The sequence below is a fragment of the Chiloscyllium plagiosum genome, unplaced genomic scaffold (genome assembly GCF_037043375.1).
Source record: "Chiloscyllium plagiosum isolate Xiang-an unplaced genomic scaffold, Cpla_swu_hap1 HiC_scaffold_13, whole genome shotgun sequence".
Classification (NCBI taxonomy): Eukaryota; Metazoa; Chordata; class Chondrichthyes; order Orectolobiformes; family Hemiscylliidae; genus Chiloscyllium; species Chiloscyllium plagiosum.
In genome coordinates, this window is record NW_028270151.1 from 85857814 (window position 1) to 85973075 (window position 115262).

The window sequence follows — 115262 nt, forward strand, 5'->3', positions numbered from 1 at the left end:
GAGGTGGGGTCATGACCATTATGCCGGGGGGGCAGAAAGAAGAGAGAGAGAGAGAGAGAACAGTTATGTGGGTATGGTTGGGAAAGCATTCTCAGGTCCCAGAACAAGACAACTCCAATTAGTTATAAAGACACAATTTGCTGGAAAAGCTTAGCAGCATCTGTGCAGAGAAATCAGATGTAACATTTCTAGACAGAAGTGAGGAAAGGGTAACACACCCTTCTTTCCACTGATGCTGCCAGACCTGCTGAGCTTTTTTCCTGCTGTGAAGAGGAAGGTGGGGAATACAAAAGACATGGGAAACTTTATTTCTGATTTCCAGCATCTGCTGTTCTTTTGATTTTTCAAAAGAGTTACAGCCTGGCTTTACTACTTCAGCTGGTTTTTACTCTTTTTATTAAAAAGCAACAATTTACATTTTGCTGTCAGGTGTGAGTTTAGAAAAAAAAATTCTCTTTCTATTCCTTATACGTTGCCTTCCCACGTATTGTCAATAAATTTTGATTTATTGCACCAAAATAAACCACACAACTGCAGATGCTAGAGATCCAAAAAAAAACCACAAAAACAGAAATTGCTGGAGAAAAACTGAGGTCTGGTAGCATCTGTAGAGAGAAAACAGTTAACATCAAGTTCTATGACCATCCTGAACTTGATTTAGGATTCCACTTTAATTCTGTAGGACTCAATCAAGTTAAGAAAGGTCATACAACTTGATGTTAACTGTTTTCTCTCTAGAGATGCTACCAGACCTGCTGAATTTCTCCAATGTCTTTTTGTTTGTTTTGGATAATGTCGTGCTTCCTCCCTTCATCACAACTATCAATTCAAATTGCAAGTAGCTAAACTCAAAAGATTGTGCCTTATGGTAAGCACCTAGCTATATCCTGCCAACTCAATTGTTATGCCCAATGTTTTCTGTTTGCTCGCAAATCCTTCATCTATGCCAATATGTTAGCCCTCCCACATTTGTAGTATGAAGTTTTGGGTTGCTAACTACTGGCAGCTTAATTAGCTGATTTACAATGCAGTGACACCAACAGCACAGTTTCAATTTCCACAACTGGCTGAGGTCACCATAAAGGTCCTGTCTTTTCATTCCTTACCCGACCTGTTGACTGAGGTTACAGGTGCCACCAGTTGCCTATTTCCAATGATTGTGCATCCTATTAGTCCTGTAGTGACTTCATCAGTTGATGAAGATAATGTTTATGACGTAGTATACTTCAATTGCCAGAAGACATTTGATACAGTGCCTCCCACCAGACTTGAAAAATATTGTAGGCCATGAACTAGAGGGACAATGGCAACATGAAAACAAAATTGGCTAAGTGGTAAGAAACAAAATGTAACAGTTTTCTGGAGGAGATCCCCAGAGATCTGAATTGGGAGACTTGCCTTTCATATTATATATATATCTTTGTTATCATGGGTTAAGGATTAGGGTAAACATTTAGGAACCAAGATTGGGAGAAATTTCTTCAGAATATCAGTATCCTGTGAATTTTAATACCACAGCAAGCACGAGGCAAAAATTACACAATATTTTGAAGGAATTAGATACAGTACTTCAGGCTAAAAATATTAAAAAGGACATGGCAGGGGCCAGTGAAGTAGGAATATGCTATTAAAAGGAAAATGATCAGCCATGATCTCATCTTCAAAGTCGGCCTGAAACTGTGAAGTCAGCCTGAAGTTTTACAATTCTTCCAACATGTTCTAAACTGGAACCATTGGTAGGACTGGAGATTGAATATTGTTGACCTGGTTATGGTTCTTTAGCTGGATCTATACAAACACAGCACTCAAATTTCTCTTTGATGTCTTTACTACTAAGAGTACAAAGAGTTTTTGGATTTGTTCATGCAAGGATCTGGGCATAGCTTTCCAGGCCTGCATTTATTGCCCAATGGGCAGAAGAGTCAAATACAGTGCCATGGGTCTGGAGTCACATGTAGGCCAGACCACACAAGGACATTAGGAAACACCACAAGATGCGCCCTAGTTTCTTGGTGAATGATTCTTTATTGAAATCATTTTTCAAATTCTGCAAATTCCAATATCTACTGTAACAATTTGAAACTGGCTCCCCAGAACTTGGTGTGGGTCTCCAGATTAATCATCCAGGTGATAATCTAAATCATCACCTGATTAAACAAGCAGCATCATAAAAGGCAGCTCATTGTGTGACTAAATGTCCAAAAGCAAAGTGAATTGCATTTTAAAGAATAAAGAAAACAGCTTTACTGCCGCACTTCATAAGGGAGACTGGACTTCGGCAAACTAAAAGAAAATCAAACACTGAACCTCTTAAAATCAATGTTAGAGACAATTTTTTTGAAAATATCCTTATCCTACTACCCAATTTTATCCTCTAGTCTCTTCAAAAAAAAAATGACCACATCTTTTGATTAGGTACAATTACGAGAGTGTCACTTCCAAGCTGTCAAACATTTGTGGTCTCTATTGTGCATTTCCATCTCCCACACACAGTTTAGTTTTGTATCAAGAGGCACATAATTGTCAGGCATTAGTGTTACTCATTGCATTGAGGCACCATTTGTGGGTGGCACGGTGGCACAGTGGTTAGCACTGCAGCCTCACAGCGTCAGGGACCCGGGTTCAATTCCCGCCTCAGGCGACTGACTGTGTGGAGTTTGCACGTTCTCCCCGTGTCTGCGTGGGTTTCCTCCCATAGTCCAAAGATGTGCAAGTCAGGTGAATTGGCCATGCTAAATTGCCCGTAGTGTTAGGTAAGGGGTAAATGTAGGGGTATGGGTGGGTTGCGCTTCGACGGGGCGGTGTGGACTTGTTGGGCCGAAGGGCCTGTTTCCACACTGTAAGTAATCTAATCTAAACCACCCTTCAAAACCACAATTTTCCCAGTACTTGCTTTGCTGCAATTTTTTTTAAAAAAATTAATTGTTCATTACCTTTTGATGGGGACCCCTTATTCTTCTGAATTTCTGTCACAGGGGAACTCTTCCATGCTGAAATAATCAATTGCCAAATATCATCTAGAGGACCTTTCACTTCATGAATCCCTTTGAAGAAGGACAGCTGCAGTGTTTAAGTCAATTTTTTTTAAAAGTTTATCTTGGATATCTGAGCCAGGCCATTTCTTGACAATATCCTGAAACAAATGTGTTGATGGGTGTTCAGCATGGGCTCCCACCTTCAAACAGTAAGCAATGTTTAAAATTCTTAATCTGAAGTGTGTTCAGTCTTCACTTCCACTTACAGATTAGAATCTATGTCCTCTGTGGTTGCCTTACTAGCAAACTCAAGATGTTAGCCTCAGTCATGCTACTTAAGCACAGCTGCTGATTTAGCTCGGTTGCTAAATTCATTATTTCTTGAATTTATTTCTTTATTTGAATCTATTGTCACAAATTTGTTCACCAAGTGATGTTGGTGGCAAACAATTGGATTGCTCAAGGAGGTCAAAACACGTCATCCGAATTTTTGTTTGCATCTGGAACTTTGTTAGCTTCTGACATCTGACTATTTCCAAAGATAAATATTTCTTCCAAACCTTTGGTCAGATTTCCATCCAGTTGACGGAGAATCAATTTTCTTTCACCAAAATAAAAGTAATCTTAAATTGGATTCCACCACAAGTCTAGCAAGCCTGATGCAACCTTTTGTCCCTTATTCAAAACAAGAAAGGACTCTGAATAGTTGCTGATTGACTTGCTGAATTAGCATTATTTAGACTCTGAAGAAGGGCTTATGCCGGAAACATCAATTCTCCTGCTTCTTGGATGCTGCCTGGCCTGCTGTGTTTTTCCAGCATCACATTTTTCAACCATAATTTAGACTCTACCTGATTTGCAAATAATTGCTTTATTTTTACATTTGAACAACTTGGAGGGGCTTCTTGGTAATAAAACCAATTCTTTTGCACACAATTTTTGTCTTGAAAGCAGCTCTCAGAACCATATAGTTTTATCTCTGGAGGCTATAACTTCTGTTTTTCAGCCATGATAATTAATCTGTTAAGACCTGTCCTTTTATCCAGTTTAAGGAAAGCGATACATCCATTGATTTCACATTAATTTTCCAACTGAAGCAAAAAAATTCAGTGGCTGCTGGAAATCTGAAACAGTACTGAAGAAGATTCTATTGAACTCAACCTGAACTTTCTCTCCACAGATGCTGCCAAATCTGTGGAATTTCTCTAGCAATTTTTATTATTTTCTATGGGGCATGGAGAATGAGGCATACTTTGCTCACTTAGTTTTTTGCTTTTTTGGGGAAAATTCCAAAAGCCAACAATCTCTGGTTCACCACTAATACTTGCTACATGCTATTTTTTCTTTCAGTTTGATACTATTCTCAAATTGCTTGGCAATCAGTTTATCTTCTTAGAAATCTTCTTCACTAGGAAGGGTCTTTGCTGTGACCCATGAACTATTTCCTCAAACATCTTTCATTATTCCCAAACAGCCTTTTAACTAAAATCCTTTCAGAAGTAGAGACCAACCAACTCCACTCATTCTTTTGTAATTACCCCACTGAGTTTAAACACAGCTGTTCATGATCCAAGTTCCTCTCTCAAACCGAATGCAAAATTCTACTATGTTATGGTCACTTTTCTCGTGCATCTTTTATTCTAAGGTCGTTGATAAACCTGCCTCATTTGCACATTACTAGGTCCAAAATAGCCTTAGCCCCTGGTTAGATCCACCACATAGTGGAAGAAACTGTCCCAAATATACCCAATTCAGTGTTATTGCTATCTTTACCAATTACATTTTACAGTCTAAAAGAAATTTTAGAAGATTAACTTTGACTTTCTACAGGCCTTCAGTCATTCCTGATTTGTTCTATGTCCTATCGAATAGTTGTTGGAAAGGAGTCTGTAGCATCAGGCGTATGGATGCTACATCATCTGATCAAAGTTAACTTCTAGCTATTGTGTTGAAAACTCTGCCTTGTCCTTGAGAAAAGGAGTCACGTAGGCCTGAACTTTAATATTCTCATAATGATGTTTCCATAATGTCATGCTTGTTGAACAATTTTCTTATTTCTGAATACTGCATGCATTTAAGTAACATTTGTGCCATACAAATGCCAGGTATGGACAGTCTAACCAATGCCTCTTGATTTTCAAATGGTATTATCATCCCTTAATCTCCCACAACCAATGCTTTGGGATTACTGATGACCAGAAACTGACTTGGACCTATCAATGCAAGAGCTGCAAGAACAGATCAGAGGCTCAATACTGCAAAGATAACTCACCAGACTGCCCAAAGCCTGACCACCATCCATCTAGTCAGTAATGTGATGGCTTAGGCATCACCATCAAAATCATAATCACTTCCATCTAGAAAGGACAAGGGCACTGGATAAGTGTGGAACACAACCACCTGCAAGTTCCCTCTGAAGGCAATCACCATCCAGACTTGGAAGTATATTGCCAGTCCTTCACTTTTGCTGATCGAAACCCTTGAATTGCCTCCTCAATAATGGTGTGTCAACCCACAGCATATGGACTGGAGCCGTTCAAGAAGGCAGCTCACCACCACCTTCAAGGGTAGCTAGGGACAAGCAATAAATGCTGGCCAGACAGAGACACCCACATCTCAGAACAGTTTTTACTAAAAGTATAATTTTGCCTATTCCACCATTTGCTTCTTAAGAAATGCCTCTATACTGGCCATTCCTGTCCAATTTTCAAGCCAATGTATTGCCTGCACCCCACCCAAATCCTGCCCCAGCCATATAATTAATTTAAAGTCTCATCTTCAATCAGTTATTTGGATTTGCTAAGACACTGATTCCAACAAAGTTCAAATGAAGCCTATCCCTCTGTAACAGCTTCCTTCTACCCCTGTATTGGTACCAGTGCCTTGTCAACTGAAACCTGTTCCATCCACAGCAGTCTTAAACCACACATTCAACTCCTTGACTTCATTTAGTCACAGTTTACCCATGGCTTAGGTCAGAGGCAGATGTACAACACAGCAACAGACACTTCGGTCAAACTCATCCATGCCAACCAGATATCCTAACCTTACCTTTATTTTTATTTAAAATTTGAACCTACGAAGCATAACTTCTTTCAAACAGAACCTGCTTTCTAGTCATGAGTACCAATGTCGAGGACAATGGGATCCTACTCACTATCCTGAGAAGATATCCTTAGCACTGGCACCAGCCAGGTAGCAGCCTTGAACACTCGTGACTGTATGGAACAGTATCTGTCTGCCCAAATTATGTTGCCTCCTACCATTACTATATTCCTATTTCTTTCTCCAACTAGAATGGCTGTGTATCAAGATAGCCTAGTCAGTTCACATCCTTCCTCTAGTTCCCAGTCAACCGCTCAACTTGTAAAGAGCCTTGTAGCTGTTAGACAATTGTAGCGGCAGGGGCTGTCCTTTGGGTCCCATACCTGCCTTTACAGACAGGCAGTCACTCTTGTGTTTGATCACAGGCAATGTTTGAATTCTCTGAAGCAGGTTGTCACCAACCTCACAAGCAGAGTCCATGTAACTTCCCCCACCTCTGATACAGTGCAGGGTCTGCAGATTAGGTTCCTGTTCCTCAACTCATATCCAGAACTGTTCAGACTGCAAACGAGTTGCCAGTGCATTACCTTGGTCCCCAACAACTGCCAGGTGCTGCAGCACATTGTGTAATGTGTGATTGCTGTAACTGAATTACTATCTTTGTTTTTTTTTTAAAAACTTGGAGTCTCCACTCAAGCTTTTCTTGAAAAGTAGTCAAAATTTTATATTTAAGAGAATACTTTTAAGAGAAGATTGGAAATACCCAAATAGCTACTATGTTAACAAAAAAAAACTGTCAAACAGTTCAGTACAATAGGGGAATAGTCAACTCCAGCACTTCCCCCTTTCACTAATCTTTCCACAAATTTCTCTGCAGGTTTCACGGTTTAGCTGCTGCAGCTAATGATTAGCCATCTGAGTAATTCTTAAATTCAAAGATTTTAAAAGCATAATGCCCAGCACTGCACGTAGATCCACTGAAATTCTCATTATGGTTACATTATAATAGGTAGTCAATGTGATTGAATACGATATGATCTGTAAACAGTGTTGTGTTGTATTTTAGAATGCCAAACCACAGGCAGCTTGTGGTCAGGGTAGTTAGATGTTGCTGAGTCTTAAGAGACTTGTAACTTTTAGGATATTTAATGCAGGATCACGATGATGTACAACTAACAAGACAAAAAAGTCATCAAGATCTAATCTCCAATATTAACCCCTGCTGAACCATTATGTTCTACAACAAATCCCCGTGAACTTAATTGTTCCAGCTTCTTCGATAGCTTCTAATGCTTATTTGGAACATAATGGCCAAATGTAGTGTATTGGTTCAATCTAAATTATTTATTCTGAAGGGATAAGGGGAGGCAGCAACCTGGTGCTATTATCACTGGACAGTTTATCCAGAGACCCAGAGAATGTTTGGCTACTCCAGGTTCAGATCCCATGATCTGCTCTGGTGGGTCTTGGATTCACTAAAAATCCACAAGAGTGTAATGACCATGAAACCTTTGTCAATTGCCAAAAAACCCACTTTCACAATTGCTAGTTCACAGACATCCTTCAGGGAAAGAAATTGCCACCTTTACCTGGTTTGGCCTAAATTAACACCAGACCCATCCAACTGCCCTCTGGGCAATAAATGCTGGCCTAGTCCAGGACACACTCATCCCACGTGAGGAAAAAAAAACAGCTCAAGTCCAAGATTATTAACTACTATACATTCAACTTTTGAAGCCAAACAACAAATAATGCAATATTATATTCTTCTCATGAGCCAATTCTGTTCATCTCCAAAAAGGCATTGCTATGGAGTTTAACAGGAAACTTAAAAAGATGAGTATCTTCAGCGAACCATTCAAGCCCAGGACAATTGATCCAGCTATTAACTTATGCAAGTTTGATCTTAAAGATTAGATGCTAAAACTCGTTTAAACGTGATAACTTAAGATCAAACTGTAGTTCTTAACAGATGAATACAGTTTCCATTTGGCACAGAGCAATTGCAATTAACATGTTTGAACTTGGGAACAATTAAGTATAACTGTTAGGAAGCAATTTTGTTTGTACTGTTGTGATTGGACTTGCCTTTCCAGAGAAGAGAGTGGGCCATAAGTAGCTTAAAAGGTCAGTGTGGTCCAGAAATTTCAAGGAATTATTTTTTACTTGCTGTTTCTCCCTTTTAAACTTAAAAAGGGTTTAAGGTTCAGGATCAACAGTTTTATTTTTAATTAAAAAACCTCTTCTAACCAGATTAAAGCCCCTTACTACCTGTATTGTAACCTACGCAACATCAGAACTTTCATTTTTAAATGCAAATTGGAAGTATTCATTATCAATGGAGTTTAAAATCATTGAAGTCAAAGTGACTCATAACACTAAGGTCTGAATACATCAGGTTTAGGAAAGAAAAGTAATCAATTTGGAGGGAGAAAAAAAGAATCTACTGAAGAAGAATCAGGTATTTTACTAATTTTAAGTGTTATCACAGACTATAGCCTGAAATAATGGCAACCATTCTGGATACATAACCAAGCCTGTGCACATACTCTGCCCATACTGACAGCAGAAGCCTTCATGAATTTATCCACCACTTCACACAATCTGAACTTTCAATTGATTCTTGGAAGGATCATCATAGTAGAACCAAGTACTTAAGAATATGAAGATTTCTAAATTAAATATTTAATTCACTATAATGTCCTAGTTCTGAAGCATTCTAAACAGTAGAAATTAATCATAGATTAAATTATAGCATAGCTTAAAAATAAAGCTAGCTTTACAGAGTGAACTAGAGATTGCTGAAAGTAAATTAGTCTAAATATTGGAGACATTTACCATAAACAAGACAAACTGAACTCCTGGCTCAGATTAGCTTGTGGAAAAGGAATATGGGAAAAATGTAGATCTCACATTTCAATTAATGTTTGTTACAGATTGCAAGAGGCATAGAAGAAAAAATAATAGTGGCCTGGAATTACTGCATAAGATGATGGAAGCAAAGAGAAATTTCAAAAATAAATCGACTTGGCATAGAAGGGAAATAACCTTCCAGGACTAGGGCAATATAGTGAACAACATCAATGAGAATAAAATTCCTTATTACTGGAACCAGGTGCACAGAAAAGATTAGACAAGTCAGGACTGTTTTCTTTGGAGCAGAGAAGTGGTTTGATAAAAATATTAAAAGCACTATGACCTCATGGTATTATGGCTGGACCATTATTGTAGGTGGGGGCGAGGGTAATCTTCTGGGGACCTGAGCTTGAAACTTGCTATGGCAGATGTTGGAATTGAATTCAATTTGGAATTAAAAGTCTAATTAATGACCATGATTCACTTGTCAGAAGAACCCATCTGGTTCATTGATGCCCTTGAGGAAAATACCATTCTTACCACGTTTGCACTACCCATAACTTCAGAACCATAGCATTGTAATGCTATCGACTCTTGATTACCTTATGGGCAACGAAGTGCAAGTAAAAAATCCTGGCTTGGCTAGTGTCACCCATATCCCATGAATGAATGAATAAGAAAATCTGTTTAGTTTTGATGGAACTACACCTATTGGTAGGGACATGAACATAACAGGTTAAAGTAATTGGAAAGAAAAGTGGTGACAAAGAAAAATGTGTGACACGGTGATGGTTAGGATCTGGAAATGTACTCTTCAGAAGTGTTAATTGAGGCTTATAAAAAAGAAGTGGGATCATTATTTGTCAATTAGCAGCTCAAATAATGGTGGTAGGGGCTAGGGGCTAGGGGCACCAGCTGAATTGCTTCTTCAGTAAAACATTATAGAGTCATATAGGGAGAATAACATCCTGTGTCTTGAGAAGCAGAGTAGTGGAACAAATAGATTGCTCTACAGGCACAGTATCCAGAGGGTCTGTTTCTGTACATCAGTCTCTTCAGTCCAACTGGGTTAACCAACTATCCTAACCTAGTTTAGTCTATTTGCCAGCATTTGGGCTGTTTCTCTCCAAACCCTTCCTATTCACGTACCCATCCGGATGCCTTTTAAATGTTGCAACTGTACTAGCCTCCACCACTTCCTGTGGTGGCTCATTCCATACACATACCACCCTCCATGTCAAAGAGTTGCCAGAGGTCTTTTTAAAATCTTTCCCCAAACTTATTCCCTCTAGGTTTGGACTCCCCCACCCAGGTGAAAAACCCTATCCACACCCCTCGCTTTTATGCAAGGTCATCCCTCAACCTCCAAAACTTCACAAAAAAAAACAATAAAAGGCTATTCAGCTTCTGCCTATAGCTCAAACCCTTCAACTCCAGCAACATCTTTAAGTCTTTTTTGAACCCTTTTAAGTTTCAGAACACATATTATTAATAAGCTGTGGGCTGGAGGAGAAGAGAATCAGCAATAATTACCACAGTTGCCATTAAATACTTGCATTACAATTTGACAAAGTATTTTGTTTCCTGATCAGCGTACACATAGTAGCCACGTTCTTCTTTCTGTGCATCAGACCCATACTTTTGTAAAGTTACTACAGCCAACTTCACTCAAGATTGTTGAAGAGCCCACTTCTTTGCCACAGGAGTTTATCACTTCCTACATCCTTCAGCTGGTGTGTGCATTTTGGGATATCACCACTTATTCCTACTCAATATTTGTCCAGTTGTAGAATTTTCTTGAACAGCTCTATATACTACATCTCCAAGCAAACAACTCTGAAGATCATCCCAAGATGGGAGACGGTGAATAATATAGTATATTGTCTAACTACAAAAAGGTAATAGATACAGAGCTGAGCATCATGAGTAAGAAATATTACAGGAAAAAGCCTTTTAAAAAAAAAAGCCCACTAAGATTCATGCAAAGCAACTTTTGCAATAAATTCTGAAGCAGAGATACACCATCATTATATCTTATCACATAAAATCAATTCAACACATTTAAAACAAATCAATTTTGATATTACAAAAACAGGAGAAATAAAAAAAAATAAACCACAGCACACAAAATATCAGCTGAGGGGGAAAAAAAACTACCAAAAATTATTAGCAATAAGGAGGATAAAAGATCAAATCCATATGAAAGAAAACTGAGAAGGGTCACTTTATTTAGCAAGGAAATACAAACAGGTGTGTGGCATTGAGCAAAAGCAATTTAAAGGGGAATCATGTTGGATTACTCTCTTTTAATTGCTTTGGGTTCTCTTAATGATTGACAGAGAATTCTAGTTAATAAAATCTTGCTCCTGGCCTCAACTAATTTATCATGTTAATTTTTTTCTCTTTCTCAATCCTAGCCTTGGGCACTGTATCCACCCAATTTCCTCACTCAGTTTAGAGTATGTCACCAGTCAAATTCATTGAGTGATCAAAGTTTTTACCTCAGCTTAAAAACAGACAAATTAAAAAGTCCAAATGACATCCAGAGAAATTTAATTATAGCAGATATTATCCATTCACTGGTCTTTTGTCCCACTGTAACCAGCAGTAACAGATTGGTCATCACAGACTTAATTGTTATCAATTTCCAAAGGAGAGAAATGACCTGTATTTTCCAAGACACAAACCATTTGCACCAAACAGACCAACATAGCATTAAAACCAATCTTCTGAACCATATGAGAGTTGGAAAAAAGGGATCTGCTGGGGTTTGGTGATCCAGACTTTGATCCGGCTCAGTCCATTAAAGTTGATTTTGCTGGAGTTCAACTGAATATTTGTGGAGTTAGTTTCAGGAAGGACATTGGTATTTGTTCAACGGTCCTCCCATTACATCTGAAGGGTGGGATGGAGATGCTGCTGATGTTATTTGTGAGATTGATAACTTTTTATTCTTCTATATTTTGATTGTGGACTAAAATGGGAAAAGGGGGAGAAAGTGAGGGCTGCAGATGCTGGAGATCAGAGCCGAGAGTGTGGTGCTGGAAAAGGCAGGCAGCATCCGAGGAGCAGCATAATGGACATTTCAAGCATAAGCTCTTCATCAGGAATGCTCCTGATGAAGAGCTCATGCTTAAAACATCGATTCTCCTGCTCCTCGGATGCTGCCTGACCAGTTGTGCTTTTCCAGCACAACATTCTCTACTTAAATGGGAAAATGACTGTTTTAAAAGCAAAGATTATGAAATAGTTTGCTGTATCTTTTAAAAATATGTTATCCAGTGTAAGTCATACTTACACTGCTACTTTGTTCAGTCAGAGGGGTGAGGTTTGTTGCAGACCAACTGGCATCAGGGCATGTGTGCAAAGTGAGATTTGGTTGGCAGCGATTATCTGATTGGTTTGTGGAGGTGTGACCAGGTATGAATGACAAGTATGCTGCCTGCCAAAAACTATGTGATTGGTTCTTGGGCAGTTGAACAGCTCATGAGTGTTAATGCTGTTGTTAGATGTCTCTAGACTTCTGGAAGAGGAGGTGGTTTGTCTCTAGTAAAAAGAATCTGAAGCTTGAAGAAAGTTGGTTTCCTTCTCCCACAGATTGCTGTATGCTGATAAGTCAGATACTCTATAAATAGTGAACCAGTTATTTTTTGTCACTTACAAAGTGAAAAGTACTTGGCAAAGTGAGCATGAAGCACAGCCAGTCCTAGCAAAGGATCATCTCAGTGAACCCTATGGACAGGAGCCACTGAATGTCCTTCCCATGTTTTCTCTCCACCAATAAAACCAACTTTATGGTTGTATAAGTGTAATTTTAAAAGAGCTTAGAATTTTGATTGGTACAGTCTTATGTCACCAATTAATGATTATTTACATGTAGCTATGATCTATTTATATATAATAATTAGTAGCCTTGTTAAGTATGTCAAGGGCTCTCATTCTTGCCTCATTACATTTGGACTAAAGCTGTAATGAGGTCAGAGGGTGAGTGCTCCAGGGAGAATGCAAGCTGTGCATCAGTGAGCAGGTTATTACTGAGTAAATTAATAATGCTGTAAATGACAATCACTTTGCTAATGGTTGAGAGTAGGCTGATAGGGTGGTAATTGACTGGGCTGGATTTGGTCTGATATTTTGTGGACAGGACATAGCTGGGCAATTTTCCAAATTATTGAGTCAGACTGAAACAGGTTGGGATGGGGTGCAGGTAACTCCAGACAATAAAGTCATCAGTATTATTTCTGTAATGTTGTCACAGTAGTTAGTCTTTGCAGCATTCAATGCTTTCAGCCATTTCTCGATGTCAAACAGAGGGAATCAAATTGGCTGAAGACCGGCCTCTGTGATGCTGGGGATCTTTAGCCAAGATGCATAATCTGTTTGCTATGTTTAACCAAAAGGAAGGCAAATGTTTTTGCTTTCTCTTCTGCACTGATGTGCTGGTCTCCCCCGTCATTGAGGAAGGGATGTTTGTGCTGCCTCTTCCTGCTTTTAATTGTTATATTTTCCATTACCCATTTACAGGTTGATTGTAGAGTTCTGCAGAATGTAGAATTGATCTGGTGGTTATGGGATCTCATTGCCCTGTCTATTACTTGCTGCTGTTTAACATGTAAGTAGGCCTGGATTGTGATTTCACCAGGTTGACGCCTTAGTTTTAGATATTTCTGGTGCTGTCCCTGACATGCCGTCCTGCACTCCTTGGTGAACCAGGATTGATGCCTTAGTTTGATTGTAAAGAGAGAGTGGGGGTTACACTGGACCAGAAGCTTATTGATTGTGCTTGAGCATAGTTCTGCTGCTGCTGATATCTCATGGTATCTCATGGATGCCCACACTTGAGTTGCTATCCAATTTAGTAGACTGTCCCTGGAGTGTTGTTGAACAGAGATTCAGGTACATCGTTCCTTGAAAGTGGCATCACAGGTAGATAGGGTGATAAAAAAGGCAATTTGGCATTCTTTCCTTCATTTTCCAGAATACTGAGTACAGGAGTTGGGATGTCATGTTACGGCTGTATAAGATATTGCTGAGACCACCTTTGAAGTACTATGTACAGTTCTAGCTGCAGTGCAGTTATTATGGATGTTATTAAACTGGAAAAGATGCTGAAAAGATTTACAAGGATGTTATAGGGTCTGGAGGATTTGAGTTATATGGTGAGGCTAGATAGGCTGGAACTTTTTTGCCCTGGAGCAAAGGAAGTTGGGGGTTGATCTTAGAGGTTTATAAAATCATGACAGGCATAGGTAAGATGAATAATAAAAGTATTTTCCCTTGGGTAGGGGAGTTCAAGAGTAAAGGGCATAGGTTTAAGGTGAGAAGGGAAAGATTTAAAAAAAACCTAAGGAGCAATATTTTCACATAGGATTGTTCATGTGTGGAATGAACTGCCAGAGGAGGTGGTTGAGACAGGCACAGTTACAACATTTAAAAGACATTTGGATAAGTACATGAATAGGATAGTGTGGTGTAAAATTCCAAGCAGTGGAATGTGGTGAAACGGTTAAAAATTATGTCCCAATACATGTGTGAATCTAACCGGAATGGAGGTGTTGCTTAGTCCCGTGTGAATCTTATTACACACCTCCCCGTGTGAATCTTCTTATCTGTATGTAACCAGAATGGAATGTGTTTTTTAGCCTTGCTCTGCTGTTCACATGAATGTTTATATCTGGAAAAGAGTATATCAGCTGGAAAAGTCTCCAGTTCGGTGAGTCTGCTCCGGGGTTACGTTTAACCGCCGAGCGTGGGTTGTTGGCAACCGTTCTACGAGAACTGACGGCTCCCAGTTCCGGTAACATGTAGAGTGAGTATAAGCCAGACCCGTTGTGGCGACGCTGCGGGGAATAAAATGCCCATATTCTAGCAGACTCGCCTCTTGGTCGTTTGTTCTGTGTCAGACTACTCTCCTACGAACCTGACCTTGAGAACTTTTTAAAACAGATAGGTTTAGAGAGATATTGGCCAAATGCAGACAAATAGTCCACTTTAGAAAACCTGGTTGGTATAGACGAGTTGGACTGAAGGATTGTTTGCATGCTGTATGACTTTATAGTCCACGTTTTACGTACATCTGGGTCCAAGGAGACTGGAAAATTGGAAATGTGTGTGCGTACTTTGAACTTTAGTGATGGGAATGGTAGGTCTTGATTTCCTGGTGCATGAATTACAAAAGTTGTGCATGAATTACAAAAGTTGAGAATGCAGGCACAGGAAGTAATCTGGAAAAAAGAATTGAATGTTACCATTTGCTGCAAAGGCAATAGTAGGGTGAGGGTTAGTTGTCACCGGGTTAGGCGAAGTAGGGAGGATATGCTTCGGTCATAAAGGTGCGACCAGATCTGGAGTACTGTGTATAATATTGGTCACCTTTTTAATAAATATGAAGATGCATTGGAATCAGTACAGGGAATGTTTACCAGATCTGGAATGGGCCAGTTTACTGATGAGGAAACATTGGATAGGCTAAGCTTGTATCTGCTGGGTTTATAAGAGAAAAAAGTGACTTGATTGAAACATGTCATATCCTGAGGGGTCTTGACACAATGTGAAGTGAATGTTTCATCCTATGGGGAATCTGGAACCAATGTTTAAAAATCTGAGATCACTCATTGAAGTAGAAATTAGGCAAATGTTTTTTGGAGGGTCTGGTATCTTTGGAACTCTGTACTAGAAATGGGGTGGAAGCAGAGGACTTGAAAATTTTTAAGGAAGAGATGGATAGATTCTTAGTAAGCAAGGGTATGAAAAGTTATTGAGGTTGATGGCATCACCAGTTCACATCTAAGTACTTCTTCAATGTTATGAAGATTTCTTCCTTTACCACCCTTACAGACAGTGAATTCTAAACCCCCACCAGACTCTGGGTGGCAAAAGTCTTTCTTCATATCTTTTCTAAACCTCCTACTTCTTACCCTAAATTTATGACCCTGGTCATTGATCCCCACATGAAGGAGGAACCTTCCTTCCTGACTAGCCTATGTCCCTCATAATTTTATATATCTCAATCATATACTCCCTCAATCTCCTCCGCTGAAAGGAAAACAAATCCAGTCTGTCCAATCTGTGTTCATAACGGAAACTATCCAGCCCAGGCAACATCCTGGTAAATCCTCCTCAGCACCCTCTCCAGTGCTGTCACATCCCTCCTATGATGTTGGGTTCCAGAATTGCCCACAATACTATAGCTGTGGACTAACCAACATTTTACACAGTTTCAGCATAACCTCCTGCTCTTAAACTCTGTGTGTCAACTAATAATATGTTTCCTTAACAACTTTATCCACCTGTTCTGATAACTTAAGGGGCTGGCATATATGATACTCTGATCCTTGGTGCTTCCTTGAGTTCCACCAATCACCGTGCATTCTCTTGCACTTGGGCAGGACAAACAATTCATCATCTCACATTTATCCAGATTGAATTCCATTTGCCACTCTTTAGCCCATCTGACCAGCCCATCTAGATCCTCCTGTGATCTAGGGCTATCCTATTTGGTATTTACCATCTCACCAATTTGTGTATCATCTGTAAACTTACTGATCAACCCTCCCATTTTCAAGTCTAAATCATTTATATAAACAAAGAGCAAGGTCCTCAACAGACCACCAGTCAGAAAAACACCCCTCAACAATAAGCGTGCAATTCTAATCTCCTTCCTATTGGAACGATATTGTGGAACTTGAAAGGGTTCAGAAAAGATTTACAAGGATATTGCTAGACTTGGAGGATTTGAGCTATAGGGAGAAGCTGAATAGGCTGGGGCTGCTTTCCCTGGAGTGTCTGAGGGGTGACCTTAGAAGTCCATAAAATCATAAGGTGCAAAGATAGGATAAATAGACAAAGTCTTTTCCCTGGGATGGGGGAGTCCAGAACTAGAGGGCACTGGTTTAGGGTGAGGGGGGGAAGATATAAGAGGAACCCAAGGGGCGACCTTTTCACGCAGAGGGTGGTACGTGTATGGAATTAGCTGCCAGAGGAAATAGTGGAGGCTGGTACAATTACAGTATTTGAAAGGCATCTGGATGGGTATACGAATAGGAAAGGTTTTGAGTGATATTGGCCAAGTGCTTGAAAATGGGACTAGATTGGGTTAGATATCTGGTCGGCATGAATGAGTTGGACCGAAGGATCTGTTTCCGTGCTGCACATCTCTACGACTCTATTACTCTATCTGCTTTCTGCCAATTTACCAAATTTCCTTGTATCCCATGGGCTCTTACCTTTGCTGTCAGTCTCCCATATCAGATCTTATCAAAGGTCTTGCTGAAGTCCAAGTAGACTACATCAAAAGCATTGCCCTCATCTACACACATGGTCATCTCTTTGAAAAATTCAATCAAGTTGGTCAGACATAAATTCCCTTAAACAAAATTGTGGTGATTTGTTTTTGATTTGTTCCTGCAGATCAAATCTGTCCCTTGGAATTCCAGCAGTTTTCCCACCACCAAGGTTCGACTGTTGGCCTGTAGTTTCCTTGTTTATCCCGGTCATTATCATCAGGAAACTATTTCAGGTTTGAGAAATTTCTTGGACATCCAAACCTTTGGAAGTCAGTCCACAGAGTCATGCAATTTACTCAGTCAATTGGTTTTAGGGAGACCTTGCCAACTGGATATGTAAATGGATTAATGGCAGGAGGCACAGAGTGAAGGTGGAGAGTTGTTTTTTGACTGGGGGCCTGTGACCAGTGGTGTTCCACAGGGATCAGTTTTGGGTCCTCTTTTGTTTGTCATTTATATAAATGATTTGGATGAGAACATAGAAGGCATGGTTAGTACATTTGTGGATGACACCAAAGTTGGTGGCATAGTAGACAATGAAGAAATTTTTCTAAGATTACAAGAGGATCTTGATCCAATGGATCAATGGATTGAAAAATGGCAGATGGAGTTCAATCTGGATAAATGCGAGGTATTGCATTTAGGTACAATAATCAAGGGTGGGGTTATAGAATTACTGGTAGGGCCTTAGGTCATGTTGTAGAACAGAAGGACTGCTGGGGTACAGGTACCTAATTCTTTAAAGCTTGCATCATATATAGTCAGGATGGTTAACAAAGTATTTGGCACACTTGCCTTCATTCCTCAGTCCTTTGAGTACAGGAGTTGGGACATTCTGTTGAGCTTGTACAGTACATTGGTGAGGCCTCTTCTGGAATACGGTGTGCAGTTCTGGTTGCCCAGGAAGGATATTATTGAGCTGGAGAGGTTCAGAAGAGATTTGCAAGGATGTTGATGGGTATGGAAGGTTGGAGTTATAAAGAAAGGCTGCATAAGCTGGGACTTTTTTGACTGGAGCGTAGGAGGTTGAGAGGTCACCTGAAAGAAGTTTATAAAATAATGAGAGGTATAGATAGAGCTGATGGTAGTTGCCTTTTTGGGAATTTCAAGGCTCGGGGGCAAACGTTTTAAGGTGAGAGGAAAGAGATTTTTAAAAAAAGACCTGAGGCAAATGTTTTACATAGACAGTGGTTCACGTGTGGAATGAACTTCCTGAGGAATAGGTGGATGCAGGTACAATTAGAACATTAACAGACCTTTCAATAGGTATATAAATAGGGAAGGTTTTGAAGGATATGGACCGGGGCAGGCAGGTGGGACTAGTTTAGTTTGGGATTATATTTGATATGGACTGGTTTGACCAATGGATCTTTTCTCATGCTGTATGAATCTATGATGGTATGGTGAAAATGTCAGTGGACTGATAATCCAGAGGTCACATCTAATGTCCAGAGGACACCAATTGAAATCTGACTATAGCAGCTAGTCAAATTTAAATTCAATAAAGCTCTCAAAAAAATTTGCAAGTGAAAGCTAATCTCAGAAACCATCATTTATTGCTGTACCAACCCATCTCATTCAGTAATGTTAATTAGGAAAGAAAATGTGCCAATTTGACCTATATGTGACTCCAGACCCAGAGCGATGTGCTTGACTCTTAACTGCCAGCTGACGTAGCCTACTCGGAGAAAGGGCAATTAGGAATGAACAACAAACATTGACTTTGCTAGCAATGCCCAAATTCCATGAAAGAAAATAAAATAAACATTTTTTTGGTCAATCCAATGAATTCAATGAAGAATTCCTGTCATAATAAAATAACGTGGATGCTGGAGGTCTGAAACAAAAAAAAATCCAAGTATGTTGGAGAAACTGATAAGGCCAGGTAGCAACTGTAGAGAGAAAAACAGAGCTAAAATTTCCAGTCCAGTGATGCTTCTTCAGCTCTGTTCTGCTCTGAAGTGGAATCATACCTGACTGAAAACATTAACTCCATTTCTCTCCACAGATGCTGCAAGACTGGCTGATTTTCTTAAACGCACTCTCTTTTTCGATTGTTTGAAATGCTCCTGATGTTGTTCTTGCATTTGTCTAGCAACAGAGACTACATCCGAGGCTCTTCTGGATTCTGTAGGCCACATTGTCTTCCTGGGAGGATTTCATTTGCCTGAGCAGTAGAGCAGTAGCTTTACACTTAAATATTTCATCATGGCTTCCCTTATCTGTGGCTTTTTTTTAAGAATCTGGAGGGTTAATATATTGGCATTTGCTCTTTCGCCAATCTTCACCACTTTTCTATGACATATTTTGAACTATTACAAACACTTCAGACAGTTGAATGACATTGATGTTTTTAATTATATTGTCAGAGTAACCTGTACGTTCACTGCTGTTTGTCTTGTCATGTATGTCGTCACAGTTTGACTTGTTAATCACTTCATTTACGTGCCTCTGGCAGGATACCAGATGATATTTTACTGTGGTTGGCTGGACCACTTGTTTTCAATGTGGAGTGATGCCAAATAGTACATACGACATCACCCATTTCACAATAAGTGAAAACCTCACCCATTTTATGTTCCATTTCTGTGTTGAAGGACATGATTTGGAGGTGCTGGTGTTGGACTGAAGTGTACAAAGTTAAAAATCACACAACACCAGGTTATAGTCCAACAGGTTTAATTGGAAGCACTAGCTTTCGGAGCACTGCTCCTTCATCAGGTGGTTGTGGAGTATAAAATCATAAGACACAGAATTTATAGCCGAAGTTTGCAGTGATGCAACTGAACTGATATATTGAAAAAGACCTGGATTGTTTGTTAAGTCTCTCATCTTTTAGAATGACCATGTTGGTTTCAGTTCTTTCATATGTACATATGTAAACTTTTTAAAGTTACATTCTCAAGTGAACTTTAACAATAGGTGCCATGTTAGCTCAGATAATGCATTGAAGGTGTGAGGTGTCCTGTGTGAGGCTGTCTGTGTCCCAATGTTCAGATTGATTCTAATCAAAAACAGGGATTTACAGAATCTTACATGGATTCATGCAGTTTTTGAGCAAAACAAAATATAATTCTGCAAGTACAAATTCACCCCTCAAACCTAGGGGTGTGTGTGTGTGTGTCTGTGGGGGGTGTGGGGGGGGGGGGGGGGTCATGTGAGTTTCTGTGAGAGAGTGTGTGTATGTGTATGAGTGTAAATGAGTATATGTCTGCGAGAGGGTGCATGTGAGAGTGTGGGGGGGAGCATGTGTGAGCGTGTGAGAGAGAGCTTGTGTATGAAAGAGGGTCTGCGTGCGTGTTTGGGTAAATAGGAGTGTCTGTGAGAGAGTGTGTATGTATGTGAGTATCAAGGAGTATTAAGTCTGTGAGAGGGTACATGTGTGGTAATGAGTGTGGGGGGTGCATATGTGTGAGCGTATGAGAGAGAGGGTTTACATGAGTGTGTGGATTCTGTAAATCCCTTTTTTAGATACATATTCAGATTTCTGTCCAGTTAAACACACCATGGGACTGTGCATGCCCACTTAAACACCCTTCAGGAAGGATGTGCCTTCCCTTTAAATGTGCCCTACAAGAATTGCCTGCCCCTTTAAATACACTGTGACTGTTGTGCCTGCACCTATGAACAGGCTACAAGAGGGATCTGCCTTCCCCTTTAAACACATACATTATACACAAACACATAGAGAGATGTACAGATTCCTTTGTACATGTCAAAGGTCCCTGACTCTTTTAAACATAGAACATCATTTGTTCTGTAGAAGAACCATACTAGGCTCAAAACATAAACTCTACTTTTCCCCACAGACCTGCTGAACCTCTGCTGCATTTTCTGTTTATTCTGTATCTTATTATGTATGTGTACCTCTAAACACATCCCATGGTGGATGTGCCGACTTTGTGAAACATGCTGCAAGGTGGATGTGCCTGCCTGACTGATGAGGGATAGTCAACTTGGCTTTGAGTATGGGAAAACATGTTTCACAAACTTGATTGAGTTTTTTGAGGAAGTAACAAAGAGGATTGATGAGGGCAGAGCGGTAGACGTAATCTATATGGACTTCAATAAAGTGTTCGACAAGGTTCCCCATGGGAGACTGGTTAACAAGGTTGATCTCATGGAATAAAGGGAGGACCAACCTTTTGGATACAGAACTGGCTCAAAGGTAGAAGACAGAGGGTGGTGGTAGAGGTTGTTTTTCAGACTGGAGGCCTGTGACCAGTGGAGTGCCACAAGGGTCGGTGCTGGGTCCACTACTTTTCATCATTCATATAAATGATTTGGGTGTGAGCATAGGTGGTATAGTTAGTAAATTTGCAGATGACGCCAAAATTGGAGGTGTGGTGTTTAGTGAAGAAGGTTACCTCCGATTACAACGGGATCTTGATAAGATGGACCACTGAGCCGAGGAGTGGCAGACAGAGTTTAATTTCAATAAACGCGAGGTGTTCCATTTTGGGAAAGCTAATCTTTGCAGGACTTATACACTTAATGGGAAAGTCCGAGGGAGTGGTGCTGAACAAAGAGACCTTGGAGTGCAGGTTCATAGCTCCTTGAAAGTCAACTCACAGGCAGATAGGGTAGTGAAGAAGATGTTTGGTATGCTTTCCTTTTTTGGTCAGAGTATTGAGTACAGGAGTTAGAAGGTCATATTGTGGTGGTACAGGACATTGGTTAGGCCACTGTTGGAATATTGCGTGCAATTCTGGTCTCCCTCCTATCGGAAAGATGTTGTGAAACTTGAAAGGGTTCAGAAAAGACTTACAAAGATGTTGCCAGGATTGGAGGATTTGAGCAATAGGGAGAGACTGAACAGGCTGGGGTTGTTTTCCCTGGAGAGTCGGAGGCTGAAGGGTGACCTTGTAGAGGTTTATAAAATCTTGAAGCACATGGATAGGGTTAATTGCCAAAGTCTTTTCCCTGGGTTGGGGGGAATCCAAAACTAGAGGGCATAGGTTTAGGGTGAGAGGGGAGAGATATAAAAGATTCCTAAGGTTAACATTTTCACGCAGAGGGTGGTGCGTGTATGAAATGAGCTGCCAGAGGAAGTGGCGGAGACTGGTATAATTACTGCAAATAGGAATGGCTCGGAGGGGTATGAGACAGATGCTGGCAAGTAGGACTAGATAAGGTTAGGATATCTGGTCGACATGAATGAGTTGGACCGAAAGGTCAGTTTCCGTGCTGTACATCTTTGTGACTCCATGACTTTATGACCTTCTATATTGCATCAGCCTGCTCTCAACCCCTAGAAGATTAAAGTGGATTTGCTTTCCCCTTCAAACATGCCCCATGATGCATTGATTAGTCTTTTAAACATGCCACATGCTGAATATGCCTGCACCTTGGAATGGACGTGCTTGCTCCCTTTATACATGCCCTACGGTGTGTGTGCCTGCTCCTTGGTAGTTCGTGGTAGAAATGTCTGTCACTTTAAATACACTCCATGGTAGATGTGCATAGGATTTTAAACATGTCCCATAGTAGATGTGCCTGTCCCTTTAAACACGCTCCATGTGAATACTGCTGCCACCTTACACCCACCTTTTGTGAATGTATCTGCCCATTTAATGCGCCACTTGCTGAAGGTGCTTAATCCTCCTTTTCCGTACCCTATGTTGTGCATGCCTGCTCCTTAAGATGCTTCATGGTGGTAATACCTGCCCTTTTAAATGCACTTTATGGTGAATGTCACTGCCTTTTGAACACAGCCCATGGTGCACATATTTGTTCCTTCAAATACACCCGATGGCAGACATGCTGGATCATTCAGAATGTCCCATGGAAGATGTGCCTACCCCTTTAAGCACACCTCATAGTATATCTGCCTGCCACTTTAAACAGTCCATGTGGTAAATGTACTTGCCCTAAAAACAGACTCCGGAGTGAAAGTGCTTGCTTCTTATATGTGCCCAGTGGTGTGTGAGTGCCTGCCCCTTTAAAAATTCAATATTGTGAATGTGCCTGCCCCTTTAAAAATATACCAGTGTGAGTGAACATGCCTGCTCCTTTACACACACCCTATGTTGTATGTGCTTGCTCCTTTAAATGGCCTCATAGTAGATGTGCCTGCTCCTTTAAGCACGAATCATACACACTGGTGGATATGGTTACTCCTTTAAACACTCCCACAGCAGTGATGGTCTTGCCCCTTTAACCATGCACCTATTAATGTTCCTGCCCCTTTATATGTGCATTGTATAAATATGCTTACCCTTTCAGACACACCCTGTGGTGAATGTGTCTGTCCCTTTAAACATACCCCATGGTGTACATGCCTGCCCTTTAAACATACCCTGTGGTGGATGTAGGTGCTCCTTTAAACATTCTCTCACTGATGATTGTGCCTGCCTCTTTAAACATGTCTCACAGTGAATGTGCCTTCCCCTTTAAAGACTCTCTGGTGGACGTGACTGTGTCTTTAAACCCTCTCCCTGGTGAATATGCCTGCCCTTTTAAACACATGTCTGCACTTTTTAAAGTGCCCATGATGGATGTGCCAGCTGATTTAAATCCACTACATCATGGATATGCCTGCTCCTTTAAATCTATCCCCTGTTGCATGTGCCTGTGCCTTAATATGCCTCTTGGTGTAAGTGACTGCCCCTTTAAATGCACCTTATGGTAGATGGTGCTGCCCCTTTGAACACATCCCATGATGCACATGCTTGTTCCTTTAAATATGCCCTTTGACAGGCAGGCCTGATCATTTAAAACACCAATGGAGAGTGTTTTACCTCTTCAGTCACTCCCTATCATAGACGTGCCTGCCCCTTTAAAAACAGCCAGTGGTTGATGTGTCAACCTGTTTAAACAACTTAACTGGTGCGTAAGCTTGCCACTTAACAGACACCAGAATGGATTGCCTGCCCCTTTACACACAAACAAACACACACACTATGGAGAATGTGCCTGGCACTTTAAACAACCTCGTAGTATGTGTCTGCTGATATAAACATGGCCCTGATTAATGTGTCTGTCCCTTTAACAATGCCATTGGAAGTGCCTGCCCTTGCAAACAAGCCCCTGGTGGATGCACCTGACCCTTTAAAAAAATCCCCTTGGTGTATAGTTTAAAAAAAAATCACTTGACCCAAACTGTTAACTGATTTCTCTCCACAGATGCTGCCAGACCTGCTGAGCTTTTCCAGCTGCTTCTGTTTTTGTTATGCCGATGGATTTGTCTGCTTCTTTCAACATGCCTCCTTGGTGTGAGAACATGGCCCTGGTGGGAGACCCTGCCACTTTAACCAAATCCCTTGGTGGGAGGGCCTGGACCTTTAAGAACACTCCCTGGTGGGACAGCCTGGCACTTTAAGTATGCCTTCTGGTGGGATAACCTCCCCCTTTAAGCATGCTGCCTCTTGGGGTGTACCTGCCTCTTTGAGCATGCCCCTGATAGCACACGCCCTGGTGGGAGAGCCTGGCCTTTTAAGCATGCCCCCTAGTGGGAGAGCCTGGCCCTTTTAGCATGCCCCCGGTGGGAGAGCCTGGCCCTTTAAGCACACACCCTGGTGGGATAGCCTGCCCCTTTAAGCACACGCCCTGGTGGGAGAGCCTGGCCCTTTAAGCACACGCCCTGGTGGGAGAGCCTGGCCCTTTAAGCACACACCCTGGTGGGATAGCCTGCCCCTTTAAGCACACGCCCTGGTGGGAGAGCCTGGCCCTTTAAGCACACGCCCTGGTGGGAGAGCCTGGCCCTTTAAGTTTATGCTCTGGTGGGAGAGCCTGGCCCTTTAAGCATGTTCCCCTGGGGGGAGAGCCTGGCCCTTTAAGCATGTTCCCCTGGGGGGAGAGCCTGGCCCTTTAAGCATGCTCCCCTGGGGGGAGAGCCTGGCCCTTTAAGCATGCTCCCCTGGGGGGAGAGCCTGGCCCTTTAAGCATGCTCCCCTGGTGGGAGAGCCTGGCCCTTTAAGCATGCTCCCCTGGTGGGAGAGCCTGGCCCTTTAAGCATGCTCCCCTGGTGGGAGAGCCTAGCCCTTGAAGCACGCCGCCTCTTGGGGTATGCCTGCTCCTTTAAGCACATCCCTCTGGTGTGGGGGGAAGAAAATAGCCTTTTAGGCACGCCCCCTGGCGGGATGGGCCTTGCTGTGTAAGCGCGCCCGCCCTTGGCGGGGTGGACCTGGCCCTTTAAGCGCGCCCCCTCTGGTGGGTGTGTCTGTGTCTTCGGAGACGCCCCTCCCGCGGGGTGGGGCGCGGCGCGGCGCGGCGCGCGATTTGGTTTGTTCTCACGAGATCATCGGCGTCGTCCGAGGCGGGAGCGGTCAGTTAGAGAGACTGAGACTGAGACTGAGACGGAGCGGGCCTCGAGCCTCGAGCCTGACGGACAGAGACACCGCCTCCGAGAGCCGCACAGAGTGAGTTACCGAGATCCCCCCCGGCCCTGAGAGCTGCCGGAGCGGGCAGTTTTGTTTTTAAACCGCCTGACAAGGCTCGGGTTGGTGTGTGTGGGGGTGGTTGAGATGGAGCGATCGGGGCTGTGGGGAAGGTGACTGAAAGGGTGAGGCCTATCCCCCTCCTTCCCTGACCCCCCCCCCCGGTGATCACCCTCAGTGCTGGGACTGCAGATTGCCGGGTTTGCTGATCAGTCTGGTTCGCGGCATTTCCCGTTTTGACTGCTGACTTTTCGCTCCTGTGAGGCACTCCGTGCTGTCTGCACTGTTCCATCCTCGGCCAGTCTGGTTTTAAATCTAATGCATTCTCTATATTTGCTGAAACCGTATCGTGTGATGCAGCTGAGGGGAAATGTCTGGTCAAGGTTAAAAATCGCACAACACCAGGTTATAGTCCAGCAGGTTTATTTGGGAGCACTAGCTTTCGAAGCGTTGCCCCTTCATCAGGTGATTGTGGAAAATAAGATTGTAAGACACAGAATTTTTGCTATAAATTCTGTAGCTTACAACCTTGGGCGCTGTTCCTCTATCAGGTGGCTATGGAGTGTAAGACTTGAGGATACAGAATTTATCACAAAAATTCTGTGTCTTACAATCTTATACTTCGCTACCACCTCATGAAGGAGCGGCGCTCTGAAAGCTAGTGCTTCCAAACAAACCTTCTAGACTTTAACTTAGTCCTCCCCCAGTCCAACACCGGCATCTCCAAATTATGACTCCTTCGCCAGGTGGTTGTATCTGTCCAAAGAGAGTCTTATTTTTCTTTGGCTTTTGCAGTCCGTGGTGCTGCGCACTGAACAAAGTATTCAGATTGACACAGGTTTGCTGATGTTGGCTGGCTGGCTGAAACAAAATAAAACAGCAACTGTTGGAGAAGGTCAGCAGGTCTGTCAGCATCTGTAGGAAGCAAACAGTTCGAGTGACAGTGATATATGTCAGAACTAATGAAGTGTCACTGGACTTAATGTTAACTTCAGTCTGCAGATGTGCTGAATTTTTCTGGTAATTTTGTTTTTGTTCCAAGCATCCTAATTATTTGTATTGATACACTATCTCTCTGTTTTATCCCTTGATTTTAAAAGTTTGCCTTGAAATTTTTTTTCTTTTGGAAATAACTGTGACGTGTGTAGCTTGTTGGTTTTGAATAGGGAAAAAAAAATCATGTTTCTCCATTGGTATTGTGGCTCATGTGCATCAGTGCCTGAGTGGTATTTGGTTTACTGAAGCCTGGGGAACAGTTTGCATCTCATCGTTTACTTTCACTGTTTCTCTGCTTGGAGTGGAGGCAACTGTGTATGTATTCCACTGATCACCTTTTCACTTAATGGAGGCAGCCGATGTAAACCTGTTGCCATATACTGCATGTGGTGGGGTGAGTTGAGTGTAGAATTCAGTTGCTGTAATGACGTCACCAGTGTCAGAATATGTACATTGGAAACGCAGACAGAAGTACTGAATGTATGAACTTAAAATGGGATTTATGTTACATTTTTCACCAGCACCATATGTTGAGAGGACGATGAGCTTGCAGGATTGGAGTTTGGAAAGGCAAATTAAGACTAGAATATTGTAAATATAATATGCAGTGAATATAGTTACACAATCTCTAGTTGATCTAACGATCATTTCCCTGTTAGACACTTGTCTGAACAGTGCACAGACGCATTGCAATTAGTGCTACATTGGTACATAGTTATTTTCTAACTACTGTGATTATTCTGTGAGATTTTGTTGAATGTTTTTGGAAGGATGTGTGTTATGGAGTGAGAAGCTCAACATGAAGTGTTTAAAACAACCCAAGATCTGAGATTTTTTTTTGTTCAAGGCTTGTTTCACTGTCGCTGTTTTTACAGTGAGAGCAATAGAACAAGTTGGAATGTAGTGTTCCTCTGTTTAGTCCATGGGTGGTGTTCCTCACTGTCATCAAGCATGCTGCAAGTTGGCCAAATCTTTGTCCTGCTTGCCCTTTTATATGTTGCAAAATCTTGGCAGTTATAAACAGACTTTTTTTTTTAAAAAGCCTTATTTCTCTAGTCAAACCAAAGGATATTGTTGGTATATGCAACACTAGTCCATATTAGGTACCCATTATCCCCAATGTGTTAGGACAATAAGATATCAAATTGGGGATGTGGATGGGGTGAATAATCAGCTCTTTTTCCAGGGTAGGGGAGTCCCAGAGTAGAGGGCAGATATCTAAGGGGAAAGATTTAAAAAGGACTTAAGGGGTAACTTTTTCACGCAGGGGGTGTAATGCATGTATGGAAGAGGAAGTGGTGGTGGCTGGTACAATGACAACGTCTAAAAGGCATCTAGATGGGTCTGAGAATAGGAAGGGTTGAGGGGGATTTGGGCCAAATGCTGGCAAACGGGACTAGGTCAGATTGGGACTTGTAGTCGGTGTGGATGAGTTGGTTGAAAGGCCTGCAGTATGAATCTCTACAGGAATGTAATTGGACCATTTGGCAGGTCATCTCTATTCTGCTATTTAGTCATGGCTGACATGTTTGTCAATTTCATTCCCCTGCGTTGTGTACGTGGTTTTTGATCTCCATACCTGCTAAGAGCCTAGCTATCTCTGTGTTAAATACACTGACTTGGCCTGTAACTGTCATCTGCAGCAATTAATTCCACAGATTCACCATCCTGTGAAAAAATTCTCCTCCTCTTAATTCTAAAGGGCCATGCCTTTGCTCTGAGGCAGTGCACACACGCCTCTATTCTCTTAATGGAAATATCTTTGTCATATTCTTTTAGTATTCTGTGAGTTTCAATAAGATCCCCCTCCTCCTTCTGAACTCAGTTGCATACAGACCCAGAGTCCTCAACTGCTGCATGTATGACAAGCTCTTCATGCCAAGAATAATGTTTGTAAATATCCTCTGAACCCCACCCCACCCATGCCCACACATCCATCCTTGGACATGGAGCCCAAAACTGCTCACAGTATTCCAAATGTAGTTGACCAGAACCTTATAAGCCTCAGTACATCTCTCTTCTTGTATTCTAGCCCTCTTGAAGTGAATGCTAACATGGCAATTTGCCTTCCTAACTGCCAACTGAACCTGCATGTTAACCTTAAGAGAATCCTAAACTAGGACTCCCAAGTCCCTTTGTGCTTCAGATTTCTAAAGCCTTTCCCATTTAGAAAATGTTTGTTCTTCCTTGCACACCCAGCTAGCTTGATCAAGTCCTTCTGTAGCTCCCATGCTTCCTCAACACCACAATTCCACCAACTATCTTTGTGTCTTTAATGCCATGTACAGAACTTCCTTAAATGGACTCTATCTCAGCAATAATTCTACTCTCAGCAAAGCTTTTGTTGAATACCTGATTTTAGAGAGAGGTTGGTGGATAGTTCCCATGTTGCTGCTTTGGTAGAATTTAGCAAGGGCTTCTCATTTTATTTGTATTTAAATGTTGCACCCAGGTGAAGTGCAGCAAAGATGTGATATTAGTTTTTACATGTATGTTGATTACCCCCAGCTCTACCTCAACAGCCACTCCTGTCAACTCCTGCATTGTTGCCAAGTTATCACACTGTGCATTCAGCATTGAATATCAAATAAGCAAAAATTTCGAGTTAAGTATTGTGAATGAAGCCATGGATTGGGGTATCTACTCAAATCTGTTCCTTGACTACTCCATCTCTTTCTGGCAACTGTCTTGGATTGAGCTGCACAGTTTATGGTATCACGTTTGATCCTGAGTTGACTTAATCTCATTTGTATGAGTTCGAAGACTGGTTATTTCCACCTCCATAATATTGCTGGATCTTACTCCTGTCTCCAGACGTGAATCCATGCCTTTGTTACCTTTAGACTCGACTATTCCAATGCCCTTCTAGTTGGCTTCGAAATTCTGTTCTTGTTATCTTGAGTTTGCAGAAACCCCTATTGCTCATATATCAATTCACAGTTGACCTACATTGATGCCTAATTGAGCAACATCTTAATTTAAAAAAAACCTCATATTTGCTTTCTAATCACTGTAAACTAACCTGTCCTGATCTCTCATATTCACAACCCTGCATAATGTGATCCTCTGACTCTGGTCTCTTGTGCATTACCAATCACATAGATGTACCATTGGTTGTATCGGCTCATGTACTGCAATTACTTCCTCAACCTCTACCCTGTTTTCCGCCTGTAAGACACGTGTTAAAATTTGTTTCCTTCAACCAAATTCTGGTCATCAGACCTAATATTTCATTATGTGGCTCAGTTTCATTCTGTTTTATGATAATTTGTGACTTTATGAACAAGCACCTTGTGATGTTTTCTTAACTCCATAACACCTTTAATGTAAGTTATTGTTGGGCTGAATGCACAGCGATCCATGTAGTTTTAGATGCCTTCATTTTAAGGCATCGTGGTGAGTGTCTTGGAGTAGAGTTGTTGGGCTCCCATTCAACTATCTCTCTCAATCTGTTGTTGTGTTGCCATTCTAAATCACCCTTTTGGGAAGTTCTATAGATTTGCCTTGATATACCTAATTATGTCATTTAAAAGTATGAAGGTCAGTGACTGCTTGATAGTGAACTTAGAAGGAAAAATTCAGTCTTGTTAGCTGTTCACGCTCATCAACTTTGACTCTGCAACTCTTGTTCAATCATGTGTTTGAATTATTTATGTTTGCTGATCAGACTGTAAATGTTGCTTGGATTCCAGTAGACTATTGTCAAGGAATGTTTGAAATTTTTCAATTTCCACTTGGAGTGGTAACCAGTTAGCAGAACAGTCATCTAATTTTCTGCATTGTTATAGGTCTGTTGGTGAAGTTATAAAAACTGCACAGTTACCATTCTTATTGTACGACGTGGCCCTTTCCAAGCAAAATCCTTCTGGAAAAAGGCCTCGGTAGCCACATTTTGCCCAATTGCTTATCCTGTGTACATTGCTGTGCAGCACTTTTGTCATCCTCACCACTTGCCGTTCCATTTATTTTTGTCATCCACAAGCCTGATAATAGCATGTTTTTTTTTGTGCAAGTCACCAGTGTATATTTATAAATAATTGTGGTCTCAGCACTGATCCCTGTGACACTTCACTGGTTAGTTACAGGTTACCGTCATGAAAAAAACCCTCTTAATCAAATGTTTTCTATTAGTTTCATAGTAACAGAAGCAGGAGTAAGCCATTTGGCCTGTTGAGCCTCCTTTGCCATTCAATAAGATCATGGCTGATTTATCCATCGTCTCGGTCCCTCCTACCTGCATTATCCCCATAACTCTAAAATCCTCATCTATGCAATGAAAACCAATATTCTGTTTGCCTTCCTGATTACCTGTTGCACCTGTAAATCAACTTTGTGATTCATGTATGAGTTCTCCCAAGTCCTCTGCATAACAGCATGCTGCAATCTTTCAGCATTTAAATAATACACTGACCTCCTATTTTTACTTCCAAAGTGGATATGTCACATTTACCAACATTGTATTCTATCTGCCAGACCCTTGTCCACTCACTTAACCTATCTAAATCTCTCTGCAGACCCTCCACATCCTCTACGCAGTTTGCCTTTTCACTCAATTTAGTGTCATCAGCAAACTTGGAAATGTTACTCTTAGTCTCTTCTTCCAAATCATTTATACATGTCATGAACAGTTGTGGGCAAAACACCAACCCTTGTGGTATACTGCTCACCACTGATTTCCAACCAAAGAAACATCCATTTATCCCAACTCTCTGCTTTCTATTGGCTAAGCAGACCTCTTTTCATGCTAGTATGTTCCCTGCCAGCTCAATGCATTCTTATCCTATGGATGAGTCTTTTATGTGGCACCTTATTGAACACCTTCTGGAAATCAAAGTATACAACATCCACTTGTTCCCCTCCATCTACCAGCTTGTTACATCCTCAAAGAACTCCAGTAAGTTTGTCAAACGTGACCTTCGCTTCCTGAATCCATGCTGCGTTTGCCTGATGTCTCACTTTCTTCGTTAATGAAAGCCTCCAGCATTTTCCCGACTACAAATGTTAAGCTAATTGGCTTATAGTTACCTGCTTTTTGCCTGCACCCTTTTTAAAATAGTGGCGTGACATTCGCTGTGTTCCAGTCTGCCAGGATCTGCCCGAAGTCTGAATTTTGGTAAATTACCACTAATGGATCTACTATAACTTCCGCCATTTCTTTTGGCGCTCTGGGATGCATTTCATCAGGACCAGGGGACTTTAGACCCTCTAGTTTGTTCAACTCTTATCTGTTTAGTGGTAACAATTGAATTGAGGTCCTCTCCTCCCATTGTATCCTTAACATCATTTTTTTGGCATGTTCGACATATCTTCCACTGTGAAGACTGAAATAAAATAGTTAGAATAGAATAGAATCCCGACAGTGCGGAAACAGGCCATTTGGTCCAACAAGTCCACAATGACCCTCCAAAGAGTATCCCACCCAGACCCATTTCCCTACCCTATTACTTCACATTTCCCCTGATTAATGCCCCAACCTACACATCCCTGAAGACTCTGGGCAATTTAGCGTGGCCAATTCACCTGACCTACACATCTTCTGATTTGTGGAGGAAATCAGAGCACCTGGAGGAAACCCACACAGAGACATTGGGAGAATGTACAAACTCCACACAGACAGTCACCCAGAGGCTGGAATTGAACCGGAGTCCCTGGTGCTGTGAGGCAGTAGTGCTAACCAATAAGTCACGGTGCCACCCCACTCAAGGCCTCGGCTGTTTCAGCATTAACCAATATTAATTCACCTTTCTCATCCTGCAAGGGATCTGTATCCACTTTAGCCACTAATTTCCGTTTTTATACCTTTGTATTAGGTAGCCAATCCTCTGAACATAACAATATAGTGCTGTAAAAACCACAGGCTACTTAATAAGACAAGAGTCCAGCATGTGTACCTTAATAAAGTGCCTTCTGAAAATCAAAATATATTACATCTGTTACCTCTTTATCAGAATTCTGTTTGTTACTTCTTCAAAAAATGATTAAGTAGTTTATCAGAAATGATTTTCCCATCATGAAGCCATGCTGGCTTTGCTTGATTATATTATGATTTTCTATTCTCTGCTTTACATCCTTGATAATAGGCTAATATTTTATCAACAGATGTTACACTAAGTGGTCCACAATTTTCTGTTTTTTTTTTGTTGTTGTTGTTGCCTTTTATTTCTTTGAATTAAAAGTATGTCGTGAATTGCCAGAGGCTTGGAAAATTGCCAATTTTCTGCAATCTCAGGAAAATTCTTGGAAGATCACTACCAATGCATTCACTAACTCTGTCGCTGCTTTCTTTAACATCCCAGAATGCATCCCATAGATCCAGGGAACATCAGCTTGTAACTTTCTGAGTACTTTTTGTATCGTGATAGTTGTATTTGTTTCTTCTCTCTTATGCTCTTCCAGATGACTTGATTATTTTTGGAATGTCTTCTACTGTAAAGATTGCTGAATATTATTTGTTCAACTCCTGCCTTTTTCACTTTAGTCTCTCATTTTTTCATGCTTAAAGAAACTTATCCTGTCTATCTTGATGCTACTTGAAAGTTCTTAATCATAGTTTGTCGGATTTTAGAACTTTTTCAATTCTTAACTTTAGTAATTAGCCATGTTTGGTTGTCCTGCTCCTAGAATCCTTCCTCACTGAGATAGATTTGTTGTGAGCCATGAATGTATTTTCTTGAATGTCTGCCATTGTTCTTTAATGACTTTAGTTGCTAAACCCCTTTCCCCAGTCTGTTCCAGCTCGGTCTGACCTCATTCCTTTGTAAGCTGAGCACAGTAGTTTCAAGACCCAAGTTTCTCCCCTCAAACGGAATACATGATTTGACTATGTTATGGTCACTGCTTCATAGAGGATCTTTTACTCCTCATTTATGAAACCTGCCTCATGACACATTTCCAGGTCCAGAACCGCCTGATTGGGGTGGGATTCACAACACATTGTTCTTGGAAATTGTTCTGAACGTATTTTGTGTATTCTTCCTTGTGTCTATCTCTGCCAATTTGGCCTTCCCAATCGACATGTAGATTAAAGTCATGCATGAGTTCATATTGTGCCTTTTTTAATACGTGCTCATTCTCTCCTGATTTATGTTGCCATATCAAAGAATAATACAGAACAGGAACAGGCCCTCTGACCATGTGCCCTTCTTCTCTTACAGAATCCCTCTCTTCCCTTCCTATTCTGGTATTCGTCCAGGTGCTTATTGAATGCTGCTATAGTGTCTGTTCCACCACCATCTCTGGCAGCACTTTGCAGGCACTCTCTACTTTTTTTTGTGTAAAAAAGAAACTTGCCTCACCCATTTCTTTCACCCCCCCAGCCCATCCCCACCTGCACTTTGAAACTGTAACCCTGAGCAATTGACTCCTCTGCCCCGGGAAAAAAAACACATAACTTCCACTCTAACCATGCCATTCGCAATCTTATAAACTTTATCAGGTCACCTACTCAACTTTACAGTGAAACAAACCCAGTCTATCCAATCTTCATAGCTAAAATCCCCCATACCAGGCAATGTCCTGGTAAATCCATCGTTTTGCCACCGTTAGGGTAGTGCCATCTGCTCTGTTATTTTTTGCCTTCATCCAAACAGAATCTACATTTCCTGATCCAAGATCATTTCTTGCTTTCATCTTATTCCATCTTGTATGAACAAACAAGAAATTAGCATAGAGTAGATTGTTAGTCGTCTGTCAGGCTTATAAGTAGATAAATCTCCAGGTCCTGATAAAATGTATCCCAGGGTTGTTGAGAGGCATGAGAAGAAATGGCAGGGATGTTGTCTTTTTCTCTCTGGCCACAAATGTCAGAGGATTGGAAGATATTAGAGAGTCACAAGGAATAAACCAGGAAACTGGGTTTTCAGAGCAGCGAGTTTGTGGTGCAGATCTTTCATTTAGCCACAGTTGTAGTTCTGGTATCTGCACAACAGGAACAATGTGATTGCGCTGAGGGGATGCAGAGGAGGTTCATCAGAATGTTTTCTGGGATACAGCATCCAAGTTACAAAAGCTGGATAAACTGGTTGTTTCCTTTTAGAGCAGAGAATGTTAAGGGAGATCTGATAAAGATATAGAAGGTTCAAGAGCATTGGTAGGTTGGTTAGAAAGTAGTTGTTTACATTGATTTGAAAGGTTGATTACAAGGATGCACACCTTTTAAGGTGAAAGGGGGGAGGTTTAGAGGAGATTTGAAGAAATGCCTTTTCACCCAGAGGGTGGTAGATATCTGGACTGCACTGCTGGGGAGGGTAGTTGAAGCAGGTAACCTCAAATCTTCTAAACCATTTGGGTAAGCATGTGAAACATCATAATATTCAAGGTAATGGGCCTCCAGGTGGAAAGTGGTTTAATGTACGTAATAGTACATTTTTGGTAGAACAGACTTGATGGGCTGCAGGGCCTCTTTTGCATTGTGATACTGGGTCAGTCAGTCTAACCTCAGTGGATGGGGAACTACTGGAAACAATTCTGAAATAGGGATTGAGCAAGAGCATTCAACATGGTTCTGAGGGGAGGTTATGTCTGACCAACTACTTTTGAATTTTTCACTGGTGGCCAGGTGTCTGTCCTTTTTCCCTGATGTGGGCAAAGTCACCAGCTGGAACTCCAGTTCTCGAACTCAGATCCAAAACTCCTTCAGCTTCAATGTGTTCAGTCTGGATCTCATTGTGTTCAGCAGCTTCCATTATTGTGCAGCAGCAATGTATTACCCGTTCAATCATCCCTGTCATAGTTGATTTAATTTATAATTATTCTAGATTCTGTTCTTTAATTAGTTTTCTTAAAAAAAACTTGTACTTAATCAGCTATTTCTTACAGAGGAAAAAGCGCTTGAAACTTAAATGCAAACTGAACACCTTACTTTTAGTTTGAGGACTAGAAATATTCACCAGTCAGCTGATTTTCATGCATGACATTATGATGTAGTTCATGATCTCACTCTGCCTTTGTTTCGTCTATTATACTTTCTATCCTATCTTACAGGAGTACTTACATCTTGGAGTTAACCTTAATTAAAGCACTTCTAGCCCCCCCTTGCACCAAATTGCCAGCGTAACTCATTGGCCTCTGTTTCACTCTGACAAAGTCTTCACTTTATTTCACACTTGGAGAAAATGAGGACTGCAGATGCTGGAGATCAGAGTCAAAAAGGGGGGCCCTGGAAAAACACACCTGGTCAGGCAGCATCCGAGAAGCAGGAGAGTCGATGTTTTGAGCATAAGCTCTTAATCAGGAATGTTAATGATGAAGACCTTATGCTCGAAACGTGGACTCTCATGCTCCTCGGATGCTGCCTGACCGGCTGTGCTTTACCAGCACTACACTTTTTAACTCTGCACTTCACACGCTTGTAATGCAGTGTTTAAAAAGGAAAAAATATGGCTTTATATGGATTTCCTCAGTCACTTCTGACTGTTGTCATCCAGCATTTCATGTTATGATCCACTGGTGTAATGACTGCCTCATCTGTGTCATACTGTATTGTTGACTGTTTACTTGTACTATGCATGACTTGAGCGTCAAGTCTGCTTAATTACTTGCATGTAAAGTTTGAATTGTGTTGGTGATGCTGCTTCTTGTCCAGTACCTTACAGTTGTGCACTTTCATTGATCTAGCACATTGTCAAACTAATTTTGTAATTTGACGTTTCCACAATAACTTGGCGTCAGCTGCAAATTTGATGGCTTAGCATTTAAAAAAAAATAGTAACCTGTTTTTTTAATCAATCTGTTCAGAGATGTTGACAGTTCTGGAGCAGCTGGGACTTGCACCTGAACCTCTTGGTTTAAGGGGGTATGGACACTACCTCTGCACCACAAATGGGCCCCCAAACAGGTATCTTTAAAAACAATTTAACGTATTTTCCCAATCAACCTGTTCAGAAATGATATGAAACACCTCTCGAGCAAGTGGAACTTGAACCCAAACCTCCAAGTCCAAGGGTAAGGTCTCTACCACTGTGTCATTGATTGACCCTGTCATTATAATTGGAAATACCTGTGGTCTGATGACTGAATCGCTGAGTCACCCTACTTAGCACTTCTCCCCTTCCCTGGACATTTGTTCTGTTTAGGTACCAGCTCTTTGTTAGCGTTTAGTGCTGACCAGCTATCAGCTTATCATAACTTTTTAGTTCTTGATATGCAAGAGCTTGGTGACTTTATTTGTCTTTTTTGAGATACCAGCAATTCAGCTGAAAACCATTGTAATGATCTGCTTGGGGACTCTGCAGTCTTTTGGACTCAATATTGAGTTCAATAACTTGATGGGTGGCACGATGGCTTCGTGGTTAGTACTGCTGCCTCAGCGCCAGGCACCCAGGTTCGTTCTAACCTCGGGCGACTGTCTGCGTGGAGTCTGTACATTCTCCCCATATCTGCATGGGTTTCCTCTGGGTGCTCTGTCTTCTTCCCACAATCCAAAGATGTACAGGTTAGATGAATTGGTCATGCTAAATTGCCCAGAGTGTTCAGGAATGTGTAGGGTTGGTAGATCAGGGGTAATTATAGGGGAGTGGGTCTGGGTGGGTTACTTTTTGGAGGGTCACTGTGGACTTGTTGGGCTGAATGGCCTGTTTCTACACTGTAGGGATTCTCTTTTTTTGTTAAGAGCATTGTAATGATCCAGGCAAAACATAACTAACCAGTAAGAGGAACAGAGGGGAATCAAATCTCCTTCTTCTGTTTATAGCTAAAAGGTCTGTGCAACTTAAATATTCCGAGAGTTTCTTATGGACTACCATTTCTTGTTAGACTTCTTTTCCTGCTGTTAACTTATTTTTATCTCATTGCACACTTGCTGCAACTGCATGTTTTGCTGGTTGAGAAAGGTAGGGTTCCAATGCTTAATTTAAATAATTTTCCACTTTATAATGTGATACATTGCCTTAATGGATAGGGATTCTATTTCTAATTTATTTATGGTCTGGTCATGTTCTGATGTGTGTTCCCATTGTAGTGACTACTACTGTTGATTGAGGTTGGACTGTTGAAACAGTCAGTTTATCTCAAAATCTGGACTGGTGTTCATCCTGTGTTGCCTAATCCAGCTGTCTTGCTAACTAGATAAGAGTGTATCTGGAGTATTTGACTGGATGGTGAAGTTATCGCAGTTTTTTCTTAAGAAATCCACTATAAATTGACTTTTTTTTGTGTGGAGCCCAACTGAATTTCTCTGATGTGGAGTGCGATAATTCAAACAGCCTGAGTTCCTATGCTGATTAAACCCCAATGATCATTTACCTACCATAAACCCTAATTTAAAAATAATTTTTTTTTTCATCAATTTTTTTAGAATTATATTAGCTTACGCTGTGTTGTACTTGGGACAGTGCCAGGTTGGTTTAGGGGAACAAAAAGTGAACAATTTTAAAATTGAAGTGCACAAAGCTGGGAAAGGAGTGCCTAACTGGCTCCTGCAAATTGAGGGCTCTTTTCAATCAACATTTGAAGAATATGGGCTACTTCAAGTTTTTTGTACACTATGAAGGTAGACACCCAAATTAACTCTGCCTGCGTATCACTATATTTGTGACACAGTAAAATTAAAATATTCAGTGATCCTGAATTGATTCCAATATTTCCCTACCAGACTATTTGAATAACCAGTCCCATACTTTGTCAATCAGTCTCTAGGTTTATAGCTTTAACAAAAGGTTTAGCAATGTACTAATAGTACAGTGGCTTTAGCAGAGCAAAGTTCAAGAACAATATAATTGAATGAGTGTTTGTGATTTCAACCCAACTCCATGGAATGTACCCACCCGCCGCTAAAAGGTACTTCTACAGTGCCCATACTTGGTTGCAAAGTATTGTGTAGGCTTGGATTTTGGTCATCAAGTCCTGAATGAGACTTAACCCTTGGGTTTCAGCAATTGTTTCTTCTCGAGCCATTGCTAACACTCTGGGCCATAGGGTATTATTGCTGAGATTCTATGCAAGCTAAAATTAGCATCGTCTGCAGAGTTTTTGTCTCACAACTTTGTTCATAATTCACTGCAGTTTGAAATGAATGCACGTGCATGCGAGGGAAGGGAAGGTTTCCATGAAGCCTTTGTTCTTCCCAGATGTAAATCATAATTACTTCAAAGTAACCAGTTGTATGGAAAGTACAGGACTATACTGTAGAATGTCACAATGAGACAGAAGTGCCCCCCCTGGCGTTTGTATTCGTTGCTTGGTATATGGTTTGAAGTTTTCTTTATTTACTGCCTTTGGGTGATCACTATTCATAGGTAAGTCTTAAGAATAGTAAGTGGAGTTGAGAACGATGTTCGAGCATGATTGGATGAAGGATTTCTTGTTCCCAAATCAGGGGCAAGGTGAAACCTGGATACTTCTAGCCTTACTGTTGCAGATTGTCACTGGACCCATCGGGAAGTGATTGGGTACCTTGCTGAGATACTTGTATCATCGATAATTGTGGTGAGGTGCCAAAAGACTGGAGGTTGGCTACCGTGCCACTATTTAAGAAAGGTGGTTTTAAAAACAAGCCAGGGAACTATAGACCGGTGAGCCTGACATTGATGTTGGGCAAGTTGTTGGAGGGAATCCTGAGTGACAGGTTGTACATGTATTTGGAAAGGCAAGGACTGATTACGGATAGTCAACATGGCTTTGTACGTGGAAAATCATATCTGACTTGGTTGAGTTCTTTGAAGAAGTAGCGAAGAGGATTGATGAGGGCAGAACAGACATGATCTATATAGACTTCAGTAAGGCGTTCAACAAGGTTCCTCCTGGTAGAATCGTTAGCAAGATTAGATCATGTGAAATACAGGGAGAAGTAGCCACTTGGATACAGAACTGGTTCGAAGACAAAAGACAGAGGGTGGTGGTGGAGGGTTGCTTTTCAGACTGGATGCCTGTGACCAGTGGTGTGTCACAAGGATCTGTGCTGGATTTTTGTTATTTATATAAATTATTTGGATGAGAACATAGGTCGTATAGATGGTAAGTTTGCAGATGACCCCAAAATTGGAGATGTAGTGGACAGTGAGGAAGGTTACCTCAGATTACAATGGGATCTTGATCAGATGGGCCAATGGAACAAGGAGTGGCAGATGGGGTTTAATTTAGATTAATATGAGGTGCTGCATTTTGGAAAGGCAAATCTTAGCAGGACCTATACACTTAATGGTAAGGTCCTGAGGAGTGTTGCTGAACAAAGAGACCTTGGAGTGCAGGTTCAAAGCTCCTTGAAAGTAGAGTCGCAGGTAGGTAGGATAGTGAAGAAGGCGTTTGGTATGCTTTCCTTTATTGGTCAGAAGTTGGGAGTACAGGAGTTGGGTGGTCATGTTGCGGCTGTACAGGACATTGGTTAGGCCATTGTTGGAATATTACATGCAGCTCTGGTCGTCTTCCTATAGGAAGGTTGTTGTGAAACTCGAAAGGGTTCAGAAAAGATTTAGAATGATGTTACCAGGATTGGAGGATTGAGCTATCTGGAGAAGCTGAGTAAAGTGGGACTGTTTTCCCTGGAGTGTCGGAGGCTGAGTGGTGACCTTGTAGAGGTTTACAAAATCATGAGGTCATGGATAGGGTAAATAGACAAAGTCTTTTCCCTGGGGTGGGGGAGTCCCGAACTAGAGGTTCAGGGTGAGAGGGGAAAGATATAAAAGGGACTTAACGGACAACTTTTTCACACAGAGAGTGGTGCATGTATACAATGAACTGCCAGACGAAGTGGTGGAGGCTGATCCAATTACAGCATTTGAAAGGCAGCTGGATATGAATAGGAAGGGTTTAGAGGGATATGGGCAAAATGCTGGCAAATGGGACTAGATTAGTTTAGGATATCTGGTGGGCATGGACTAGTTTGACCGAAGGGTCTGTATTCATGCTGTACATCTTGATGACTTTATCTCAATTAATTTCATTGATTTTCAAACTTGTATATACTTAGATCTGCTCTTCGCACAAGCCCCATGTTAGTCAGTCAACTTAATTCTTAAGGCTTCTTGTTCAACACTCAATCATCCTAAGACTGTAAGAGAGGAGCATAATTTGACCCATTGAGTCTGTTCCACCATTTGATCACGGTTGATATGTTTTTCAACACCATTTTGCCTTCCCTTCTTCCATAACCCTTTATCCCCTGTCTAACCAAATCAAAGCTAATTGTTTTACATAAACTCAATGACTTTTCCACAACCCCATGAAGCAGTGAGTTCTATCGATCCGCTATCTTCTAACTGAAGACATTCCTCCTCCTCCTCCTCTGTTCTGAAGGGTTGTCCCTTCACTCTCTGAGGCTATGTCCCTGGAACCTAGTCTCTTCTTGCGGAAACGTCATCTCCATGTCCTGGCCCCTCCGTGTTCCACAAGTTTGAATGAGATTCCCTCTTCATTCCATCCTGGCCTTGTCCCCACCCTTCAACCTTTTAAACTCCACTGACTACATACCGGCAGTCCTCAGCCATTCCTCATATGACACATCATTCTTGTAAATCCTTTTAGGACTTTATCCAAGGCCAGCGCATTCATCCTTGTGATGATGTGTGTAGGGTATGAGCAGGTAGGGAAATAATTAAGTTTTGAGAAACAAGAGGTTGAGCTAAGCATGGCTTTCCCCATTTAGAAAATAGTCTGTTTCTATTCTTCCGATCAAAAGTCATAAGCTCTTGCTTTCACACATTGTATTCTGTCAGCCACTTCTTTGCCCACTCTTCTAGCCTGTCCAATTTCCAGGAGTTTGAGCTAGATTTTCATGCCTCCACTGTTGCTGGGTCGAAATCCTGCTGGGAAAGATTACAGCAGATGGACTGCCGGTCCTGATACCATTAGGTACAGTTAGGAATAGGTAGTAATGTTGGCATAGCTAGTGACATTCACATCCGATTAATTTTAAAATAAACCTAGGATTATATGCAACTCTGCTCTTGTCAGTAACTATTAAGTCCAATTCATCCAATGCCTGCTGTAACGTTTAAAAACTGTTTTGAAAATGTAACTGCTTCTGGTCAGGCCAGTTTTCATGGACCTGGTGATGATGGTACTGGGTCAATCTGTAGTGGTGTTATGAAGGGAGTTGCAGGATTTTGCCTCAGTGAACACAGCACTAATCACCTTTTTTATATCTATATGCCTTTGTTTATTTTGCACAGTAAATGCTTTATACAGGCCAGACACAGCAGCATTTACAAATACAGAACTTGGTGCTGAGCAACTACGCTTTGCACGAATGTCTCGACCAGGAATCTATCAGTTCATTGTTCGTAATATTGGATTTATTCAGTCTGAAAAGTAGTCAGTAGAATGTGTGATTGAGTGTGTGGTTAGTGATAAGTTGAGTTTCTTTCATGAACCAAGGCTGAGAGTTGGGTTTTGTGTTGAAAGCAAACGAAAGGGTCACTTAAACTTGTGTTCAGCCAGCTTATTTGTTTTGCTTGCTGCTTCTTTGTATATCAGCTACTGGGGAAATCTCCAGTTCCTCATGGGCCTTACAACAAAATTTTGTGAAATATTCCTTCTGCAAGGCTTACTGACTTCATTTTTTTTGTGTATCCTATAATCTTGACTTGTTAAAATTGTAATAATTTCTCCTTCCTGACCCCCTACCTTCACTTTCCCCTTCTGAAAGTACAACCTATTGCAATATGTTCTTATCAGGTATATTCACATGGATGCTCTTGGGATTCACTTCATTTCCATGCTCCATACCTGTTTTCTGAGCTGTGGTACCAAGACCTCCTCTGTTGAATTGGATGTACTATTCTGGCTGAGATCTTGGTACATAATGAAATTTTAAAATTTTGCTACTTTCTAGACTTCCATTTACACAATTGTTGTGTAATTTGTCAACTTGGATTCAATTAATACAGTATTACCCTTGAACATCAGATCTTACATCCTGGCAGTCGGATATTTCCCTTATTTCCTACCAGCTCCTGTCAACAAATTACTAACCCATTTGACAAGGTTACTTGCAATTTTGTCCTATTGATTTTACTGATAGGCTGCTTGTAAGAGACCAGCCAACACACTTTTTGGAAGCAGACAAAATTCATAGTCACTTCCCTAACCACCTTGATAGTAGTGATTACCTCAGGAATTTATCTGGATTAGTCAAATGTTTCATAACTCTAAGCTGGTCTCTTTGATTTTGTCCAAATGCTCAGTCACATAGAGTCACAGAGATATACAGCACGGAAATAGACCCTTTGGTCCAACTCGTCCATGCCAACCAGATATGTCAATCTAGTCCCTCCTGCCAGCATCCGGCCCATATCCCTCCAAACCCTTCCTATTCATATATGCATCCAGATACAATTAAAGCATTAAAAGGCATCAGCTTCCACCACTTCCTCTAGCAGCTCATTCCATACACGCACTGCCCTCTGTGTGAAAAGATGCCCCTTAGGTCCCTTTTATATATTTCCCCTCTGACCCTAAATCACCCCGGGGAGAAGGTCTTGTCTATTTATCCTATCCATGCCCTCCTGATTTTATAAACGTCAATAAGGTCACCCCTCAGCCTCTCCCTATAGCTCAAATCCTCCAACCCTGGCAACATCCTTGTCAATCTTTTCTGAACCCTTTCAAGTTTCACAACGTCTTTCCGATAGGAAGGAGACCAGAATTGCATGCAATATTCCACAAGTGGCCTAACCAATGTCCTGTACAGCCGCGACATGACCTCCCAGCTCCTGTACTCAATACTCTGACCAATAATGTTTCCTAAGGATAAGTTCCACACATCTAACATGAAATTGACTGTCAGATCTGTAGTTTGCTGGTTTCTCCCTTCTTCCTTCCTGCATTAAATGATGGATTGGCATTTTAAGTCCAGAGGTGTAATTTTTGATTATAAGAAACCCTTGGAAATAATTTCTTTTGTTCTTGATTCCTGAGGGTGACAACTATTGGATATGGAGATTTCAGTCTGTATTGTATCCCATTATGTTCTCCATTAAATTCAGTAAATTTTTCAGATTCCCTTGCAAGTTCAAATGTCTTTTTCTCTATTGTGAAAATGGATGTAGTTTGAACTTAACAGGTCTGCAATTATTACCCCTTTATAGTTCTCGTGTATATTGTCTTTCATTGGTCCACCAACATACTCTTTGTGTAACTTAATGAATCTCGCAGAAGTTTTTCTATTTCAATGTTTTGTTCTGTCCTTGTATTGCTTCATGATTTCCTTTTGCTTTGTTGGATTTCCATATTTCCTTGCATTTGTGTAAGCCACACTTAAATGTCTGCTTTGATATTGTCTCTGGTCTGGTTTATTATTCACAGTTGCTTAAATGCTCACTTTTTTCCCCCGAGAAGAGATAAGTGCTAATGCCATACCAAATTTACCCCTCAGATGAATGCTTCATAAAGAAAATCAGATGACACTATGTTGAACAAAAGCAGGCGAGTTTTTCCTGGTGACTTGATGAATATTTATCCCTCGATCAGTATCAGAAACACATTTGTGCAATCATTATTGTCACCATCTCTGGATGTTGGTAGGGGTAATGTTTTTGTCCTGTCTGTTGGCTTATTTGTCAGTAAACAATACATCTCAAACTTAGGGACACATGTCACTGAGACTTGGTGCACAGGATATAGCCCAATGAAGGGCAGATCAGCTTTTGGTGATGGTGTGGATCTGGATGCCAGAAAATTTTTTGAATGATCTGTTAACATAGTCAGTTTTTCTACAATGCAATGGTTGTGTTCTTGTACAACTCTGCGTTAGAGAAAAATTGTGCTTTAGAAACCCCACTTGAAGTGTTGGTACTGTTGTTCAAGTACCTATTTGAGACAGCTCAGGGAATGTCTGATAGACTCTCCTCTTGGTTTGTCCCAGAGATCATACTCTGTGGTAGTCTAGAATATAAAACTCTTACAGACAGTTTAGTTTAAATGATTACCTTTATTTACCAATGGCATCCATGTTACACGATAACATAGAAGGGCTTTTGTCCGAAGCGTCGATTTTGTCTGTCCTCGGATGCTGCCTGAATTGCTGTGCTCTTCCAGCACCACTGATCAAGAATCTGGTTTCCAGCATCTCCTGTCATTGTTTTTACCTCATAGATACCTACAAGCCAGGTTTGAGCTAGGGTTCTACAACCTTCGGCAGAGTAGTGGCATCAGCTTTTATCCCTAAGAGCTCTCTCAGGCTACTCCCATTATTGCTGCACACAAGCTGTCTTTATATGGAATTTGGTATCAAAATTACAGAAATGGCACTTGTCCTTAACCAATATGCAGCAATAAAATAGCAAAAGTTTGCAGAGAAGTAAAACTGATTGCTAGATCGGAGTACGCTTGACTAATTAAGCTACATGGACATCAAAGCGGTAACCCTGGATCAAGCCAGGCCAGACGGTCAGTTGTTTTGGCTCGTACATCATAACAAAAGACAACTCTAAGTTATGCGGAAAAGGTCATGAGGTAATCTTGCTCACATAATCTGTCCAGTATCATTGTCCTACAAAATGGCTTTTTCTTTTAAAATCATAATTCCCAGAATGCAAATTAAATTCATAACATTCCTGGATCTCTGGATCCAGGGAGCAATGCACAAACATTCAATCCATGACAAGCCAGTTTTCACTCATATCAGACCACAAAGGATTAGTTTTTCCACCAGCTTTCGTCATATCTCTGTTTCTGTCTCTGTCCCTTCAGCCCTTTAGTCAATGAATGTAATTTACAGAAGAAAGTTTTCTTTCTCTAGCACCTTACTATGACACTTTCAGCCTTTGTGTTTTCCTAGCCTGTAAGGATAATGAGCTGGAAATGTGTTGCTGGAAAAGCGCAGCAGGTCAGGCAGCATCCAGGGAACAGGAGAATCGACGTTTCGGGCATAAGCCCTTCTTCAGGAATGGGGAAAGTTTGTCCAGCAGGCTAAGATAAAAGGTAGGGAGGAGGGACTTGGGGGAGGGGCGTCGGAAATGTGATAGGTGGAAAGAGGTCAAGGTGAGGGTGATAGGTCAGACTGGGGTGGGGGCGGAGAGGTCGGGAAGAAGATCTCAGGTTAGGAAGACGGTGCTGAATTTGATGGATAATGAGACTGTCCCATTTCTAGGACAGTCAAAATGAGAGAGCTGAGCTTCATAAATTCAAATCTGCTCAGTCTGGTAATACATGAAAATGTATCAGGGTTGTTCTATTCCACTCAGCTTATTAAATAAAAGTTCTTTTCCTATTGAGTATGAGTTTTGTTAAGAGTCTTTGATATAATCCAGCAGTTTAGTTATCCAACATCCTATTGTGAAATGTACGCCTCTGGCGTGAGCAAGAAGTACTGCCACACATTCCACAAGTGAATAAATGTTAACATCTTATTTACACCAATCCATTGATACTGAGAACAGATGTCCCCAATTCTGAACAAGCACTTTCCCGTGTTCTCTGCAGCAGATGTGTCACGTGTAAGGCTATGTGCATTCTCACTGTAATCGTGTTACGACCAGCGTATGTTTTAAAAGTTCGCGCTTTGCAATAGCGTTCCCAATTCTTCAGTTCTTTGCATTGAAATGTGCATTTCCTGAAAACAAACATAGCAGAACAACTTTTAATTGGTAGATGGGCTAAATCAACTTTTGTGCTGTTTCCTGGAGTGGTGTGCTGGAAATCAAGCCCTGCTAATTCCAAGTTCAAGGTTTTAAAAAGTAGGCAAGATTTCCCAGTTTCTCTACTAAAATAAAACGAAGAACTGCTGATGGTGGAGATCTGAAATAAACAAAAACAGAAATCGCTAAGATGATTCTTCTGGCTTGGCAGGATTTGCTGCTGCTTGATCCTGCTTGTCTTGAGTATTTTCACTTCCTTGCAGGGAATCCATTCCAGTTAGTTCAAAAATTTAAGTCTCTGATATATTGATTTTTAAAGGAACAGTTTACAGCAACTATTTGGAAAATAAACTGATTTTCTTCAGGCTTTAATTGTTTATTTTCCCAAAGAACAGAGGAAGACAAATCCTTCTTTTCCAGAGGTCTGAAGGCTTCTGCTTTATTGTTTGCACCCACAACTGTTTAGATAACTTGGAATCGATCATATCAGTGTTGGCAGACAGAGGGCCTTTGTCATCAACAATCACTAAGTAGTTTGGAGACTGTTAGCCAATTGTAGGTGGCTGAATCTCTGTTTGTTCACTAAATTACTGAATTATGTGTTTGAACATTTGGATATTATTTTGTATGACTCCTATTGGAATTGTATGGAGGACTTGTCTGTTGTTTGGAATCTGAATTCTTCCCTGAATTCGTTTTCCTTTCAGTTTCAGCCTTGCAAACCTTCAAGAATAGTGCATTTTTTCATTTTGACTGATGCATTTTTCTATTATCTTGGTCTTCCATTAGTAGCTGTCTTAATATGTAGATATCTCTATTCTAAAGTTCCAGAATTACCCACCTAAAGCCCTCCAACCACTTTTGTTTCTTTGTCTCTCCCTCAATTCATCTCCTTCTCCCCTTTCCCAAAAAAAAAGCAACAGAAATATTGAAAAACTTACCTATTTGATCAAACTTTGGTCTCTGATCCAAAGTCCCCTTATGGTGTTTGGATCTTCTTTCATCATTCATGGGATGAGGTTGTCGCTGCCTATGCACCATTTAATACCCTTTGCTGTAATTGCAGCGAAGAGGGCAGTTAAGAGTCAACCTATGGGTCTGGAATCACGTGCAGGCCAGACCAGATCAGGATGGCATTTCCTTCCCTGAAGGACATGAGTGAACCAATTGTTTTTTTTTAAACATCAATTCATGGTCATTGTTAGACTCTTAATTCCAGATATGTATTGAATTCAAATTCCAGCAACTACTTTGGTGGAATTCCAACCCCAGGTCCTCAGAATATTGACTGGGTTTCTGGGTTAACAGTCTAGTGATAATATCACTCTACCTAATGAAGGGCTTATACCCAAAACGTCGACTCTTCTCCTTGGATGCTGCCTGACGTGCTGTGCTTTTCCAGCGCCACTCTTTTTTGACTCTGATCTCCAGCATCTGCAGTCCTCACTTTCTTCCCTTCTTATTGGTTGGTTATACTCCTGAAAAAAACATCTGAGGTTATTGTATTATCTCGTTTAGCTTCAGAAAATGGTAAGAACTTCAGTATTTCATTACCTCTAATTTGTGCATGTGCTTTGAGTCAGTAATGCTTCTGCCTTTGCTTTGGCTTAGTTTCAAATGCTTTCTGGAAACTTTAAAGCTGAACCTTCTCTAGAACTGAAGCTGATCGTCAAAGCAGTGTGCTTTCTCTCAATTGTGCATACAAAATGCTGAAGGCCTGCCCAAACTTAGGTCTTTATTACGTGCAGTAGTTTGTTATTATACTTCATTTGGGTTTTCATTTCATAATAAACTGATTTTAAAAGTTTCCTGAAAAATTGACTTGGATCATTGATTTTAAAACTTTCTCCATTCTCTATGTTTGGAAAGGAATTTATTGATCATCTTGGTCCCACTAACTTTGTTCTTTGTTTTAAAAAAAAATTGCACTCAAATGAGGCAATAGTTTGTAAATCTTTAATGAGGGATTTATGTTGACCAATGACAGTTGTGTACATAGCAGTGTCTCAAAGTTGTGGTTAGTCTGCTATGTGATGTGAAACATATGGTATTTTCTCCGCCTTTTCTGGAAATATTCAGAAGAAGCAGGAAGTCATAGACGTGGGCCATGGTTAATGCTCTTCATTCCTGTTTTTTGAGTGCTTATTTTTAGTGACTTGCACTCCCAGTTTGAAATCAGAGCATTATAAATTACTTAACCCAGTTTCCATTAGTTAATTTTAAAATAGCTTGAATTGTGGCATATTTGTTCGGATAAGTATTCTTACATTTTGTATGTACAATCACTTGATATTAGTTTAGATGTTGAGTGATGTGCAAATTGAGCTTGTAACTGGCAGGATAGATAAAAGGGAGCAGTAAATATACACTCTAATTTCTAAGAGGCATCTGATAAAATTCCGTAGGAAAGGTTAGCGATGATAAAAGCTGTAGAATTGGGATCGTAGATTAGCATGGCTGGAGCATTTGGTTAATGGACAGAAAACAAAGTAGAAGTTTCTGTGATTAGGAATGCTGAAAAGACCAGCCTCCGCTATTTACAGTTGAGAAAGCAGGTAGCCTTACACATCTGCTAAGGAGATGTTGGAAAGCAGTTGACCACTTTGGGGGGGGGGGGGGGGGGTCCATTTGTTCAGATGATTTAAGGACATCTGTTCTTAGTGTCAATGGATTGGTGTAAATAAGGTGATAACATTTATTTACTTGTGGAATGTGTGGCAGTCCTTTCTCCTTACCTCCGGGGCTGGAGGCATGCATATGTCACAGTTGGATGTCGGATAACAGGGCCAGTCAAAGACGGAAGTGGGAAGTTGTGTGTGGACCCTGTGGAGATCAGAGAGGTGCTAAACGAATTTCTCATCGGTTTTCACTCCGGAAAAGGAGAATATGGTAGAGGAGGAGACTGAGATATGAGGTCCTTAGACTAGAAAGGATCGAGGTTAGTAAGGAGATGGTGTTATCAATTCTAGAAGGAGTGAAAGTAGACCAGTCCCCTGGGCTGGGATGGGATTTATCTGAGCATTCCCTAGGCAGCTAGGGAGGAGATGGCGGAGCCTTTGGCTTTGATCTTTGAGTCATCATTGTCTACAGGTTTAATACCAGAGGACTGGAGGATTGCAAATTTCAAGAAGGGCAGTAGAGCTGACCCAGGTAATTATAGACAAGTGAGCCTTACGTCTGTTGAAAGAAAAGTTTTGGAAAGGATTATAAGAGATAGGATTTATAATCATCTAGCAAGCAACAATGTAATTGGAAAGAGTCTTTTTCCTAGGATGGTGACGTCAGCTTGTGCGAGGGGGCATAGCTTTAAATTGAAGAGTGATAGATTTAAGACAGATGTCAGAGGCAGGTTCTTTACTCAGCGAGTGGTAAGGGTGTGGAATGCCCTGCCTGCCAATGTAGTTAACTCAGCCACATTAGGGAGATTTAAACAATCGTTGGATAAGCACATGGATGATGGGATAGTGTAGGGGGATGAGCTTAGATGAGTTGACAGGTTGGCACAACATCGAGGGCCAAAAGGCCTGTTCTGTGCTGTATTGTTCTATGTTCTTGTTATATAACTAAATTTCTGGTCTATATTGAAGACTCTTAACAAAAAACTCATCCCCTCAATAGGAAAAGAACATGTAATTTAATAAGCTGAGTGGAATATGCTCGTAAAAGAAAAGTCCTGAAACATTTTCGCGTATACCGCTCTGAGCAGATTTAAGTTTATGAAGCTCAGTTCCCTCATCTTGACTGTTCTGGAAGGTGAATGTCTCATTACCTGTACAAGCTAGGAAAACATGAAGGCTGAAACTGACATAATAAAAAAGTTGTTCATATGTGAGAGAGAGAAAACATTCTCCTGTAAATTACATTCACTTACTGAAGGGTTGGAGGGGCGCAGAGAAAGGGCGAGAGAGACAGAGCGGAAGCTGGTGGAAAGATTAACTCTTTTGTGGTCTGATTTGAACGAATACTGGCTTGTCATGGATTGAATGTTTGTGTGCCGTTCCCTGGAGCTTGAGATCCGGGAATGTTTGAATTTAATTTGCATTCTGGGAATCTAAGAACTTTTTAAAAGAAAAAGCCATTTTATAGGACAATGATGCTGGGCTTGTGAGCTGAGTGAGGTTACCTAATGACCTTTTCCACATTAGCCTAGACTAATTCCTCGTTATGATGTACTAGCCAAAACAACTGGCCATTTTGGCCTGGCTTGATCCAGGGTTCCCACTTAGATGTGCATGTAGCTTAATTAGTCAAGCATACTCAGACCTGTTAATGAGTTTCTCTTCCTCTGCAAACTTTTGCTATTTTATTGCTGCTTATTGATTAAGGGCATGTAGTGTTATTGTAATTTTAATACCAAATTCTGGATGAAGACAGCTTGCTTACAGAAATAAGGGGAGTAGCCAGAGATAGCTTTTACGGGTAAGAACTGGTGCCGCTACTCTGCTAATGGTTTTAGAACCTTAGCTCAAGCCTGGCTTGTAGGTATCTATGTTATAGTGTAACATTGATGCCATTAGTAAATGAAGGTAATAATTTAAACTAAACTGCCTGTAGGAATTTTATATTCCAGACTACCACAGTGTATGATATCTAGGACAAACCAAGCGAGGCTTACAGGTAGAGTCCATCAGGGATTCCCTGAGCTGTCTCGAATAGGTACTTTAACACAATGTACATTAACACCTTAGACTAGGCCTTCCTAAAGTGGTTGGGGTTACAAACTGAAATCATGCTCAAGCTCGAATGCATTAATGGCTGCCAAAGAGCCTAGACCAAATACATAATGCCTGTGCTCCCTGCTCGCTCAGCTCCCCTCTTCCAAAACTCCACTGTTGCACTTCTCACTGAGGGTTGTGCTAATTTTCAAGCTTCAGTTGAGAAAAGGTTGGGGTAGCAATGCCTTTATATATTAGTCTGTTTATTTGTCTTGTTGATGAGACAAAGCTCAATGGGAATGCTAAAATATGTTAAGTGAGTGGGTAGCAAGATAGCAGGTGGAGTATTTTCTCGGAAATGTGAGGTTATTGACATTGTAAAAAGTTTTAAAAGCAGAATAATAAAAATGTCTAACTTGTAACTGTTCAGAGACAAAGGTGTACTTGTAAGGAGCAGAGTATGCAGGTGCATTAAGCAGTGAAAGCAAATGGGAAATACTTGTAGTTGATCTTTTTCAAACATGTTATGATGTGTGTCTTGCGTTGAACCTGGAGTTGAACCTGGGTTTACTGTTTGAGGTAGGGACATTATCACTCACAACCTGAACTGTCAAAGTAATTTTTTTCATTCACTCACTGGTGGGCATGGCTGATTGGACCAGCATTTATTGCGCACCCCTAGTTGCCCTTGAGGAGTTGGTACTGAGCTGCTGCCTGAACAGCTGCTGTCCATGTGCTTTAGGTAGACTGATAATACTGTTAAGGAGGGTGTTCAGAATTTCGACCTAGTGACACCTAAGGAACAGCAACTATGTTTCCATGTCAGGGTGGAAAATGCAAGTGGTGGTGTTCCCATGATCTGTTGCCTTTGTCTTTCTAAATGGTTATGTTTGTGGGTTGAGAAAGTGCTGTCCAATGAGCTTTGGTGAATTTCTGTAGTGCATCTTGCAAATGGTACATGGTGCTCTGTAGCAACATCTGAGAACTTAGTGGATGTTTGTGGATTTGGTGCGAATCAAGCAGGCTACTTTGTCCTAGATGGTGTCAAGCTTCTTGAACGTTGTTTGAGCTTTAACATTTCTTGAGCATACATGTCCCAAGAAGAAGTGTTTTGCATCAGATTGCATTTCTGTTGACCATGTTGTTTTTACTCCCCAGGTCAAAAGTAAAATCAAAGAGTAGCATAATGTGTTGTTGCTTCATTCTTTTTTTTTCTCAGGAGAAAAGTATTTTAAATGTCTATATACTCAATGAATGGTCGCTTATTCATTAATTTAGTAATTTGACTACAAAATCCCATGAGAAATGAATGGAGGTTAAGAATGAATAAATCTTGCTTTGTGAACTCTGAAGTTGATGCTAATTTAGATAATATCTTGACTTGTTTAAAAATTGTTGATCAGTTGATTGTTGACCTTAATCATTAACTGGATTCAGCATTGAGCCCTATGGGATCCTCAAAGATTGGGTTTCATGTATATTATCAGAATGGTGTTGAAGGTTCGGGTGCATGAGTTAAAGAGTAAATGATAAACAGTAAGCAATACCTTGCTCATGTAGCTTTGTTCCCTTTTTAAATAAAAACAAATACAGGAAATTGCTTTCGCTGCATTTCACAGCAAAGTTTTTTTTTCTTTCTACTGGTTGCCAGAAGAGTCCTTTCTTCAACTGTTAGTATTCCATGAGGATAGGGATACTTGCAGTGTGCAATGTAAGTAATTAAGTTGAAGGCAGCCAAATGTATTTTTTGTATTTTGTTGTACAATTGAATTATTTGCACAATTTTGTATCCTGAACACTGGTAGCAGTGCCTTGTTTTTATTTCTTGCCAGTTTCTTCACTATATTTAAACAAAACTTTGTTTTACAGGTGAGAATTTCCCATCTCAACAATGTCGCAATCTTCAGACAAGTTTAAGGTATGGTTTTTTTAAACTTATGCTTAGAACTGTTAAGTTGGTGAACTAAGTACACTTGTTTTCCTCCTTTTCTAAGAGACACTTAAGAGTCATAGAGATGGAAACAGACCCTTCGATCCAATTCATACACGCTGACCAGATATCCTAAATAAATTGAATGGATTTGTTCTCGGCTGAGGCTTAAGAAATAAGTATTTGAATGCCTGTTGAGATGAGTGTAACACCTGATATATGAATGAAAGTATGCATGAAAGTAACTCCTCCAGGTCTTCCACCTTTTATTTCCTTGGATATAAACAAAATATGGAAATCAAGAGCAGTAGTAGAGCAAAAGGTCTTTGACCCTTCTTTGCCATTGTGTATTTGTGGCTTATCCTTTGTCAGTGCTGTATTCCTGTTTATCCATACCCTTTCCCTTCTAACAGCTAAATCTGTATCTATGTCTTGAATATTTTCAGTGAACTTTGCCTCCATAGACTTCTGTGGCAGAGGATTCCACAAATTTGCTACCCTTGTTGAAGAAGAAATTTTTAAAAAAATTGATCTAAAAGGCTTACCCTGTCTACTGAGACGGTAATCCCCTGATCCTCATATGACCCCAGACAGGTAAAGTATCCTCATCGTGTCCAAGGTACAAGAATTTTATAATTGCATTCACACTCAGCCTTCTAAACCAAAGTGAAAGCAGTCTCAGTGGAGCTAATCTGCCAGTCTCCAGAGGGTTTGCTGTTCCAGTTATCAGCTGAATGAATGTCTGTTGCACTCCCTCTCTGGCAAGTATAACATTGCTGAGGAAACCAAAACTACATGCTATGCTCCAGATGTGATTGTATCAAGGCCCTGTACATTTGCAGTAAGATATCCTTAATTCTGATCTCTATTCCTCTTGCACAGAGGTCAGTATACCAGTTGCCTTCTGAATTAGTTTATGAATTGTCTGTTAGCTTGCTGTCTCTCCATGGATGATGTTTGGACATGCTGTGATTTCCAGCAATTTTTATTTTCAAAGTAGATGCCAGCAACTGCAATAATCTGCTCCTGCCTGATTTCATTGTCTGGTGTGTAAGAATGCCCAAACGCTTTGTACATCCGTGTTTACTAATGTATCACCGTTTAAATAATACTGTTCTGGTTTTCACACCAAAGTGTACAACTTTTTACCATCAGCCATGTAATGCTGCATTTGTCTTTTGTTTGCCCACTTGCTCAACCTATCTAAATTACACTGAAGCTTCCATGCATCCTCTTCACTATTTGCATTCCTATCCAGTTTTGCTGTGAGCAAACTTGCAAATGTTGCATTTGGTTCTGTCCACATATATTACACCTATGTAGTGATTATTTGAGGCCCAAGTAGCCATCTTTGTGGTACTCCACTAGTCATTGTTTACCACCCTGGGGGAATTTTTTTTTTTTTTTTTAACACTTTTTCCTTTTAGGCAACCTATTTTCTCTCTATGCCAATGTATTTTCACTCTCCTATGTATTTTTGGTTTTATTCCACTAGCTTCTTGGATGGGACTTCATCAAAAGCCTTGTGAAAATCGAAATATACCTGATCACTGGTTCTCATCCTTTGTATTAATTAGATCTTCAGAAAATTCCAACAGATTTGTTAAGCATGATTTACCTTTCATAATCCATGCTGGTTTTGTCCAATCCTGCTAATGTTTTGCAAATATTGTTATCCCATTTTATTGTAGACTCCAGCATATTTCCCACCACTGATGTTCAGCTAACCAGTCTCTGTAATTCTGTTTAAATAGTGGGTTACCTTTGCAACCTTATAAATTCTAAGAACTGTTCCAGAGTTAGTAGAATTTTGGAAAGATGGCCACTAATACTTCATGTATTTCTGTGGCCACTTCATGTATTCAGGGATGCGTGTTATTGGACCCTGATGATTTGTCAGCGTTTAACCCCATTCATTTCTCCAGCATTATTTTCTCATGAATATTGATTTTTTTAATTCCACCTTTTTTTTTGCTGGACCGTTGAACTGAATGGCTCTTTCAGCCATTTTCTGAGTAAAGTTGAGTGTTAAATAGTATTAGTGTTAGTATCAGTATTAATCTGGATAGATTGGGGAATGTTACTTGAAGGGATGATGGTGGAAAGGCAATTTAAATACTCAAGTGCATGGATGAACTGCAACATTTGGTCATTCCTATCAGGTGCAGGAGAAAAATGGAAAAAGGTTGCTAAATGTTACGGAGTACAGTATGAGATTCAAGGAGGTGGCATATAAATTGACCAGAATAAAACAACAGACTTAAGAAGTGGGAGCAGTGTAAAATTCAACAAGGAGGGCCAAGAGTTTAAAGGAAAATTTAGGTATGAGAATAATCTTGCAAGGAATGTAAAAACTGATCATAAAAGTTTGTGTAGGTGTGTGCAGAGAAAAAGGTCAAAGACAAATGTTGGTCCGACAATCAGAAATGGGTATTTATAATGGGGAACAAAGAACTGACTGACCAGTTAAGTATGTACGTTGTGTTCACAGCGGAGAACACACACTACAACAGAAATGTAAGGGAATGCTGGGGAGTAAGGGAGAACATGAAGGAAATCTATATTGGTGTTGGGGAAATTGATGGGATCAAAAGTTGATAGTCATACAACACGGAAACAGACCCTTCTGTCCAACTCGTCCATGCCAACCAGATATGCCAACCGTATCTAGTCCCATTTGCCAGCATCCAGCCCAATTCCCTCCAAACCCTTCCTATTCCATACACATACCACCCTCTGCATGGAAACGTTGCCCCTTAGGTCTCTTTTATATCTTTTCCCTCTCACCCTAAACCTATGCTCTCTAGTTCTGGACTCCCCCACCCCAGGGAAAAGACTTTGTCTATTTACCCTATCCATGCCCCTCATAATTTTACAAACTTCTGCAAGGTCACCCCTCAACCTCCGATGCTCCAGGGAAAACAGCCCCAGCCTATTCAATCCCTCCCTATAGCTCAAATTCTCCAACCCTAGCAACATCATTGTAAATGTTTTCAGAAGGCTGCCTTCACTATCCTATCTACCTGTGACTCCACTTTCAAGGAACTATGAACCTACACTCCAAGGTCTATTTGTTTAGCAACACTCCCCAGGACCTTCCCCATAGAGGTATACAAGTCCTGCCCTGATTTGCTCTTCCAAAATGCAGCACTTCACATTTACCTAATTATACTCCATCTGCCACTCCTTGACCCATTGGCCTAACTGATCAAGGTCCCACTGTACTCCTGAGGTAATTCTCTTCGCTGTCTGCTACACCACGTATTTTGACGCCATCTCCAAACTTATTAATCATACCTCCTGTATTCACATCCAAATCATTTATTACGTGACAAAAAAAGTGGACCCAGCATTAATCCTTGCGGCTCACCACTGGTCTACCACCACTACCACCAAGGCAACTCAACCATCACCACCCTCTGTCCCCAACTTTTAAGCCTATTTTATACTTAAATGGCTAGCTCTCCCTGGATTCCATTTGACCTAACTTTGCTAACCAGTCTACAATGTGGAACTTGGTAAAATGCCTTGCTGAAGTCTGTACAGACAACATCCACTAATTTGCCTTCGTGAATTCTCTCTGACACTTCTTCCAAAAACTCATTCAAGTTAGTGAGACACGATTTCCCCACATTGACTATCCCAAATTAGTCCAAGTGCATACAAGTCCCTCAGAAACCCCTCCAACAACTTAGCCATACTGTTTTCTACCAGCCAATCTTCTATCCATGCTGATTTAACCCTGCGTTGAACTTGCCTTCCACAGTAATGTATAGTGTGGCACCTTACCAAATGCTTTCTGGAAATCCACCTAAATTACAAGTTCCCCTTTATCCACTGTGGACATTGTCTTCAAAAGAACTCCAAAAAATTGGTTAAACACTATTTCCTTTTGGAGCCATTCTGACTCTTCCCGATTATCTTGATGGTTTTTTTTCTAAATGCACAGTATAATTTCTAATAATCTATTCTAAGATCTACACAACAGATGTCAAACTAACTGATCTCTTGCTTTATTCTCTGCCTCCTTCCCTTCTTGAATAGAGTTTGCTGCTTGCTACTGCAAGGAAACCTTTCTTGAATCTAGGGAATTTTGGAAAACAAACATCAAGGTATTACTAGCTCATTGACCACCAGTTAAGGCATGGATGAAATCCATCTGGAACTGGATACTTGTTGGTCAGCGACACTTGTAGTTTGCTTGGTGCCTCTTCCCTACTGATTGCAATTACACCATGTTCCTCTCTCTCTTTCACCTAATTTATAGCTATTGCTAGAACCAAGTAGTTAAAATTGTGAACAGAGGTTCTGCATTTCAGTTGACCATCGAGCTCTCCTAAATTACTCTGCCGAATCTCCTTCAATTCTCTGCCTGTGCTGTTGGTACTTACGTGGACCCCAGCCATGACAAATTCCTCTCACTCTTGTGTTTTAAACTCAGCATCAGACAGGCAACACAGCAGTTTGGACTCGTGCAGAGAGTAGCTGTTACCACCCACCACAACAATCACCCACTGTTTCATTTCTTGTTCCTCCCCCACTTGGATGATTTTCTGTACCATGCCAATTTGCAAATTGTTTTATTCAATCATGGGGTGTGGTTATTGCTGACTTGGCCAGCCTAAGTTGCCTATCCCTACTTATTCAAGGGAGCAGTTAGGAGCCAACCACATTGCTGTGGGTGTGGAGTCACACAAAGGCCAGAATAGGTAAGGTTTGCAGACTTCCTTTCTTAAAAAAAGGATGACAACTGGCAATGGTTATATGGTCTCTATTCCAGATTTTAGCAGATTCCAGTTTCACTATCTGCCATGATAGAATTCAAATCAATATCACCAGAACAATTGCCTGGTGGTCTTCATCAGGCCAGTGATATTACCATTATGCCAAATACAGTGCAAAACTACAGTTGCATTTACAATATAGTCAGGGAAGATAAACGCAACTATCACATCTGTATGTATAGTATATGTGCACTCACTAAAGATATAGTATGGAATGCATTGCAGATTTATTGTAAACATATACATGCGCTAACTGTTGCAGAAAAGTTACAGAATCCATTGCTGAAAGTTTCATTTTCCCGGCAGCAATTTAAATACCTAGCTCCAGCATTTACTAGCAAGTCCTGCAAAACCTCATCAGCGAATAGGAAAAGCAAACACAACTTGAGAGATTAACCATCTAGTTTTCTGTGGAAACATAGGAGTAGGCCATTCAGTCCTTCAAGGCTTCTCTGCCATTTATTAAATCACAGTTGATTTAACAATTCAATGATCTGTACCTGCTTTCCATCCCAGATCATTTGATCCCTTTAATCCCAAGTGTTACATCCAACTCCTCAGTGAAATTTCACAACATTTTGGCCTTAACTTGCTATGGTAGCAAATTCTATGAAGCTCACCACTTTCTGTCTAAAGAAATATCTCCTCCTAAATGGCTTACTCCATATCATTAGACAATGACACCTGGTTCTGGATTCCTCATCATCAGAAACATTCTTCTTATTCCGTATGGAAAAAGAGATCCAGGAAATGCTCCCTCATTTTTCTGATCTCCAGCTAATATCATCCTAATTGGTTCAACCTCTCCTTTTATGACAGTCCCACCATCCCAGGGATCAGTCTGGTAAATATTCAATAAACTTCCTCCATACCAACAATGCCCCTTTGCAAATAAGGCAGCCAAAACTGCACACCATTTTCCAGGTGTGGTCACACCAAGGCTCAAATGCATGGCTGAGGAGCTGGTGTATGGGAGAAGGATTCACATTTTTGGATCATTGGAATCTCTTCTGGGGTAGAAGTGACCTGTACAAATTGGACGGATTGCACCTGAAGTGGAAGGGGACTAATGTACTGGAAGGGAGATTTGCTGGAGTTGCTCAGGGAGATTTAAACTAGTAAGAGTGGGAGGTGGGACCCAGGAACATAGTGAGTAAAGAGATCAATCTGAGACAGGAACAGTTGGGAAAAGGAGCTAGTCCACTAGTCAGGGCAGGCAGGGACAAAGCAGAGAACAAGGTAGGACTGATAAATTAAATTGCATTTACTTCAGTGCAAGAGGTTAATAGGGAAGGCAGATGAACTCAGGGTATGGTTAGGAACATGAGACTGGGATATCATAGCAATTACAAGAAATGTGGCTCAGGGATGGACAGGACTGGCAGCTTAATGTTCCAGGATACAAATGCTTTAGGAAGGACAGAGAGGGAGGCAAGAGAGGAGGGAGAGTGGAGACTTTGATAAGGGATAGCATTACAGCTGTACTGAGGGAGGATATTCCCCGAAGTACATCCAAAGAAGTTATTTGGGTGGAACTGAGAAAGAAGAAAGGGATGATCACCTTATTGGGATTGTATTATAGGCTCCCTAATAGTCAGAGGGAAAGTGAGAAACCGATTTTGTAAGGAGATCTCCGCTATCTGTAAGAACAATAGGGTGGTTATGGTAGGGGATTTTAACTTTCCAAACAGATTGGGACTGCTGTATTGTTAAGGGTTTAGATAGAGAGGAATTTGTTAAGCATGTACCAGAAGTTTTTCTGATTCAATATGTGGATGTACCTACTAGAGAAGGTGCAAAATGTGATCTTCTCTTGGGAAATAAGGCAGGGCAGGTGATTGAGGTGCCAGTGGGGGAACACTTTGGGGCCAGTGACCATAATTCTATTCGTTTTAAAATAGTAATGGAAAAGGATAGACCAGATCTAAAAGTTGAAGTTCTAAATTGGAGGAAGGCTAATTTTGACGATATTCGGCAAGAACTTTCAAAAGTTGATTGGGGGCAGATGTTCACCAGTAAAGGGATGACTGGAAAATGGGAAGCCTTCAAAAATGAGAGAACGAGTGTCCAGACACTTTTAGGGTGAAAGGAAAGGCTGGTAGGTGTAGAGAATGCTGGCTGACTAAAGAAATTAAGCATTTAGTTAAGAAAAAAAATTAAGCATATGCCAGGTATAGACATGATACATTGAGTGAATCCTTAGAGTATAAAGGCAGTAGAAGTATACTTGAGGGAAATCAGGAGGGCAAAAAGGGGACATAGCTTTGGCAAATAGAATTAAGGAGAATCCAAAGGGTTTTTACAAATACATTAAGGACAAAAGGGTAACTAGCGAGAGAACAGGGCCCCTCAAAGATCATCAAGGCGGCCTTTGTGTGGAACCGCAGGAGATGAGGGAGATACGAAACGAGTATTTTGCATCAGTGTTTACTGTGGAAAAGGACATAGAAACTATATAATATGAGGAAATAGATGTGACATCTTGAAAAATGTCCATTTTACAGAAATAGTGGTGCTGGATGCCTTGAAACAAATAAAGGTGGATAAATCCCCAAGACTTGATCAGATAGACCCCAGAACTCTGTGGGAAGCTAGGGAGGAAGCTAGGGAAGTGCTTGCTGGGTCCCTTGCTGAGATATTTGTTACATTGATAGTCACAGGTGAGGTGCCGGAAGACTGGCGGTTGACTAACGTGGTGCCCCTGTTTAAGAAACGCGGTAAAGACAAGCCAGGGAACTATAGACCGGTGAGCCTGCTGTTGGTGGAGGGCAAGTTGTTGGAGGGAATCCTGAGGGACAGGGTATACACGTGGGAGGGAAGATGTGTTGTGTTGGCTAAAGGATATCAAGGTGGACAGGTCCCCAGGATCAGATAGGATCTATCCCAGCTCGCTGAGGGAGGCGAGAAAGAAAATAGCTGGGGCCTTGACAGATCTTTGTAGCATCCTTAAGCACAGGCGAGGTGCTGGAGGACTGGAGGGTTGCTCATGTTGTCCTTCTGTACAAGAAGAGTAGTAGGAACATTCCAGGTAACTACAGACCAGTGAACCTGATGTCAGTGGTGGGCAAGTTGCTGGAGAAGGTAGAGAGATAAATCTATTTATATTTGGAAAAGAATGGGCTTACCAATGATAGGCAACATGATTTTGTGCGGGGGAGATCGTGCCTTATCAACTTAATAGAGTTCTTTGAGGAAGTGACCAAGTTAATAGATGAGGGAAGGACTGTAGATGTCATATACATGGACTTTAGTAAGGCGTTTGATAAGGTTCCCCATGGTAACTTAATGTAGAAAATGAAGTCACATGGTGTGTAGGGTGTTCTAACCAGGTGGATCAAGAACTGGTTGAGCAACAGAAGACAGTAGTAGTTGAAGGGAGTTTCTTGAAATGGGAAAAGGTGACCAATGGTGTTCCAGAGAGAGCAGTGCTGGGGCCACTGTTGGTGATATACACAAATGATCTGGAAGAGGGCACTGCTGGTCTGATCAGTAAGTTTGCAGATGACACAAAGATTGCCTAGGAGACTGACATCAGAATGCCTAGGAGACTGTCAAAGAATACAGGAGAATATAGATAGACTGGAGAGTTGGGCAGAGAAGTGGCAGATGGAGTTCAATCCAGGCAAATGTGAGGTGATGCATTTTGGGAAGTCTAATTCTAGAGCAAACTATACTGTAAAGGGAAGTGCCTTGAGAAAAATTGATGAGCAGAGGGATCTGGGAGTGCAGGTCCACTGTTCCCTGAAGGTGGCTGCACAGATGGATAGAGTTGATCAAGAAGGCATATGGTATGCTTAACTTTATCGTATGAAGTATTGAGTATAAGAGCTGGCAGGTAGATATGATAGTGAAGGCAGCATTTAATATGGTTTCCTTTATTGGTCAGAGTATTGATTACAGGAGTTGGGAGGTCATGTGGAAGAATATTGTGAAACTTGACAGGCTTCACAAAAGATTTACAAGGATGTTGCCAGGGTTGGAGAATTTGAGGTTGAATAGGCTAGGGCTGTTTTCCCTGGAGCGTCTGGGGCTGAGGGATGACCTTATAGAGGTTTACAAAATCATGAGGACATTAGATTTTTAGATTAGATTACTTAGTGTGGAAACAGGCCCTTCGGCCCAACAAGTCCACACCGACCCACCGAAGCGCAACTGACCCATACCCCTACATTTACCCCTTTACCTCACACTATGGGCAATTTAGCATGGCCAATTTACCTAACCTGCACATCTTTGGACTGTGGGAGGAAACCGGAGCACCCGGAGGAAACCCACGCAGACGCCGGGAGAATGTGCAAACTCCACACAGTCATTCGCCTGAGTCAGGAATTGAACCCGGGTCTCTGGCGCTGTGAGGCAGCAGTGCTAACCACTGTGCCACCGTGCCGGCATGGATAGGATAAATAGGCAAAGTCTTTTCCCTGGGGTGGGGGAGTCCAGAACTAGAGGGCATAGGTTTAGGGTGAGAGGGGAAAGATATAAAAGGGACCTAAGGGGCAACCTTTTCATGCAGGAGGTGGTACCTGTATGGAATGAGCTGCCAGAGGAAGTAATGGAGGCTAGTGCAATTGCAACATTTAAAAGGCATCTGGATGGGTATATGAATAGGCAGGATTTAGAAGGATATGGGCCAAGTGCTAGCAAATGGGAATATATTAGGTTGGGATATCTGGTCAGCATGGACGAGTTGGACTGAAGGGTCTGTTTCCGTGCTGTACATCTCCATGACTCTGACTAAGTACTGGACAATGAAGGGTACCCTGTCTGTTGCAACCTGTATCTGTCTCCTGAGGAGGTCATTACGGTTTCTTGCTGTGGCACATTGGAACTGGTGGTCGATGAGTTGACCGTTGTACCCTCTTCTTATGAATTCATCCTTTAAGTGTCATCACGTTCCCTCTCATCTGAACATAGGGCTTGTCCATTGGGGATGGCTATTCTAATGTTTTGGGTGGGAGCTAGAGAAGCTCAGCATCGTGAGGTTATCTGTGGGTTTGCAATAGTGATTTACTGAGGTGCCTGTACTTTATGGAGATGCATGTGTCCAAGAATGCGACAGATACTGAAGAGTAGTCCATGGTAAGTCTGGTGGGATAAAACTCATTGATGTCCACTGTGTAGCTTATGGGGTGAATTTGTTGTGGGAAAATTACATTTTATTTCACTGCATGAATCCATGTAAAACTCTGTAGAACTATACGGAGGGTTTATCACTCTGACATAGCATTGGGACACAGACTTCACACTTATTGTTTAAAAACCTGAGCTACCTTGAGAATGTAATTTAAAAGTAGTTCTGGGATTTGCATATCAAAGAACAGAAACCAGCATATCCCATTATAAAAGATGAAAGTTTTCATCTAAGTTTGTTTACTGTATCACATCTCCATGACACTGGACTCCTTTGGTATACATTCTGTGAGCATGATCTTAACCTCCACAACCACTTGATGACTGAGCGGTGCTCCAAAAGCTAGTGCTTCCAAATATACCTTTTGGACTATAACCTGGCGTTGTGGATTGTTAACTTTGTCCACCCTAATCCAATACTGGCACCTCCAAGTTATGTTTGATCAGGAGGAGAGTGGCCACCCTGGGAATGTTTATGCTGCTGTCTGAAGGATGTATATTCCAGCAGTATTTCTGCTGGGTAATTTGGTATCTCTGTAAACACAGCTATTGCTTTGCTGCCATCAGGAGACAGAGGTGATATTTCAGTCAGGATTTATATTAGTCAGGATTTAGTTTGGGGCAGCGGGGGCGGGATGGTGCAGTGGTTCATTTAATTATTTATGGTCTTGAAGTAAATTGAAACACTACTAAACAACTGTTCAAACAATATTTTTTATGAATAAAAACAGACAATTGTAGCAATACTCCAATCTATTTGGCAGTCTCGGTGGAGAGAGAAACCGTCAGTTTTGACCCTTCTTCAGTTCTGAAGTAATTTGTTTTGTTCTGAACCAGATACTGCCAACCTGTTTTTCCTGCGTTTTGTATTTACGCATTTCAGATTATCTTGTTTTAGTCATCTGCACTATTTTGCTGTAAGAAGTGTTACAGTTGAGGCAAAACTCTTATTCTCCATGTAGTTTATAGGGATGGGCCATTCAGCTCCTTGAGCCAGTTTTGCTGTTCAAAGTTTGGGAGAACAGTTTTGCTGTTCAATGAGATCATGGCTAATCTCAGGCCTAGCTCCATATACCTGCCTGTGGCCCATATCCCTTAATAGATCAATTTTTGCTAAGGAAAAGCTATCTCAGATTCAGAATTACCAATTGATCCAGCACCCACTGTCATTTGTCAGCTTTTAATCCCTTTTCTGCTCCAGTGAACAAACGTCCCAGTCTCTTAATTCTGGCCTTAGAATTGTCTTCCCACCAATATAACAACTGAAAATGGTTTGATCAAAGACAGCTCCAGGAGTTCCTCAAGGAAGTTAGATGACCACTGCATGATCCAACCACTGCAACCATCTTCATTTGTCCAAATCTTCATATGACTCCAGTCAGGGAAGAGATCTTTTTCCCTGATTTTTTTCTATCAACTCCAGTTGTGCTGGTCCTTTTTTTAAGGTACAAAGGAAAGATACAAAACCAATGTCTGTTGATCAGTGTCATACCTTGTGCACAATCTGATTCTTGTGACACTATCATTTCTGCTGTCAAACCTGTTTGGTTCTCCGCATGAAAATGGCTAATGTAACACCCCTGTTTAAGCATGGAGGGAGGCAGAATTATAGGCTGATTAGCCTGGCATCTTTTGTAAGATTTTAGAGTTCATTGCTGAGGAAGAGATTGTGGAGTACTTGGCAGTGTGTGGTAAAATAGGGCTCATTTTGCACAACATCAAGGGAAGGTCATGCCTGACAAATCTGATGGAATTCTTTGAAGAGGTAATGAGCAAGTTAGACAAAGGAGTGCCAGTAGATGTGATTTATTAGGATTTGTATAAGGCCTTTGACAAAATGCTGTCACAGAAGGTGTTAGGGCCAAAATGCTGGTGTGGATAGAGGATTAGTTAACTTGCAGAAAGGAGAAAGTGAGGACTGCAGATGCTGGAGATCAGAGCTGAAAATGTGTTGCTGGAAAAGCGCAGCAGGTCAGGCAGCATCCAAGGAGCAGGAGAATCGACGTTTCGGGCATGAGCCCTTCTTCAGGATTCCTGAAGAAGGGCTCATGCCCGAAACGTCAATTCTCCTGCTCCTTGGATGCTGCCTGACCTGCTGCGCTTTTCCAGCAATACATTTTCAGCTCTTAACTTGCAGAAAGCAGAGAATGGGGAATAAGGGGTTTTTTCAGGATGGCAGCTGGTGATGAGAGGAGTTCTGAATGAGTTACAATGAATTTAGAATTCATTGCCACGAAAGGCTGTGGAGGCAAGGTCATTGCGTGTATTTGAGTCTGAGGTTCTTGATTGTCAAGGGGATCAAGGGTTATGTGAAGAAAGCAGGAGAATGGGATTGAGAAAGATAGCCATGATTGAATTGCGGAGCAGACTCGATGGGTTGAGTGGCCTAATGGGTTGAGTGTCTGAGGGTCTTACGAGTCAGTGTTAGGTCTACAACTGTACATTAACAATCTGGGCAAAGGAAGTATGGGCCTTGTTCAGGTTTAAAATAACAAAGATAGGTAGAGGGGCAAGGGAAACTGAGAGACTGCAGAAAGACTAGGCAACGTGGCGCACAGAATACAACGTTGGAAAATTAGGTTTTCCATTTTGGTCAGAGGAATAGAGGGTTAGGCTATTTTGTAAACAAGGAAAGGTTTCAGAAATCTGAAGCACAGAGGGACTTATAAATCCTAGTTCAGGATTCTAAAGGTTAACATGCAAATTCATTTGGCAGTTATAAAGGCAAATGTATGTTAGCATTCATTTTGAGAGGGCTGGCACAGAAGAACAGATGCTGAGCCTCTATAAGGCTTTGGTCAGTGTGCATTTGGAATGTTGTGAGCAGTTTTGGGCCCTGTATCTAAGGAAGGATGTGCTGGCATTGGGGGTCCAGTGGCAGTTCATGAGAATGATCCTGGGGATCAAGGGGTTTGTCATAATGAGCAGTTGAGGACTCTGGATCTGTACTTGGTGGACCTTTAGAAAGATGAGGGAATCTGGTTGAAACCTAGAGTATATGATTCAGAGAAGACAGATTTGGATAGTGAACATTGAAGATGCCTCCACTAGTCAGGAGACTGGGACCAAAGTGCAGAGCTTCTGGGATGTGTCTTTACAACCGAGATCAGGAGGAGTTTCTTCAGCCCGAGGGTGATGAATCTGTGGAACTCATGGTTGCAGTAAACTGTAGAGACCAATTCATATAGTGTATTTAAGACATTCTTGATTGGTAGGGGGAATCAAGGATTACAGGGAGAACCCAAAAGAATGGGGTTGAGAAACATCAGCCATGATTGTAAGGTAGAACAAACTCCATAGACTAAATGGCCTAACTTTCCTTCATCTTATGGTTCTATGGTCTTAAAATGTCTGGTCAGTGACATTTTTTCAGAGCTAGAAAATATTGCTCTTTAGCTTTTTCCAGTTCTGGCAAAAGTTTGTTGACCCAGGACATGAACACTGTTTCTCACTCCATGCGCATTTTCAGACCTTCCCACTGTTTGAGTCAAATTCTGTGTATTTCAGATTGCCAGCATCCAAAATCAATCATAACTAGGGAATGCAAAATACAATTTAAGATCATAGAAGTGTTGTCAGTAGTATTTCAAATGTTTTATCGATGCTTTCCTGACCACTATCCGTTTTAGTTTCTGGGCATGCGACGTAGCTCCATCCAGCTGCTCGGGCCAACTTTTGATCCAGTTATGTACACCAGAAATGAGTGGCAGTGCAATGGTGAATGTAGTTGTATTTGATTCAGTTGAATGAGATCCCAAGGAGCATGAGCAAAATTAAGGGTGAAGGGTGTTTGAAAATATAAAATTGTCCATTTTAAATCAATTACCTGCCCTGACCTTCAGCAACATCACCATAGCCTCATCCATCATTCTACATCACTACTTAAGTGCCATCTCTAAGAGCAAATCAGAAGCTCGGTAACTTGCTCTGGTTGGCTAACTGAAGCCCCTTTGTCTATGAGGTGGAAAGTTTGACTTGTTAGGTATACCCAAGAAACTTTAGGATGAATGTATTGTCTGATTAGCACAGGTGCTACTGGACTCTATTCATTATCTTAATTTCAAAATGCAAAATACATCTGTCGCCTGCAATCTGTAGGATGCATCTTGTACCATGTTCGCTTTGATACCTCACTTGCATGCAACTCCTCCCATGAGAAACTAGACTGGAGTGTAGAGTGTGGTGGACACCATTGCCGCGTACCACAGCTTCCGATGTGGATCCGTCTTACTGTTGATTTTATCTCCAGTGGTCAATAACTAGAATTCCCTGTAACACTACGTGGGGTATTAGTATCACAAAGATTGCAGAGTTGGGAGAGGCACCATAAACTATGTCAAGTTGAATGGGGCTGGGTATTATTGTTGACCAACTAATGACGCATGTTACAATAATTAATAACTCACTTATTCCATTAGGTCTATGCTCATGTTTTTACGCAAATAGACATCCGCAAATAGACATCTTTTCTCATCACCTCTTTGGACCCTGTCAGCATATCTATTTCTTTGTTCCTCATGCCTATCGAGATTTGTCATGAATGAATGTGTCATTTTTCTCAAATACACCATGTAATAAGTTCCATATTCTCTTCACGTTCTCTGAAAAAATTGGACCTGAACCACTGTTGGTAGAAGTGTAAGGTCTTTGCTCTCTGTTTCTCCCCACTACCAGTGAAATCTTCACATTTTCTTTCTAGTACTCTTTCGAACCCCTTCATTATCAGTTTGACCTCTTTCCCCCTCTCTCAATTCTGTTCTCCTCTTGTCCCCATGTGCATGCGACATGCCTTCTCAGACCTTGCTGTTAAGGCCACTATTACTGTCTGCTGTTCAGAAAATGTGGTTCATCTCCTTGAACTGCTGTAGTCCATGTAGTGGAGGGACACACAGTAGTAAAGAAGCATTGGAATTTTTACCAGAGAGCCCACTCAGCCTACTTTATCCATACCAGTTGAGGAAGAAATAGTGAACTTAAATTCACCTTTTTTGCACTAAACCCAGTAGGTCCCTGCTGTTCAAGTGCACTTAAGGTAACTTAGTTGTTAAATGTGGTGTTAGAGAGGGAATTTCAGAATCTTGGCAGCCATATTGAAGGAAGTGTGGTGTCACAGACCATCTTGCCTTAGAACGACTTGAGAATATATAAGTATTCTAGGATGGTAGAGGTTGTTGATTTAGGGTTGTGTGTAAGGAGTCTTGTTGATGACTTTTTGATAGTGCACAGTGGCAGTGTGGAAGAAGTGAGTGTTTAATTTGGGCAGTGTCAATCATGGACTGTTATATCCTGGATGGTGTTGAGCATCTCGTGTTGTTGGAGCTGCATTCGGGCAAGTGGAGCTTATTGAGTCACATTCCTGGCTGACAGACTTTGGGAAGTTTGAGTTGCTTGCTGCAAAATAACAGTCTCTGACCTGGAAGCCCTAGGTATTTGTGTGGTGGGTTCAGTTAAGCTCCTGGTTAATATTAACCACAAGATGTTGAGATTTAGCCATTACGTGTCAAATAGAGATACTGGTAATTGTTTCTATTGAGAAAATTTAATCAGTGCCTGTATTGGTTTGTTGATGTTACTTGCTGTTTTATTAGCCTAAGCCTGAATGTTGTTCAGACCTTGCTGCATCACCTTCCATTTTGTGATGAGTAACAAATGGAGTTGAGCACTATTCATAAGAGATCGTTTCTATTTCTGGTCAAATGGCAGCAAGGCTATAGACAAAACAGTCAAGAACCCAAAAGAAGTTCTGCGTTAACACTCTGGGGCTAAACTGGTGTTAGGCTCAAAAATGTACATCATTTGAAGGTATGGGATAATATTTCGGTACTTTAAGAATAGACTTATTTAAGTACCGGTGTTGAGTATAAACTGAATTTGGGAAAATGTAGTTGATTAATATTTCTGATTAGGTGGGCTATTGCATTTTCAAATGTAGAAAATGTAAAAAGCTGTATGGTGAGGAGTTGTACGTGGACAACAAAAGAGTCCATGAGTGCATTTGTCCTCTGAAGAATCCTACTTTTTTAATCACATTTGTTCGAATTATACCCTTAAACTTCTTAGTTTTAAAAAATCTTATCTTGGGTATTAACAGTTTCTTACCCAATCACTTAAAATTAAAACGAAATTCAGCATTTTTAGAGGTAGGTAGAATTTTGTATTGTCCTGCAGTTGCATGGTTACTACTGAAGACTTGAATTTTAAAGCATTAGAGAGAGAGAAAAATCTCTGCAGATGTATAAACAAACTTTGCTTGGCCTCAGGGCTATATTGTTACGTTGTGTACATAAGACAACTTCTGTGAAGAAGCTGGAGCAGGATGGAATGAGTCTGAAGTCTACAACCCTCTGAAGTTGAATTGACCCGTGTGATAATCAAGTCTGAATCCTTTGAATGCTAACTGTCAGCAAAATTGTTGGCAATACAAGCAAAACATCAACAATATGTAGTGATTGGAGAGAAACAAATTGATTTTGAGCACTGCAAGAAGTTGAGTAACTGATGAATACAAATCAAATGTTTTTCAAATGTTCTTCAGTCTCTGTTGAATCTATTGTAAATGTGTTGGGAAAATCTTCCATTTTGCTTAAGTTTCAAGCTGTTTGTCAAATTTAATGCATTAAGTCTTGCGTTTGGGGGAAAAAGGTGAAGAATTACAAGAACAGTATAATTCATTAAAAGTCATGATTTACAGCATTTGGACCAAGGAGGATTTGCTGTGGATTTACAGGAAGATTACAAATGATTTTTGGATTCACATTTTGTGAAGGCAGGTGCTAAAAGATTCCATGTGGAACCACAGCAGTTTCTAATTTTGTGTAAACTAATGTTTTGCAGATGCTGCAGCAGCAGCAACAACTGTTACAGCAACAGCAACAGCAGCAGCAGCAGCAAGCTCAATTCACAAACCCAGAGACTCCTGGCTATGTGGGGTTTGCCAATCTCCCTAACCAGGTGCATCGCAAATCTGTGAAGAAAGGGTTTGAATTCACACTAATGGTAGTTGGTAAGTGTGATTTGTTTGTTTTCCTTGAGTTTTAGTATTTTTGTAAAATTTGGTCTTTTCCCGTGTTGGGATGGGCAACTGAGGATTTTCTTTTCCTGTCATCAAGGTGTTTCATTTTGAGGTTTGGAAGTGTTGAGTCTCATTCTAGTGTTGGGCAGTTCCTTGCTCAGGTTTAATACAAAGTAGCGTATAATGTAGTATGTGGGCGGCACAGTGGTTAGCACTGTTGCCTCACAGCGCCAGAGACCCAGGTTCAATTCCCGCCTCAGGCGACTGACTGACTGTGTGGAGTTTGCACGTTCTCCCCGTGTCTGCGTGGGTTTCCTCCCACAATACAAAAAATGTGCAGGTTAGGTGAATTGGCCATGGTAAATTGCCCATACTGTTAGGTGAAGGGGTAAATGTAGGGGAATGGGTCTGGGTGGGTTACGCTTCGGCGGGTCGGTGTGGACTTCTTGGGCCGAAGGGCCTGTTTCCACACTGTAGGGAATCTCATCTAATCCAAAATGTTCACTTTGGCGGGAAGAGTGGGGGGAAAAAATCAAATATTCCTTAGTTGGAGCACTACTGTAGAATTTGAAGGTGCAAGGAGATATAGGTGTTCTCATGTATGAGTCACAAAAGGTTAGCATGTCGGTAAGCAAATCATTAGTAGGCTAGTGGAATGCTATGCTTTCTTTGACAGGAATTGAATGTAAAAGGATCAAAAACAAATTGCCAGAAAAGCTCAGCAGGTCTCATAGCATCTTTAGAGAGAAATCAGTTAACCTTTCGGCCTAGTGACCTTTCATCAAAACTGTTCGTAGCTAGGAAATGTTTTTATTCAGAAGATAGGTGGTGAGGAGGGATAAGGAGTCAACAAGAGGTGGAGACAGCTTCTAGAGAGAGAACAGTTGGACAGACATAGAGATAGATAATGATCTGAATTGGAGACTAATTCGCTATTAATTGGGATGCTAAGTGCCTCCTGATGGATTGTGTGAGATAGCAGCCCATGTGGTAACAAGGCCTGCTGTGTCGGGGTTAGGTTAAGAATATGGGAGAAGGTGCCTCAGGTTCTACAATTGTTGAACTTACTATTGAGTCCAGAAGGCTGTAGAATTTCCAAGCAGAAAATGAGATGCTATTCTTTAGCTGGTGCTGAGCTTTGTTGGAGCACTGCAGCAAGTCTGAGACCGATTTGTTATGCAGGGAACAAGGTGGTGTGTTGAGACCAGTCAACTGGCCTCCATTAACTTAGGACAATGAACAACTACTAATCATTTATTCACTCCTTTTTCTGTCCAACTGTTGTAGTTCTGTCCAACGATTTGGGATCCATCTCCACCTATTGTTGCACCCCACCCACCACCACCATCTCCCCAAAGTATTTGGCATAAAAGCTTTTTTTCTAGCTGTCGTCATTTCTGAGGAAGGGTTCTGGACCTAAAATGTTAACTCTGATTTCTCCATAGATGTTGCCAAACCTACTAAGCTATTCAGCCACTTGCTATATGACCTATAGCGAGTGGCTGAATAGGCTGGGCTTTTTTTTTCCTGGAGCGTTGGAAACTGAGTGGTGACCTTGCAGAGGTTTATAAAATCATGAGGGGCGTGGAAAGGGTAAATAGAGAAGGTCTTTTTCCCTGGGGATGGAGGAGTCTGGAACCAGAGGGTATAGATTTAGGGTGGGAGGGGAAAGATTGACAAGGTAACTAACGGGCAACATTTTCTCGCAGAGGGTGATGGCGGCTGCTACAGTTACAACATTAAAAGGTATCTGGATGGGTATATGCATAGGAAGGATGAACAGAGGTATGTGAGCCAAGTGCTGGCAAATGGGACTCGATTTAATTTAGGATATCTGGTTGGCATGGATGAGTTGGACCAATAGGTCTGTTTCTCTGCTGACCACCTCTATGACACACTGTGGAAAGAATGTTTCTTGTCAGTGCAGAAAGGATGTCTCTTGTGAGTACAGTTTTAAAGTTTAGAAATTGCACTTTTAGGATGGCCATGAGGTGCAGTTATTTCCTGAGGGTTTTGTGACTTTGGAATCGTCCACGTTGGAATGTGGTGTAGGTGGGATCATTAAATTGTTTTCAATACAGGTGTTGATTCATTTTAGGAAGGGCAATCAAATGTTATTGGAGATCAAAAGTGAAATTCAAAATCCAGATCAGGCATAATTTAGCTGAATGATGAAGCTGGCTTGTAGGACTGCATGGAATTGAATGTAATAATGTCACTGAAGTAACAATTCAGGAACCAAGCCTTGGGTTCTAGGGACATGGGTCTGAATCCTATCAGAGCAGATGGTAAAATTTTGAATTTATTTCAATAAAAGTCTGAAATTAAAAGCATGTAATCACTGTTGTTTGTTATTGGAAACCATCTGGTTCACGTATGTCCTAGGAGAAGGAAATTTGCCATTCTACCTGGTCGAGTTTACATATAATTCCAGAGGAGAAAGTGAGGTCTGCAGATGCTGGAGATCAGAGCTGGAAATGTGTTGCTGGAAAAGCGCAGTAGGTCAGGCAGCATCCAGGAACAGGAGAATCGACGTTTCGGGCATAAGCCCTTCTTCAGGAATGAGGAAAGTTTGTCCAGCAGGCTAAGATAAAAGGTAGGGAGGAGGGACTTGGGGGAGGGGTGTCGGAAATGTGATAGGTGGAAAGAGGTCAAGGTGAGGGTGATAGGTCAGACTGGGGTGGGGGCGGAGAGGTCGGGACGAAGATCTCAGGTTAGGAAGGCGGTGCTGAATTTGATGGATTTGACTGAGACAGGGTGGGGGGAGGGGAAATGAGGAAACTGGTGAAATCCGAGTTCATCCCTTGTGGTTGGAGGGTTCCTAGCCGGAAGATGAGGCGTTCTTCCTCCAACCGTTGTTTTGTTGTGGTCTGATGATGGAGGAGTCCAAAGACCTGCATATCCTTGGTGGAGTGGGAGGGGGAATTGAAATGTTGAGCTACAGGGTGGTTGGGTTGGTTGGTCCGGGTGTCCCAGAGGTGTTCTCTGAAACGCTCCGCAAGTAGCCGGCCTGTCTCCCCAATATAGAGGAGGCCACATCGGGTGCAGCGGATGCAATAGATGATATGTGTGGAGGTGCAGGTGAATCTGTGGCGGATATGGAAGTTTCCTTTGGGGCCTTGGAGGGAGGTGAGGGGGGAGGTGTGGGCGCAAGTCTTGCACCTCCTGCGGTTGCAGGGGAAGGTGCCGGGAGTGGAGGTTGGGTTGGTGGGGGGTTGGATAATTCCAGACCCATAGCAACATGACTGACTTGTAACTGCCATTTCAGCAGTTAGACCAACACTTATTGCCCATCTAGCGACATTGACATCCCACTGAATGAACTTAAAAGAGAACTCCCTAATTTGTATGTTCTTGTGGGTGGAGGATAGATGATCAGTCAAGATTTAAAATTTGATATATCAATTTGTTACAAAATGATATTTACACTTTCCTTGAGGTTAATTGCTTCAAACAAACTTTACGTTCATTTTAAAAAGGAAACAAAATGAAAACATTGCTTAGTGTGATTAATTTTGTATTTAATTTGGGGAAGATTAAATGACTTAGAAGTTCTGTGAAGTGCCTTCCATTTGGAGCTGAGGCATTTTGAATGCACTTTTCTTTGTGCAACTGCTCTTCAGTCCATTGTATCCACTCTGGTCACCAAGTACCTATCTACTTTAGTCTTGTAGTCTGTATTCTATGATACTTGAAGTGATTTGTCTCATAGGAATAAAATGTTGTGATAATTCTTGCCTCCCTTTGTGTGTGTTCCAGAAACACGCTATCCTATAGGTGACAACATTTTCTTAAAAATCTCCTTTTAAACCTCTAGCCCATGTCCCTAGAACCCAAGGCTGGGTTCCTGAATTGTTACTTCAGTGACATGATGGCCCCAGGTTATTGATCTCTACTAATTTGTTTCCTATCTACTTTATCCATGCCCTTGATAATTGTGTACCCGTCAATCAGGGTCCCCCACATCCTTGTCTGCACTAAGGGAAACAACTGCAGCCAATTTGTTCTGCCTTCATAGTTGAAACACACTATCCCAGGCAATATCTTGGTGAACTTCCTGTGCGCTCTTTTCTACTGCAATAACATCCACACAATAGTGTGGTAACCAAAGCTGTACACAGTACTCTAACTGTGCCCTACATAACATGTTGTTATACAGCTCCATCATAACCTTATTGCTGTTGCCTTTATTAGCAGAGGCATTGAATATCGGTCTCTTGTATGTCTTAACCAACTTATTCACCTGTCCTATTGCCTTGAAGGATTCTTCTGATCATTTTGTACTTTGAAGGGTCCTACAGCTAATTGACATAAATCTGAATCGTGAGTACTACACACTCCGTTTTATGCATTTTTGCCTAGTGGTATGCTCTCTATGCAGTTTTTTCCAACTGAGTTTGTGTGGCATTGGGTGCAGTGAAGTCCAGCACACATTCGTGGTGTAGAATGTTGTGCAGCTTCAGCATGGTGCTTGGATCATAGCTCCAGCTTTCATTTCATTTGCTTTCTCTCCATTCCTTGTCCGTTCTGGTTAGGTTTGGCATGGTTGTCCTCCAGCTATTATTGATTTGAAATCTCAGTAGGAAGCTGGTAGAGCTGTGATCCACACAGATCATGTTATGGGAATCATGTGCTTGAAACATTTGTACTTCTGAAAGTGAGTATGGTAGAGATAATCAAGGAAGAATTGCATAGGCACTGACTGAAAGTTAATCGTGCTCGGAGGAAGAAATGGAATGGGGGTTGTAAAGCCCTATGTTTAGTTGAGATTTTGGTCCTGATATCAATAGCACAAAGCAACTTGGATAGTGTTCTTCTAAATGTTGTACATCTTTATTGAACTACTGAGTAATTCTACATACAATGATGTTAGTTGCTTAGTTCTGTAAACTAGGATATGTCTTGGGTGGCCCATCCATTGACAGATCTCCAAACATTCCTTTGGTGCAACTGATCAAACTGTTCTCCCCACTGCAGTCACAAGTCCTTTTTTCACTCATTTAATTGTTCTAACTAAACCACTACACTGTTAGAAGCTGTACTTTCTCTGGACCTTTATCTCGAGGCTACATTTGAACAAACACAGATGTATAAGCTCCCATCTCTGACATCCTAAACAATCTCCAATGCTGCAGTGAAGCATTTTTGTGGTGTCACATTCTGGGTCCATGTTAAACTTGCGAGAGCTAAGAGAGGAAGAATTACTAATTTAGTGTTATTGATCTTAGTATGTCTTGGATTGAGTTTCACACCCAGTCTTTTTGTTTTCAAACCCACAGTGTAATTCTTCAGTCAGGATAGAATTTTTCCTTCAATGCTGTATGCCACAGCCATGAGATGGACTCTGCCAGAGCCAGCATATGCCATTAATTTGGAAAAAATATTCTATGATTCAAAGTGTTTACAATGGTGCATAATTGGATGATACCTTGGTTTCCAGTGGCCTGAGAGTTTGTGAAGTGCAATGACATGACTGGTTTGAGCACCATGGTTCCAGGTGTGCTTCTGAAGGGAGTTTGGGAAGCTGGATACTAACGTAACTCTCTCTGATGTTTAGAAGAATGAAAGAGGTATAAACTGGGAGCAATTGTTCCACAGAGAGGACACAGCAGACATGTGGAGACTGTATTTAAGGAGCAGTTGTTGTGAGTGATGCACAATTTCTTTCCTCTGAGACCGGTAAGGATGGGTAAGATTAAGGAACCTTGAATGATGAGAGGAGACGATCTTCCTGTCATAAGGAAGAAGGCAGCTTACGTAGGGTGGAGGAAGCCAGAATCTAGCACAGCTTTAGAGGACTAGAGGCTTGTGAGAAAGGAGGTCAGAAATGGACTGAGGAGAGCCTGGACGGGGCTTGGTAAGAAGGATTAGGGAGACAACCCAAAGGCATTTAACTCATATGTGAGGGATAAGAGAATGATCAGGGAGAACGTAGGGCTGATCAGGGATACCGTAGGGAACTTGTGCACGAAGTCTGAGCAGATAGTGGAAGCCCTAAATGAGTTTTTTGCTTTGGTTTTCACTAAGGAAAGGGACCTTGTTGTGAATGATAACTTTGAGGAGCTGGGATACACGCTTGAACAGATCAAGATTGATGAAGTTGATGTGCTGAAAATTTTGGAAAATATTAAGATTGCTAAGTTGCCAGGGCCAGACCAGATTTACCCTAGGCTGCTCTGGGAAGCAAGAAAAGAAGGTGCTAAACCGCTGGCGAAAATCTTTGCTTCCTCACTATCCATGGGAGTAGTCTGGAGGATTGGAAGGAGGCAAATGTCGTTCCTCTTTTCAAGAAGGGTAATAGGGAAATCCTTGGCAATTACAGGCCAGTCAGTGTTACGTCTGCAGAGTTTTGGAAAGAATCCTGAGGGATAGGATTTGTGACTTATTTGGAAAAGCACAGCGTGATTAAAGACAGTCAGCATGGCTTTGTGAGGTGCAGGTCATGCCTCCCAAATCTTATTGAGTTCTTTGAGGAGGTGACAAGACAGGTCGAGCAGTGGATGTGGGGTATATGGACTTCAGCAAGGCATTAGATAAGGTTCCCCATGGTAGGCTCATTCATAAAGTCAGGAAGTATATGGGATACAGGCAGATTTCGCTAAATGGATTCAGAATTGGCTGGCTGACAGAAGGCAAAGAGTGGTTGTAGATGGGAAGTATTCTGCCTGGAGGTCACTGTTGAGTGGGGACCCGCAGGGCTCTGTTCTTGGGCCTCTGCTCTTTGTAGCTTTTATAAATGACTTGGATGAGGAGGTTGAGGGGTGGGTTAGTAAATTTACAGATGACACAAAGGTTGGCGGTACCGTTGATAGTATCGAGGGCTATTGTAGGCTGCAGAGTGACATAGACAGGATGCAGAGCTGGGCTGAGAAATAGTAGATGGAGTTCAACCTGGATAAATGCAAAGTGATGCATTTTGGAAGGTCGAACTCGAATGCTGAATATAGGATTAAAGACAGGATTCTTGGCAGTGTGGAGGAACAGAGGGATCTGGGTGTACAAGTACATAGATCCCTCAAAGTTGCCACCCAAGTGGATAGGGTTGTTAACGAAAGCCAAAACACCATATGCTTGCTTAACAGAGAGATCAAGTTTAAGAGTCGCGAGGTTTTGCTACAGCTGTACAAGTCCCTGATGAGACCCCACTTGGAATATTGTGTCCAGTTCTGATCACCCTATTATAGGAAAGATAGAGGCTTTGGAGAGGGCGCAAAGAAGGTTTACCAGTATGCTGCCTAGACTGGAGGGGCTTGCCTTATGAAGAGAGGTTGACTAACCTGTGACTTTTCTCTCTGAGGAGGAGGAGGAAGAGAGGTGACCTGATCGAGGTATGCAAGGTAATGAGAGGAATGGATTGAGTCAATAGCCAGAGACCTTTCCCCAGGGCAGGATTGACTGACACAATGGGTCATAGTTTTAAGATATTAGGAGAAAGATATAGACGGGACGTCAGAAGAAGGTTCTTTACGCAGAGAATTGTGAATGCATGGAATGCATTGCCAGCGGTGGTGGTGGAAGCAAAGTCATTAGGGACATGTAAGCAACTGCTGAAAATGCATGTGGACAGCAGTGAATTGAGGGATGCGTAGGTTAAGTTATTTTATTTTACATTAGGATTAATCCTCGGCACAACATCGTGGGCCAAAGGGCCTGTTCTGTGCTGTACTTTTCTATGTTCTAATTGAGGTATGGAAGATGCTAAAGGGCAATGATCAAGTAGATGTACAGAGGATGTTTTCTCTGAAGGGGCAATCTAGAGCAAGAAGTCGTGGTGTTAAGATAAGGAATGGCAAATTTAAAATGTGAGCAATTAATTCTGTCAAAGGGTTGTTAATCTGTGGCATTCACTACCTCACTGGAGCGGATATTGAGTAAATGAGGTGATATACATTTTACTTGTAATGGATTAAAGGGTAATGGATAGTGGGCAGGAAAGTAAAGTTGAGGCTAACATGAAATTAGCTGTGATTGTATTAAATGGTGGAGTAAGCTCGAGGGGCTCAATATGCTTACTCCTGATCCTAGTTTTTAGCTTCTGCATCTGCAGTGCAGTTTCACATGAATCAAACTTGATTGAGTTTTTTGACGAAGTAACTAAGAGGATTGAGGGCAGAGTGGTAGACGTGATCTATATGGACTTCAGTAAGGTGTTTGACAAGGTAAGATCACGTGGAATACAGGGAGAATTAGCCATTTGGATACAGAATTGGCTCAAAGGTAGAAGACAGAGGGGGGTGGTGGAGGGTTGTTTTTCAGACTGGAGGCCTGTGACCAGCGGAGTGCCACAAGAATCGGTGCTTGGTCCATTACTTTTCATCATTTATATAAATAATTTGAATGTGAGCATCAGAGATTTAGTTAGTGAAGTTTGCAGATGACACCAAAATTGGAGGTGCAGTGGACAGCGAAGAGGGTTACCTCTGATTACAATGGGATCTTGATCAGATGGGCCAATGGGCTGAGAAGTGGCAGATGGAGTTTAATTCAGATAAATGTGAGGTGCTGCATTTTGGGGAAATCAAATCTTAGCAGGACTTATACACTTAATGATAATGTCCTAGGGAGTGTTGCTGAACAAAGAGACCTTGGAGTGCAGGTTCATAGCTCCTTGAAAGTGGAGTTGCAGGTAGATAGGATAGTGAAGAAGGCATTTTGGTATGCTTTCCTTTATTGGTCAGAGTATTGAGTACAGGAGTTGGGAGGTCATGTTGCAATTGTACAGGACATTGGTTGGACCACTTTTGGAATATTGCGTGCAGTTCTGGTCTCCCTCCTATCGGAAGGATGTTGTGAAACTTGAAAGAATTCAGAAAAGATTTACAAGGATGTTGCCAGGGTTGGAGGATTTGAGCTATAGGGAGAGGTTGAATAGGCTCTGGCTGTTTTCCCTGGAGAGGGGTGATCTCATAGAGGTTTACAAAATCATGAGGGGGATGGATAGGATAAATAGACAAAGTATTTTCCCTGGGGTCAGGGCATAGGTTTAGGGTGAGAGGGGAAAGATATAAAAGAAACCTGAGGGGCAACTTTTTCACGCAGAGGGTGGTGCATATGTGGAATAAGCTGCTAGAGGAAGTAGTGGAGGCTGGTAGAATTGCAACATTTACAAGGCATCTGGATGGGTATATGGATAGGAAGGATTTAGAGGGATAAGGGCCAGGTGCTGGCAGGTGGGACTAGATTGGGTTGGGATACCTGATGGGCATGGACAAGTTGGACCGAAGGGTCTGTTTCCATGCTGTACATCTCTGACTCTATGACCACATGAGTCTGAGTAAAAATTAAAAGAAATACACAAACTCTACCTACAATTGCAAATCCTATGGCTTTTTTAGGGAATTTATGCCTGGTTTCAAATATTAGCACCTTTAGAGTCCTTTAGAGAAACATGCATTGTCTATAAGAAGGATGGGAAGAAACCAATCCAGAAACCACCCAATCATTCACCTTAACTATACTAACCTTTATATGTTAAATTTCATTTGCCACTTATCTTGCAGACTGGATAGCTTATCTTTTTCTGTTAATGTTTACCTTTCGATTGCTGATCATGTTTTAAATTCAGCCCTCGAAATTCCAAGATTGGGTTATCATTAAGGAGCATTTAGCTGGGGCTAAACTCTCCATCTAAACCGAAGGTCATTGATGTTATCATAAACAGAAGATACCACAAAGCAACGTCATATCATTATCATCATTTTAAAAAAAAATGTCATTCCCATTTATAAATAGTCTAGCTCCTACAAAGTTCTTGAGAATGAATTGAAGACAGGCTTCATTCAGGCAATAGGTTTCAGTGATGAGGATCAGCTTTTTTTGAATGTTGACTTGAGGGCCATCAAACCGCTTTGTGTTAATTTGATGGTGAATCTTACAGCTGTCACTTGGGAGTTCCATGTGGACTGCTTGGAGTTGGAAAACAGGATAATGATTAATACACTGGCCTCCAGAATTTCAACTTGTAAATTTTCACTTGCTTCATTTCCTCAACAATTGGGGTAAAATTGTAAATTGTTTTGCATTAACTAATGCGTTTCAGTCTTCCTAGCAATGTGGTGATCGTCTATTTAAACATGTTTGTTTTATATGTAGGTGAGTCTGGCTTGGGCAAATCAACATTAATCAACAGTCTCTTTCTGACTGACCTCTATCCTGAGAGAGTTATACCTGGAGCTGCAGGTAAAGTGCTGCTGATATAACTTCTTTTATAAATATCATTAAACGCATGTGCATGTTATTCAAAATCCTTGAGCTGAAGGAAATGTTGGTTACAAGTGGGGGATCTAGTTTGATATTAATTTTTGAAGAAAGGGGAAGAAGAGCTTTTCTCATCAGCTGGTGTGTTAGTTGTAGTCTTGGATTACTGTTCTGGGCAGATCACAGAATCTCAAATGTTTGAGTATGGAAGGAGGCCACGTGTAATCCTGCACATTTGTTTCTTTTAAATAATTATTCAACACCACCTTGAATGCCTCCCAAGTGACCTTCCTTCCACCACTTCCAGACAGTGCATTCCATGTTCTTTTAGTACTTGCTGTTTGAAAACTCTCTTTTCCTTGCCCCCTCGCTTCTTTTGCAAGAACACTAAAACTCTGTCTTATGGTTATTGATCTGTTTAGAAGTGGGAGTACTTTCTCCCTATCCACTCTGACCATTGCTTTGCAAGCTATCATTATTTCCTCTTAGCTGTCTCCTTTCCAGGGAAATCAGTCTCAACCTTTTCAATTTATCCTTGTAACTGCCCAACCCCTAGAACCATTCTATACTTCCTATTGCTCGTGCTGGAGGCATACCTCCGAAGGAAGGTAAAAACAATGACTGCAGATGCTGGAAACCAGATTCTGGATCAATGGTGCTGGAAGAGCACAGCAGTTCAGGCAGCATCCGAGGAGCTGAAGCTCCTCGGATGCTGCCTGAACTGCTGTGCTCTTCCAGCACCATTGATCCAGGATCCATACCTCAGAAGGAGTTCAGTCCTGGTTTTGTTCAGGTGTACGTGCTGTCTTTCCCCAGGAATCTGAAGCCTTCCTTCGTGCTCTACCTTTCCAACCACACATTCATCAGTCACGTCTTCCTATTTCTGTACTCATTTGTATGTGACACTGCAAATATTCCAAAGATCAGCTACCAGGACCTTCGAAGGTAGTAATTTTCTACCTGCTCCATAAATTCCTGTTCTGTCATTCATGTGGACAAGACCTCTAACTGTTCACTCTGCTCTGATGTCATTGACCGTAGCACCAGCGAAACACCAACCCACCTTGGAATCGCATGCCTGTCTGTTCCTATAACTGAAGAAGTCCCAATCGCTATTGTGCTTCCATTCCTCTTTCCCTCCTGTATAGCTGGGCCACGTGTGATGTCACAGCCTTTGCTGTCTCCTGTCTCCTCACCAGTGTACGAAATGAAAACAAGTTTGTGAGCTGGACCTCTCTGGGGTCATCTGCACTCTGTTTCTCCTTGCCCAAATTTGCAGTGTAGCCACCTCTTTGAGCATGCTATCAATGTGGTTCTCTGCCACGTCGGTGCATCTCAGTGACAGCAGCTGCATCTTAAACTCTGAAACTGGGTGCTCCACCTTGTGCAGCCAGTGACATTTGATGCACATAGGCTCATCTAGGAAGTGTTCACTGCTCCCCACATGTCACAAAATGGACTTTCCACTTGGTCATGACCTTAACTTTTAAGTTACTCACTTAATGTAACTTAAATTACTATAATCTTACTCTTGTGCTGTTAACAGGACTGCAGCTTAGTAGAAATTAGAATTTTTTCACCTTACACTCAAATTAGCTTCTCTTCTGGTGCTTTTAGATTCTTCCTTTATCATGTGCTAGTTTGGAAATTTTGGTTTTCAATTTTTTGCACTTAAGAGTCCCCTAAGGCAGCTGCTCAACAACTTAACAATGTATTATTAAGAGTCATTAATGCACAGAACAAACAATTGGGATTAACTGGTTTCAAGCCCATTTTATAACATGGTTTTCAAATTCACTGCCCTCACTCCACAGGAAATAGATGATGAAAGGCACCTTGGTGTGAATTTCCACAGATTCTTGAAGGCAATAAAAAAGTGTTTTGAAAAAAAAGGTGGCTGTGAGGGCAAATGGAATATTTGCCTTCTAGTCTCGGCATTGAATACAAAAGCAAGAAGGTTATGATGGAGTGTGTATAATACTAGTCAGGCCACAACTGAATAATGTGTGCAGTTCTGGCTGCCACAAGGGAAGGATGTAATTGAACTAGAGAGTGCGCAGAGGAGATTCATCAGGATATTGCTTAGGCTGGAGTAATTCCACTATGAAGAGACAGTAGGTCAGCTGTGGTTGATTTTCCTAACAGTGGAAAAGGCTGAGGGGAGCCCTGATTGAGGGGTACAAATTCTGAAGATGTTTAGACATCTTGTTGTTTTTGAAAACTTTCCCCTTCACGGAGTCAGTAACTGGGGAAGGAGCAGGTGGTTTTGACAACCCAGAGGACAGTAAGTATCTGGAAGTCCACCTAAAAGAGTGGTAAAGACCAGAACCCTGAGATAACTAAAGTATTATTTGGGCGAGCATTTGTAACATACAGGGCCAAGTGTTGGATAATGGGATTAGAATAGATGGATGTTTGACTGGCGGAGACCCAATGAGCCAGAGAGCCTCTTCCTGTGCTGTGTATATTGACTCTGACTTCCCGATGGCTTGGGCTTCTGGTCCTGATGAGAGTCCTGGTTTGTACTGTGTTTCTTGTCCTTGTTGAACTACATGCTTTATCTTGGCTTCTGTCTGCTGTTCTAGCTCCCCCTCCTACAATATGATTTCTTTCAACAGTTTGTGGCCTCTTTCAAGGCCATGTTTACTCCTGGACCCATTGGCCGAGATTCTCCTCTGATTTTTTAAGTCCCATCTTTCAACTCTGACCTCAGAATTATAATATTACTCTGGGCAAGTAAGATCCCAGACTGGAACTTGTTCTTTCAAGCCATGGTTTAATTGATTTTTGTTTATTTTTAATTAAATGGTCTGTTGCTGAAACATAAGCATTGCTGCACATTTCGCTTTCTCAAGAACAAATTTATTAAGTAAAGAAACAAAGATAAAATATAATGAACCAAACCATCTACGTGTACAAATTCAAAGATTTTTTTTAAACACCAAGTGTAATCTCGTTAATCCCAAATCACCTGATAAATTAAAAGAAAACCAGTTTTTGTTTCATACCCAAAATATAACTTGTACACTACTCTCACCAGAGTTCCTGTATCTAACGTCTTGGTACGTTTAAGCTCCTTGTGATTTCAACTATTAGACTGGAATTACAGAGAGCTCTCAGTATACTCAGTTTTAAGAAATCTCTTCAAGGTTGTATTCCAACACTTCTGATCTGGGACAAATACTAACTTATCATTTGAGGTAACCTAGTTCAACTGTCTGTCCTTCTCCATCCTAAAGCCCTCCCCCACTGTCTCATTTTACTTGGCTCTCGGCAGAGAGGATCCATTTTTTCCCTTCCACATCTTTAATTTATAACCATTTTGTTTTACATCTCTGCTTTCAACGCAGTTAGCAATCCCTTTATTTTCTGTATGGAGCCTCCATAGCATGGGTTTCCCTTACTGCTCCTTTGCCTGTGTCAAAAGTACAAAAGCCACCATTTTTTAAACACATTTTTTCAGTCCTGAAGCAATTGTAGTAGACTGTGATATAAACTATTTCTTTGGATCCACTTTCAAACCTCCTGAGTTTCTCCATTTTTATGTCAATTGTGGCAGTTTGATACTCAAAGCTGTGCAACTACAGATTTCTGATGGCCTTGCCTTCCTCCTTGAGGCTCACTAAATTCTTTGAGCCTTTGGCTTTAACCAAGGCCTTTCTCCTTCAAGCAGTCTATTCGAATACTCTGAAAAATATTGCAGCTAATTGCAGCACGTTCCCAAGCTGGAGACCGATCAATATTACAATTAAATCTCCTATGTATTATTGTTAACAGACGTATATGATTGCCAGATCTACCAAGACAAAAAAAGTGTTTTATTCTTTATCCCATGCCCTTAAATCAATTGCATGACCTTGATGACATCTGAGGGCAGACTTAGTATATGTTTTGATACTGTCCTTCAAGATTTTTTTCAAACCTCAAATCTATCACTTATCTTTCTCCCTTTTAGTTCAGCATCCTTTGCTGTAAGTTTCTATCTTGTAGAAGATAAATGATCCATTTGCCTATATCCTTTTAACACTATTGACTTTTGTCTTCTAATTCTAATTTTTCTGAAATCTATTTGTGCACATCTTTGGAGCAGGTGGGACTTGAATCTGGGCTCTTGCTTCAGGTTAAGGACACTGGCACAGCATCGCAAGAGCCGTAAATCAATTTGATTATACCTGAGCATTTCTGGATTTCATTTGGTTATTGTAAATCCCAAATTCTCTTCATTTCTCAAAATTATCAGTACTTCTGTTCTTGTTTCTGTTAGTTGCAGCTCTCTTTTGTAGTGTCACCAATGAGCCATTCTCTGCCAATTTTATACTCCAAAAAATAAGTATTTAAACAGAATTCCAGTCTAAAAGTGCATTACTTCAATTAGCTACAATCAAGCTCTTGCATAAGCCCTTCTTCAGGAATGAGGAGGGTGTCCTGAAGAAGGGCTTATGCCCGAAACGTCAATTCCCCTGTTCCTTGGATACTGCCTGACCTGCTGCACTTTTCCAGCAACACAATTTTCAGCTCTGATCTCCAGCATCCGCAGTCCTCACTTTCTCCTACAATCAAGCTCTTCCACTGATTACTATTCTCCATATTTTTGCAGCTAATTCAAACCCTTAATTATATCCATCACCTTTTCCCTCATTCCATTAAGTCTCGGGCATTCCTCCAGGCCCTTATCATCTAATGTATTGACACAGTGGACATTAGGCTGTTTCGGCTTGTGGGTGAGTCCATGATTAGGGGACACCTTTTTAACATTTTAAGATGGAGATGAGGGCAAATGTTTCTTGAGGTTTGCTAGACTTTGGAACACAGTGTTAGAAGGCAGTGGACATGTGGTTATTGAATATCTAAGGTAGAGGTAGATTATTGTTAGTCAGGGGAGTGAAGAGTTATTGGTGTAGATGGGAATGTGGATTTGGGAACACATACTGATCAGAGCAAGGTTAAAGAGCCAAATGGTCCATTACTCTTGATTCCAATGTTCATTATGCATGGAGAAACCCAAACACTGTGAATGAAACATCAGTTTGATCACATAGTGGCTCATAAGCATTTGTCTTTATTTCAGAGAAAATTGAAAGAACAGTCCAGATTGAGGCTTCAACTGTTGAAATTGAGGAGCGTGGTGTAAAACTGCGCCTGACTGTGGTTGATACGCCTGGATATGGGGATGCCATCAACAGCCAAGACTGGTATGCTATCTTGTTGTAAATTGCAATTGGAATGACTTTTGTGATCCAAGTTTCAACAAGCAATTGTTTAAACTTTGGTTTCTTGTGATCTGTTAGCAGTTTGCAAGTGTCGTATGTCTACATATCTAAGAGCGCTTGCTGCCATTTTTAATGGCTTATCAATCGGCGCATAAAAAGTGCCTCTGCTCGTGGAGCGATTTCGTACCTATTTTATTTTCCATGGCTGTAGTGGTGTTCCTTACATTGGCACTGTCATAGGATGACATACTTGCAGCTTCTAGCAGTTTATTACTGGGATTTCTGGAATAATTGTGAGCATAATAAAATTTGACATACTGAGTAACTTTTGAAGAATTGCTGCAACAGTAACCCTGTAGACCGGTTGTAAAACAGTTGGATTGTAAGTTTGAGTTTTTTATTGAAGGTTTGTTTGTCCCTGTCCAGTTTGTTGATTGTTGTTCTGATATTTTTCAGTTTTAAGACAATTATTTCATATATTGATGACCAGTTTGAGCGGTACCTTCATGATGAAAGTGGATTGAACAGGCGACACATTATTGATAACCGGGTCCATTGTTGCTTTTACTTCATCTCTCCTTTTGGCCATGGGTAAGCATGATTCCTGGTTTGGTGTAATAAAATAATTTGTGTTCATTTTGCTTCCAATTATTGATATGGTTCAAACTATCACTTGGACTTTTAAAGCAATGTGCAATTGTACATCTAATCTGTGGTCAGGAATGGAAAACTGGCGAATGCAACCACAAACTATTTTGACATGAATGATTACCTGGTCAGTATGCCTGCTGAAATGAGAATGAAAGAGTCTGGTGTCTGTGCATAAAATTTAATTTTTATCCATATCACTTTGTTATACTTTCTCTTTCCATCTACCAAGCATAATTGAAGGAAAGCTGTATTTAGGAGGCACATCAGCAGTGCTTAAAATAGCCTGTCAGCAAACAACTTCCCACTATCTGTTAATGGAATCATAGAAAGGATACAATACAAAAGGAGACCGTTTGGCCTGTTATCTGCCACTTCTCTGCAAGAACAATTTCAGTTGGGGCCCTTTCTTTTGCCTCCAACCCTATAATTTTTGTGCCTCTTCAGATTATCTTCTAATTCCGTTTTGAAAGCCATGATTACATCTGCTTCCATCACACAATCGAGGATTGGTTTCAAGACCTTTAAATATTTGCTGTGTTTATATAAAAAAATCTCTTTTTATTTATGTTGCCATTGCTGCTTTTGTCAATCACCTTAATTCAGTATCTTATGGTTCCCAATCTGACCAGGGGGAACAGTTCATCCCCATCTAATCTGTTCAAGACCCCCTGGTGATTTTGAATAACTCCATGAAGTAGCTCTTTTAACCTTCCTATAAGTAAGGAGAATAGTCTCAACTTTGTCCATATATCTGTACAATTGAAATTTCTTAATCCTGGAACAATTTTCATAAACGATTCAGCACTCTAATACCTACACATTTTTGCTGAAATCTGATGTCAAGAACTGACCACTATACCAGTTGAGGCTAAGCTAGGTTTTTTGAAGAGTTCATCAGAACTTCCTTGCTTTTGTTCACTCTGTTCCCATTTATTAAGGCAAGGCCCACATGCTTTCATTGTTCTCTCCACTAGCCCTGGCACTTTTCTAATGATTATCTTCCCAGCCCCTCCTTCTGGTGCACTCTCTCCAGAATTGTATGTTTTCTTCTATTCCCCCTCACTATTCTTCCTATTAAAATGAATCACTTATGTATTAAATTCCATCTGTCACTTTTGTCCACCCGTTTTACCAAAATGCCTGGTCTGTCTGTCTTTTTTGAAGGTCATCTCTACTCCGATTTCATAATATTTCCTAGTTTTCTTTGCGCATTTTGAAATTGTGCACTGTATTCCAAAGTATAGGTAATTAATATCAAAAGTAGGGGATTCGAACAGTGATATTTGCGATTGCTGAAGTGTTTCTTTAATCTGAAGACAGTTGTCTTCCACTACCATTTCATGTTACTCAGCCAACTTTATATCCAAGCTGCTACTCTCCTTTTATTCCATTAGCTCAAATTTTGCTCACAAGTCTGTGTGGTGTGTTATCAAATTGTATTTGTCTTTTTTTTTAAAGACTGAAGCCCCTAGATGTGGAGTTCATGAAAGCCATACACAATAAAGTGAATGTTGTTCCTGTTATTGCTAAGGCAGACACTCTTACACTGAAGGAAAGAGAGCGACTCAAAAGAAGGGTAGGTACAGTTAAAAAGTGTTTGGAAATTTAGTGTCACTGTCAAACTTTATGTGGAGAAATTTGAAGCTCTATTATTAGTGTGAAATTGATGTATGGTGACAATGTCTTAAACAGTCTCAGGGGTGCCATCTTTCCATACCCTGGTCTTACGGTAATGCTTTTCTTGAGCTTCCATTCATGAACTGCTTGGAAATTAACTGCTCGTCTCTTCATATACAAGTTGTGCAGTCTCTCTCCATTTCCAGGTGCAAAGTTTCACAAGGACACTTCTATTAAATGGTCATTTACAACTGATTAACATGATTTGAGAAAGAACATCCTAATATAATAATGTGCTGAAGGTTTAATCAGCCAAGTGCAGCACATTGGACTGGATGTGGTTCTATGTCTAATTTCCCACAAGTTCCTAATTCAGTCAAACTGATTTGAAGCAATTACATAGTGAGAGGCATAAAGACAAGTAAAACCACAAGGTCACCAGTATTGTTTAAATGGAGTCTACCTACTTGCCTAGATTTTGCATTTGGAATACTGTTTAAATGGAGGGATACTGCAGAACTCGATAACACTGGGATCTGGGCATTCTGGTACATGAGTCCCTAAAGTTGTAAAGGTGGAGCAAATGAATTGGAAGGCAAATGCAATGTTGTCATTTATTGCAAGACAACAGATGTAAAAGAGATTTTTTTCCCCAAAGTGTTACAAGATGTTTGTGAGACCAACTGGAGAATTGTGCGCAGTTTTGGTCTCCATTTTTGAAAACTGATATAATTGAATTAGAATCCATTTGGAGAAAATTCATTTAAATGTTTCCTGGCATAAGAACTTGAAAGATTTGTCAGGGTTGGTCTAAATTCATTGCAGTTTAGAAGAATGAGAGGTGATTATTGGAATGTAAGATCTTAACTGGACATGATAGGGCGGATACTGGCAGGATGTGTCTCCTTGTGAGAAAGTTGAGCTAAGGAACCTGGTTCTAAACACAGTGCCTTCCAATTAGTATGGTAATTAGAACAAATTAATCTGTGGAATTCTGTTGGAGAGCAGTCAAGACAGGGTCATTGCATATTTTTAAGGCACAGTTAGTTCGGGAGTTTGTGTACAATAAGTCACAAGGTAGAAGATGTAAGCACAGTTGAGTTTGCAATCCAATCAAATGACAGGCTCAAGGACCCAGGTGATCACTCCCTACTGTTTTGTGTGTGTTCGCTGGAGACTGAGACAGTCTCAAGTTCTTGAAGTGTTTCACATGTCAGGTTTGTGATCAATTTTGTTTTAAACTATCCTTATTCTTAGTCTGAAGGGTTGGATTCCCAAGTATTTCTACCTATTTATATGACTTGTATTGCCATCCACACACAGATGGTGCAGGAAGCCATTGTAAAGACCTGTTTATGGACTTTCCCGGAATGTCTCTGTTTGGAGTCTGCCTGATTCCAGGACAAGTTGAGTAGCTGACGGCCAAAAGCTCCCACTGGTGAACTGTGCCGCAATGTTTGTGGACCTCCTCACTTGGATTGAAAAGATTGAATTTGTGATGAGTTAAATGAGGCTAAATAAGTTCCCTAGGTTTAGCTGAACGGAGTCATGAGGAAAGGAGCCTCACTTGGAAAGACCGTTCTGCTTGTGCTTGTTGCAAATTAGGTTGGCAAAAGAGTCCGAGCTAAGGATCGCTTTGGATTGATTCTGGGAAAATTGAATGCTTACATAAAGGATGATGCATAGTGTATACCTTGAAGCATTTTTTCCCAATTGGCCTAAGAGTATGAAGCAGGTGAGTATTCCATTCTGTGGTGTACACGTTGGCTACAAATGGTGTTTAGCTGATTTGAGCCTTACTGCAACAAAGAAGGCCATGTGCCTTGAAAATGTGGTAGGTAGTGCCAAAGTGCTAATGTCACTGGGCTGGAAATCCAGAAGCTGGGACATCTGGACAGATGGTGAAATTTTATTTCTTACTACTTTTGTTCGATTCAAAATTTGGTGGGTAATATCCTTTTTTTGGAAACAAAATCTGCCACCCTTGTATGTGACTCCAGACCCACAGTATTGTGTTGACTTCTAACTGCCCTTTGAAATGACCTCTCGGGCAATTTAGGTATGGGCATTCAGTGCTGATTTCGCCATTGATGCCCACAACCATGAATGAGTCAAACAAAACTGAAATCTTGAGCTGATATTATTCCAGCTGTTAAATAGATATTCAATTTGACTTTAAATGTTCTTGATTTCTATGGAGGTTATAATGGTTGCATATGATGGATGTCAGATGGCTAATAGAAGTGAGAACCAGGTTGAATATAAACAGTTCAGCAGGAAGATGAAGAAAGATAAGTGAAGAGAAAGTTTGGGAAGAGAGCCAGTGGCTTATGTGAAGAGTCTACATGTCATCTATATCAATTCTGCAAATGGATGGATAGTAAGAAGAGGTGTGGGGCCAATGTTTAGTCCAAAAAACAGGGTTTTAGATTGAGCCAGATACTGAGTCACTGTTTATCTGTAACAAGGAAGAAGACAAAGTGAAAAAGGAAGGTGGGCTATGCATTGTTTGAGGAAATACCAAAAAAATCTGGCCGTACTTAAAATTGATAAATCACGAGAGCCAGGGAGATTACATTGGAGGATGCTAATGGAAGTGAGGATGGAAGTTGCAGGAGTAGAAGTTATAATTTTCCAATTTTCTTTGGGTGCAAGGTTGGAGCAAAGGGCTGAAGAAGGCAAATGCTCCACCCTTAATCAAAAAAAAAGTGGAAGGATAAACTACAGGCCAGACCTTTTTAACCTTACTGGTGGATTAGCTTTGTGAAAGAACAGTGAGGTAAGTCATTTGGACAATAGTGAATTAATTGCAGAGAGCTGCAATAGATTTCTTAGGGGTAACTCTTATTTAGCTAGCATTTCTTTTTTGTTGAGGGGTTTGATGACAGTAATGCCATTGTGTACAGACTTCCAGAAGGCATTTGATAAGGTGCCAAATGATAGGCTTGCTAACAAAGTTGATGTCCACAGAATAAAGGGGAGAGTAGCATCAGGGATCATTTGTTTACACACAGCTGCTTATTTCAGACATTTAGTTGTTCTAATCATAAATTTTAAAACAAATCTTTTGTATCTGAAGATGCTCTGATGGAACCAGGGGTAAGCAATGGGGTTCAGGCCTCTGGCACGGAGCCTGTCCCCGTTGCTCAGAAGGGAAGGGTGGAGAAGAGCAGAGCAATAGTTATTGGGGACTCGATAGTTCGGGGCACAGATAGGTGGTTCTGTGGGGGCGAGAGAGACTCATGTTTGGTATGTTGCCTCCCAGGTGCAAGGGTACGTGACGTCTCTGATCGTGTTTTCCGGGTACTTAAGGGGGAGGGGGAGCAGCCTGAAGTCGTGGTCCACATTGGCACCAACGACATAGGTAGGAGGAGGGCTGAGGATGTTAGGCAGGCTTTCAGGGAGCTAGGTTGGAAGCTCAAAGTTAGAACAAAGAGTTGTTGTCTCTGGTTTGTTACCCGTGCCACGTGATAGAGAGTAATGGAATAGGGAGAGAGAACAGTTAAATGCGTGGCTACAGGGATGGTGCAGGAGGGAGGGATTCCGGTATCTGGATAACTGGGGTTCTTTCTGGGGAAGGTGGGACCTCTATAAACAGGATGGTTTACACCTGAACCTGAGGGGCACCAGTATCCTTGGGGGGAGGTTTACTAGTGCTCTTGGGGGGGTTTAAACTAACTCTGCAGGGGCATAGGAACCTAGACTGTAGCTTTCGGGTGCAGGACCTGGAGTGTAGGGAGGTTAGGAACATGGCATCAATCTCAAAGGAGGATGCCTGTAAACAGGAAAGTGTCTTGAAGTGTGTATACTTCAATGCAAGAAGTATACGAAATAAGGTAGGTGAACTTGCAGCGTGGGTTGGTACCTGGGATTTCGATGTTGTGGCTATTACGGAGACATGGGTAGAACAGGGACAGGATTGGCTGTTGCAGGTTCCAGGGTTTAAATGTTTTAGTAGGGTCAGAGGTGGGGGTAAAAGAGGGAGAGGTGTGGCATTGCTTGTCAAAGATAGTATTACAGCGGTGGAAAGGATGATGGATGAAGACTCGCCATCTGAGGTAGTTTGGGCTGAGGTTAGGAATAGGAAAGGTGAGGTCACCCTGTTAGGAGTTTTCTACAGGCCTCCTAATAGTCCTAGAGACATAGAAGAAAGGATTGCGAGGATGATTCAGGAGAAGAGTGAAAGTAATAGGGTGGTTGTTATGGGGGACTTTAACTTTCCATATATTGACTGGGAAAGCTACAGCTCGAGTTCGTTAGATGGGTCGGTGTTTGTCCAATGTGTGCAGGAGGGTTTCCTGACACAATATGTAGACAGGCCAACAAGAGGTGAGGCCATACTGGATTTGGTTCTGGGTAACGAACCAGGCCAGGTGTTAGAATTGGAGGTAGGTGAGCACTTTGGGGACAGTGACCACAATTCAGTGACTTTACTCTAGTGATGGAGAGGGATAAGTGTGCACTGCAGGGCAAGAGTTATAGCTGGGGGCAGGGAAATTATGATGCGGTGAGGCACGACTTAGAATGCGTGGCTTGGAAAAGTAGGCTTCAAGGCATGGGCACAATTGATATGTGGAGCGTGTTCAAGGAGCAACTATTGAGTGTCCTTGATAAGTATGTACCTGTCAGGCAGGGAGGAAAGGGTCATGTGAGGGAGTCATGGTTTAATAAGTAATTGGAATCCCTTGTTAAATGGAAGAGGGCGGCCTATGTAAAGATGAGGCGTGAAGGTTCAATTGGGGCGATTGAGAGTTATAAGGTAGCCAGGAAGGATCTGAAGAGAGCTAAGAGCAGCAAGGAGGGGACATGAAAAGTCCTTAGTTGGTAGGATTAGGGAAAACCCTAAGGCTTTCTATAGGTATGTCAGGAATAAAAGAATGACTAGGGTAGGAATAGGTCCAGTCAAGGATAGTGGGAAGTTGCGTGTGGAGGCTGAAGAGATTGGGGAGACACTGAATGAATACTTTTCGTCAGTATTCACTCAGGAACAGGACATTGTTGCCGATGTGAATATTGAGTCACAATTAATTAGAATGGACGGCTTTGAGGTATGTAGGGAAGAGGTGTTGGAAATTCTGGAAAGGGTGAAAATAGGTAAGTCCCCTGGGCCTGATGGCATTTATCCTAGGATTCTCTGGGAGGTAAGGGAGGAGATTGCAGAGCCATTGGCGTTGATTTTTATGTCCTCGTCTACAGGAATAGTGCCAGTAGACTGGAGGATAGCAAACGTGGTTCCCTTGTTCAAGAAGGGGAAAAGGGATAACCATAGTAACTATAGGCCGGTGAGTCTTACTTCTGTTGTGGGCAAAGTCTTAGAGAGAATTGTAAGGGATAGGATTTATGAACACCTGGATAGGAATAATGTGATCAAGGATAGTCAGCATGGTTTTGTGAAGGGCAGGTCATGCCTCACAAACCTTATTGAATTCTTTGAGAAGGTGACTAAGGAGGTAGACGAGGGTAAAGCGGTAGATGTGTATATGGATTTTAGTAAGGCGTTTGATAAGGTTCCCCATGGTAGGCTACTGCAAAAAATACGGAGGTATGGCATTGAGGGTGAGTTGGAGGTTTGGATTAGGAATTGGCTGGCTGGAAGAAGACAGAGGGTAGTAGTTGATGGTAAAGGTTCATCTTGGAGTGCAGTTACTAGCGGTGTTCCGCAAGGATCAGTTTTGGGACCATTGCTGTTTGTCATTTTTATAAATGACCTGGAGGAGGGGCTAGAAGGTTGGGTGAGCAAGTTTGCGGATGATACGAAAGTCGGTGGAGTTGTTGACAGTGAGGAAGGATGTGTCAGGTTACAGCAGGATATAGATAAGTTGCAGAGCTGGGCAGAAAGGTGGCAAATGGAGTTCAATGTAGGTAAGTGTGAGGTGATTCACTTTGGTAAGAGTAACAAAAAGATGGGGTACTTGGCTAATGGTTGGATACTTGGTAGTGTGGATGAGCAGAGGGATCTTGGTGTCCATGTACACAGATCTCTGAAAGTTGCCACCCAGGTAAATAGTGCGGTGAAGAAGGCATATGGCGTACTGGCTTTTATTGGTAGAGGAATTGAGTTCCGGAGCCCTGAGGTCATGTTGCAGTTGTATAAGACTCTGGTGCGGCCGCATCTGGAGTATTGTGTGCAGTTTTGGTCGCCATACTATAGGAAGGATGTGGAGGCACTGGAACGGGTGCAGAGGAGGTTTACTAGGATGTTGCCTGGTATGGTAGGAAGATTGTATGAGGAAAGGCTGAGGCACTTGGGGCTGTTTTCATTGGAGAAAAGAAGGTTTAGGGGTGACTTGATAGAGGTGTACAAGATGATTAGGGGTTTAGATAGGGTTGACAGTGTGAACCTTTTTCCACGTATGGAGTCAGCTATTACGAGGGGGCATAGCTTTAAATTGAGGGGTGGTAGGTATAGGACAGATGTTAGGGGTAGGTTCTTTACTCAGCGAGTCGTGAGTTCATGGAATGCCCTGCCAGTAGAAGTGGTGGACTCTCCCTCTTTATGGGCATTTAAACGGGCATTGGATAGGCATATGGAGGATAGTGGGCTAGTGTCGGTTAAGTGGGCTTGGATCGGCGCAACATCGAGGGCCAAAGGCCTGTACTGCGCTGTATTTTTCTATGTTCTATGGGAAGTGATGGCCTAAGTGGCATCATTGTTGGACTGTTGATCCAGAATCTCGGATCATGTTCTGCAGACCAGGGTTTGAACACCACCAAAGCAAATTGTGGGAATTTGAATTGAATTTTAAATATCTGGAACTAAGTCTAAATCTCTATTGTCAATTGATTCACTAGTGCCCTTTAGGGAAGGAAACTGCCATCTTTACCTAGTCTGGCCTAGATTTGACACTCAACCTACAGACATGTAGTTGACTCTTTACTGCCTTCTGGGCAGTAAGTACTATCCTGGCCAGTGACACCTTCTTTCCGTGAATGAATTAAAAGAAAGTACTGAAATGCTATGGTTACTGGAGCTCCTCAGTGAACTTTTATACTGGAATAGAGTTGTAATTGATCCTTTGTGGTTGGAGTGATACTTAGAATTCAAACTAATTAGATGGTATTTCATGGGCAATTCCTAACTGGTTCTTATTGATGGAGCTTGAAATTTAATAGGTTGCAAAATGAACCATTGCTACACAGGTTATATATAGATATTGCAGGTGGGGAGGGGATTAACAGCATGGAAATGGGCCATTTGTTCCAAAAGATCTATGCTATTGGCAAAATCTGATCGAAGTAGAACTATAGATGCTGTAACTCTCCAGTTCATTCTTTGTTTGTAGCCATACTTGAGTAAGGAAAAAGTGAGGATTGCAGATGCTGGAGTTCAAAATCAAAAACTCTGGTGTTGGAAAAGCACAATCGGTCAGGTAGCATCTGAGGAGCAGGAGAATTGACGTTTTGAGCATAAGTTCTTCATCAAGAATGCACATTCCTGATTAAGAACTTATGCTTGAAACGTTGACACTCCAACTCTTCGGGTGTTGCCTGTCTGGTTGTGCTTTTCCAGCACCACATTTTTTGACCCCGCATTACTTGTATGCCAAATGTATCATTTTGTAGGTGTTGCTAATGAGCAAAAACACTGATTTGAAGAAACCGATGTCTCTTGAAAAAAACCATAATGTGTATTCAGTTGCCATTGTCGAAGATCCTAACCATATGTAGGTTGTTCTGATTCCCAAACTTAAAATTCTCAATTGAATTTAAACTTTTTAACTAGCGTGTGGTACTGACTCGATTGTTGTGTTAAGCCTCTTTCGTTAACTTAATCTTTTTTTAAGATCCTCGATGAGATAGAGGAACACAGTATTAGGATATACCACCTTCCAGATGCGGAGTCTGACGAGGATGAGGATTTCAAAGAGCAAACTCGAATCCTTAAGGTATTTAAAAGTAGGAATTAAAACTGAAGTTGTGATTGATGCATAACTAGTGGGTGGGGGCATGTGGTAGAGTGGAATGGATTTCTTGCTATTGCATTGGGAAACAATCATCCTTGTTGGTCAGCTTCCACCGAAAAGTAAGTGAGCTGCTGTCCGAATGGTAATGTTGGGCCATCATTCGTTGACATCTTCTGAGTTTATTTCATTTTGCTTGTACTGAAATAACCTCTTGTTGCAGTCTTATTTGGATTGGTTTATTTCTGCCATTGTTAAGAATTTATAAGAAAATGAATTGGTCAGTTCTTGAAGGTTGCATTACATTATACATCGGCCAAGATTGTGGTGATGCTGCTCCTTTCATAAGGTTATGTTGTCTTTGTTTTTTTTTTCCCCAGAGGGGTCATAAATGCAGAGTTTTCAAGAGGTCTAGGTTTGAAGGGTTTAGAGCCAATTTGATTATAGCTACAGAAACTGCCTCAGGCAGAGGCTTTCTAGTTTTTAAAAAAATCTTGTGCAATGAAAGGGCAGTGGCCTGTTCTCCCAGCTCGGTTTTTCTTTGCTCTGGTTTGTTTGGTTTTAGCAGGCAGTCAGTTGTAAACCTGCTCGACCCAACAAAATAGGTCCATGCTGATCCTCCCTCTCTAACATCTCCTGTGCCAAGGGGTGTTTATGGGGATTGTTGCATGTATTTGGAACAGCATCATTGAGTTGGGATAGTCTGTTGAGTTTTTGGTTGGATTAAGTTATTCTGAATTCTGTTCTCTTTGGTTTGTGTTTGATTTGGTAATTTTGCAAATAAATTCTGTTTTGTTTGAAACAAAGTGGTTGGGCCAGCTGTAATATTCCTGCTATATCCACTTCACATTTGCTTAAAACAACTAGCACGTTTAGGGTCCGGGCTACTACCTGAAATGTTTTGAGGTGGTCTGGCCTGGTCCATAACAATATTGCATAAATGTGCATTGGAATTAAAGTTTAAACTGTGAATTCAGAATTTAGGGAGCTTCACTGTACTGATAAAACAAATATAGTCTCAGGAACAATTTGAAGAAATTGGAAAAAAAAATTGACTATAACTTTGAGTTGGAAATTTTTGATCCCTCACTGAGAGTCTAACTTGGAACTGAGACTTATGTCATTCTCTAGACTAATTGAGAAGAGATTTGGTTCTAAGGAGTATCAAACAAATTCCATTGATGTTGGATAATGAGTTAAATAAGTGGTTTTTAAAAAAATATTTAGCAATTCCTTAGATCTTGGAGGTCATTGTCTTCCATTAGTATATTTTCCTGCGACATGTCAACAGAACAATAGAATTTGCGAAATTAAACTACTGTCTTAAGGTATTATGGAAATTTACAGAATTTCTCCATTTTGGACGTGCCTAAATGGTCATTTTAAACTTGAACACACAAAAGCTTACCTTGCCTCATAATTGAGTGACAGAGAACTACCCAAATTCCACTATTTAACAAAATTATCAATTTTATTCTTTAACACTAAAAGTGAACATTAAGCAACAGCAATTTACAACTCTAAGCCTCCTTTCTCTTTAAAGAGTTGTTATCTACCTTCCATTCTTTAACAATATACTGATTCAATAAAGCTCCTATTAAATTTGCAGCAACTTCATTTTCAAAACCAGACAGCAGCTGTCGAATCTAGTGTTGATCTTCCTGTGTTTGTAGATCTCCCTGGGTCATCTTCAGTCTTTGACTGCAAAGATGTTTCATATAAAAAAGGTACCTTTTGACAGAGTGTGGTGAATAGCAGTTTTTCAATGGCACTTGGTGCTCTTACTGACTAACTGTCAAAAATGCCTGCTTTTTTTGATACCCCAAACATCAGATTCGTCCTCATTGGTTCGATGTTGTGAAAACCGTTAAATTCAAATTCAATTGGGTTTTAGTATCTTGAGGCATAATTTAAACTGGTTAAGTTCGAACAGCTATGAAAACAACGGAGGTATCTAGGTTACAGCCAAATGTTACATCTTTCAATTCTCCAGCACACTCTGTTTGTCAGTCAGTCACATGACAGGTGCTTGCCAGCTTTCAGCTTTTACTCACTCTGAAAGGTACAGTACGTGCCTTCAACTTCATAACAGATCTGACACTCAAATGTATAATTCAGTGGGTTTTCTACTGTAGATTGTTACTAATACCTGAAATACAGCAGAGGCAACACTGTGGTGTTCTTCATTGTTCATGGTGGCTCAGCATCCACATCAAATAACCATGCTTAAATATCAAATTAATTTTTTTAACTGTTTCTTCAGTTGCCCAGCTGGCAGTCAACAGCCTTGATAAGACCGGTTATTATGAATCCATCATCATCCATGTTACATACGCATTTTATTTTTTCAGAAAATACCTTTTTTTTTTAAACACTGTTAAGACATGTCAAGTGTCAAATTGTAATTATTGACAATGAGTCAGTAAGACAGTCTGCACTTTTGCCCTTGAGTTCAGCGATTTAAAATTAAATCAACTTCAGCTAAGTTAGGTCTTGGAATTCCATGTCTATCCATTGATGTGTAAAAAGTAAAGGAGATAGAGCAATCCAAGGTTTATTTCTTTTGGGTAATGAGATACAATAATTTAGCACGCCATCCTTTTGAGATTTTAGAACTTGAGCTCAATCTTCCTCAGAAATGAAAGCAGAGAAAATCAGTGTTTCTGACTTATGATAATGTTAATTCACTTGCTTTGGTATCCATTAGACATGTGATCAACATGTATGGTGCACCCATACATCAGTAATCTCTGAGACTTATATTCCTGGAAATACCAGATGTGTAAATATAAGATCATACTTGGTCTTTAAGATTGATGTATTTGTGTTTTTCTACTCTACTGAACAACTGAGATTTTTGTTCAAATGTGTTTCCAAGTTTTGGCAGCAGAAGTCTTGCAGAATTGTTTCAGGTGGATGTCTTGGAAAGCTGTGATATTGCCCTAAAGTGTTCTATCTTATGAATGCAGGCCAGTATCCCTTTTTCTGTGGTCGGATCAAATCAGTTGATTGAGGCAAAAGGTAAAAAAGTCCGAGGGCGCTTGTATCCATGGGGAGTAGTGGAGGTGGAGAATCCGGAGCACAATGACTTCCTGAAGCTAAGAACCATGCTCATGTAAGTACTTTGGCTACACATGGTATAGTAATGTTGATGCATGTACCCCCTAAATTGGTATTTAGATTGCTGTTGAGGGAAGGCTGTTGTACAGTGGTAATGTGCTGGACTAATACTCCAGAGGTGCAGGGTAATGGGAAATGCATTTGAATATCAAGACTGGTATCAAACAATATATCGGGTTCACCATTTGCAGCCAGCAGCATGCAACTCCTGCTCAACCTGTGCTTCCAAGCCATAGAAAAGCATATCCACCATTAGATGTGGTTTTACTATTGGAAGTCATTCATAACTAAACTGGTTTCCAGTGAAATAGTTGGCACAATCCAAATCAAGATTGAGTCAAGCCTGCAGTGTGCATAAATTCTTAGCACCCTGGTTTTTATGTAGGCAAGAGAAATTTTTATATGCTTTACACCTTTTTCAAGAAAAGCTGTATGAAGACTGCCAAACTCTGCAGCATCCCATGTTATTTATCCGCCTGGTCTGAGATTTAAGATTGACAGTTAATTGTCGCTCAGATCCAGCCAATAGTGGTCCACCAGTGAGTACCCTCTACTCATTAAGTGCTGTCCCTCTTTACATGCCTATTTCTCATGTCCCAGTTCTGGCAAGAGAAAGATGACAAGTTTTGACTTCAATCTCCTCTTAAGAAAATCTACAAGTGAAATGTAGCAAAATAGCAATCAGGCTAATTTAGTAGTATCACATAGTTTGTTCCTCAAAAAAAATCTTGTTCTGATACTTTTTTTTCCTCTTAACTTGTTCAGAACACACATGCAGGATCTGCAGGAGGTGACCCAGGATCTTCACTATGAAAACTTCCGCTCGGAGCGTCTCAAACGGGGCGGCAGGTTGTCATCACATGGTTACGTTCTCCCTCTCTCTCCTTCGTACGTATCTGTCACCTGTCTCTTTACCTTCTCACCCTCTGAAAGCAATTTAAACAGAAGTTTCTGGTATACCATATCCTGCACCCAGTGTGTGAAGGGACAGAGAGGAATTAGCCTGAGACAAGGGTATGCAATTGATCTAAATTTCCATTCATCTAATTCCCCTATTGGGAATTGTCTGGATTAATCCAAATAGGATTCCTCGCTCTGAATGGACTAAATTCAACTAATTATTACAGTAGCCTTGGGACTGAAACTAGGCACATTCTTAAAACCAGGAAGTAAGAATTCTCTCCTCTGATAGATGGAACTGTTTCTTTGATGCCATTGAATCTGTGTCTGAAACGGAACACGTCAGCCTCCGTTCAACCTGAATTGGACCTTTGCCTTCTGCTGCTCAATTTTTACACTGGTTGTTAACTTGTTTTCTGTGAATAGCCTCCAATAAAGAATGACTGACTGACTTCAAGACTCCAATCAGGTTATGATGCACATAAGAGTGTGAATTATTCAGCTATTTATAATAACATTTCAGAAAAAAGTCTTAAAACATTGTCCCTGACCCACTTTGGAGCAATTCATGGCCTCACCTCATGTTAAGTACGCTTTCAGAAATAGTCTTATTATTTCTGGGCTTCTTTGAGATTGACTAATGTTGGCACTCTAGGCTTTAGCTAGCTAAACAGATGAAGCAGCACAAGATTGACGAGATGAGCTTGCCAGCCTGCAGTAGCTGCTGCACTGAAGCTGTTTTAATTCTGCCAACAAGGAAATGCTTTTGAAAAATGAAGTCTTTCAAGGTAAGATTGTTTGAACTTTTTAGTGTTTCCAGTTTCCGGAATATGCTTAGCGGTATTTCTAACACCTAAAGTGTTCGCCTCCATGCTATCAATTCTATTTTAACCTTCAATTTATTGCACTCCTGCAGCAAGACATGGTACTTTTGGGCGATTTAATGAGTACCTTCTTGCCTTTCCAAGTAGAATCCAAAATGCATTATCTCATGTTCTGAACGACAGTGTTTATAAAACTGATTCCAGAGTGAATAATATGTATGAGTTGGTCTCTGGGAGTTCCAGAAGGTTTGACACACTGGGGTAAGGTGTGGTATGCAGCAACATTGGCAAAAACCTGAGGAGTTGAGAAGGTCTTTTTAATCTATTTCCTACTATTCTTTCTTATTAAATCTTTTGTATCCAACGTATGACTAGAGGTGAGAGCCAATGGGGGACACTAATGAAGAAACTGGTTACAAACTGTGCTATGTGAATTGAATCTTCGAGTCCATGAGGCCAGACTTTAGTAAATTTTTCAAAATGTTTGAAATTCAAGAAGATTCCCTGGTAATGTTTTAATATTTCATCGTTTCCCTGAGCTGCACAATTCCTGATATGAAGGTATATGGATTAAATAAACAATGTTTGTCTGATTTTGGTAGGAATAATTTTAAGATTGTTTTGAACTCAAAAGTATGTCCAAACCCGCTATATGTGCCTGTGGCTGATACAAGGTGCACTAATACAACTTTGTTTCCAGGGATGGGGCAAGTGTACATAGTGTAATTGACTGACTGCAGTAAGGTAATCAGCTGTGAAATTTGTTTGTATTGCTGCAGCTGCTCATCTGTTGTTGGTTGATGCCATTGCTATGAAGTTGCAATGGGTAATTAGCAAAAAATTATTAGTTTGTTGATTGAAAAGAAAGTCACTTCATTTTAGTTGGGTTACTGGAGGAGCAGAATCTACTGTATTCATGCTTCAGCCTATTTTTTTCCCCCATATCAACTGAATTACCAAATGGGCATACTTTCTTTATTATTAAATACCATCCTGCTACAAAAGCCATATGGATCTTTGCTGAAAGGTCTACCTTGGCTTCCATAGTCTTCATGACTGCATACATTCTGCCGCACATAGAAAGATTAAAGTGTGTGGTATTCATCACGCTAATTCATGTTCTGACTATGTTTGAGCCAGAATATTCAACCCTTTAAAGAATGCCAACTGAAATATTCAAATCTGTATATGTGATTGGTTGGATGAGGGAACATTTACATCAATCCTGTACAACTTCACAAACTTCAGTGGAAACAAGATAAGCAAATTAAACAAATATTCAATTTGCCGTTGTAGGAACCATGCGGTCCAACCTTACTTTCACCGTTTTTGAGTGGTACCCTCCAGAAATTTGTTGAATTTCCTTTTTAAGTGTTGTAATAAAATGGTCCACGCTATCAACGTATTGTGTGAAACACTTACTGAAGATTAACAAGATTAACCCAAACAGCTTTACCATGATAAGTTGCCCATAACTAATTTGGTGCCCTTCAAACAAAGTAGTAAAGCAGTGTGTTTCAATGCTTCATTAACAAGTGGAAAAGTGGTCTGTATGTCTAACCTAGCCTTTCAATAATATCTAATTAAGCTGGAATCTCATTTTGCTTCTTTTTTCCCGTTTTGATTTTGTTTAACACTTTTTACGTTTGAGAGATGACACACAATAATGGTTGTGATTTTAAAGTTGCTAGTTGTTGAGCTTAATCATCTAAAGAATTAGTTGGTGACGCTTCGCATTTAATCCCATTTTTCTGAAATGGGAAACAAGTTCTGATGAAGATGGAGAAATTGAGCAGTCTTGCAGCTTTTGTGGAGAGGAACAGTTCATGTTATGAGTATACTATAACTCCTATTCAGAACTAAAAAGTGTTAACATCTTTTAATACTTCGACCAAGGCAGTAGCCGAGGAGGAGCAAGACCACAGAAGGTGCAGGTGCTTTGTGCAAAAGACAAAGGGGCTTGTTAATGGTGTTGAAAGAGATACAAAATAGGTATAATTCATTTGCACCCATGTTACATTACTGTTTCTGTTTCACTACCATTAACAAGCCCCTCTTGTCTTTTTCACCAGTTTTATATATCACTTCTGTCTTGCTGCTCCTCTGGTTCTGCCTCTGTCACAAGTATTTACAAAAAAAAGTTCCAACAGCTTTCAGCTCTAAAGAGGAATACTGAAGCAGAAATGTTAACTGTTTTTCTCTGTACAAATGCTGCCAGGCCAGCTGAGTTTTTCCAGCTTCCTCAGCTTGATTCAGATTTCCAGTTTCCATGGTGTTTTGCTTTTATTTGGCTGACAGAGTTAGATCTGTGTTTGTACAATTTTCCCTATCTTTACTACTATTTTCCTCTCCTTTCATATGATTGTGCTTTTTTCTCTTTTTCAACATTCATCTTCACTGTTTCAAAGTGTTTTCCAGGGTTTCATCATGTTAATTTATTGGATGGGTTTGGAAGTATGGAAAATGAGAAGTTGAAGGAAGAGTATCTTGATGGTCACAATGACAAGTGTTAGTGGCATTGGGCCTGATATTTCAGAACAAGCATAAATATGAACAATACTGTGAATAGATTGTTCTTATTTGGGTTCGATTCCTTTTAATGAAAATCTCAATGTCATAGTAAACTACTGGCTGAAGATGTCAAATTTAAACTTAGCTGAACTTTTTGAAATGATATTCCATTACTCTACCAGCGGCAGACTATTTACATCTTGATGCTGTATGAAGCTTAATGGTTAGGGTCACAAGACCATTACATGGAATCTGCTTTCTATGCTGGTAGTTTAAAAAAATAACTTTTGGAAGTATTGGGTTGGGAATTGTGCTGTTCCCAAGTTTGAATGTAGCTCAGCCAGATTGAGGTCTGATTTTGCCCAGGACAGGACAAATGAAAATGCCTTTCACTATTAAGGAGTATGTCATGAAATGGACCTGAATCTAGTCTTGAGTGAGTTGAAAGCACAAATCAGTTTGTTATTGCATGGAGATAGCAGTTGTGCTGCTACTTTTTGAGGCTCTCCACTTGGGGAAACAAAAATTGTTTGGGAAACCACTTCTGATCACTAGGTTAAATTATATGGGGAGGAGAGAGACTGAATTGCCTCAAATCAGGAACTGCTCCACTTGCTGTGCCTTGCCTCAAGTCATTGCAATATTGTCTACATGGTTAGCACTTATAAAATACCAAATCTTTGAGAACTGTTGTGAATTGTCAAGGTCATTGAGCCTTTTCGTTACTACCTGTTAGGAAACTAAGTGTTTAATCAAATAAAACTTAAATATTCGAATTGAGTACAGGAATGGTTTTCGAGTTAGTGTAGGGCTTTCAGTTTTGCTTCTAGGGTATATTTCGCTAATCTGCCACTTTTTTTTATCTACCTATGACAGGTTGACTCTGAAAGGCATCAAAATAAATATGTAAATCAAAGTAGTATCAGGCCCAACGTTTTCGTGAAAGGAACACAATGTGAGAATAAGTTGAATCAAGTTGTGATTGTATGGGAGAACTATTTTAATCCAAACAGCACTTTGCTGGTAATTTGAAGATCAATGTAGACTGTTTGTTCTAAATGTCAGGTGCTGAGGTGCTGTATTGTGATCCAGATGAGGCTGGGTATGTGGTTTGGAATAGATCTGTGCTTTTATGTCTCTAATACTGCCTTATCTCTCAGGAAAGGGGAAGAGCATCCTCAGGATAAGGACCAGATCCTGCTGGAGAAAGAAGCTGAGGTAAGAATTGAAATCTGCAGAAATTATTTTCCAAAAGATCTATTGCTCAGTACCGATGGTTTTTCTCAAGGATGGGCTTAATTTCTATAAGACAATATAGTATACACCACTTCAGGCCCACCTGTCATAAGTTATTTTTATAGATGTAGTTAGAAGGTGAGACTTGTACATTTTGAGCTTTCAAATGGCTGGACTAATTGTCTCAACTCCTAGACTGCTGTGCAATTGGGCTGTTGTGCCACCAAAACAGCTTGCTCTATTGCATGTCATGTACAGCACAGGAAGTACAGAATCCTTACTTGGAGATGAGATTCCATCCTATAAGTCAGATTCTTAATGAATGTTCTCATTTTTTGTGAAAAAGGTTTGATGGCTTTTAAGTTATGGTATGCTGTAACTTATGGTAGGCACTTCATCAGTTCCCCCAGTTTGAAGCCATAACTTCCTATGAAGTCTGACATGTATGTGTCTCTTTCTTTTTTATAGTTGCTGCTTTATCTTTGAGGAGATAATGCCACTGTATTCTTTTTCACAGTTACGTCGCATGCAGCAGATGATTGCTCAGATGCAGGCTCAAATGCAGATGCAAATGCAGAAGCCAGGAGGAGATGGAGATAGCAGCAGTGTGCACAGTCAGCATGTCTAATCTGGAGAGTGAGTATTTACTCTTGCAAGCTACCATTTAACCAAGTTATAATGATTTGGCTAGGAAGATTAAGTGGAGTTAGTGTACAGCTGTTATCCCTGTAATCTGATGGAGCAATTTACAGATGCCACTAAAGCAGTCAATATGGGCATTGGCATGGAATGTGGTCAGAACTCTGATATGAATATATGATAATCCTGGGAAAGAGTTCAGTTAGCAGTTGTAGATCAAACAGTAGCTGGAAGAAGGGCAAGGTGCTGGGAAACAGTAAGTCTGGGGAAAAAAAGAGATGGAGAGCTGGTATTTTCTTTCAATCTGGATATTTGTGGTTTAGATCTGAAATCATTAGGGCAGTATTTAACAAGTTTTTTTCCCATTGTGACACCACTTTTGTGACTTGCAAATTATTGAGAGCAGGGGTGAGAGCAATGTACAAGAGCAGGTGATTGGGTGAGAAGGTCTGTTAAAGTGGAAGCAAAGGGGGCAAAGCTCCTCAGTGGCCTTGACCCCACTTGATGTCGACCCCACTTTAGGAAGCCTGATTTAAGGTCAGAAAGCTTTCTCCAATACAGTTGCATTTCAGCATAAAAAGAGCGCAGTGTTTGAAATTTGAGTCATATAGGAGGGAATATTGTCTATCTGTTTTTCAGTCTAATGAAATTTGAAGGATAGTATGTTTATAAAAACAACTTCCAACAACCCAGAGCACATTAAATGAATAAAATGCGAACAATAGCTTTTCTATTGTTTTAAAACAGTATTAAATAAAATTTCTGAAGGAGTCTGTTGTGCCATGTACGAAATATAAATTCAGAACTGAAAAGTGACAAATGTTGTTAGAGTTAGATTTCATGAAGGACTTGAGGAAAGGTAAAGAGGGGTTTCAAGATAGGTCTTTAACAGCTGAGGCTATCTGCCACTGGGGCTGGTTTCATAACCCATTCCTGTTATTTGTGTGTGGACCATTTTATTTGCTATCTCCTGAGTCTGTATGGTTCAGTACCACAGATGTTAGATTTGAAAGAGAAGACCAAATGCAGGATCTAGTTCTTGATCATTGTTGGTTAGTAGACTTTCAGGATATATGCTAGACTGCAGAACGTTGTAGTACTGATTTAGGAGATCCTAATACATAAATCTCAAAACAGTTCAGGTAATAGGCAAGACAAATGAATGTTGACCTTTGTCAAAGGGTTTGGAGTATAAAAAGAGGGAAGTCTTGTTAAAACTATAAAAGGCACAGGTCAAACCACAGCTGGAATACTGTGAACAATTTTAATCCCTTTATGTAAGGAAACCTTGAAGGCAATCTAGTAAAAACTAACCAGATTGATCAGTTGCTCAGTGGAAGCAGTAAGCACTGTAACCTCACACAGTGCCAGGGACCTGGGTTCAGTTCCAGCCTTGGGCGAATGTCTGTGTGGAGTTTGCACATTCTCCCTGTGTCTGCATGGGTTTCCTCCAGGTGCTCTGGTTTCTTCCCATGTCCAAAGATGTGCAGATTAGGTGGATTGGCCATGCTAAACTGCCCATGATGTCCAGTGATGTGTATGTTGGTGCAATAGTCAAGGAAAATGAAGAATAGTAGGGTAGGGGAATGGGTCTGGATGAGATACTCTTCGGAGGATCGGTGAGGACTTATTGGGCCAAATGGCCTGTTTCCACACTGTAAGGATTCTATGATCCTGGATTTGGAGGGATTTAACAGTTTTTGGGTTTGTATTCACTGGAGATTTGAGGTGACTTTACTGAAACAAAAGATTCTTAAGGGACTTGTCAGGATAGAATTAGAAAGGTTATTTCCCCTTGTGGGAAATAGGACAGAGGGCAAAATGTCAGAGTAATGGATCGCCAGTTTAAAACAGTGGACAATCAATCTGTGAATATTCTAAATAATCCAACCTTAAAAGTCCCTGGTGTGAAGACTTTAAAAGCTGAAGTTTCACAGTTCTGAACCATTAAAGAAATCCAGGATTATAGGGAAAGAAGGAAAGTAGAGTTGAGGATTATTGTTTCATTCATGATCTTATTGAATGCACCATGTTGTCTACTTCTGCATCTTTATACAGGTGCACAATCCTTTATCTGACATGCTCGGGACCAACTGGTTTTCGGAAATAAGAATTTTTCAAATTTTAGAATTAGTGACCGTTTGGTGAAATTGTAAAAAAAAAAAAGCTTACTGGAGGAGCAGCCTCACAGAGTAAAACAGGCCTTGAGACAGAATTGAGGTCTGCCAGTGCTGGGCCACGCACCCGCCACGTCACATCTGAGTGACACACATCGAGTGGTTGTTGTCTTGGGTTAAGTGTTTGCACTCCAAATAACCTTGTTAATGAGAAAAATAGTTCACAAGAAAACCTTCAGACTTTGGAGCTTTACGGATTTTGGATAAAGGGTTGTCTGCCTGTATCTTTAGGTCTTGTGGTCGCCACTACTAATATACAATCATTTATCACAATCTGTTACAGAAAGATTGAAGATCACCTTGAAGCAGAAGTGGAGAGGGATTTAAAGTGTGGACAATAATGGTAGCCAGTGTTGACAGCTAATTTCAATGTTTAGTTCACAATGCAGTATTGTAATCCTTTGTACCCTGATTTTTGCCATTTTTTTACTGTGGTAATTTTTTTTTATATTGTACTGTGATGTTCTTCCGTTACACTTTTTGTTAATTTTTGTACACATGAAGTTGTAGCTTTCTAGTATGAAGTATTAACAATGCTGATTAAGGGTGCAAAAGCCACTATTTTTGGGAAAGCATTTGCTTGTAAAAGAACTGTAGCCTGTTCTATTAAATAATACAATTTGGTTTAATGTGTGGGGTTGGAAGGTGTGGAAAGACGAATAAGGTATAGTTGCTCTATAGTGTACTGCAGATAGATGCATGCTGTACTTTGTCTCTGGATCTTAATGTTTAATACTTTTATGGTGATGTATGTACAAACACTTATTGAATGCTTGCTTCTCTTGTGTTCTGCACAATAGTATCTCTCGGGGCTTTGTACTTGAGGAATAATTCAGTTCTATGGTTTAGTGACTAGTTTGATGCCCTTCTCTTGTTGATGATTTGCTCCTTTGCTGCACGGCTGCTACTCTGTACTTCTCGTGAAGGGACAGGCCCATGATTCCACATGGCAGACAGATTTGAAAAGCTCTTTTATGGTGTTGGCTCATGTGACAGTGAGTTTTGATGTTTCTTGGTGTAGAACGTTGTGTTGAGTTTCCCTTGTGTAATATCAAATTGACTTTCTGCACCCCCCCTTGCCCCCCCAAAAAAATGTCATTCCTTGATGCAAGGAGGGAGGATAGTGGCATTTTGTAATTGCTCCTGTTTCCTACAAGCCAATGTTGTCTTCTCACAAGCTGCTTTTTTATAAGAGATGTGTAAGTAGATGGTATGAAAATTGTCCTTTTTTGTAACATGGACAAAATTAGGTAGAACCTTTTGAATAACTAGGGAAAAGGTTTGTTTACCATATGATCCTTAAGGATAAATAATCCACAGAATTCTCCAGTAGATTTTATATTTTTAACCCTTTGTACCTTCATTCAGTAAAATGTTTTTATGTCCTCTAGAAATGGTGCAATATGTACACTGTTAGACAATGCAATTACAAACAAATCTGTCGTAATATCCTCAGTGCACTGTCGCCATTTGATCTGATCCTTCATTAATTTACTACTTCAGGTTTTGGTTAGTACATTTGGCTGGATAGCTGGTCTGTGATGCCGTGTAACTCCAAAAGTGTGGGTTCAACTTCCACACCAGCTGAGGTTACCATGAAGGACTTTTCTTCTCAACCTCTTCACTGTTGCTCTTGCTGTCTAATGGGAGAACAACCCGATGGTCACTCAATCTTGCCTTCTTCTGGGAAGCTATACACACAAGATCTGATGCCATCAGTAGTAAACAGTTTCAGTTATTTCATTTTCAGTCCTATTAAAAAAAAAACCTGTGTATGGCTTGACTGAAATACCTATTTCTGAAATCATCGATCTGTCTTTGAGCTCGCACCAGATTCATCACAAGCTACATTAAGATGTTAGAATGGTTATTGAATGGAAGACGGTTATTCACCTCCTGCTGCTGTGTTATAATGATTGCTTTTGATAGACTTTGAACTAGCTTCCTAAAAGGTTTAGTATGATTGAGTATAGTGCATCTAGCTTACACATTGAGTAAATGCTGATGTCAGTGAGTACAGAAATGTCAGCGACCTTAAACCTTTGTAAAAAGAGTACTATCATTATTAACAGCAAATCTGATTGAAGTCAACTCCTTGCCAATTGTTCAGACTTGGGTCGGAGCACATGCTTTTAATTTTCTTGGTGCTCAGTGGTGGTGAGTGAATACTTTGTGACTTGCTGTTTTGAGTTAATTGCCTGGAGGTTTAGTTTGTTGAACACATCCAATTACAGTTTTTCAAGAACTGGGCATTTAAAATAAAACGCTGCCCCAATGAATGTAGCAGAAGACGTACGGCATTGCATTTTCAAGCCCTGAAGTTTCTTAACAACGTACTACAGTAATACCCTAAATGTACAGTTTATGCTTATTCTTGCACATTTGGCTTTCAAATTGCTTTCATGGCTCTCATATCTGTAATTTTGGACGATAGTGATGCTTATTACAATATCCTATGTTTAACTCTCTCTAAACATAGCCAAATAAATTTATTTTCTGTAATTAGACCAATAGCAGAGTCCCTGTGCACTGTTTTGTGTGGGCTATATGAATGAAGACCTGCAGCCTGTGATTGAGAAAAGTTGCTATCAAGTCCAAATCTAAATCCATATTCCCATTCTCAATCGGAGTATAACTGAAGTTGCTAGTTGTGTCAGACTTAGGATTTACTGATCAGCAAAGAAAAGCTGTTTCCAAGCATGTGGGTATGAGAAAAAGCAGTTTGGATAAGCTGCAGTGCAGTCATAAGAATGAACTGAATATTACAATATTTGGAGCGATGAATGCTAGTGGAATGAGACCAACAGAAGAGATTTGGATGATTGACAGTTTGTGACGATCATAGTGGAGTTGGACTATGGATAGACATGAAACTAATTAATTTTCTATCTCTAACATCCGATAACGTTAAGATGCTTGCGATAAATGAATGGTGTGCCTTGGGCTGAAGTGAACTCATTGCAGAAGTCACCATTCCCTAGCAGTCCATAAACCTATGCTTTGTACTTGCAGTTGCATATGTTTAGGTCTGCACTTTTTCTTCAAGTACTTGCTTGACACTAAAGCCATTGTTTTTATTTAATTGGCGAGTTCTGTAATTGCTGAACATGGGCCTGTTGCAAAATGGGAGTCTGTTGTTCCTTGACGTAGTATAATTATTTCTTTGCCATCTTATGATATCATATAATCAGCCCACTCTTGTATAAATGTCTGCAGAACATTAATATACTGTGAATCCAAAAGGTTTCTTTCTATTACAGGACTAAGTCATCGTCGTAAGGTCTCACAGCCAATGATTCTTGCCTACATTTAGTTTTCAAATTGGCTCAGATTTATAAACTAGTGTACTAATGAGTCCTGGAAATGAGTTTTTTTTTCGTAGTTTTCACAATTTTTGTACTTAAAGTATTAAACAAATGGACATTGTAATGGTAGAGTTGGCCATCTGCCTCAGTGAAATGTCATAATTTAATATCACTTTCTAAATGAGCTTTAAGAAATGGGATAGTAGGGAGGAAAATGTCATTTATGTACTTATCTAATAACTATAACTGTTTTACATTTGAAACTTTTATTCCTGATGCTAGTGTGTGTGGTACATGTTGCCTATTTTGAGACTGAAACAAGAAAAAAGTACAAACTTTGTTCCCATCATGGGAGTTACTTCCAATACTAGTACAGATTTTCCCTTGACTTGTAATTTCAATGAAAATTTTCAAAATAATCCAGACTCTGTGCTTATGTTTTGGTTTAATATTTATTTAGAAGGGGCAAAACTGATTTCACTGTGAGGGGAGCTACAGTTCTCCCAATTATGCAAGCTGTTTCTGGGCAATTCTGGAAGAGTTGTGTATCTTTCTGATTTGCTATTCCATTCTGATTGGAGTGCCACTGATCGATTTGGACACCAAATTGCCAAGTTGTGAAGCTTTATTACTGCCAAAATATTGACTGACTATGTTACTTTCATGTGTTTTTCAAGTCTTGGATTTCAGAAGCTATTTTGGAATGGTTAACCATTTCAGTATTGTGTCCAATGTCTGAGTTCTCTGGTAGATTTAGAAGTGATGCTGGATTCTCAAGTATTGTCTGATTAGCCTGTAGGTCAACTGCATTGGCTGATATACTGGAAGTTAAGGCAGTAACAATGATACAATCCTGCCTGACTTAAGTTTAACAATGTCATTACATGTATATTCTTCACTAAAATGTCACAATAAACTTGCAAAAACACCCAAATAAGTTGTCTTTTTTTTTTTAATAAATCTAGACTAAAATAATTATGACTTGTCACAGTTCTTATTTCCCAAAATCAGTGAAAAGGGGATCTTGCAGTTTGTCATACCACTGCCTTACGCACTTCATATATCTTCATAGGCTCAGCATTGTGCATATTGCTAACTAACGCAAACTGCTCGTAATGCAGAATTGCTGCCCTTTGGGGTGAGAGGCTATGAAGATAGGCAAATTGGATAACTCTTCTTACCCATTTCGTATTTCAATTTTCTTTTCCCTTTGCTTTTGTTTTTGTGATAGGGTGAGAAGGACAATAAAATGCAAGATTTCATAGTGTATGACCAAGGAAAATGGAAATGGAACAAGTGAAACAAAATCTGTCGAGAGGATGTGTCAATGTCAGAATTGCAGTAATCTGAATGCAAAGTAAATTGAGAAATTGAAATAGTTGGGCTGAATTGATCTAATCATTGAAATCAAAACTGCCTTCTGAGCTCAGCATTATGATTTTATTGTTTGTCTTGGTTTATTTCTTTTTCTTTGGCAGGATAGCAGCTGCCTAAACAATCATATCTTTTGGACCACTTTTTGTTTCTTGCACCAGTACCATTCCATTTGGCATTGCACTATGAAACCTTTTGCTGCCTAACTCAATGAGCAGTCACAGCATTTTCTACTTGTATCCCCTGAGTAATTGGTAGATGGAGATGAAGCCCAGAGAGAGAACAACAATTGGGGAGACAAAGAATGGGTAAACATCAGCCTTGGGGAACCAAAAGCTGCTAATTGAGATCATTAGCTGACAATGAGTTGGTTGTGGTAACAGTCTGTGATAAGGCCTGGTCCGTGGGGGCTGGGGTAAGGGTATGAGAGAACATGCTCAGGCCCTAAATTATTGAACTAAACATTGAGTCCCAAAGGCTGTGGAGTCCCCAAGTGGCAAATGAGATGCTGTTCCTTCAGCTTGTGCTGAGCTTCATTGGAGCACTGCAACAAGCCTGAGACAGATGTTGGCCAGAAACCTGGTGATGTGTTAAAGTGGCAGGCAGTAGAATGCTAAGGATCATTTTGTGTTCAGAATGTAGGTGTTCTGCAAAGTGGTTGTCCAGTTTGTTTCATGTTTTATCTTCCCAATGTAGAAGTGCCTACATTGTGAGCAATGAATATAGTAGACTGGATTAACTGAAATGCAGGTAAATCTCTGCTTCATCTGGGGTCTTGAATAGTGACGAGGGAGGAAGTAAATGGGCAGATGTTATGCATTCTGCAATTGGATGGGAAGGTGCCATAGAGCTGTGAGGAGATGTTGGAAATGGAGGAGTGACCTTAAGTCCTGAAGAAGGGCTTATGCCCGAAACGTCGATTCTCCTGTTCCTTGGATGCTGCCTGACCTGCTGTGCTTTTCCAGCAACACATTTTCAGCTCTGATCTCCAGCATCTGCAGTCCTCACTTTTTCTCCTCCAATGGAGGAGTGGACCATGGTGTCCTAAAGAAAACTGCCCCATTGGAAGGACAGGAGAGGAGAGAGTAATGTGTCTGGTGGCATTCCACTGGAGGTAGCAGAAATGGCAGCTAATGATCCTATGGTTGTTAATGCTGGTGGGATGGAAGTGAGGACTGTGGGGGATCCTATCACAGTTGTGGGGGCAGAAGAGAGGAGTGAACGCCCAAGGGCTGGAGATGAGTCAGACTGTGGCCTGTGTCCATCATCGACCATGGTGATGGGGAATCCTTGGTTGAGGAAGGAGGTGGACATTTTGGAGGCTCCCTTATAGAATCTAGCATCATTGGAACAGATGTGACAGAAAAACTGGGAGAATGGAATAGAGTCTTTGTAAAACATAGTGTGAAGATGTATAGTCAAGGTAATTGTAGGATTAGTGGATATTGGTGGCCAGCCCATACAGAGAAATGGAAACTGATGTTGAGGAAGGTAGGAGTCAAAGATGGACCAGGTGAAGATGAGAGTGGGGTGGAAATTGAGTGCAATAGAAACTTCCACGGGTGAGAGGGGAAAGATATAAAAGAGACCTAAGGGGCAACTTTTTCATGCAGAGGGTAGTACATGTATGGAATGAGTTGCCAGAGGATGTGGTGGAGGCTGGTACAATTGCAACATTTAAGAGGTATTTGGATGGGTATATGAATAGGAAGGGTTTGGAGGGATATGGGCCGGGTGCTGGCAGGTGGGACTAGATTGGGTTTGGATATCTGGTCGGCATGGACGGGTTGGACCGAAGGGTCTGTTTCCATGCTGTATATCTCTATGACTCTATGTACCCCACAAAGAGACAGGCATAACCAGGGTTACATTTTGACCTGCACCAACTGAGGTGAGTTAGAGGGGACAAGCTTGGCTGGGCCGATGAGGCTGGCGGTGGATGGGGATGATTCAGGAAGAATCAGAACTTTGAGCTCATCCTGATGGGGAATGGACATGTACATCTATGGTGAAGAGACAGTGGCTGGAGTCCATGAACTGGAAATTCTGAAACTCTTAGAATATCGAAACATCATGAACGTAAATGGAATGTGACTGAACCTGCGCAGAAACATATCTAAATGTGGTGCTGGAAAAGCACAGCCGGTCAGGCAGCATCTGAGGACCAGGACAGTCGATGTTTCTAGCATTTGCTCCTCATCAGCATTCCTGATGAAGACTTTGTGCTTGAAAAGTCAACACTCCTGCTCCTCTGCTGCTGCCTGACCTGCTGTGCTTTTCCAGTACCACACCTTTTGACTGTCTCTAGCATCTCCAGTCCTCACTTTCTCTCTGAGGAAAAAAAAATCTAGTCTCGGTGAAAGATGAGTTCTGTTGTGGTTGAACAGGCAGAAACAATAGGTCTGCGCAGGAAGTTCTGTTTATGGCATTTTGGGAAGGAGGTAAAAGGTATTTAGTGGTTTGTGAATTCAGCTTGTGCTTTACAAACAGGGTGTCAACATTAAACTGTAACCTGACTTAATTTTCCTGATTATTTAAAGTACAAAGTACTACAGTCTGACATGAAAACAATAAATGCTGAGGATCAGAGCATTCATGGAGACAGCAAGGTTCTAGGTGATGCTTACTGCTGTTGTGCATTCGGGCCTGTCTATGAAATACTGACACACTCTGGATCGGGTTTGCTCCTAAACCCAACCTTGAATCTTGGCTACCCGTTTCCTTCTTTAATTGTTGGCTTCTCCAATTTCATTGCTCATGCCAATAGCAAGAACCAACCCCAAACAACTGGTCCCCTCTCACCTGACACTAACTCTTGCACCACTTATGAGATCATGGTATTTATTTCCCACCTATCAACCTTGGATATTTTTAATATAGGTATGACAATAGTATATTTGTTGGTAAAGGGATATGTGAAGTATAATAATTGGTAAATGTTCAGCAGTCAAAAAAAGTTACAGCTTGCTTGTAATCTAAATTTTGATTGTCTAATTTTGGTTTGTTTCTCATCAGTCTGACTGTCGGAGAACATCTTGCAAATGGTGACAGTCATTTAATTCCGTTTGTTGTTAGGAAGAAGCAAAATCAAGAATCTATGTTTTGGTAAGGCAAAGGGTTGTTGAAGTAAATTGGATGAGCTATTCTCAGATAAATCCTCTGACAAATTGTGGAGAGGCTTACATAAGTGCAAGGAGCTATTAAAATAAGAGGCAACAAATTCTTGAGTTATAATAAATATGAACCAGGACTTAAAAATTTGTTTGGTAGGATAAATTGAGTATTGTTCAAAAATACATTTTCTTAAAACTTTTAATCCACCACCGAACAGGTCAACTCACAAAACGATCCAAGGGGGAAAGTCAACATTTTTTTTGCTGCATGAGGCGAGTGCAGATTGCTTGTTAACTGGGTTCCGATAGAGGTATTGCTAAGATCATGCACTCATTGATTAAATTGTTAGTTAATTGCCCAGCTATGTTTAAATTTAAAGCAAGCAGATTGACTTTGGTTAGGGCATTTCCCTCAAACTCACCAGTGGATGGTTGTCACCTAACACATACACATACTCTTTCACACTTTCACCATAAAGCCACTTCAGGATAAGTAATTTGGCAACACAATAATGCCATTGAACATGAAATAAATCTCTCTCTATTTGTTTTCGAGAGAGGAGCTTGTCCTTGTGCAAGACTTCAATTTTGGTGTGCCTTTTTCCGACAAGAAACAGGAAGAGATGTTTGCTAAGTTTGAATTCCTTTACTCCTAGCCATCCTGCCACAAATCTGGCTTCACTGAAGATGGTGAATCCTTGAAGGCATGACTCCTATCTGATCTGATGCACACACATTCATATGGTGTAAAAATGTGGCAGAGCTGCAAGGCCAACTTTTACATTAATATTAGTAAACCTGATAAAGGGACTGGAATTAACAAGTGTGACTACGTCAACAAGGTTGTATTAACTGGACCTGCCACTCAGCATTACTCAAATGTAACCTAAAAGATACAATGTTAGTTGCAAGAGCAATGAACTCCCTGGT

General features: G+C 40.9%; 1 protein-coding gene across 2 annotated transcripts; it reads left to right on the forward strand.

The window, feature by feature from the left end:
• Positions 1–25392: 25392 nt before the first annotated feature.
• septin2 (septin 2) lies at positions 25393–110797 on the forward strand. Of its 2 annotated transcripts, none has more exons than XM_043701736.2 (13): positions 25393–25521; positions 52571–52619; positions 69380–69548; positions 79650–79736; positions 84823–84946; positions 85421–85555; positions 87074–87191; positions 95017–95118; positions 98103–98248; positions 99019–99141; positions 103649–103706; positions 104242–104360; positions 106824–110797. In XM_043701736.2, exons 2-12 carry the CDS (start codon positions 52593–52595, stop codon positions 104350–104352), a joined length of 1200 nt encoding a protein of 399 aa, XP_043557671.2. In that variant the 5' UTR covers positions 25393–25521; positions 52571–52592; the 3' UTR covers positions 104353–104360; positions 106824–110797. The 2 variants fall into 2 exon arrangements, with proteins under 2 accessions (XP_043557671.2, XP_043557672.2); XM_043701737.2 differs by having other exon boundaries at positions 25396–25521; positions 99019–99102.
• Positions 110798–115262: the final 4465 nt, after the last annotated feature.

Bases quoted from the DNA above. Each gene is read 5' to 3' on its own strand.
- septin2 (XM_043701736.2), top strand. From the start codon at position 52,593: ATGTCGCAATCTTCAGACAAGTTTAAG. The intron at 52,620-69,379 runs GTATGGTTTTTT...AATGTTTTGCAG, and splicing joins AATCTTCAGACAAGTTTAAG to ATGCTGCAGCAGCAGCAACA. The intron at 98,249-99,018 runs GTAAGTACTTTG...TAACTTGTTCAG, and splicing joins AAGCTAAGAACCATGCTCAT to AACACACATGCAGGATCTGC.